Source organism: Macaca mulatta, chromosome 13, assembly GCF_049350105.2.
Source record: "Macaca mulatta isolate MMU2019108-1 chromosome 13, T2T-MMU8v2.0, whole genome shotgun sequence".
Classification (NCBI taxonomy): domain Eukaryota; kingdom Metazoa; phylum Chordata; class Mammalia; order Primates; family Cercopithecidae; genus Macaca; species Macaca mulatta.
The window spans coordinates 56,175,418-56,312,734 of record NC_133418.1 but is presented as its reverse complement, the minus strand read 5'-3'; the positions used below and the strand labels follow the sequence as shown (position 1 = coordinate 56,312,734).

At 37.4% G+C, this 137,317-nt stretch overlaps 2 protein-coding genes and 1 pseudogene across 3 annotated transcripts; 1 reads left to right on the top strand and 2 right to left on the bottom strand.

The window, feature by feature from the left end:
- Positions 1–17,654: 17,654 nt before the first annotated feature.
- On the bottom strand, positions 17,655–19,197 carry LOC100424812 (tRNA (guanine-N(7)-)-methyltransferase non-catalytic subunit WDR4 pseudogene; annotated as a pseudogene).
- A 9,637-nt stretch (positions 19,198–28,834) lies between these two features.
- Positions 28,835–33,809, bottom strand: FBXO48 (F-box protein 48). Its single transcript, XM_015112592.3, has 3 exons — positions 33,682–33,809; positions 31,324–31,665; positions 28,835–30,833 (listed from the first exon to the last, which is right to left on the bottom strand). The coding sequence occupies exons 2-3, from the start codon at positions 31,627–31,629 to the stop codon at positions 30,672–30,674; spliced, it is 468 nt and encodes a 155-aa protein (XP_014968078.1). The 5' UTR covers positions 31,630–31,665; positions 33,682–33,809; the 3' UTR covers positions 28,835–30,671.
- A 204-nt stretch (positions 33,810–34,013) lies between these two features.
- Positions 34,014–129,443, top strand: APLF (aprataxin and PNKP like factor). Of its 2 annotated transcripts, XM_015112593.3 has the most exons (10): positions 34,014–34,289; positions 56,413–56,484; positions 69,538–69,710; positions 78,294–78,441; positions 78,761–78,893; positions 84,706–84,887; positions 91,157–91,512; positions 100,061–100,186; positions 119,681–119,727; positions 128,925–129,443. In XM_015112593.3, the coding sequence occupies exons 1-10, from the start codon at positions 34,194–34,196 to the stop codon at positions 129,125–129,127; spliced, it is 1,536 nt and encodes a 511-aa protein (XP_014968079.2). In that variant the 5' UTR covers positions 34,014–34,193; the 3' UTR covers positions 129,128–129,443. The 2 variants fall into 2 exon arrangements, with proteins under 2 accessions (XP_014968079.2, XP_028688268.2); XM_028832435.2 differs by lacking the exon at positions 119,681–119,727 and having other exon boundaries at positions 34,015–34,289.
- The last annotated feature ends 7,874 nt before the right edge of the window (positions 129,444–137,317 follow it).

Below are 137,317 nucleotides of genomic sequence, written 5' to 3'. Positions count from 1 at the left end.
ACAGCCTCCATTTTTTTAATCAGTAAAATGGACATGTGAATAATAGTACATAGGGTTAATATAAGGATTACATTACATTCAATCCTTATGAAAATTTACATATTCAAAACCCTCTGTGAAAATTTACATATTTCAATTATGTAAATACCTTAGGGCAGTTCCTGGTTCATAATGAAAGCTCAAAAAATATTACAATTGTATATTAGGACTGTACCAGGGTGAGAAATCACTAAGTTAAGCAAACTTTTAACATAGTGTAAGGATTGCTCCTGCTTGGAGGTCTTTGGGCCGCTTCAGATATAGACTATTGCCGTCAAGGTACTCACCTTTCACGACAGTTTGGGAGGAGAACCCTGGAGGACTGAGGAAACAAGATGCACCCCTCATCTGAAGATGCTCATCAGGGAATGGAAGCTGAGGCCTAGGCAAAGGGGGACAAGATGTGGAGAATTTGATTTGAGATGAGAAGCAACAGAGTAAAGGCCAGGGTATTGGAATGGAATGCAGGCTGTTCTGGGGGACCTCTCATACATTTTACTTCATGTTATACCTTTTCTCTTTGTTACATAAGTTCACAGCACCAATATGGTTGCTGTTGCAATAACACAGCTGCAAATAAAAACCATAAAAACCCAGAAAGAACATCTGAGCTTCCCCTAACTGTCCTTGAATAGCAGTTAAGCAATTTGGAAATCCCCATTTCTGATTGTAGCATATCCGAAAGTTTAAATAAACACTGATGAAACACTATGTTAAGAGTTCAGCACAACCATGAGCAAGGTGATATAAAATGTTTAATGTCACGTGGCACCTGTAGGGTAGAAATTGTACATTATTTCTAATGCATTTAGTAACTAAGTCCTTTTTCAAAGTTCTTGTAACTGCAGGCTCTACTTGAACTACAGCAATACTGTATCTATGAGTGGGAGAATAATAAAAATCCCTGGTCTGGTCTTGCTTCTTTAATACCATCTGCCTTCCCTGGCAGATGTTTCCTAGAATTAGTAAGATAACAACCATTTACAGAATATGTAGTCTAGGTCAGGAACTTGGTTATGTACTTTTCAAGAATTGTTTTATTTCACCCTCACCTTAATCCTTTGAGATAGTTCCTTTTGTTTTGTTATCACCATTTTATAGATGATGACACTGAGGCTCAAAAAGGTGAAGTAAATTGGCCAGGGTGACACAACTAGGTAGGAGAGCAGAGATGGGATTCAAACCCAGAGTTTGCACTTTTAATTAGTGCTGTTTTCTCTCCTTCCTACTCATACTCTTCCCAGGTGTACCATTCTAACCTATTGCTGCATTTAGTATGCACGGTACCAGGAATTCTCTAGCCTTCTGGGTTGCCCTTTGCTTTGGCATTCAAGTAAAGTAACTCCAGTCTTGTGCAACTTTCTGTGGGGAAGCTGGTGACCTCACCAATTTTCCCCCAAATTCTCGAGAGTAGAGGAGAAGACTTATATTCTTTTATCTGTCCTCATTCTAATTTCTTCCTCTTGTATTAGTTCTCATCACCTACCCCGTGACATAAAGCAGTTACTCTAATTCTCTGCATACAGCCTCACCCTGCATATGCACATAGCTCTTTTTCCATTCCTCTAAACATCACTCCTCCAAAGGTATGAAGAGGTCGGCTGGTTTCTTTGGAAAGCAGGTGCTGAGACAAGAAGTAAGTGGAGGAGGTTTGATGAGAAGGGGAAGAAGTAACCCCATGACAGATAAAAAAGGAAGGAAGCAGAATTTGGGCAGGAAAATCCTTTGGACTGCAATGCAAATCTGCCACCATGGTTGGCCTTGAAAGACAGTGGCAAAGGGCAGTCTTTCCCGCAGACAGAGTTTGAGTGGAACACCTGGTGATAATATGCGTATGGACTCATACACAGTGACGGATGGTCTGTGCAGTTGTTCAAGGGCCTGTAAGGAAAGGACTGTAAGTTCAGAGACAGGAAGTCCAGTTAACTTTTAAAATGAACTCTATGCTAAATTCCAGTGGTATCCAATCTTTTGGCTTCCCTGGGCCATAATGGAAGATCAAGAATTGTCTTGGACCACACGTAAAATACAAGAACACTAACAATAGCTGGTGAGCTAAAAAAAATTACAAAACACTCTCAATGTTCTAAGAAAGTTTATGAATTTGTGTTGGGTCACATTCAGAGCCATCCTGGGCCGTATATAGCCCAGAGGCTGTGGGTCAGACCTGCTTGGTATACTCCTCTAGCTTTGGCTCAGCTAAACTCAAAATTCCTTTCTTCTCACAATAAAACCTGGCACTTGATAAGAAAAACATTGGCTTTCACAGCTATTATCTCTAAAGGTGACATCAATTTTTTTGCAGCTGAGTTCTTCACTCTTCTCTGAAGGGGCCAAGGGAGTAAGAAAGATTGCCAGGAATAAAAAGTACTTCTGACTTATTTCAAATTACCGTCTTGCAAAAATTAATCATATGATTTTAATTATGTGAAGTTTAAATTCAGGCAAAATTAATCAACATTTATAAAAGTCAGAATACAGATTACTTTTGGAGGCTGTGATATTGTGACACATTAAGAATATAAGAAACATGTATTAGGTCTTCATCTCCAGTTCCTGGCACATAGCTTCTAAACACTCGTAAAATCCTGGGTGATAAAGGCAAGAGGAATGTCTTTTGTTATTTATATTAATTATTGTATATTATTTCATCATAACTGAGTTTGTTTTCATGAGGTGACTCTCGGAGGCTGGTGGTTACCAGAGGAATCAGATGGTTGATGACAGGCTTGGAACTTTCAGCACTCCCTCCCTCCCTCAACCTCTGGAGAGGGGAGATGGGCAGGAGATTGAGCTCAGTCACCAATGGCCCATGATTTAGTTCAGGGTTCCCCAACCGCTGGGCTGTGGACCAGTACCAGTCTATGGCCTGTTAGGAATGGGACTGCAAAGCAGCAGGTGAGCAAGGATTCCCACCTGAGCTCCGCCTCCTCTCAGATCAGCAGCAGCATTAGATTCTCGTAGGAGTGTGAACCCTATCGCGAACCGAGTATGCAAGGGATCTAGGTTGCATCGTCCTTGTGAGAGTCGAATGATAAACGTAATGCACTTGAATCATCCTGAAACCACACCCCCCATCTGTGGAAAAATTGTCTTCCACGAAACTGGTCCCTGGTGCCAAAAAGGTTGGGGACCACGAATTAGTCAATCATGTCTACCTAATAGAACCTCCATAAAACCCCTAACTGACAGGACTTGGCGGACTTCAGGGTGGTGAACACATGGATGTTCTGGGAGGGAGGACCACCTGGAGCAGGATGGAACCTCTCAGCTCCACCCTCATATTTTGTCCTGTGTATCTCTTCATCCAGCTGATCTTAAGTGGTATCCTTTAAAATAAACTGCTAATTACAAATAAAACACTTTCTTGAGTCCTGTGAGACATTCTGGCTAATTATCAAACCTAAGGAGGAGGTCATGGCAACCCCCAATGGATAGCTAGTTAGCCAGATGGACAGGTCACAATTTGGGACTACTGATTGGTGTCTAAGTTTGTTCAGCCTTGCGAGGCTGAGCCCTCAAACTGTGGGGTCTGCACTAACTCTGGGTAGTTAGTGTCATGAGTGAATTGTAGGACACCCAGATGGTATCTGGAGATTGGAGAATTGCTTAATGTAAGGTAAAACTCCACACATTTGGTGTCAGAAGTATTTTGAGTGTATGAATTTTTCTTTCCTTTTATGGGTGCGGTGTACAAACCGGGCAGCTGCAGGAGGGAGTCAGGGGCTGCTGCTGGGATGTGCTATGACTTGATCCACAAGTTAACTACACTCAATATGTGGAAGACAACTCTTCAAGCTGTACACTTCAGATGCGTGTACTTTTTGCATTTAATTGTATATTCTTTCTATAAAAATGATTGTATGAGTTTCCTATTGTAACAGGTAACCACAAATTTAGAAGCTTAAAACAACACAAATTTATTGTCTCACAGTTCTGGAGGTTATAAGTCTGAAATGGGTCTCGAGATGTTGGGAGGGCTGCATTCCTTGATGGAGGCTGTAATTTTCTAATTTTACTATTCACTTAATCTTTCAACAGATGCTTAGTGATTGTCGGCCACTAAGATCCTCTAATTACAACGTATCTGCACTTCTAATTCCACCCTATTCTCCCCATGCAGGTAGATGACTAGGTTAGGCTTTTATTTTCAAGATGGCTAAAGCATAAGGCACATTCAGCTTGTTAAGGCATATTCAACTTATTGATACTATCTTGTTGCCTATACATTTACACACATTCATGTGACTATCATCATTGTTAGAGAGAATGTTCAAATAATTCTCTCTCTATGAGATATTTTCTCAGGGCCCACTGTCTTGTTAGAAATTGGAAAAGACCTTCCAGTTTCCTTCACAGATGATTCTCCTCACAGTCTCTCCATTTGCTTTTTAAATATATTTTTTGAGACAGGGTCTTACAATGTTACCCAGTCTGGAATTCAGTGGAGTGATCAAGTCTCACTGCAGCCTCAACCTCCTGGGCTCAAGCAATTCTCCCACCTCAGCCTCCCAAATATCTGGGATTACAGGCATCTTGATATATTGCCCAGGCTGGTCTTGAACTCCTGGGCTCAAATGATTTTCTCATTTCGTCCTCCCAAAGTGTTGAGATTACAGGTGTGAGCCACTGTTCCCGGCCTTCATTCAAATTTGCCTGTGTATTTTTTTATTCTTGACCAATTAGTCAGCAAAGTTGCAAATGTCCCCTTACTTGACTTGGTTCAGTGTTTCAATGTCATTTCGAAACAAAGATGCCAGGGATGCTGTTCCAAAGTCTGTGGTTTCTGTGCATATGGAAGCACTAGTGAGGGCATATTATTTCTCTTTTCTACTCAATCCACACACTGGGATGATGACTGCAAATGCTCATTGTGTTATGGGATCCCTGGGGTGTCGCTTCGCCAGCCGGAAACCTCTGTAGCCAGTGGTGCCTTTGCCCGAGTTTTGCTCTGGCCCTCTGGGCTTGTTTCACCCAGTTGGCCCAGCAGGCTGCACTCAGCTCATGCTACTGACCTGGACCCCATGCCTGCCAAGGGCAAGCCAGGCGTGGAGTAAGGAAGGGTCTGTGAGTGAGCGTTAGGTCCGGCCACTGCGCATAGCCAGGCATGTCAGCTGCTGCTGTGGGCGGGCAGCTCCAGGTGCTGGCGTTGGTGCTGGCTCCCTGCAAGGCTGCATCTGGACTAGGTGCACCACAAGCAGCTTCCAAAGCTGGTACTCGCGAATGCTGTGGGGCCTGGAAGTTTGGAGACTTCAGAAGCTGCAGGGCTGCAAAGAGGGAATCACAGCCCTGGCTCAGGGAACACCCAGGTCTGGGCTCCCCAGAGGGCCACAGCTCTTCTCTCCCTCTTTTTGCCTGCAATGTGGTGAGCAGGGGCATATTTCAGCCTTGTTTGTGTTACAGCTCTTTTAGCCCTGCCATTCAGTGGGTACTGAGTTCTTGACCTATGTCCAGGAAGAATGAGGTATGCAGGCAAGCAGAGGGTGAGCAAGATGAAGAGTTTTATTAAGTATAGAACAGCTCAGAGGAGACCCACAGTGGGTAGCTCCTGTCTGTAGCCAGGGTGTTCCAATGAGTGTTCAGCTCTCACAGAGAGGGCAGCTCATCCTGTCACCTCTTCAGTTCCTGGCACAGAGGTAGCACCTCTCTGCAGGCAGGTCATCCTGTTGTCTCTGCAGCTCTCAGCAGAGAGGAGCCCCTGGAGTGGATGAATCCTCTCTTCAGGCAGGTCATCCTGTCATCTCTTCAGCTCTCAGCACAGAGGTAGTTTCCCTCTGCAGGCAGGTGTCCTGTCGTCTCTGCAGCTCTCAGCAGAGAGGATGCCCTGGAGTGTGTGGATCCTCTCTGCATGCAGGTCATCCCTTCATCTCTCTGTCATCTCCCCATCATCTCTCCATCCTCTCTTTGACTCTGGCTGAGTCTGGTGTTTTTATGGGGCTCAGAGAGGAGGAAGTGCGTGCTGATTGGTCCATGGGTAGCCATTGGCAAGCCCAAGGAAAAGTGGCACAAGTTCCCCTTTGGGTCCTCGGGACTGGCAGCCCAGCCCTCAGGCTTCAGGCCTTCCCTGGCTTGAAAGTGGGGCTTCACCAGGGACCCACTCCCTTCTACCCAGGAGCCTGTCTGCCTCCTGCCACTGTTCATGGTGCTCAGGATTTTCATGCCAAGGGGCACATGCAGGCCAGCACTGGGCTTTCCTCAACCCCCACTCAGCCTCCCTCCTGTGTTTGTCAATGCCCTAAGTCCAGAGGGGGCCGAGGCAGCAGGGGGCTGGTGTGTCAGTGCTTCCACAAGTATGTGCACACCTGGTTGGGCACCAGAGCTTGGCCCCACCTTTGCTCCAAGATTGGAGCAGTTGCTGACAGCAGGGAGAAGCCAGGCAGTGGAAGCAGGCACTTCCTACCCTGCAGGGGAAGGGGGCATGCCTTCTCAGGCCTCTGAGAGTGCAGAGATGCCTGGACCTGCAGCTGCAGCTTGGGCAGCTGCCGCTGTGCCTGGGATGGTGGGGCTCCTGCCTGCTTCTGGGAGCACAGGGGTGCCCTGGTTGTAGCTGCAGCATGGGTGGCTGCAGTTGCCTCTGGGAAGCTCTGCCTTGCCAACTTGCAAAGCGCGGGGCTCTTGCTTGTTCCTAGCTCTCGTGTGCTCCATGGAGTGCACAGCACTGGCCACGCCTCCTTTCTACATTTTCCCTGTAGCAGCAGTGGATGAGGTGCAGGTGGAGCAGCGACCTCAGCCAACCCCTGCACAAATGAACCCGAAGCTCCAGGGGCGGGCCTGTGAGTCCCAGCTGTGCCTATGGCTGGATGCTCATGGGTTCCTGGGATGCAACAGGGAGCAAGGGAGGCTCTGGTGAAGGCTACAGGCCTGGGAGTGGGCCCTGCCCAGCGTGCAGAGTGGGGGTGGTGCAGCTGGCCATCTTGGGAACACAGGGCACAGGGGCCCACTGCTGCCACTGCTGCTCCTGCAGCCACTCCTTGTGCCACCACTGGCACCTCCCCACTGCAGGCAGCATGATGGCAGCAGCCCCTCCAGAAGTTCCACCACCACCATCAACTGGTTGACTGCCTTGCGTACTTTCTCTCACGAAGCCAGAAGATTTTTAAAAGCTGAAATTTCTAAAATCAATAAAAGTGTTAGTTGAACAGTGAAGTCTCAAAATTATGTATACACATAGTTTATTAAAGAGTTAATATAGGTAAATTAAGATTTACAATGGAATAAAATTTAAAGTAATATGTAGGCATTAGTATTGTGTGATTCTTGTATTAATCTGTGTGCAAACAAAAGCTTGTACAGCATATACTTTTTAATTCATTCAAAATAAAGTTAAACACTTTAGAAACAGTTGTTACTACAGGGTATTCAAAAAGGATAAAGTATCTACCCTAGAACTTTGTTTTTTTACTTTCTTTTTCAAGAGTAGAGACAGGTTTCACCATGTTGCTCAGGCTGGTCTCGAACTCCTGGGCTCAAGCCATTCTCCCACCTCAGCCTCCCAAAGTGCTGGGATTACGTGAGCCACCATGCCTGGCCTAACCTAGAACTTTGAAAAGAATGCTCTTAGGTAACCATTTACTTCCTGTTAGATAAAAGGGTTGGGGAGAGTGTTTGCAACAAGTTTGTTTTGCAGATTCTAAAAATATGTTCTTTAGTCAAGGTTGGGGTATTCACCCTTCTTGGAAAATTAATAATTATGCTATATCTAGTTACCATAAACATATTCTTGATCAGCTGTTTTTTTCATTGCATTCAATTAATTGATATACATTCAAAATACTTATTGATTAATCACTACACGCCAGGCAATATTTTAGTTGCTGACCTCCTTGAGTTGATACTCTTACCAAATAGCTTTATCTATTTATAATGTTTATCACATTATAATGATATTATGACATTAATATGTGAGATAATAGGAATAGAGTCAAGGGTCAGTGGCTAGCGGTGTTCTTTCAGCAAGGCTAGACAGGGAAGTCCTTGCTAATGAAATGGCAGTGGAGCAGAAACCTAAAAGAAGAGAGCGAGCCTCGATGCCATCTGGGGAAAAAGCATCCTAGACAGAGGAAACTGCAAGTGCACGGCCCTGAGGCATGAGTCTGCTTGAGGAGCATCCAGGTCAGTATGGCAAAAGCACAGTGGGCATGGGAGATGGGAGAAGAAGGGCTTGAGGGTCAGATGAAGGCAGCCGTGGAGTACCGAGCCATCAGAGCCAATTGGCCTAATGGTTCCGTCCTTTGACCTATGAGCAGCACTTGACGTCACTAGTCCCGCCCTTCCTCCTTACAGCCTTTCACTTTTCTTCCTAGTTTCCCTCCGTCTCACCTGCGTACTTTCTCTCAAAAAGCCAGAAGCTTTTTAAAAGCTCCGTCCCCCTTTGCTGGCTTCGTCTCTGGAGACAGAGTGACTCAGGGCTCAGTCCTTGGGCCTCGTTGTATCCATTTAATCCTGTGTTTCAAGAAGTCTCAAACTTTTTAATACAAACCAATGAAAATGATGATTCTCTGCAATGATTGGTGTTATTGCTGGACATGTTATAAAACTTAAATTCAAAAATGAAATATTTTGCAAGAATATAATGCATCTGAGTGTTACAGTTACCAGGAATGATCTCTCCTTAAAACATGAAGAACACTATGAATGTATCACTATAAAGGAAATATGGTCCCATTGCTTAATCCCTACACAGTTCTATGCACTCCTTAATCAATTGACTAAACAAGTGGTAGCAGCAATTGACTTAGTTCTGCCAAATGTCGAAGAGATTTTTTGAAATGTTAATTTTTAAAAATCCATTTTTTTTAAACCTCCCTTGGATAACCAGGAAGATTGGATCAAAGACTTGGTTTTTTGATTTACATTTTAACTCATCACATTTTGACGATACCCTTTCATGGGTATTCATAAGTGGTTATATAAACACATTGTGTAATCCACTCATTCCTAGTGAAATTGTTTCTTGAGGGAAATCAACTGGCAAATAATTTGACCTATTTTGCTACACTGAAGTCAGATTCCAAAAATAGAAATCATGGTATGAATTACATTTGTGAAGCTGAGTATTAAATTTCAAAAAAATTGTCTGATTTCAAACTTTATGGAAATGAGTTAAGACTATTCTTTTTACCATCTAACTTAATATTGAGAGTGTGGAAAAATTGCTACAAGTAGAAGTTACTAAACAGTTGTTAAAGGAGATCATAAAAAAGAAACAAAGTTATTTTAGAAGAGCACAATTTTATAAATATCTTAAGAGTGGTTAGCCTAGATATGAAAATCATTGTGCAAAGATTGTATCCATATTTGGAAGTACCTATACTTGTTATCAGCTGTTTTCACTATGTATAAAAATAAATCTGTCTCCTACGTAAAGGATTGAAGGCTAAATTCTGTGTTGTAAACTGAATAAGAAACACAAGACCTGACAGTGATAGCTTGGTGAGAAATAAAATGTGTGAGGTTTTAGCTTCAAATAGAAGAAATAACACATTTTAAAAAGAAAATGTCATTTAACAGGAAGCATTTCTGTGCCTTTCCAGGTACACGACAGTCACCCCTTAGCTTTGGGAGAGATTCAGATCTGTTACAGAAGTCACGTGAGAGTGAGAGGAAGGTAATATTCCAACTCTGACCTTCTTTAAGCTTGACAGCAAGGCTTACAATCCAGCCACTGGTGAGAGGGAAAGGGTTTCCTGTTTCCAGACCTGCAAATTCAGATGGTGGAGCTCATGTAAAGAAGATGCTCCAGCTGGGATGCCAGGTGATGAGGCCTGAAGGGAGTGGTGGTGATGGAAACCTGCCCCTCCCTGTTCTGATGCTGTAGGAAAATCAGGGAGAGAGAATCAGGAGGGACAGAGAAAACCTTAGACCAATCCAATAACAATGTGTCATGCTAGAGCCTCTGAGCCATGGTGTGGAGAGTGGGAGGCTAGATAAATTGGAGACAGAGTGGCTTTCCCTGCTTACAGTTTGAGATTCTGGAGGAGATGAGGCTCCATGCCAATGTAGGGTGAACCAGCCCAGCCAAGACAGCTGCTGGGTGTGACCAGGAAGAGAGTAGCTCTGATTTAAACTCCAAGCCTCTTTGTTTCAGATTGAAAGCAGAGAGTTTGTCATCGCCCCTGCCATTGGGAGGAGCAGGTTGTCCCACAGCAGATATTGGAGGGAGACCGACTGGCTCTGTGGGGCTACATGGACTTGGAAGAGACTTGGGTCTATAGTCAGGCAATAGCTAAAGGTAGGCCTGATTAGCATGACATGCCAGTCCCTCCCCCACCCTGCCCCCTCCCCCCACACTTACTGTTTTGTAGAGAAGAGGCCATGCATGCATCACCTGTAAGGCTGGAGTAGATGCCAGAAGAAAGCCCAGGGACACCATCAGCCAATTACACTCCAGCAGGTGTAACACCAGATACTGTGCTGCTTGGGATAGCAATGATGGAAGAATAGATGTTACATGACTTCTCCTGGCACAAAATCACATGAATCCTTTTGTCTCCAGTGCTACTATGAGTGGGAATAGCGTAGAAGGTGGCAGATAAACAAGGTAATGAGCATTTTCCTAAAAAATCTGATATTTAATCATTGTTATTGGATTGGCCTAAGGTTTGAAATGGATTGAATATTAAATCTTTTTCCCCTGCTGAAACCCAAAGGTTGGGGTCTTGGGAGGAACACATGCTCTCTTATATCAGAAAAGAAACAACGCTTTTCTGTATGTATATAGGTTGTGTAAAAAAATAGCCTCTTGACTGGGTGCGGTGGCTCACACCTGTAATCCCAGCACTTCGGGAGGCTGAGGCGGGCAGATCACCTGAGGTCAGAAGTTCGATACCAGCCTGACCAATATGGTGAAATCCTGTCTCTACTAAAAAAAAAAAAAATTAGTAGGGCATGGTGGTGCATGCCTGTAATCCCAGTTTGATCAGGACTTTCTTGATTTTAAAACTAAACGTCCTGCATCCCCAGAGTCCCTTTAGTCCCAGGCAAACCATGATGTTTGGCCACCCTACTCGAAAGATGAGAAAGAACCAACATTGTACAGAGTAGGGGAGCAAGTACCCCAGAAAGAGGGACTCATATGTACGAAGGTTTGGGGGTGAGAGACAGCTTGGCATGGCCAAGGAACCAAAGGATTGGTGTAAGGGAGGAGGCTAAAGGAACACGCTAAGGTGGAAGAGACAGGTGGGGACCATGCCACATGGTGGAGGCTCTAGTGAATATCTCTAATTTTATTTGAGTTGCATTGAGAAACCATTGACAGATTTCGTGTAGGGAGTGACATGATCACATTGGATGCTATATGGGGAATAGATAGAAGGAATCAAGATTAGAAGCAATGTTGGGATGATATGGTAGTAGCCCAGGTGAGAAGTGAAATTGATGAGGAAAGGAAAAATATGGGCCATAGTTTGGAGGTAGAATGCACAGAACTTGTGTGGATATCATGGGTTTCTGGTTCAAGCAGTGGAATTCATGGTTTAAAGCAATGGAGAAAACTGGAGGAAGAAGAGGCACTTTCTGCCCAATCTCCACCCCATCTATAGATGAGTTATACATCAGAGACCATAGGTTTTTAGATGTAACTCTTTATAAAGAGACATTCATTCTAGTATTTCAAATATACTGCCTGCACAAGTAGGAAGCTTAGGGTCCTGGGAAAGGGTTGTCATTCCTTGGTCTCTGACATAGCCCAGTTACTTATTTTTGGAGGAAAATACTGAAAATGATGAATGATTTGCTAAGCAGTCAGAAAGATAAAAGCAGAGATGGCTAGAAGGAAAAAAGTATCCCATGTTCCATGTGTGTACATTCACCTCAGCTGTGTTTCTTCCAGATCATAAACTGCCCAGCACTATAGCTTGAAAGTTAAAAAATAAAAGAATAAAATATTTTTTAAAGTACTATGGGCAAAAGAGAACACATTTAAAAAGAAAAACATGTGAACAAAAATTTAAGTTAAAATAATAAAAAAGGAACTATAAGTAAAAGGATTGAGGCAAGAATTATTCAGAAATTAAAGTAATAGAGTTGGTTAAAAATAAAAAAAGATCAAAAGAGCTAAAACTAAAAAGTTAAAGTACAGATTAAGGTAGAAAATTATGGTAAAATTAAAAAAAGATTAGGAGATAAAATATACATTGTAAAGTCAAGAATAGATAGGATGAAAAGTAAAAATGCTAGACCCCTAAGATGTAGAAAGGTAAAATCACGACAAAGCTAAAATAAGCTGAAGGATAAACAGAGAGAACAAAAATAGAGGTGACAAAAGACTAAAGGAGGAATTGCATACAATCAAAATGTTAAAACTTGCTAAAATTTAACTCTAAATCCCCAAGTATTTATGGAATAAAGGTTTGGAAAAACAAGCTTCCATTACTTAAGAAGAAACCAAGCTGACAAGCCACATGAGTTACTAAGAGCAGCCTCTGAGCTGATGCAACCCTTAAGGGTTGGGGGCTCCAGTCAGGCTTCTTGAGGGCAGTGCAGGGGGCCTGAATTGCCAGGGTTGTGTGTATTAGTCTGTTCTCATGCTGCTGACAAAAGACATATCCGAGACTGGGTAATTTATACAGGAAAAAGCATGTAATGGACTTATAGTTCCATATGGTTGGGGAGGCCTCACAAACATGGCGGAAGGCAAGGAAGAGCAAGTCACATCTTACGTGGATGGTGGCAGGTCAAAAGAGAGCTTGTGCAGGGCAGCTCCCGTTTTTAAAACCATCAGCTGTCCTAAGACCCATTTGCTATCATGAGAACAGCATGGGAAAGACCTGCCCCCATAAATCAGTCATCTGTCACTGGATCCCTCTGACAACATGTGGGAATTATGGGAGCTACAAGATGAGATTTGGATGGGGATACAGAGCCAAACCAGATCAGCATGTGACCTCTCAAGTATCCCTTTAAAGCCAACAGCAAGCCTGCTAGTCAACAGCAAGCAGAACTCACATCTGCTCTGTCAACAGCAATTCCAAGGGAGGGAATTCCTCCAAAGGTTGTTGGCAGGATAGTTTCTGTATAGTAAGCACTCAACTATTATTGTTATCTATGGACATTAATCTTGAGTGTTGACTTTTGAATAAAAAATACATTGTACTTTGGGCAGGGTCAGGAAAGTAGAATCCAAAAGTAAGTCATATTGAGATAAAATAATACACCATACTTGGGCACATTTTACTTTCCATTTTGAGGTGTGGATACTGTGTGTGTTTGTGTACTAAACACATAATCCAGGAGATGAATTTCAAAATTTCCATGTGATAGGTTTATTTTTAAATGAAATGGAATTTTGCATGTGAATTTTGGTGACTTTGCTCAACTCCCCAAGGCCTCTGGCTCATTCTTTCTGCCTATGCGAGTTTTCAGAGGGAAAGAATAAAAACATAATCTTAGAAATGTTCTCATCCCCAGGTGAACTCCTTTTATAGTCTTTTCACACAAGAGACTAGAATTTATTCACAATGTTAGTAAAAGGGTGAGAAATTTCTTTACACCTAACCCAGCCTCAGAGCTCATATCTGCTATGTCAACAGAATGTACTCACACCTACAGCTTGGTTTCACAGAGCTACAGAGTCAGTGGAAAGGCCAGACTGAAGCTTTGGAGAATAAATCCGTATGAAAGAATATCCCTGTGGCAAAACATCGACACAGAATCATGACTTGGACCTTTGTGGATAAAATATGCAAAAGCTGAATTTAAATGTTCTTAATTGGGTCTTTGGAGGTTGAGACAGAAACCTAGGGGATGATCTGTTAGCTAGGCCAGGTCTGAAGGGTGGAGTGGGAAGAGAAGTCTCTTCATCGGAGTATTATGTTCCCTGATATTGTACATTTCCAGCAGAAGAGGCTTTTTGTCATTTTGGGGCTATACTCTATGTTCTCTTTGGGGAAACACACTATTCCACTTTCGGTCCAACCCTCCCACCTGGTTTGGGCAGGACTAGTTTCAGTTCTGTCATTTGCAACTAAAAGGGTACAGACAAATTCTGACTTTTGAGGTTCTGCAATCAGCAAACAGGGCTGCAAGGGGGAACTAGCTGCTCCCACTCAAGCGCTTTGACTGGGCTTTAATAGAAATATTGCGCCCTCTGCTGGCAGAGAATTAGCGTTGACCAGATCTCAAGGACGATGTGAGAGAAAGCATTTTAGAGCCAGTCCTGGAGTCAAGGTCTTTCTCCTCCATATGCAAGCTGTTTTGCTTTGCTCGAGTAATGTTACTTCTATAAGTCTGCATTTTTGTATCTTAAAAATATTAATGTTAGAAACTACCTTTCAAGACTCTTTGATGAGTACGTAAATGGCCATGTGAATGGTACTTAATCATTGAAAGACACTATCATAAGACAGTTTTGGTGAAGAAAGCCAGCCTGTTTATCAAGTTTTTTCATGGTTATAAAATACGATATTCAATGTTATTGGTTCTCTGGAGCTGAGAAAACATCTATACATTCTATCAATTTAAGAAACTATTGTCGAAGAATGTAGAGTACTGATATTAGTAAAGTTCTTATAAATTTTCAGGTGAGAAATGTATAACAAATCACACATGCCAAAAAGTCCCTTTATAAAATTTAATATACATTTCCAGTAGAAGTATTAGATAAAATAGACGTTAATGGATTTTCTTTTAACATGATTTTATATATGTATGAGAGACAGAGAGACGGGGCAGGGGAGGGGGAGAGAGAGAGAGAATATTATAATGGAGTAATACTAGAATACTAGAAACATTCCCACTAAGGTAAGAAACAAGGTAAAAATGTCCACCATCTGCATTACTGTTTAACGTCATATTGGAGACAGTAGTCAGTATACTAATTTAAAAATTGCAGCATAAGACTTGGAAAAGAAGTAAAACTCTCTACATTTGCAGTTGATATGATAGTATATCTGGAAAACCCAATGAACAAAAGAACTCAGTAAGTTAGCAGGCTACAAAATGAGTGTACAAAAATCACGTGTGTGTCTGAGTGTGAACTTGTGTGTACGGAAATGACAACTAGTCAGAAGATAAAAGAAAAAATTCCATTTGCAATAACAACAAAAATATAAAATACTTGGAAATAAACTTAAGAGGTAATGTGTAAAATCCATATGAGGAAAAATTTAAAACATGCCTAAAAGACAAATGGAAATATTTCTTGGTCTTGGATAAGGTAACTTGACATCATAATGATATAAATTATCCCTAATTTCACACCACCCTAATAAAATTGCAATATGTAGTTTTCCTGGGACTACAGAAATTGATTCCAAAGTTCACGTGGATAAATAAACATATATGCGTAAATAGGAAAACCAGAAAAAAAGATCAATGAAGAGAGAGAACCCTATTAAATATCAATGCACGATAAATCTTTTGTATAATTAAAACAGTGTGGTATGAATGGATAGACAGATCTGGAACATAATGGAAAGTTCAGAAATAGAACCAACTAAAAAGAAAATTTTCATATGAATAAGGTGGCATCTCAAATTACAGACAGACTTATTAATAAATGGTGTTAGGAAAACTGAACAGTCATTTGAAAACAGATAGCTTTGAATCCTTAACAGACATTATACTCCAGGAAAAACTCATATGGAAAGAATGAGCCATATAAGTACTTGAAGAAAACATAAGTGAATTTGTTTATAATCTTGTGGTGGGAAAAATTTTAAACCATGTTCATCATCCAGATATAATAGCAGAAAAAAAGCAATAATTTTGACATCAATAAAAAGGACTGGTCGGGCATGGCTCCAGCAAGTTGGAATGCAGAGACAGGAGGATCTCTTGAGCCCAGAAGTTTGAGACCAGTCTGGGCAACATGGGGAGGCCTGTCTCCACACACACACACACACACACACACACACACACACACACACACACACAATTATTTGGGTATGGTGGTGCATGTCTGTAGTCCCAGCAACCTGGAAACTGAGGTGGGAGGATCACTTGAGCCTAGGAGGTCAAAGCTGCAGGGAGTCATGATTGTATCACTGCACTTCAGTCTGGGCAACAGAGCAAGATACAAATAAAATAAAATGTGAAGAACCTTTGTAAAAAAAAAAAAAAAAAAGCAAGCACCATAAGCAAAGTCAAAGGACAAGTGACAAACTGGGAGACATATAATTGCAACACATGTCATAGATAAAGAACTAAACTCTCCAATTTACAAAACACTCAGAAATTGAGAAACACAAAGATTCATACACACCAAAACCCACAAGTGCCCTTAAACATATAAACTTCATGTTTATGACAGAGAAATTCGAATTAAATCTACAATGAGGAAGTTCTTTCACCTTTACTGTATGTTTGGAAAAGTTTATAATAAATTGCTGAGAAAAAATTAATATATTTCTCGTTTTCAGGTTGGCACACATTCAGAAGCTTGAAAACACATTTTTGTGTAATCAACTGAGGGAAATTTCAATCTGAGCTGGGTATTAGATGATATCATTATTGGATGAAAATTAAATTTCTTGGGTGTGATTATGGTTATGCAGGCATGTGTGCACGTCCTTAAGAAATACATGCTATGGCCGGGTGCGGTGGCTCACGCCTCTAATCACAGCATTCTGGGAGGCTGAGGCAGGCGGATCACGAAGCCAGGATATTGAGACCATCCTGACCAATATGGTGAAATCCTGTCTCTACTAAAAATACAAAAGTTAGCTGGGTGTGGTGGCGCGTGCCTTAATCCCAGCTACTTGGGAAGCTGAGGCTGGAGAATCACTTGAACTATGGAGTAGGAGGATTGCACCACTGCACTCCAGCCTGGTGACAGAGCGAGACTCCATCTCAAAAAAAAAAAAAAAAAAAAAAAAGAAAAAAAGAAAAAGAAAGAAAAAGAAATACATGCTATGATATTTTGGGGCAAAATGTCATGAAGTACGCAAACTTACTTTCAAATACATCAGCTCAACAAAAGTATGTGTGTGTTTTTTTATTTATTTCGTTTATTTCTTTTTTTATTGTGTCAATAAAAGTTCATTCACAGACATTGAAATCTGAATTTCATTATTTTCATGTCATGAAATATATTTTTAATTTGTTTTCAACAATTTTTAAAATGTAAAAACCATTCACAGGCCATATGTCAGGCAGTGGGCAGGATTCGGCCCACAGGCCAGTTTGCCAGCCCTATCTTAAGTGAAGATACCGACAAGACCAACCTTAACTTCTCCTAAAACCAAGATTTTCAAAGCAGACTATTAACAAGAGCATGCCCTGCGCCAGATGCCCCAGAATTGTGAAGGAGGTCAGGCTGCTGGTACAGGAGGACAATGGTCTGGCACTAACCCTCTGTTCTGAAACCCCTGGTCCCCAGCACAGGGGAGTGGGCCTCAGCTTTGCAGTCAGCACTGTTTCCAGATCACTGTTAAAAGGAAAACAAGGCACTTATGAAAAATGTGAAGCATTCCAACTTTTGATACACAAAAGGATTCTATGTTCTAAGTTTCAACAGCCTCTTATGGCCAGCAGCTATTGCGGGGCAGCGCATCACCTCGACCCTGAGACAGTGGGAACAACAGGAAAGCATCCACAGCATCCGCCATAGATCCTCCTAGAGGAAGCACGCCAGGCTCCAGAATAGCAGAAAACCCACAGCTGCCACCGCTGCAGGTTCACACGCTGCCTCCAATGTGAAGCTTCAAGCGCTTCCACTCCACCCGTCTGTCTGGCTTCCCTTCAACCAGAAAGGGTGCACAGGCACCAGGCAAGAGCCTTGTGCCCAGCGACACAGAATGTTCTAGAGCCCAGGAGACAGTCCCGTTCTCTGAGCTGAACTGGTCGCACCTGATGTCACCTTTACCTTTTTGAAGGGAGATGCCAGGATGCAGGGGGAACAAGTGAAAACCGCTTTTCCTGTTTCGAGGGTGCCCCCGACAGCCAAGATCCGCAACCCCAGGCTGACTTCCCTGGCCTATCTTCTTGGCCTGCCCATTGGCCCAGGTGGGGGACTCCACCGCCACTGCTCCTTCTTTAGCTGCTGCTGCAGTCTTTCCTCTTTCTTCTTCAGGTAGGAGGTTATGTTGTCAAAGGTGGCCTTGTAGAGACTGCTGAAGCTGGCGTTCGCGCAGGCAGAACCTTCCAGCATGGCCCCGTTCCCACGAAGAACAACGGAAACTTTCTTTAACGTGGCACTTTCAGGAACAGACTGCCACTGGCCACCCACAGGCCTGCAGAGCCCCGGGGGAGGGGAGCTTCCCGGCAGTCCTGGAGCACCCACAGCCCCTGGGTTTCCTCAAACCCACATCCCACACTCGGTGCTGGAATGACAGCTGCTGTCGGTACACCAACTGCTGTCTACAGGCGTGAAGCTGGAAGATGTAGACCACAGCGATGCAGTTGCACAGAAGCGCCACCTGGTTCCCCTGACACCAGAAAGCGATCCTGGACGCGGCAAACCTCTAGGGGACCTGGAGGTCCGCGGGCTCTTGGAGACTGTGCAGGTGACAGCAATGCAGTTGGCGGCTGCTTCTGTACTCCCGGAGCCTCAGGGTGCAGTCCCCGGAAGAGGATGGAAGCGGTCCAGACTGAGTGGGCACCACAGAGATATAGCTCATAAACCCTGTGTGCCCGTGGCAGAAGGACTCAATGCTGCGGGGAGTGGCGGCCCAGCTGACCTGGATCTTCTCGTCCCGGCCCGCAGTGAGGACACAGTGGTCATCAGGATGCACAACCACTTCTAACAGCATGGACAGACAGGCGCCCCAGTCTGTCCATGCTGTCTGGCCGCATCCGTGTGGCTCAGCACCGAAAAGGAATAGACGTCTCCAGACTTGTCAGCCACCAAGACCTTCTCCTCAGAGGCTGTGAAGGTCAGGTCTGTACAACTCCTTGTCATGGTCCTGACACTCAGACACTGCCACGGTTTTGTACAGAAAAGAATCAGACACTTACTGTCATCGGTTATAGCAAAACAGTTGCCAGACTTGGAGAAGGTGGACCGAGAATTGCACCACTCCGCTGGACCAAGGGCGGCTCGTCCTCCCCTTTATTTTCTTGTAACTTGTTTTCTGCAGCACTGCAGTCATAGATGAGTAGGCTGTCATCGTCACTGCTTGCAGTGGAGGTGGTCAGGAACCGGCTGCCCTGCACCACCAGCTTCTGCCCGCACGCCCCGCAGAGCCTGCCATGGGCCTGCCGCCTCGCCACCATGCACATTTCCCCACCCAGCCCGTTTTTAATTTATTTCAATAGTTTTGGGGGAACAGGTGGGTTTTGGTTACATGGATAAGTTCTTTAGTGGTAACTACTGAGATTTTTGAGCACTCAATCATCTGAGCAGTGTATGGTGAACCCAATGTGTAGCCTTTTATCCCTTGCCCCCACTTTCCAATTCTCCTTGAGTCCCCAGAGTCCATTATATTATTCTTTGTGTCCTCATAGCTTAGCTGCCACTCATAAGTGAGAACATACAATGTTTGACTTTCCATTCTTGAGTTATTTCACCTAGAATAATGGTCTCCAACTCCATCCAGGATCCAGGTTGCTCTGAATGCCATTATTTTGTTCCTTTGTATGGCTGAGTAGTATTCCATGGTGTGTGTGCGTGTGTGTGTGTGTATAATGTAATATATATACCATGTAATATATATACCCCAGTTATATATATAAATATTCTTTATTCTATATATAATATATAAAAAGAATATTTTTATATATATATTCTTTATCCACTTCTCCTTGGTTGATGGATATTTAGGCTGTTTTTTTAAAATGTAGTATAAACCAGTAGTTCCTAACAAGAGGGATTTTCCCCCAGGAGACATTTGGCAATGTCTGGAGACATTTTTGGTTGCTAGCACTTGGAAAGTGGTGCTACTGGCATCTAATGAATAGAGGCCAGGGATGCTGCTAAACATTCTACAATGTATAGGACAGCACCCCTGCCCCTCCCCCAAACAAAGAATTATCCAGCCCAGAAAGTTAATAGTGATAAGGTTTAGGGACCTGGTATAGACAGAGATAAAGCAAACGTGGTTAAAGTTAACGATTGGTTAATCTGGGTGATGGTGCCATATTCTATTCTTTGAAATTTTCTGTAAGGGTGAAAACTTTCAAAATAAAACATTTAGGGAGAAAGCACATTTAAAAATATATAAAAGAGTCTGAGAGAGGAAAAAAAAAGTTGAACTGGTGAAACCGTAGGCCAAACATGGGTAACAATGGTAAAAGAGTCCTTTTTATTTTCTTCACTAACCAATGAGAATAAAGACAGAAAATTGTGCTCAATCTACTTGTTAGACAACAAAAAACACAACCACAGTAATAAGTGGAGAGATTTTCACAAGTGATTTTGAGAAAGCTTCTTTTATGGTTTTACGCATTTTCTATCAGGCTTTCTTTGTATGACGACTGGACTGTATAATTTTGTCATATTAAAAGTAAATCAAAATGAGCAAACTGGGAAACCAGCAGCTGGGGTTTTTTCCCCTACAAGGCACAGAAGACCCATAGCAGGAAAGTAGATCTCAGAAAATGATTATTAAAAATTTGTTTTGTGCCAGAACAGTGGTTCATGCTTGTAATCCCAGCACTTTGGGAGGTTGAGGTGAGAGGATTGCCTGAGCTCAGGAGTTCAAGGCCAGCCAGGGCAACATAGTGAGACCCAGTCTCTAAAAATAAATAACTAAATTAATTAATTAATTAATTAATTAATTTTTTTTTCTTGACCCGTTAATGTTTAGGATAATACAGTATAATTGGTGTGGTTTGTAAAACTGCAGTTTCATCTTGTTTTATTTCCATCCGGCCCTGACTGGGTAAGGACAAGGAGGTATTGGAAAATGCAAAAGGGGTTCATGAAAAAAGTCACTTTTACTTGTGGTAGAACTGAATATAAGGATGTCAAGCTTTTGTTAGAAACCCAATCCGCATGCCTTGTTTGTTTTATTACCTTCTTCTGTCTCTGCTGTTCATTATAGTTTTTACTCTTTCTTCGTTTTCCAGCATTATTTTACTGTGTACAGTAATACTAAAATGGGTTGTTTTTTTGTAATACTTTCCACTGTATTTTCCATCCCCAGTAATTCTTATTTCTCTGCAGCTCTCTATCTGGAAAGACAGGCATCCAGGGCTTTGTGGGTCTGCTAGGTACAGCTGAGAATAAAGAAGTCAGAGCTCAGCTTTGAATTTCAAAAGACTGTTTTCAAGCATAGAAGACTCAGAAGTCTTCACAGCTAGGTTTTCAACTGAAAAATGAAAATAAAATCCAAAGGTCCCCCCTGAAACTCAGTAAAAGGACCCCCCTCTTGGCTAAGGAGACCCCAGAGAAACCTTAAAAACTGAGTTCCTGGCCATGACGGACTGGGAGGTCAGACATACCCTGTTACACTCCCTCCCTTGCTACTTGCCATTAGATTTCCATTCCTAAGCGTTAAGCAGAAACAGGCCCATTCTGAAGATTTGCTGGACTCCTCTTCCTTTTTGCAGTTTGACACAACAACTGACCATCATTCCTTCCTGATAAGAGGCCACTAACCATGGACTGGTTCTGGCTGGTTTACAGAGGCTGCACACAGGATGCTTCTGTGTCCTCTGTTTCACCTTTTGACATATAGAGCCTGATTTTAATACATTTAAATGTTAAGATTGCACCCTAAAGTGAACATGGGACATAGGTAACATACATGTTAGCTTACTATGCGTGAGTGCACCCCCCTTTTGTGAATATTCATAGCTTCTCCTATAGCCTGTTAAATGTATATACTTAGTTGACCCCTTCAGCCTAAATTCCTGTCTTACCCTTCCCTCCCTAGAAGTACCTGCTTCTGGTTTCTGCCAGAAGCTACCCTTCCCAGGCTGTGGGATGGCCAGCCTGCAGGCTGCAACCATTTATAAGAAATAAAGCTCTCCTTTCCACATTTATGAACCTGGTGATTCTTCAGTTGGCACAAGGCAATGATAGAGGTACTTGAGAAGAAAAAGGTTTTTTTAATTCCAAATTATTCCCTTTAGAGAATCTAGAACGGTGTTTATTAAATGAACTACCAGACACAGGAAGGAAGAAAAAGATAGGATATGAATGAAGTGCAGTACAGCATTCCCACCCCAAAAGGGATTGAGAAGTTTGCCGGTTGGCAGGAAGAAGACAATCCAAGAAGAGTAAAGGAGGGTTACATGAGGCATCTCCAAGAGATCTTACCTCCACCTTCCCCCAGTGTTGAAAGCCACAAATATGTTTGATGATTTCATGACAGAACGGACTTCTGCTGTATTTTCCACCTGGAAACAGTGGGACAAATAGCACATGCTACTTGTTTTAGGTATGTGTCAATCACAGTAGAGTGGAAATGGGGTGTGCTGTAGGGTGTTTAGGCAGAGTGGGCCTGAGAGGAGATTGAGTTACCCTACAATATCACCATTTGGTCAACTCCTATTTTCTGTTCCATGAGCAGTGTGGAGTTGGGAGGGGAATGAGACATCCTGTAAAATTTAATCTTGCCCATTAAAAGTACAGTCATCCCTTGGTATCTGCCGAAATTTGCAGATGCTCAAGTCCCTTATATAAAATTGTGCAATATTTGCACACAACATGTGCACATCTTTCCATATACTTTAAATCATTTCTAAATTACTTATAGTACTAATGCAATGTAAATGCTATGAAAATAGTTATTATACTGTATTACTTTTTATATTATTTTTTATTGGTGTATTTCCATTTGTTTTTATTTTTCCTAATACTTTTGACTGTGGTTGCATCTGTGGATGCAGAACACATGGGTTCAGAGGGGTAACGGTACTCCAGTCATTTCCACATTAACTCAGGCTCAGCACATTACTCAGTCTTTCAGGGTTAGAGCTGCCAGAGAAAATACAAGATGCTCAGTTAAATTTAAATTCCAGATAAAAATGAATATTGTTTTAGTATAAGTGTGTTCTTTGCAACATTGGGGACATATACCAAAAAATGATTTGCTATTTATCTGAAACTCATGTATTTTATTTGCTAAATCTGGCACCTCTACTTGGAGTTCCTCCCTCTTTTTTCCCTTCTTCCTTTTTCCTGACATCCATGCAGAGAGGCGGCTGAAGTAACAGCAGGGCATCGGGGCAAGGCCCCAAGCCTGCATGCTTCCTTCCATTCCTAACAACCTTCCACTTTCCACTAATCCTCTCCTCTCACTGCACTCTTGGTTACTGTAATTTGCAGTCAGTTTTCTTAGTACAATCAGGGATTGAGGTATAGGAGTCTTCCTTCAGCTGCCTCTGGCCCACCTCAATTTGCACTGTGACTACTGTTACTCTAAAGACTCTGCAGCAAATGTCTATTTGGCTCCTCATTTAGGTTGTCAATCCCACGGCTTCTGCTTTGTGGCTCCTTTGCTGTGTTCTCAGCTACTTCTACAGTTATCTCATGGGGTGGGGGAACTCACTCTGATATCCCTAAGCTGAGGGAAATTTGAGAGCTACCTTTCTCTTTCCATCCCTTTTGGACATCCAATATGAACATGTTGAACCTTTGTATTCTGTTTCAATCTCTAAATCCTTTTTTGTTTTTTTCTTTATGTGCTTCAATGTTGGCATTGTTCTATTGTCATATTTCCCAGTACATAAATATTCTTTTTCCGTGTTATAATCTGCTATTAAGCCTATGCATAAATTTCTGTTATTGTATTTTTCAGTTCTAGAATTTCCATTTAGTTCTCTACTTTTCTGGTAAACGTCTTCATATTAATCTATTTTCTTCATCTTTTCATCCATCTGCCTGGATTTTGAAATCATAGCTATTTAAAAATTCTTGCCTGCAAACTCCAGTAACTAAATCCCTGTGACTTTGCTTCTATGTTCTTCCACCCCACCCAACCCGTGACTTCCAATCATTTAGTTCTGTCTTTTAGGATGCTTGATAATGTTTTGAGTGCAGACACTGTATATGAAAAACTGTAGAGGCTCCAGATGATGTCATCTTCCTCTACAGTGAATTCACCTTATCCTCTGTTAGGCAGTGGGGTTTGCTCACCTTAATCAAATCGGAGATTTATCTGAATTGAGGCTGGAGTCCTTTGTACAGAGCCCACCGAAGATTTCAACTGAGAACCTGAGTTGTTTACCTTCCCTCTACTGGGTCCTCAACTGTAATCATTGTGTCCTCAGTAGTGTGAGACTGGGAAAAAACTCCTTTGCTTCTAAGAGGCTCTCTGCTTAGCTTCATAGCCTTCAATCCCTCAGAGCTTCAGAATTTGGTAAATGTCTTGATGAGAAAACTAGCCATATGTCAGATATCCATACAACACTTAGCATAGAGTTGGCCTTAGGGGAGTACTCTAGAAACGGGTTGTTGAAGAAAACAAACATTGGCTATATGGAAAAATGTGTTTTTCAGTGAAGAGACTTCGTGATTACCACTTCAACCAAATGATCAGTCTTAACCATCTTGTATGGTAGAACAATCAGACATTACGTGCTTCTTATGTGATGCAATGAGAAGTATATTTCATCACTTACAGTATAATTGCTATGTAGTATAATTGCTAAATATGCTTTACTGAATCTTTTTTTTTTTTTTTTTGATAGGGCCTCACTCTGTCTTGCAGGCTAGAGTGCAGCGTTGCAATCACAGCTCACTGCAGCCTTGGCCTCCTGGGCTCAAGCAATCCTCCCACCTCAGCCTCCCAGGTAGCTGGTACTACAGGCGCCCACCACCATGCCCAGTCAATTTATTTTTAAAATTTTTTGTAGAAATGGCATCTTACTACATTGCCTGGGCTGGTCTTAAACTCCTGGGCTCAAGTGATCCTTCCACCTTGGCCTCCCACAGTATTGGGATTACAGGTGTGAGTCACCACTCCTGCCCTCTGAATCAAATTATGAAGAGAGAATCAGGTAAATCAACTACAGAATATTCTATAAGATAACCAGTCTCAAGCCTGTAATCCCAGAACTTTGGGAGGCCGAAGTGGGTGGATCGCGAGGTCAGGAGTTTGAGACCAGCCTGGCCAACATGGTGAAACCCTGTCTCTACCAAAAATACAAAAATTAGTCGGGCATGGTGGTGCATGCCTGTAGTCCCAGCTACTCGGAAGGCTAAGACAGGAAAATTGCTTGAACCCAGGAGGCGGAGGTTGCAGTAAGTCGAGATTGTGCTACTGCACTCCAGCCTGGGTGACAGAATGAGACTCTGCCTCAAAAGAAAAAAAAAAAAAAAGTCAATATCCTGCAAAATAAAACCAAAGCCACGGGACACTTCTGGTTAAAAGAGATTAAAGAGACAAAAAACTCAGATGCATGTATAAATATTTTTTTGCAGCCTGAACTGAAGAATCTATAAAAGATATTTTGGGGGCCACTGGGGAATTTAAATATGGATTGTAAATTACATATTATTGAATTAATATAAGATTTTTTAGATGTGATAATGATATTGCATGTAGGAGTGTATTCTTAGGAGATACATGCTGAAGTATTTAGGGGTGAAGTATCATCATGTCTGCCACTTCTTTTCAATGTTTCAGCAAAGATGAATAATAAATAAATAAAACAAACATAGAAACATGTTAATCACTTGTATTTCTAGGTGGATAGTGTACAAAATAGTGGTTTGCCATATATTTTTACTTTACTGTTGGTTTGAAATTTTTCAAATGAAAAACTTGGAGGAACATTCTTGGCTCTTTCATCTAAGTTATTCATTCTAAGTTTCTGAATTCATTTGACATTTATTGAGTACCTACTATGTATGACATATTCTTGTAAGTGCTGGGAAGTGGTGATGAAATAGATGGAAAAGATCATTCTCTTTTGGTTTCCTCATCCATAAAATGGATATAGAGTAAGCATACACCGTATAAGCACAATGCTTGGTACAAGAATGCATTTAATGACTGTCGGCTGTTATAATCAATCAGCTTCATCCATTGTTGATTTGATTTCATCAGTTTGATGTTTTCGGTCTTAAACTACAAATAAAAAATGTGTGATCTTCCATCTTATGTATTCTTCCCAATCCATTTCCTGAAGTTACTACTCATCTTACTTTTTGTTAATATTATTAGGGCATTTGAAGTCTTGGAGAGAAGACATGATATTAAGTCAAAGCAAAGATGAAGTTAAAGTGGTCAGGGGTATGTTACATTTTTCTTTTCTTTTGACATAGGGTCTCACTCTGTCACCCAGGCTGGAGTGCAGTGGTGCGATCATGACTCACTGCAGTCTGTCTCCCGAGTTCAAGCAATCCTCACACCTTAGCCTCCGGAGTAGCTTGGATTACAGGCATGCGCCACCACACCTGGCTGATTTTTAAAATTTTTAGTACAGACAAGTTCTCACTATGTTGCCCAGGCTGGTCTTGAACTCCTGAGCTAAAGCAATCCATCTGCCTCAGCTTCCCAAAGTGTTAAGATTACAAGTGTGAGCCATCGCACCCAGCCATAGTTTTAAAATTAGGTTTGTACATATGCAAGTGTCCTCAGGTTGAAAGTTTATATTCATAGAGATTTTAATGATGATTATGTTCTGGTCTAAGATTGGGTTATAAACCAGAAGAAACTAAAAAAAGGTTTCTAAATTTATTTTTCTAAATACTAGATCTTAAAATGATTAAAAACACTCAAAGTTCCTTAATACTCTTCCCCAAGAATCTCGCTTCTTGTACACAGGGTGCACACTTAACATGTTATTTTATCTATGAGTGAGAACATTCCTTCCTTCCATGCTGCTCCACCTACTCATGTTTTCAGATGCCAATGGCTTGGCCTGATAAATGCATGGTTCATTCTAAGCCCATACCATAAATTTATCACTAAGTTCCAAAGGTTTCCTTTCAGTGTAGACCGTGATCATAGCACATAATTTGTTAGAGTTATTTTAGTGCAGTAGTACTAAAAAAATAGAAGCTAATGTTCATTCACATAATTTGCAAAGCTAATACTTAAAACTGATGGGAGTGATTCAATAATTCAAAACAATAAGTGATATTTCTGAGGTTAAGTTTATTTTCAAGAATTCAAAAAAATAAAACAAAACATTTTTATTTTCCTATTTCCCTCTTACAGGTTTCAAGAAGACTGGAACAATTATTCATATATTTGTATGACTATCAAGCATCCCACATACCTTAAGGATTGTACACTGCATTTCGATACAATCTTCTTCACTAACAATATAGTAAATTATTTTTATACATTCTGGGTGGGATTAAAATAAATAACCATAGAAATAATTTAACAAGTCTTTATAGAGCACCTAGTGTGTGCCAGGTTTTGAAGACACAAAAATAAATAAAAAATGGTCCCTGCCATTAAGCTCACAGTGTAAAGGGGCAAACACACAAATAAAATAGACAACTTAATGTTACATGACAGCTTTGAGAGAGGTCTATACAAAGAACTACAGGAACATTTAAAAAGTCACTTAATCCAGAACAGTAGTAGTCATGGATTGTTTCCAGGCCAAGATGATAAGTTTTACAATAGATATTGCCAAGAAAAGAATCAATGGTGGGGGTTAGTCCAGGCATATCAAACAGCCTGTGCAAAGGCAGAGAAGTGAGAAAATTTTTATGAAATAGTTTTGTAAGACTGAACTAGAAGATACAGGGTGGGACAGTGGTGAGAGAAGAGGCTGGAGAGGTAGGCCAGACCACATCATTAAAGGCCCTATGGGCTCTAGTGGGGAATTTTGATTTCTACCTGAATGCAGTCAGAAATTTAAGTTAGGGGTGATGTGCTAAATTTGGGGTTTAAAAAAGATTATACTGCTAACAGTAAAAGGAAGGAACTGGAGGCAGGAACATCAGTAAGAGGATATTTTAGAAAGCCTAACTTCAAATAAGGACAAGAATTAAGCAATGAGGCAGAGATAAAGATGGAGAAGAGGTGAATTACTTAGATATTTGGATGATAAAATCAGTAAGAATTGACTCGACTGGACATGGAGAATGATGGAGACAAGTAAAATATGGTGATTTTCTAACAGGACATGTCATTCACTGAGATAGGAACTGGAAGAAGAAATTTCATGAGATGGTAAGTTTTGATTCAGGTGTTTATATATAAACTATCTTTGGATACATTATATAAAATCCAAAAAAATTATTTTTATATATATAAATAATTATATATATATACACACACATATATATATCCAAAAGATAGTAGCATATGTATTTCTGGAGCATCTCAGGGAGATCTGGTGTTGGGACACAGACATGGATGCCATCAGCACCAAACATGGTAGTGAACACAGGAGTAGTAGATGGGATCACCAAGGATGTTAGAGTATAAAGAGGACAGGACAACAGGCGGAACCTTGGGGAACACTAACATGTAATGAGTAGATGAAGGAAAGTGAGTCTTTGGAGGAAACTGAGAAGATGGGTTAGAGTAGGGAAAGAAAAGTCCAAGAGGCTATAGCTCCAACCCATGGAGGAGAGAGTTTTAAGAAGTGTTTATGTGTGTCAGTGTGAGTGTTTATGTGTGTGAAATATATTAACAAGTAGAATGCATCCAGTGGATTTAGACATTAAGTCACTTGTAATTTGGATACCAACAGTTTCAACCATATAGAGTGATGGCCATATTATAGCAGATTAAGACCGACTGGTGAGGAAGTCAGAGTGAAATCTAAGATGCTAATGTAAGCCACAAATAATACATATTTGAAAAATGGGCAAAGAAACCACATCAGGTGGGGGTCCCAGTATGATGGTGAAACTGAATTTGAATTAACTTAGGGAAGCAGATGAGGAATGGCTGGGACCAGAGTCTGGAATATAATCAGGCCTTATAGCTTTCCCGTACTTTGAAAATTTCCAAGTGCTTTCTTATCTTTTATGAAATAAAATTAATAGTATACCTTTCTTTCTTTTTTTTTTTGAGATGAAGTTTCACTCTTGTTGCTCAGGCTGGAGCGCAATGGCGTGATCTTGGCTCACTGCAACCTCTGCCTCCCAGGTTCAAGCGATTCTCCTGCCTCAGCCTCCCAAGTAGCTGGGATTACAGGCGCCCACCACCACGCCGGGCTAATTTTTGTATATTTAGTAGAGACGGGTTTCACCGTGTTGACCAGGCTGGTCTTGAACTTCTGACCTCGGGTGATCCACCCACCTTGGCCTCCCAAAGTGATTGGATATCAGGCGTGAGCCATGGCACACAGCCCCTTTCTTTTGTTAAGAGTAAATGGGCAGAACAGAATGTTGTTGGGTCTAGAAATTATACTCTATAATCATCAGTGGAATTGGAGAGAAGACCTAGGAAGAGACAGGCTAGCAGTCTTCAAATATCAGGCAATCATAGAGAGGAAGGACTGAATCAGCCCAGTTCTAGAGGGTGGAAGTGGGACTAGAAGGCAAACATTACAGAGAGGTGGTCTTCAGTTCAAGGCTAGACTACAACTGGACTGTTCTGTGACATAACATATACGCTATTAGTAGAAGTACAGGATTTGAACTTGGGCTGGCTGACTGACAGTGTTCCTGTTGAGAAAATTACTGAATAGTCCTGGAGACTTGACTGCCTGATTTTCAAGGAATCTTCCAACTCTAAGAAGATAGTAGGAGACAATTAATTATCTACTGCTCTATTCAACATAGGGAATTTGCATATAATGGGGCATCTTTCTAATATTTGCCTATTTGTTAAATATTGGTTTCCTGGATTCTTATATTTAATGCTATAGAGAACAGTTTTTAAGAAGAAAACCCCACACTGACTAAAGCGTTTTGTAGACACTTTTTACTATGGTGGTAACCACAGATTCAGAATAAACAATTTGTTATAGTGAGTAGTATATCATCTGTTTTATGAAAAAACAGAAACAAAAGTTTTAAAAAATTAAAATAAAGGTTCCTAAAAAGTTATAAACTTTAACAAAGACAAGTGTTAAGGATTCTTTAGAATAATAGTTTTTAATATGGAGAAAACTTTGTCTTGGTATCTAAGAATAGCACACTAGATGGTGCTATAAGGCTGTCAGAAAGAGAGTTTTACCAGGCTAGTGTGGCATTCTGATGGTAGTTAAGTGTTCTGGAAACTTTCCACATACTTTCAGCTCCTGAGAGCCATTCCAGGTTTATATAAAAGTAATGGGAATCTCAATTGGACAAGCTTTAGCCCTAAGATGACATTAACTTAAAACTAAACCACAGGCTTAACACATTTAACATAGTTTCACTATTTGATATTTCAATCTGATTCCACTGAAATAGAAATGTTAAAGTCATTAAAATGCCAATGTATTAATTTAAATGTATTGCTATTAATTTCACTTAGCTAGTCTTCCCATGAGCCTAGTTATATCCACCACTTAATGAATCTTTAAGTCAGTTTCAAGTGGCTTCCTGAAATTTTGAATTATCATTAAGCTGAACATACAAATCACTCTTTCATTTAGTATTACGAATATATTAACACAAATACATGAAACATTATATTTGGAAATCACTGTATCAGTATATTATTTCTTATAAAAATAACATTTCATGATTTTTCCACATTACAATAAAAGCAGAAAAATTTTACTAAAGTGCAAAACAAAAATAAAGCTTTACTTTTATAATATTTCCATTTCACTTTCTTTTAAAAAGGTCAACAACAACAAAATGAATGGATAAAGATATAGCTTTTGCAACCTAAGACTCATTTGAGTTTTAAATTTTCAAAGACCTGAGATTTATTTGTGATTTTTTTTCCTCCTTATCTTTCCAGTTCTGCTTCTAGAATTTCCCCCCATGTATCTGCATCCATTGGGTACATGGTTTTTTCTGGTAGGCTAATGGGAGAACAAATGTTGCTGTATCTGCCACTTAGCCATTCGTGTTTCACTTTACTCTTCTGGTAATTCCTCAGCAGTATTACCTGAAAGAGGTAAATCACCATTAAAAAAGACTGTAGTAGGCGGTTGGTTAGTGAATGTGTTTAAAGCAAGAGAAACAGATTGACAGGGCTGAAAAAAAGAGTAAGTATTTACATTGATATACACATATTTTAATAAATTTATGTGTCTGTGTATGTGTGTGTATGTATATGTGTATTTATACAGAGTGCGCCATACAGTTTACTGGGGGTTTGGGATAAGGTGAAGTGAAAAGAAGGAGCTAATCCCCTTCTGGTTAATAGGGGAAAATTCCCTAATTTAGAATTTAAAAAATGCAAAAGGATAAATGAAAGATAGTGTGGAAAGAGTGTGGTTAGCAGGAAAAGGCTCAACTCATTTCCAAAAGTCAACACACTGTCTGTGTTATTCTGCATATGCAATTCTGTCTCCTCCAAGCATAAGTTAGAACTGACTCAAACCTGCTATCATAACACCATCAACAACACTGCAGATCGCAAAGATTAAACTTACCCTCCAGGAATAACCACTTTCTAGATCATCATCTATTTCTCTTCGGCACACAGCTCTTACAGTCATGCAGTGAGGTTTCCATAAAGAGTCACTGTTTCTTATGGTGTAATTCCAGCTCCTGCATGTCAATGAAGCCCTGCATAAACTCCGAATGTCCAGCTGACTGAAAATTTTAAAAGTGAGTTCTTGAGGCAGCAGTTCAACAAAGTTGTTTTCACTCTCATTTTTTTCCTTCTCAGCATCCACAGAGTTCACTTCTGTGTGAGAAACTCTTGAATTACTGTTTCTCTTGGAGTTTTTATGCATAGCTTAATGTTTTAGTAAATTATCCTCATATGTAACCTAAAAGGCAAGATTTAAACATGCTCAGTCTCCAAATAGGAGTAGAAATCCTACTTTGAGTCAGATGCTTTTTGGGTATAATTTCAGAACTCTTTCTTGACTTTTGCTTCTCAGTCTGTAAAATGGACCAATGCTGCCCCTTTCCTGAAAGTTCTTGCAAGGATTAACAGTGATAGTGTGTAAAACACCTAGTCTTCCTACATCTGAAATGCACCTGGGAGGCACCTCAACATATTAGCTTCACTCTTACCCAGGTTGGAGTGCAGCTGTGTCATCATAGCTCACTGCAGCCTCAACCTCCAGCCTCAAGCGATTCTCTTGACTCAGCATCCCCTCATTTTTTTTTAAACAAACAAACACAAAACCAAAAACTGTTTTTTGGAGAAATGGTTTTTGCTATGTTGCCCAGGCTGGTCTCGAACTCTTGTCCTCAACCAATCCTTCTGCCTCAGCCTCCCAGAGTGCTAGGATGACAGGTAGGAGCCACCACACCCGGTACTTTCGTGCCTTTGAAAATATGTATGAGTCAATCCTATTAAACTCCTGAATACTTGTTGTATATAGGAACTGATGCCTCATCATTAATTTGCAATTTGTGGCTTAATCACAAACTAGATGGACTTCTAGTTGTATAAGAATTTTATTACTTGTATCTAATGGGTAGGTAGGTGCTTACATTTGACACAAATACTATCTGAAATGGACAAGAAGATGAGATCTGGATTATGAAACAAAGTCTTAAATATTCAACTCAGTCATAAGAGTGGTGTTTTAAGAAATGGCCCCTTGAAGCTATCCTATATGCATAGTTAATTACGAGCTAAGGGTAACAGTCACTGAAGACATCAAGCAACAGTGAGTGACAACTATAAACAATGTTGAGAACTCAGCTAGGTATAGTATGTGACTATTTGAAGCCCAGATAAAAGCTCAGCTTCAGCTAATTTACCTAAGGTGAATGGTGTAGGCTTCCCAAATCAGTTGAAAGCATGACTGGGTACATCACCACCCTTGAGTTACTTTTGTATATAAAGACAGCTGGTATTCACTTAAAATCAGTTTATTCCATTTTGCACTTCCTTTTATAACGGGGGTTGGATGTGCAAGAGGAGGGGTTTGAGATACAGCTAAATACTTCTTTTAACTCAGCTGAACACAAATCTCTTTTCTAGACGAGCTACTCAGCTATGTTTCTGGACTTCACAAGACCACGGTGGTTCCTATTCATGATCCAGATTAGCTGTGGTGGCTGGAACTGTAGTCTGTGTTCAACAGAGGTCTTCCTCTTGAGGGTTGGGGGAAGTAAGAAAGCAAACTGGTAAAAACGAGTGAGTCAAGAGCAAGTTTTTGCCATGCACCTTGGCCCCTCCCACCACCAATACAAACCAAAGCCAAACCACAAGGTTCTTGAAAAGAATCTCACATTAGGAAAACGTTACAGTGTATTTAAACGTTACGGTGTGTTTATCCACTTCTCCCAGGATCTTACTGGGAGAATAAAATGCCTCCCCTTGTGGAATTCCTGCAACGGGAATGAAGGTTTTTGAATTTCACAGCAGGGGATGCCTTGGCGAGGTTCTAAAATCCCACTAGGAATCTTTCTTCTACGTCCAGGTTCGCCTGGATGCCTGGAAACGACCCCTCTTCTGCCCTTTCTCCTTTATGAATCGAGCTTTGCTGAATTCTCTCTCAAGTGAGGTAAAAGCTCGTCTCCCTTTCAACTATCACTCGGAGGGATAGATTGGCGGCAGCGCATAAGGTGGGGCCGGGAGCCCCACTCAGCCCACATCCCGCGGGTCAGGGCTAATCACCCCACGTCCCATCTGAGCCACCTTCCTTGTGTCCTGCGCGGGTTGCAGCTGCTGGAAGCCAAGAACACGGAGCACTGACAAGTGACAACAACCGTCAGCGCTGTCACTGCGGCTCCAGGCCGCGGAGGGAAGGCTGAGCTTGCGTCAGGGCCGCGTCCCCGGGAGCGTAGACATCTAAGCCAACGGGAATGGAAGATCCTCCTACCTACTGGGCCGCGATGGCTTCTCCTCCCGCGATTTAAATCCTCCGGAATTCGAATCTTTCCCCATAGCTCTTCTCTTCCCGCCCACCTAAGCCCCACCCTGCTGACTCGGAACTCGCGCAGGCGCCGAGAGGGGGCGCGTAGTGCCTTTGGGGATTGGTAGTTTTTTCCAGGGCGTCTTAGCTCGGGAAAGGAAGTGAAGAAAGGCGCCAGGACTACAAGGCCCGGCGTCCTCCAAGAAGGGAGGGAGGTGAAAAGGGTGGTGGGGAATAAGCCGGGGTTTTTAAACAATAATTTTGAGGCGGCGTGACTGGGGAATCCCCGATTGCGTCATCAGTAGGCGTGGAGGGACGGGACTCGGGAAACTGCGCTGGGGCTGGGCTCTGACAGGACCGGCGCAGGCGCGGGTAGCCTTTGCGGCCCTCCCCCGCTGTTTTTCCCAAGTCCTGGGCTTTCCCCGCGGAAACAGCGGAGGGGCCAGTCTCCTGGCGAAGGGGCCTAATCCTTGCCCGCCATGCCCGGGGGCTTCGAGCTGCAGCCGCGGGACGGCGGTCCCCGGGTGGCCCTGGCGCCCGGGGAGACTGTGATCGGCCGCGGGCCGCTGCTGGGAGTAAGTGTGGGCGGGGGCTCGGCGGACCCCGAAAGCCGTGGAGGTCCGCTCCGGCGCCTGAAGACCGGCCCTAGTCCTAGCCCTATTCCCCACCGCGCTGGTCCGCCGGTCTGGATTTTATAAGTTTGGGGCCGCAAGTTTTTCAGTTACCTTTAAGCAATTCACAAACATTTCTTTATGTTGCTTTAAAAACACTGACTGTATTACCATTATTATCTTTTCCGGGGTTTGGCAAACTAGAGTCTGGGGGCCAAATCCAGCCTATGTTTGTATGGCCCCGTGAACTAAGAATGATTCTTAAATTCTAAAATGTAAAATATAAACAAAAAACCTACCAATTTTTCCGGGAGAATATTGCTGCAAGGGTTCAGGGTATTGTGGCTTGTCCTGTAAAGCCTAAAATATTTACGGTAGTCTCTGGCCCTTTACAGAAAAGTTTGCCAAACCGTGATATTATGTCTTCTAGGCTAATTTAAGCTTTGGTCTCCTTTGCAGAGCTGTGTGGACCTTATTTATTTATTTGTATTATTTATTATTTCCAGTAAAATGAGTAGCTAATCCTTAATAAGGAATGTGTATAGCGTTCGAGTCATTGGTCTAAGGAGACATTATCTATACCAACATCTTTAACTGTCAGGTATTTTTATTATCCTCATTGTTCAGATGAGAAAATTGAGCCATACATACGTTATTTAAGGTCCATGCATAAGCTTTTGGACACAATGCCACAAAACTAAATATTCTCTACCTTCTTTGGGAGGTTTAGGAATGAGAACATTTGCATATTGCATTCCAGAATTCTATAGAGCTCTTCTTAAGTACATCTAGTTTTTAATTTTTTTCTTTAACATTCAGCATTTCTTTTTAGTGCTCACTGTGTAGAACATTTTGCAGATTCTAGCACTGTGGGGCATACAAAGATGAATGGAACATGGGTCCCTGCCCGCTAGGAGTTTTCTCTTGGGACTGGGAGACACCTGTGTCAGTGAGCTAACACCAAAGAGTGAGGAGTGTTTACTGTTATCCTGATTGACTTCTAGAGTCTAAATGGAACCATTGGTACTTGCCTTAGGTCCCTTCTGGGAGCAGGGAAAGGAGTGGTAGTTTAAGATTGTGTTATGGAAATTGGTCCTAAAGGCGTGTGTGTGTTGTGTGTTGTGTACATACACATGTGCATGTAGTACGGTTATTGAGACAGTACTCAATTGCTGTTCTTTTTTTTAACTGACAAGTGATTATTTAAATGTTTAACATCATTTCAATTTTTTTTTTCGTCGTTTATTAGCCTTACAAACACTGGAAGGAACTGGAGGCTTTATTTTTCTGTTTTTCTTTTAAATTCGTAGGTTAGAAACTTAGAGTATGTGTTTCATCTAGTAATCATGTGTCTGGTGACTAATGAGTTTTGACTTGCTTAAGACATTGTCACCAGTAGAGTACCTGGGTCTGGTTAAAAGATGGATGAATTTTAGGGCCGTGTTGTAGAAACTTGGCAACAGATTGCATACCCTTTCATTATTTGTAGCTTGTTCTTTGTGTTGTCGACTTGCTAATGTGAGATGAGCCTATTTGGTATCTGTTTTTTAAAATGATAGGGAGTGAAAGCTGGGCAATTATCTGGTCAAGATCTTGCTTTTCCTTTTAAAATAACATTCAGGGATGAGATTCTGTTGCCAAGGTTGGCAGGTATCAGAAGTGCTTATGAATGACATCCTAAGTGTGTTAAAGGAAAAATTTGGAGAACAAACAAATCACCTTGTAGTTTTTTCGATTTTGGAGCTGACAGATGCACTCGATTCTTCTCCGCAGTGGTTAAAACACAACATAAGGGCCCCTGTTTCCAACAACAGGAATTCCAGTGAGACTTATTTTTGTTTTGTGAGAGAGCGAAGACTGAGTTCTAAGTGGAAAACTCAGTAAGTTCATTGTAAATTGGTATACATTGGAAATGATTAATATAAATAAGGATGATTTTGAACTTTCTTAATTGGGCACGTTTTTCTGAGACAAGCTTCACAAACCTTGATGGCCACACAAACATAAAAGTTTATAATCCCACTGTGTAAAATAGTCTTAGTAGTAAAACAGTTTGACAATGAGAATATTTTTATATTTTTACGGTGGTAGGAAAACACAGAGAAACCTGTCACAAACAAAGGACAATGAAATTTAATCTTTCTTGTGCCCTTTGCTTTCACGTGAGTCATCAGAGAACCCCAGCTCTTTGTTTACTAGATTTTGATTCTGCTTCATGATTGGCATCAGTTAGATGGTTTTACAGCAGGATTTATCTTCAGAGAACTTAAGTTAAAACAGCCAATCCAAAAGATTACATATTGTGTAATTCTATTTATATAACATTATTGAAATTGCAGATTGCAAAATTTCAAAAATGGAGAACAGATTAGTGGTTGCCAAAGGTTAAAAAATTAGGCAGGAGGGCAGATGGGAATGGATATGGCTATAAAATAGCAACGTGAGGGATATTTATGGTGACAGAAATGTGCTTTGTCTGGACTGTGTCAATATCAATATCTTAGGTTGATGTATTGTACTGTAGTTTTGTAAGATGTTACCATTGGGGGAAACTGGATAAATGGTACAAGAGATATTTCTATATTATATCTTTCAACTACATGTGAATCTACCATTATCTTAAGAAAATTTTATTTTAAAGGGTTTTATAGAACAACATGTCAAGCACTGTTAGGCCAAAGTATTTGCTTTATGATTTTTAATTCAAGCTGTTACACTCTTAAATGAAATCTACTATTTTTGATTTCAGATTTTTCTTCTTTTGTTTTGACAGCAGGGATTATATGACACATTTCCTTATGATCGATTTCCCTTCTAGGGATATCTAGTGAGACTCTCTCAATGTAGATGTAATTAAATTGACTGCTTTGATTAAAAAGAGAAGAGTCCCCAGTTGGGGGAACAGGGAAGGTCATAGGCTTCAGTATAGACTCTTCAGGTGGCATCAGTTCACCACTTCTAAGAATGTTGTAAATGTTCTACAAAGTTTACACAAAGTAACTATCCCCTGACCTGGCAGCTCTGTACTGGGGAACTGCTTGTTGCAGAATCCTCCTGGCTGTCTTGGAATGCTGTTCCTACCCCCTCCAACGTAGGTTTCTTCCCTGACACTTCCTTTATTTCTAGATTTGCCCTTCCCTCATTTTATTATTTAGCCTACAACCAGTACCTAGCACATAGTAGGCCTTCAACACATGATTTCTTCTTCCTTCCATTTCTGCATCTCAGCCTCTCATTCACTCTACCCTCAAAAAGAGCCTATTTGTGACTTAGATATGAAAAAGGGTTATCATTGAGTTTTGAAGTGAATTTAAATATAGTAAAGATGCAGTCCTACCAACTGCTAGATCTTAAGGAGTAACATTCACAATGAATTAAGTTTTAACATTTTTCCTATTTTGTTGATGGATAATTCGCTAAATTCAGGAAATAGTTGATAAATAAGTACTATGGTTGGATGGGAGGGAGTATAGGAGAAATAAAGATGAATGAGAGACAAGTCCTTGCTCTCAAGAAACTTACAGTTTTGTAGGTTTGAGAGACAAATAAACAAGTATTAATAACTAAACAAGGTTACAGCCTCACACGGGGACTGGAGCCAGGCTGACACTTGGAGTGAGCGAAGTGGGAGGGAAGAAGAAACAACATAGGGACATTGATAAATGACAACAGTTCTGCCTCAGTGTTGGGAAGGCCACAAGAAGAGGGTCTCTGTGCAATCCCTGCTACTTTCCCTTATTCCCACTTGATAACTGTCATACTGTTTTTTTAAGAATAGTAAGAAATTTGAATTTTTAGATATAATCCTTGATTTTTAAAAGGTCACATTTTATTAAAAGTTTTGTTTAAATACTATGAGTCTGTTGATGAAGAGTTAAATTCTATAAAATATTTCCAGAGATTTATTCTGAGCCAAATATGAGTGACCATGGCCCATGACACAGCCCTCAGGAGGTCCTGAGAACATGTTCCCAAGGTGGTCAGGGTACAGCTTGGTTTTTATATATTTTAGGGAGGCATGAGACATCAATCAAATACATTTAAGAAATACATTGGTTTGGTTCAGAAAGGCGGGCCAACCCAAAGCAGGGGCTTCCAGGCTATAGGTAAATTTAAACATTTTCTGGTTGACAATTGGTTGAGTTTATCTGAAGACCTGAGATCAAAGGAAATGTGCAGGTTAAGATAAAGGCTTATGGAGACCAAGTTTATTGTGCAGAGCTCTCAGATCGCAGACTTTAGAGATAGCAAGTTGCAAAAATGTTTCTTATCAGACAGGAAAGGGTTCCTGGCTCTTAATTGATTATCTCCTGGATCTGGAAAGGAAGGAAGGGAAACAAGGGGGAAAAGGGATTCCCTGTAGAATGTGGATTTTTCCCACAAGAGACTTTGCAGGGCAATTCCAAGGTATGGCAAAGAAATATATTTTAGGGTAAAACATTTTGATTTTCTTCCTTGTTATGCCTGAGTCAGACTGGAAAGTAAGTCACGTTATACAGGGTTAAATAAAACTCATCTGATGATAATCTATAGTTTGTAGGGCATGACCTCCCAGACCCCTTAGAAAGGAATTTAGGCAAGATTAAAAAAAAAAAATCAGAGCTTAGTCCTCAAGCTAGACAGAATGATGTCACAGGGTACAGAGAAGTATAAGAAGGAACCTGAAGTTAAGAGGTGGGATCAGGGAAAGAAAGCTTCATGAACTTGGTTGCATGTTGAGTTTGACTGTGGTGTGTTGGGACAGTTAGAATTTTGGTAGGTGAAGAGTGGGTGGGGTAAGGAAGGGCTTGTGTGGTTTAAGGCTCTAAGATGTGGCGTGTTGGATAATTGGGTAAGTGTTGACCAGGCTTGTGGGATGATCACATTACGTCAATGATCTCGTTTAACTTTTACAAACATTGTTTTTTAATATATTAGTTTTTAAAGTAGACTTTATTTTATGGAGCAGTTTTAGGTTCACAGCAAAACTGAGTGGAAAGTACAGAGAGTTCCCATATACTCTCTGTCCTCTTACATGTACAGCTTCCCCCACCATCAACATTCGGCATAGTATGGTATGTTTGTTGCAATTGATGAATCCACATTGACATGTCATTATCACCCAAAGTTCATAGTTTACACTGGAGTTAATCTTGGTATTGCACATCCTGTGGGTTTTGACAAATGTATAATGCCATGTATCTACCATTGCAGTGTAACACAGAATTGTTCCACTGCCCTAAAATTTTCTGTGCTCTGCCTATTCATCCCCCAGAGGCTCCCTGGGACTCCTGGCAACTACTGGACTCTTACTTTCTCCATAGTTTTGTCTTTTTCAGAATGTCATAGAGTTCTAGTCATATAGTACATAACCTTTTCAGATTTCACTTAGTAATATGTATTTAAGGTTCCTCCACGTCTTTTCATGGCTTCATAGCTCATTTCTTTTTAGTGATGAATAATATTCCATTTTCGGTTTATCCATTCACCTACTAAAGGTCATCTTGGTTGCTTTCAAGTTTTAGTGGTCATGGATAATACAATTACAAACATTTGGGTGCAGATTTTTGTGTGGACATAGGTTTTCAGCTCATTTAGGTAAATACTAAGGAGCACAGTTGCTGGATTGGATAGTAAAGTTGTATAGTAATAGTATGTTTAGTGTTGTAAGAAACTGCCAAACTGTCTTCCAGAGCAGCTGTACTATTTGCATTCCCACTAGCAATGAATGACAGTTCTTGTCGCTGGACATCCTTATCAACATTTGGTGTTATCAGTGTTTTAAATTTTGATCATTCTAATAGATGTGAGATAAATAACTTTTCATATATATATTCTGAGTGGACAAAAATACAACAGTCAACACAGATGACTCCTGTGTCATTGAATATGTGGTGATTTCCCCCTACCAATGAGCAAGCAGTCACTTTTGCAGCAGACATCAACTGGGTGTCCTCTAATTCAATTTAATTCTGACACCATCTATCTGGAGATAGCATCAGCTCCTACAGGTTGAGGGCTCAGTTCCCAAGATTTCCCCCAACTTCTGATGCCAATTACAAGCCCCAAGTTGTTTTACCTGTGCTTCTGAACCACTGGCTGTAAACTGGGGATCCCATGGCCCTTTCCTTGGACTCTATTAATTTGCTAGAGCAGCTCCTAGAACTGGTTTGTTATAAAGGATATGACAAAGGATACAGATGAGGAGATGCATAGGGCAAGCTATGGAAAGGGGTACTGAGCTTCCATGCCCTCAACAAGTGTGTCACCCTCCAGAAACCTCTACATGTTCACCTGTTTGGAAGCTTTCCTAACCCTGTCCCCTTTGGGTTTTTATGGAGTCATCATTATTTAGTCTTGATTGATTAAACCGTTGGCCGTTAGTGATCAGCTAACCCTTCAGCACCTCTCATCTCCCTAGAGGAGGCTGGGGCTTGGGGCTGAAAGTCCCAATTCTCTAATCACACCTTGGTCTTTCCAGTGACTGGCTCCCACTCTGAAGCTATCTAGGGGCTGCTGGCTGTCACTTAACTCATTAGTATACAAAAAGACCTCACTGGGGAGATTCTGAGGATTTTAGTGGTTATGCCAGGCAACAGGGACAAAGACTATATTTTACAATTATATATATCTTCCCCTGAATTAATGCCTTCAAATTGTCATCCCCCATTTACTACTTATCATGAATAAGCTATCTTCTCACATGTCTTCATACTTTTGTATGAGTTCCTTTCTTTGGTAATTTGATTCTGTAGGTAGTGTCTGGGTATATGTGTTTTTTTGAGATGGACTTTTTTTCTCGTTGCCCAGGTTGGAGTTCAATGGTGTGATCTTGGCTCACCACAACCTCCGCCTTCTGGGTTCAAGAGATTCTCCTACCTCAGCCTCCCAAGTAGCTGGGATTACAGGCATGTGCCACCATGTCCGGCTGATTTTGTATTTTTAGTAGAGACAGGGTTTCTCCATGTTGATCAGGCTGGTCTCGAACTCCTGACCTTAGGTGATCTCCCCACCTGAGCCTCCCAAAGTGCTGAGATTACACACGTGAGCCTCCGCTCCCGGGTGGGTATCTGTATTTTTAAAAGCTCTGAAGATGATTCTACTGCAAAGCCAGAGTTAAAAACCACTTCTAGACACACTAAGTAGAGTACTTGGCACACAATGGGTCTTTAAGAAATGTCTGCTGAACTGAACTGAATAAGCAAAATAACTACTTAGACACGTTAATTTTCCAGTCCCAAGTGGTGCTTTAAACCCACTTTTGTCTTCTTAAGCTCTCTTTATGTCTTTACTTACTGCGTTGCCTCTGTCATCATCTATTAATGATGATGTTCTCACACTTGTGCAGCATTCACTGTGTAAGCAGCATTGCAAGCCAAACAGGTAGGATGAGTTGAAATTTCAGTGACATCTTGATAGTCAGCACAATTTCATCATATTGGCTAACAATTCAGCAGCCTTGAATTCGAGCTCAAAAACCACTGGATTTACTTTTTAAAATCTAAATGATCCATATTAATCAGTATTGTGAATTAGACAGGTGTCTGTGAGGTTGCCTGATAACCTACCATTTATACCATTATTCTTATGGGAAAGCATATTCACAAGTTCCAAAGAACATTTCACCTCAAATATATTAACCTTTTAAAGAGAACTTGATTTCTGAATTGAAGTGTATATGGAGAGTCTCTGGGCAAAATCAAGTCTATTTCTTCATACTTGCCCCTTCTTAACATCAGAAGTTGGACTTTGGTACATTCCAGATACAATAATGTTAAACATCTTATATCAACTACTTTTGCTCTATTGAGGAATAAGACTGACCTCTCATCAAATATTATGGCAGAGTCTCAGCATAGATAACTGAGCTCTGGAATGCATGCTGGACTTGGCACTGGGAAGATCTCTAGATAAGAAAATTTTATGATTTGTAGACTTCTTTATAGTAACCAGTCTGGATTCAGTTTGAGTCTTTCTATAGATATATATATATAATTTTTTTTTAACTTACCCTCTGCTCCACAAAAGTGGGAGGAAATAATCTAATAAAATTATGTATAAAATAGATCCCATGCTTTTTTTTGTTTTTTTGTTTTTTGTTTTTTAGGTTTGTGCATTTCACCATAATACTGGCTCAAACCCTATACTAGATGACTTTCTGTTTTTCTCTACCATGAAAATTTGAATTTGTCTTTTTTTGTCTGTTGTTGATACAGCAAACTAGATAGTCTTTTGGGAAAGTACTGTAAATTGTGAAGTATTGTGTAAAGTAATTTTTTTTTATATGTATTATGCTCTTTCCCAATTTTGCAAGATTATATACTCAGTGTAGAAAATGTAGGACTTTCACCTGTAATCCCAGCACTTTGGGAGGCCGAGGCGGGCGGATCACCTGAGGTCAGGAGTTCGAGACCAGCCCGATCAACATGATGAAAGCCCATTTCTACTAAAAATACGGAAATTAGCTGGGTGTAGTGGTGCACACCTGTAATCCCAGCTACTTGGGAGGCGGAGGCAGGAAAATCGTTTGAACCCGGGAGGCAGAGGTTGCAGTGAGCTGAGATTGTGCCATTGCACTCCAGCCTGGGCAACAGAGTGAGACTCAAAAAAAAAAAAAAAAAAAAAAGTAGGAATTTCACCAATATCAAGTAAGCAGGAAGACAAAATAAGCACTTCGAAGTCAATTACCAAGACATAAGCACTGTAAACATTCAATGTAGTTCTTTCATGTATTGAATCTGTGTACATAGGTATATAGATTTTACTCAGTATATGTATTGTGCAATAGTTACCACTGATTTTTCATTAATACTATAAATTTTGTTATTAATATTCTGAATAGTATTTTCAGTGCAACCTTCCAGTGGCTTACTGTCACACTTAAAACCCAAAGTCCTAATGGGTATGAGGTTTCCTTTTGGAGTGATGAATACATCCTGGAAATAGAAGTGATGGTTGCACAATTTTGTGAATACAGTTAACCCTGAACAACGTGGGTTTTGAACTGCATAGGTCCACTTCTATGCAGATTCAACAAATATATTGGAAAAGTTTTTGGAGATTTGTGACAATTTGAAAAAACTCACAAACTCTATATTTAAAAAACATTGAAAAATTAAGAAGATACGTAATGAATAAATGAAATATATGTAGGTAGTAGTCTAGCTTATCATTTACTACCATAAAATATATTCAAATATATTGTAAAAAGGTAAAATTTATCAAAACATATACACACAAACACAGAGTGTACATAGTGCCATTTGCAGTTGAGAGAAATGTAGACAAATGTAAAGCATAAAATTCACTGTAGTACATACCGTACTTCTGTAATAATTTCTGGCCACTTCTTGTTGCTGTTTTGGTGAGCTCTACTGTTGCAGGTATCTGCTTACAACAACATGTGATGTGAATCATCTCAGCATAAGCAGTTCAACTCTCCAGTAAATTGTGTATCATAATAAAAATGGATCTCAGCTGGGTGTGTTGGTTCATGCCTGTAATCCTAGCACTTTGGGAGGCTGAAGGACTCCCAAAGGACTGCTTGAGCCTGGAGTTCAAGATCAGCCTGGACAACATAATGGGACTCCATCTCTACAAAAAGTAAATTAAAAAAAACAAAAAATTAGCTGAGCATGGTGGTGCATGCCTGTAATCCCAGCTACTTGGAGGCTGAGATGGGAACCTCACTTGAGCCTGTGAGATTGAGGCAGCAGTGAGCCATGATTGCACCATTATACTCCAGCCTGAGTGACAGTTTGAGACCCTGTCTGTATTAGTCTGTTCTCACACTGCTAATAAAGACATACCCAAAACTGGGTAATTTGTAAAGGAAAGAAGCTTAATTGACTCACAGTTCCATATGGCTGAGGAGGCCTCATAATCTTGGCGGACGGTGAATGGGGAGCAAAGTCAGACATCTTACATGGCATCAGGCAAGAGAGCTTGTGCAGGGGTGAGACTTATTTACTACTCTGAGAACAGTATGGGAGAAACCACCCCCTGATTCAGTTATCTCCACCTGGTCCTACCCTTGACATGTGGGATTATTACAGTACAAGGTGTGATTTGGGTCGGGACACAGCCAAACTATACTATATCAATGTCTTTAGAAAAAAAAGGGGGGGGATCTCTCGTGAGTCTTCTATTTTTCTATTGTGTTTAGTGCAATATCGTAAACCTTGATTAACACACCATGGGACCATGGGACCTATATGAAATAATACCACTAGTGATGCTGGAAGTTCTCCCAAAAAGCGGAGAAAAATAATGGCAGAAAAAAAAAAAAGCAGAGAAAAATTACAAGAAGTTGAATTCCTTGATACATATAATAGATTAAGGTCTGCAGCTGTGTTGCCTGCCATTTCAAAATAAATGAATACAGCGTATGGATGACTGTAAAAAAAGAAAAGGAAATTCATGAAGCTTTCACTGCAGCTATGCCAGCAGGTGGGAAAACCTTGCACTTTTTGTAAAACACCTTTTTATCTTGTACTGAAAATGCAATTTTTATGTGGATACAGGCTTGCTATAAGAAAAACATACCTATAGACTCTAATATGATTCAAGAAAAAGCAAAGTCATTATATGGCAACCTAAAGCAAAAAGAGGGTAAAAGATCTAAAGCTGGAGAATTTAATGCCAGCAAAGAATGGTTTAATAATTTTAAAAAGATGTTTGGCTTTTAAAATGTCAAGGTAACAGAAAATGCAGTTTCTGCTGCCCAGGCAGCAGCAGATGTATTCCCAGATGTCATTAAGATAATCATTGAGGCGAAAGGATGTCTGTCTGAACAGGTTTTTAAATGTGGATCAAAGTGCCTTGCTCTGGGGAAAAAAAAAAAAGCCACAAAGGACAGTTATTAGTAAGGAAGAGAAGTGAGCACTGGGATTTAAGGCAGGAAAGGATAGGCAGTTCTACTGTTTTGTGCAAATGCAGTTGGGTTTATGATTAGTACTGCCCTTATCTACAAAGATGCTAACCCCTGAGCCTTAGAGGGAAAAGATAACCACCAGCTGCCATTCTTTTGGTTGTACAAAGAGAAAGTCTAGGCATGAAAATCCTTTTTCTGAATTGGTTCTATCAATGCTTTGTCCTTGAAGTCAGGAAGTACCTTGCCAGTAAGAGACCGCCTTTTAGAATTCTTTTGAACAATGCCTCTGGCCACCCAGAGCCCCATGAGTTCAGTAATGAAGGTGCTGAGGTGGTCTACTTTCCCCCAAACACAACATCTCTAATTCAGCCACTAGATGAGGGAGTCATAAGGACTTTTAAGGCTCATTATACACAGTACTCTATGGAAAAGATTGTCAGGGTTATGGAAGAGAACCTCCCTAGAGAGAACATCATGAGTCCGGAAGGATTACACCATTGAAGATACCATTGTTGTTACAGAAAAAGTCATGAAAGCCATCAAGCCTGAAGCAGTGAATTCTTGCTGAAGAAAACTGTCCAGATGATGTGCATGACTTCACAGAGTTTACGACAAAGCCAATCAAATAAATTATGAAAGAGATTGTGGATATGGCCAAAAAGTCGGGGGTAAAGGATTTCAAGGTATAGATATTGGAGAAATTCAAGAGCTAATAAACACTAATTAACAGAAGACAACTTGATGGAGACAAATGCTTCTGAACCAGTACCAGAAATGAGGAAGATGATGTAGAAGCAGCAGTGCCAGTAAACAAACCGACACTAAACACTCTGGCAGAAGGGTTATGTTTATTCAACACTGCTTTTCTTTTACAACATGGACCTTTCTATGATACAGACCCTGAAACTAAACAAATGGTAGAATAGGATTGGAAATGTATAAAAACTTTTTTTTTTTAAAGAAATGGAAAGCAAAAAAGTTAGGCAAGTTATCATGTATTTTCATAAAACACCAAGTATGTCTGCCTTTCTTGCCTTTCCTTCTACCTCCTTTACCTTTTACACCTTTGCCACCCTGAGACAGCATGAGCAGCTCCTCCTATTCCTCCTCCTCCTCCTCCTCAGCCTACTCAAGGTGAAGACAATGAAGATGAAGATCTGAATGATGATCCACTTCCACTTAATGAATAGTACATATATTTTCTCTCCCTTATGATTTTCTTAAAACATTCTCTTTTCTCTAGCTTACTTTATTATAAGAATACACTGTAAAATACATATAACATGCAAAATATGTGTTAAGCAATTATTTATAATTGATTAAGGCTTCCAGTCAACAGTAGGCTATTGGTAGTTAAGTTTTGAGGGAGTCAAGGTTGGTTTCCCTAAGCCCCATATTGTTTTAAGTTAAAGTATCCTGTAAGTTTATTGAATTTGTTTATCAGTTTTAAGAGTTCTTTTGGTGGAGTCTTTAGGTTTTTCTAGATGTGAGATCATGTTATCTACAAGCAGGGATGATTCTGCTTCCTCCTTTCCATTTAGATGCTCTTTTTTTTTTTTTTTTTGAGACAGAGTGCTGGAGTGCAGTGGCATGATCTCGGCTCACTGCAACCTCCATCTCCCAGGTTCAAGCAATTCTCTGCCTCAGCCTCCCCAGTAGCTGGGATTACAGGCACCCACCACCATGCCCAGCTAATTTTTGTATTTTTAGTAGAGATGGGGTTTCACCATCTTGGCCAGGCTGGTCTTGAACTCCTGACCTTGTGATTCACCTGTCTTGGCCTCCCAAAGTGCTGGGATTACAGGTGTGAGCCACCATGCCTGGCTGATTTTTTTTTTCTTACCTAATTGCTCTGGCTAGGACTAATAGTACTATATTTAGTAAGAGTGGTAGTAGTGGGGCATCCTTAGCTTGTTCCAATTCTTAGAAGAAAAGGTTTCATCTTTTCCCTTTTCCATATGATGTTAGCTGTGGGTTTGTCGTATATACCCTTTATTGTGTTGAGGTATGTTTCTTCTATACCTGATTTGTTGAGTGTTTATCATGAAGGGATGTTGAATTATATCGAATACTTTTTCTGAATCTCTTGAGATCATATGGTTTTTGTCCTTAATTCTGTTGATGTGATGTATCACATTTATTGATTTGTGTATGTTTGAACCATCATTGTATCCCTGGGATAAATTTCACTTGATCATGCTGTATAATCTTTTTAATGTGTTCTTGGATTCAGTTTGCTAGTATTTTTTTGAGGATTTTTGAATCTATATGTTCATCAGGGATGTTGGCTTGTAATTTTCTTTTTTTGTGTGTTTGTGTGTCCTTGTCTGGTTTTGGTTTCAGGGTCATACTGGCGTTATGTAATGAACTTGTAATAGTTCCTTTCCCTTTAATTTTTTGGAATAGGTTGAGAAGAATTGGTGTTAGTCTTTTTTAAAAATTTGGTAGAATTCAGCATGAAGCCATGTAGTAACTCCTTTAAGTATTTCTTGTAGGGCTTGTTGAGTGGTGATGGAATTCCCTTAATTTTTGCTTGTTTGGGAAAACTTCATTTCTAAAGGATAGCTTTACTGCGTATCCTACATCCTGGCTGGCAGGTTTTTGTTTGTTTGTTTGTTTGTTTTTTTCCTTTCAGCACTAAATATATCATCCCATTTTCTCAGCCTGTTAAAGTTTCTGCTGAGAAATCTGCTGTTAGTCTAATGGCCATTCCCTTTTATGTGACTTGATGATTTTTTCTTGTTTGTAGAATTTTCTTGTTGTCTTTGACTTTTGAAAATTTGACTGTAAGTGCCTTGGAGAGGACCTTTTTGGGCTGAATTTATTTGAGAACTTCTGTGCTTCCTGCATCTGGATGTCCTTCTGTCTCTCAAGACTTGGGGGGTTTTCAGCTATTATTTCATTAAGTAGGTTTTCTATGCCTTTTCCATATTTTCTTTTCCTGGAATTCTCATAATGTGAATATTTGTTCGCTTAATGGTGTCCCATAAATTCAATCGATTTTCTTCATTCTTTTAAATACTTTTTTCTTTGCTTTGGGTTATTTCAGAAGACTTAGTCTTTAAGTTCAGAAGTTCTTCTGCTTGATATAGTCTGGGGAAGGCTTGATTTTATTTTTTCTTATTCTCTGAATTCCTCAGCTGTAAGATTTCTGTTTGGTTCTTTTTTATGATGTTTCTCTCTGTTGACTTTCTCATTTAGCTAATGAATTATTGGGTTATCTGCATTGTCTTCTATCTTGTTGACTTTCTTAAGGTTATTTTGAATTCTTTTTCTGGCATTTTATAAATTTCTTTCTTTTTGTGGAGTCTGCTATTGGAAAATTAATGTGTTCCTTTGAGGGTGTCGTGGTTTTTTTTTTTTTCATGTTTCTTGTGTCCCTATATTGATATCTGCTCATCTGGTGGAATAGTTGCCTCTTCTAATTTGATGAAGTAGCTTTCACAGGGAAAGACCTATTCCTTTAGATGGGTCTTATGGTGTCTGATGGGTGGAGTGCATTGGCTTTGGTTCTGAGTGAGCACAGTAGTGTGGTCTCTGTACAGTTTCCTCAGCTGTAACCCATATTAGTAATGTTTGCAAGTTCCTCAATGGCCTAGGCTGTGGAAGTGTGCGGTGGTGGTGGTGGTATGACTTTGCCAGAGATGGGCTCGCCAGGCTGGTTGTTGGGCCAGGGGTATGCATGTACACATAGTCAGCTGGCTTGGAGATTGGGTCACTGAGGGCAGGTCTGCTAGGCTGCTTCTCAGGCTGTGGGTGCTGGTGTGCAGCTGGTTGGTCAGCTCAGGGACTGGCTCTCTGGGCTGTTTAACAGACTTAGGGTGCAGACATGTTGTGGTTTGGCTGCTCAGGGTCTGGCTCACTGAGGAAAGAGCCACCAGGCTGTTTATCCAGCTAGGGCTGCAGGGGTGGGGCAGTTTGGCTGGTTTGTGGAGTATGTCCGCCTAGGGTGGTTCCACCAGACTGTGTCCTCAGTTGGGGGTATGGACACATAATGATTAGGCCAGTTTGGTGGCATGCCCCCTGGGGGTGGTCTGCTGTTTCTCTGGCTGGGATGTGAGCTCACAATGGTTTGGCTAGCTTGGGGAAGGGCGTACCGGGGGTGGGCTGCTATGCTGTTTCTGCAGCTGGGGGCACAGGCATGTGGTGGTTTGGCCAGCCTGGGCTTGGCTTCCCCATTATGCAGTACCAGAGTCATGACTGTCCCTGGGCCCAGGCTCTCAGTAACTGGAGTCATTGCATTGCAGTCCTTCATGTGGTCTTTATGGAATGATGGTAGAACCTCAAAGCTAGAGAGACACAGTGGCTACTGGCCCCCAGAGCAGGACACCCTCCAGCAGTGTCTCTGGTTTCAAGAAGGTGCTATGCTGTAGCAGCTTAGGTTATGCAAGGGTGGGGAGTACATAACACGAGCTCCTACTGTGGAGTAATGTAGCTTTGTAAATTCCAGGTAGCTCTCCAAACAGCTCAAGGCTTGTAAGGACTGTGGGATTCTCCTGCAGTGAGGACTGCAAGTTTCTGTGGATGGGGCCCTGTGCTTACCATTACCCTGTAAGAAGTCCCTCCTGGCTCCCAGCCAGTCTCACTGGGGAGATGGGACAGCAGAGGCAGGGTGCCTTGCACCTCTTTTCATCCTGCTTTTGTGCTCCACAGGGATCTTGCCACTCCCTTGCAGCACTTCAGCGCTCTCCCTCAGACACTCCAGTTGAATTGTAGTTGTTAATTCTTTGTTTGGGTCCCTTTTTAGGGGGCAAGGGCACGCATCGGGCACCTCTAGTCAGCCATCTTTCTGATTTTATTCATACAAGATAATTTTTATAAAATTAAAGTATAAAGTATCATATAATTGTCTTAACCTTTCCTGTGTAATATAGTTTATACTGAAAACCAATTTGTACTATAATATACATCCTGTGTACTATATTTGTACTATAATAATATCCTGTGTAATATAGTTTATACTAAAAAACAATTTGTAATATAGTTTATACTGAAAAACGAACTATTTTCTGTTCTTATATTTACAGGAACCAAGTTACATGAGAACATTGAATTAATGTGATATAACGGTCTATGATGTTCAGAAACTTCTCTAGAAAAGCATTTTACAAAAAATTAACTTGTGTTGTCTATATTGTATATAGACAAAAAATGAAATGAAAGGTACCACCCTATTCTATTTCAAGATCCAGTAGCTTTTCTGCTTTTACTTTATTCAGGGTTGTTTCTTTAGTTCTTAGAATTTTGAGAATTGCAGTTAAACAAAGAGATCACAGACTTTGATTCAAAATAGCTAAATTTTTCTGCTCGTCACATCATAAGATAATTTCCGTTTTGTTTGACTTCAATAAATACCAAAAATACGTATTTGGTAACAAACAGATCATAAACAGTTCTTTTATGTTTTCATGTGTTTATCTTTTCTTCTGGTATAATCTTTGTATCTTAAAACTAGAGAAGGGACCTGTATGTATATCATAGTGGATGAAGTATTCTATTAATATTTAAAACCAGAAAGTCAAATATAAAGGATCCTCATGGTATCACTACAAAAGTGATATAAGAATAGACCTGTTCACATTCAAGAAACAATATTAAGAATTCAGTTTAGGGCTGGGCACGGTGGCTCACACCTGTAATCCCAGCACTTTGGGAGGCCGAGGTGGGTGGATCATTCAAGGTCAGGAGTTAGAGACCAGCCTGACCAACATGTTGAAACCCTGTTTCTACTAAATGTAAAAAAAAAAAATTTACCAGGCGTGATGGCGCATGCATGTAATCCCAGCTACCTGGGAGACTGAGGCAGGAGAATCGCTTGAACCCGGGAGGCAGAGTTTACAGTGAGCTTAGATTGTGCCATTGCATTCCAACCTGGGCAACAGAGCGAAGCTTAGTCTGAAAAAAAAAAAAAAAAAAAAAAAGGCAGTTTAAGACCAGGCACAGTGACTCATGCCTGTAATCCCAGCACCTTGAGAGGCCCAGGTGGGCAGATCACTTGGAGCCAGGAGTTTGAGACCAGCCTGGCCAAAATGGGAAAATCCCATCTCTAAAAAAAAAATAAATATAACAATGGTTAGAGGAATGTGTATTAATCACAGTTGCTTTTGACTACAAGTAACAGAAATTTGACAAACAGCAATTTAATCAAATAAGGCATTGATTTTTCTTCTTCTGTAATATGCCTGTGTGTGTGTGTGTGTGTGTGTGTGTACGCGCGTGCACATTTTTTTCTTTCTCCTGAACACAGTTGAAAGTACATACATGCATTATGGCAGTTCATCACTAAATATGTCAACATGTGTCTGAGAATGAGGACATTTCTATATAGCTATATTCTGTTGTTATATTCTAGAAATGTGTAACTGTACCATAAATTTTAATGTTCCATACTCAGTTTTGTACATCGTTTTCAGTAATGTGCTTTTTGCATTTTTTTAAAAAAATCATGATCCAGTTAAATTTTTTTTCATTTAATCTAGAATGGTTTTCTTGCCTTTTGTCTTTAATGACATCGGTACATCTGTGGGTCCAGGCCAATTATTCCTGGAGTGTCCCACAATTTTTGTTTGATTGTTTGCACATAATTTGATTCACATTAAACATTTTTGGTGAAAATATTAAGTAGGTGATGTTTATTCAGAGTACTGCATTAGGAAGCACATCTATCAGTTTGTCCTGTTGTGGTGATGTGGTAAGTGTAATCACCTTGATAAGGTGGTATCTGCCGGATTTCACAGTTCATCTGCCATTTCCTTTGTCAGTAATCTGTGGAGTGATACTGAGACTTCATGAGTATTTTTTCCCAACAAACCTTTTTATTATTAGGAAATCAACATCCTTTTATCCTTTCCTAACTTAATTTTTACATTGATAGTTAAAAAATAGTGATTTTTTTGGTTCTACCATTTTTTCTACTTTAGCTGGCATTCTTTTATAAAGAAAAGCATCTCTCCCAGCCTTACCCTCTGATAATACTCGAATACAGCACATTGAATCAAAAAATAATCCATGATTCATATGGAATCTTTTTTATTATCTTTTTTTTTCTTTTTTTGAGACAGGGTCTCACCCTGTCCCCCAGGCTGGAGTGCAGTGGCGTGAACATGGCTCATAGCAACCTTGACCTCCTGGGCTCAAGCAGTCTTCCTACCTCAGCCTCCCAAGTATTAATATTTGGAGCTATAAACACATGCCACCCTGTCCAACTAATTTTTTACTTTATGTGGATTGGTACGGAATCATGGATTATTTTGCGATTCAATTTCCTGTATTCCAGTATTATCACTATTTTGGTGCTCAAATCATTCTAAATTTGGTCAGTGAGAGTTTTTTCGCACTGGTTTCTCTGTCCTTCTGACATGCACCCATCAATTTTTGAGCATTTCTTTGTCCTCTGGCACAAGAAGATATCCTAGGTCCACATTATACTTTTTGTGCCTCAGACCTGGAATATGACATTTCTCAAAAGAGCTCTGGTTTCTTTTAGTGGGGAATGGTATTTTGAAGCCAAAATCTATACTACTGGATTTATTTTTTTCTTCCAAGTATCCTTCTCCTTTCTGAGAAGTGGTGCCTTTACTGTGCTTGCTATACCTGGTTCCACATATTTTTATGCCTCTCTTTTGGATTCTCTATTAGCTTGGCCTCTGTAATGTTGGATCTGAAATATGTTTTTAGTATTTCCCACTAAAAGTGTGACTTAATTTTTCTGGGAGTGATACTTGTGCTTCAGCACCCCTAGATTCCCACTCCCTCTCTCCTCTTTTTCTGTCGTTTGCCACCTGATTTTCTCTGCTCCAGCATAAGTTCTGGGGCTTGATCTTCTGAAATTGGCATTTCTCATCTCTCTTACATGTAAGTTTAAAGTTTTTTGTAATCTCCATCTCCTAGTTTTGCATTAGATATGGGATGAGATATGGGTGGTTTTGTTTGCTCTATTTGTTTATTTCTTTGAAGAATGTGTGTTGTGATTAGAATTTAGGTGACTATAACTATTCTATAAAAATTGGAATTCCTCAATTTAACTATTTTTATGGCTTTCTAAGATGTGAAATGTCTGACTTTCAGTTGAAGTTTTAATTTAAACTTGGTGACTCTAGTAATAAGTAAGTAAACTTGGGCAAGCCTTCAGTATATTTTGAAGTAATTTATGCTATTTGTCCTACCCTAAATGGCCTCTAACCAGTGTATTCTTTTTGAGTCCTTGGGTTTCTTTGCTTTTTAGTAGCCTTTCTCTTTCCACTTGTAGACTAACATCAGTCATTTTGTCCTATTGTCAGTATGCTGTCTACTAAATCCTATCCACTTTACGAATAGAGAATTAAGAATTTGGATGACATATCTTGTTAGACTTAGGTATGCCATTAGATAAGCAGGACCAAATGAAAGTTTGAGGGCCTCTTGGAGCTTTATTTAGGATCTGAATCTCTTCTGAATGTCTATTTGGTTATTAAATAGCCATTTCTGCCTTATTTTCAGTTCTTTACTATGTTCTAGTTTGACAGTTAAACTGGGTAAATCATCTTAAAAACTGAGGTTTTGCTTTAGGTTTCATGTAATGATATTGAAGGATGAGATACAACATTTAGAGCATGAATGGTTCTGGAATCTGATTCCTTAGGTTCAGATCCTGGCCCTACTACTTACTGGTTGTGTAACTGAGTAGTTACTTAAACTCTCTGTACTTCCATTTTCTCACCTATGAAGTGAAGTATAATAATAGTATCTTCTTCACAGGTTTTGTGAAGACTGAAAAAGATGATACATGACAAGTCTAGAATGGTGCTTTGCTGTTGATAATTGATTGTTATTACAGTTGATATATTAATTAATAAATAATAAAAATGTGTTGGATATTCACTCTGTATAAGGAGCAGTGATAGGCTGTTAAAGCAGATAATCAGATCTTTAGGATAATCTGTTTGTCACTTGCTCCCTACCCCTCTCCGTATATCAATCCTGAAATTAAAATGTTTTAATGATAATTTATTAAACCTTTACACTTCCCATTGAGAAAATGCAAATGGTTATTTTATCACGTATTCACTATTTAGGGGTTTACTTTAAAAGGAACACTATAAATGTCTGAGTGATGTTAATTTCAAAGACCGTTTATAGAATTCTTTTTGTATTCTATAAAGACACATAGCTTGTAATGAAATTACACTGTTGTGGAGTTATATGTCCACTAGAGGTCACATTATACTTTTATATTACTTAAAATGTCTTTTATCTTCGTAGTGTCAGTGAAGCCTACTTCAAAGAAAGACAGAGATAGGAAAAGTTCATTTATTGCTTCCTGAAAAAATACAGTTTAAAAGAGGAAAGAAGAAAGAGGAAAGAAAGATGGTGGACTGTTAAAGGAACCATCTTTATATGCCATAGTTTTATATTTGGTAGCTTATTACTCTGTTGGTTAGAAAATTGGTTTGTATTGAAGTAATGAGATTTTGGTATCCAAGTCAGAAATAGGAATTGCTTACTCTCAGTCACAGAATAATGTGCATATTTTGAAATTACTTTTGAATGATTGCATGTAGGTATAGTCATGTATAAATGTGTTCTCACATTTATTACCTTTTTTTTTTTTTTTTTTTGAGACAGGGTCTCATCCTTTCATCTAGGCTGGAGTGCAGTGGTGCCCATCATGGCTTTACAACCTTGACCTCCTGGGTTCAAGCAGTCTTCCTACCTCAGCCTCCCAAGTATTACTATTTGGGACTGTAGGTACATGCCACCCTGTCCAACTAATTTTTTACTTTATGTGGAGATGGGGATCTCACTGTGTTGCCCAGGCTAGTCTTAAATTCCTGAGCTCAAGCGGTCCTTCCACTTCAGCCTACCAAAGTGCTGGGATTGCAGCCACCGCACCCTCCCTATTACCTATTTTTATTAAAAAGAGTGTGGCTTTGGAGTACTGCCTACTTGGAGAGTGACCTACCCAAGTTACCTAAATTCTCTGGATTTGAATTTCTATGTAAAGTGTGAATAATAGCTATGGCAATGTTATGTTGAATCACAACATTTAAGCGAAAGTTCTGTGCAAATGATGCAATGAGTCATCAGATAACTGCTGTTGTTTTTAGCCGGCTAAGGTACATTCTGGGAAGAAGAAAGGAATCTTTACATTTTTAGCCTCTTTTTTTCTGAAAGAATAGATATTAGTTTGTACTTCTTGGATGGCCATTGTGGCTAACAATAGATTATAAAAAATTCATTCATGTGATACTCATTGTGATGCTTGATATTACTGTTTGTATGTCACAGCCTTAAGTGTGGAACTGCTCTCTGGTTAAAAAAATGAGTACTGACTCCTGGCAGTTTCACATTTTTTGTGGAACTAATAGGTTTAATTGAGTTTATGTGTTGGCATGGTCTATTTTTTACTGATAATTTTGGTCCTCATTCGGATAATGCCCCATTCAAGTGCTACATACCAAGGTTACCAAGAGATGGGGTCGGTAGTTATGGCGTTAGTGAAATTGGTGCTTAACATGTTTTCATTATCAATCAACCACAAATAAAAAAGGCAATCTTAACTATTGCGTTTACAGTGGAAAGGGAAAGCTTTGATTGGCACTGTCAGCATTTAAAATGCAAACAATTTTTGAACTTTGGTATGCAGGAATTATTGTGAGCATAAGCAGAACACTGTTGGCTCAAAACAGGAAGCAAATAGATATTTTTAAAAAATGCTAATTTCTTTCTTACTGCCAATGTTTGGTTTTCACCATTCCGCTTCTTGCCTTCCTGAACTGGTTACAAAGCCTACAGTCAGACCCTTTTACACTTACCAGATCCTTGAGCATGGGATCTCTTCCTTTGAAAACCTTTATCATCGTTACATACTATATGTTTCTTGTATTTGAAATGTTTTCTGGTAAGTACATATTATATAGATACTTTTCCTATTTTTGAATTTTCTTGGTAATAATCTCCAGTAGATGTCTGTCATGAATGGAAACTATCATGCAAGGTTTTGGGATCCGTTAGATTCTAGGCTTGAGGCTCTGTTGTTGACTCTTCCATGACTTTGGGCAGGTTTTTTTAATCTCTGAGTTTCATTATTTGTTAAATGAGGACAATCATTTCAACATATAGTTGTTGAATGAATGATGTATTTCATAGCTAGTCTACTGATTTCAGAAACATTGCCAGGGGTTTTGTTTGCCTTTTTGTTTTGTTGCTTTTTAAGAAGGTGGCCATTCTTAATCTTTTAATTTTTTTACTGTATAGATAACAGACAAGAGAGTATCCAGAAGACATGCCATTCTTGAGGTGGCAGGTGGTCAGCTGCGAATCAAACCGGTAAATATGTTATTAATGATTCATTTTAACTTTTATCTCTTACCCTTTCAGTTCCCAAGCAGAGGTGCCTATTTTCTAAGGTTATGGGAATAGGGAATTAATGTCAGAACATATCCTTCTCATTGCCAGAAAATAATTAGGAGATAAAGATCTAAACTATGAGTAAAACTGTATATTTTCTCATAGGACAATGCCACATTTACATAATTAGAATTTTAATGGAAGGTGACTGCCAGTTCATGTGTACATTACGATTTGGTTTAAAATTGAATACGCCAAATAATACCCAATAAGAAAGCCCATAACTATGTAATGGTTGTTTTTTTGAGCTGGGGTAGTGACCAAAGTAACTTAAATGTTATAGGGATATTTTAACACATTCTGTATCACTGTGTGTAGAGTTGAATAGTTCTAAAATTTAGACCTTGTTCAACTTTGAGGTTTGAAAAATGATTTTAATTTGAAAGTTTTTGTTGAGGGCTAGAATTTTAATTGTTTGCTTTATAGTTTCCTGCTGCAAAATCACTGATGATATGCGGGGACAGCCAGTTTCTAAGAATATACAATGTGATTATTCCTTTTCTTTTGCAGAGTCTATTGTGTAAGAGAATGAAATATGTGCATGAGGGTCCATTTATTTTAGACTAGATCGTATGGTGGTAAAATTTCATGGAATTAAATTCATTAACTTATAACCTTTTTAAACCAATTTGTATTTTCATATTTTATATACAACCGCCTGTTATAGTGTTAGTTCCTTCTTTTACACAGATAGTACTTGCTTTTTTATCCTATGTTTAACTGTTTCCAAATTTGGAAAGCATCTTTTAAATTTTAGTACTTGGAAATTTTTTGAATAAAAAATTATTCAATGTATTCACCTTATCTCAACCTTGAATAAATAATTTTTAAAAGGGTTTATGTCTCATCGTCATTCTGCATTATCTTAGTGTCTTGAAAAAGTGTTAATATCTGGAGTCAATACTCCTGTAGGAGCCACTGTATTTACCGTTAGTTATTCATCTCTGTATCCTCTCCAGATAACTTATTCTTCTGAGATGACATACTGGATCACAAGGTCCTTGAATATAGGAACTCTGACTAATCTTTGTATCCCTAGTGTTTATCATAGTGCCTAAAACATAGTAGGTATTTAATTAATATTTGCTGAATGCATGAGTAAACGCTGTAGTGAGAACTATCTATGGCACATCTAGGAGTGGGAACATGATAGATTTTTACAAAAGTATGTTATTCTCTAGTGCCCAATTTCTAACACCTTGCCAATGGACTACCATGGCTTAAAATAAGTTTTTTTGTTATTGTTACTAAAGCATATTAAAGGAAAGAATAGAGAGATCTTGAAATTCTTTTTTTTTTTTTTTTTTTTTTTTTTTTGAGACGGAGTCTGGCTCTGTCACCCAGGCTGGAGTGCAGTGGCGCGATCTCGGCTCACTGCAAGCTCCGCCTCCCGGGTTTACGCCATTCTCCTGCCTCAGCCTCCCAAGTAGCTGGGACTACAGGCGCCCGCCACCTCGCCCGGCTAGTTTTTTGTATTTTTTAGTAGAGACGGGGTTTCACCGTGTTAGCCAGGATGGTCTCGATCTCCTGACCTCGTGATCCGCCCGTCTCGGCCTCCCAAAGTGCTGGGATTACAGGCTTGAGCCACCGCGCCCGGCCGAGAGATCTTGAAATTCTTATCCTACCTTTTCTAATAGAACATGTTTATTAGATTTACTTTTTTCAAAATAGCAATTCTGGCTTAATATTACCCTTGCCTCCTCAAGTGAAGGAACCATTAGTTACCACTGATTTTCTACATGATTTAGATTTACTGCTCTATAATTCATGTTAACAAAAAGAGGAACTTTATAGCGAGTACTTAATTTTTTGTAAGTAGATCATTTAAATAGTCCTTAATGAGTGGATTTCTAGTTATTTTTTATACCAAACTAGAAAGTATCAGCTCCTGCAGTAGATGAATAGACTTTTCTGGTTTGTGTTGTTAATATTCAAATCCTGCTGATAACTATGCAGATGTTATAGAAAAACAAATCAATAAACTAGTAGTACTTTTCACTCTGTTATGAAGGCAAGCTCTTGGTTAATACCTGTTAACTCCTGTTATAGCTTTTTTTTTTCACCTCTGCTTTTGCTCCAGTGATATCTGAAAAATTTATAGTAGCACAATATTTGTAAATGGTGAGTGATTCATTTTAGGAACTTAACATATATAGAAATGATTATTTTTTATTTATATAGATTTAGGGAGTACAATGCAGTTTTGTTACATGGTTATATTGTGAAATGGTGAAGTCTGGGCTTTTAGCGTAACCATTACCTGAATAGTGTACATTGTACCCATTAGGTAATTTCTCAACCCTGTCCCACCTCTCACACTACCACCCTTCTGAGTCTCCAGTGTCTGCTGTGCCACTGTGTCCATTTATTTTGTGAGCAAATTAACCAGTGGAATTGTGGACAACTCAGTAGATATCAGGTTTTCTCTTTACACTCTTTATTTACTCAGTGATAAGAAGAAACCCTTCTTATAACAAAATTGACATGGCATTAAATTTTTTTATATCAAAAATAGGTCATTAGAAAACTGTCATATTTACTAATGCATGAATATTTTAAACATTTACATTTTTTCTCAGTGTTAATCAAGGACATTTATATTTTAAAATGTTTTATAAATTGGCTTTAATAAAGTTGCTTAGTTGGAGTTGTGTCTACACTTGGCTGAAAATTATTCAGTTATATTTTGTACTTCTGTGGCTATTCAAAAGAATACTAATAATGTAAAATAAGTATGCCCACATTAAAGGTGATTTTATTAGTCGAAAATCTTATCTTGAGTTAAATTTTATCCAGTATGTAGTGAGCCAAATTTCCATGTGGGATTTTAGCAGTGTTCAGTTATAAAAAGGCTCCTTTTTGAAAATACTCTTCACTTCTACTGAGTCTTTAATTAGATGGTACTCAGATCATAAAACCACTATGTATTACATTAACAGGTGTCTTTTGAGTACAAAACTGTAGTAGAAATAATGCTAGAAGCTAGAGCAAAAATTCCTCATGAGATTAGATATAAAACTAAAATTTGGAATGATTTATTTACGTTTTACCTCTGTGTATGATCATTTAAATATTATTTAGTGTAATTTTCTAAACTTTCCCGTAAGTGTGATGTTTGGACATGGGAGAAGGTAGATCTTTTTTATCCTTTTTTGAGTACCTTTTTTTTGACAACTTAGAATGTCACAGCCTTCTGGAGAATGTCTGATCTTAAATACTCAGCAAATTCTAGAATGGGAATGAGAGCCCAGGTTCTTTGAACTCTGTGTAGTATTTTCTTGTTGTTATATTTCTGAAGTCAGGATTCTCTTGGTATTGGGTGTCTCTTCTTCAAAAATATTTCTTTAAGTTACAACTGATTGATGTTCTGTCTTAACAAGAAGTTTTAGTGCCTTCAGTTGAATAAAATTTTAGAACTGAAAGCAACCTTAGATTTGGACTTATGTGTGTGGAAATTTGATTGGGCCAGGGCTAGCATTGTGTGTCAGTGGGGAAGAGGAATTTTTATCAGTAAATGGTATTGGGACAGTTATCTGTTTGGAAAAAAAAAATAGACCCCTGCTGCAGACCCAACAATCTACTCCAGGTAGATTAAATGTGAGAGTCCAACTATAAAACTCTTAGAATATAATATAGGGAAAAACCCTTATGACTTTAGAGTAGGGAAGGGTTTTTAAACAAGATATAAAAAGCATGAACCATGAAAACAGTTGGAAAAAGCCAATGAAATTAAAATAAGAAACTTCATTTATCAAAAGACACTATAATGAAAATGATAACTACAACAGGGAGAAGATGTTTAAAATACATGTAATTGGCACATGTAATTAGGCCATTCATGCATTGACATAAAGAAATACCTGAGACTGGGTAATTTATAAAGAAGAGAGATTTAGGCTGGGTGCAGTGGCTCACACCTGTAATCCCAACAATTTGGGAGGTGAAGGTAGGCAGATCACTTAAGGTCAGAAATTCAAGACTAGCCTGGCCAACATGGTGAAACCCTGTCTCTACTTAAAATACAAAAATTAGCCAGGCTTGGCCAGGCACAGTGGGTCATGCCTGTAATCCCAGCACTTTGGGAGGCTGAGACGGGCGGATCACGAGGTCAGGAAATCGAGACCACCCTGGCTAACACGGTGAAACCCCGTCTCTACTAAAAATATAAAAAATTAGCCGGGCATGGTGGCAGGCGCCTATAGTCCTAGCTACTCGGGATGCTGAGACAGGAGAATGGCGTGAACCCGGGAGGCAGAGCTTGCAGTGAGCCGAGACCATGCCACTGCACCCCAGCCTGGGTGACAGAGTGAGACTGTGTCTCAAAAAAAAAAAAAAAAAAAAAAAAAATTTAGCCTGGCGTGGTGGTGGGTGCCTGTAATCTCAGTTACTGGGGAGGCCAAGGCAGGAGAATTGCTTGAACCCCAGGAGGACAGAGATTGCAGTGAGCTGAGATTGCACCACTGTACTCCAGCCTAGGAGACGGAGTGAGACCCTGTCTCCAAAAAAAGAAAAAAAAAGAAAAGAAAAAAGGTTTAATTGGCTCATGGGTAGGCTTTACAGGAAGCATGGTTCCATCATCTGCTAGGTTTTTGGTGAAGCCTCAGGGAGCTTTCAATCATGGCAGAAGGCGAAGGGGAAATAGGCACGTCACATGTCGAAAGCAGGAGCAAGGGAGAGAGAGGGAAGGAAAGGTGCTACTCACTTTTTTTTTTCTTCGACTTTTACGTTCAGGGATACATGTGCAGGGTGTGCAGGTTTATTACATAAGTAAACGTGTGCCATGGCGGTTTACTGCACAGATCATTCCATTATCCAGCTATTAAGCCCAGCATCCATTAGCTATTCTTCCTGATGTTCTCCCTCCTCCCACCCTCCACTCTTCAGTAGACCCCACTGTGTATTATTTCTCACCCTGTGTCCATGTGTTCTCATCATTCAGCTCTCACTTGTAAGTGAGAACATGCAATATTTGGTTTTCTGTTCCTGCATTAGTTTGCTGAGGATAATGGCTTCCAACTCCATCCATGTTCCTTCAAAGGACATGATCTTACTCCTTTTTATGGCCGCATAGTATTCCATGGTGTGTGTGTGTGTGTGTGTGTATATATATACACACACATGCATATCACATTTTCTTTTTCCAGTCCATCATTGATGGGCATTTAGGTTAACTCCATGTCTTTGCTATTGTGAACAAGCCACACACTTTTACATTACAAGATCTCACGAGAACTCATGCACTGTTCAGAAGATAGCACCAAGCCATGAGGTATTCCCACCCCTGTGATTGAAATACTTCCCACCAGGCCCTACCTCCAGCATTTATGGATTACAATTCAGCATGAGTTTCAGGTGGGGACAAATACCCAAACTATATCATTCTTCCCCTGACCTCTCCCAAATCTCATATCCTTCTCACATTGCAAGATACAATCATACCTTCCCAATAATTCTCCAAAGTCTTAACTCATTCCAGCATTACCTCCGAGGTCCAAAGTCTCACCTGAGACAAGGCAAATCTCTTCTATTTATGAGCCTGTAAAATCAAAAGTTATTTACTTCTAAGAAACAATGGGAGTATAGGCATTGAGTAAACATCCCTGTTTCAAAACAAAGGGTCTGTAGGCCCAACACAAGTTCAGAACCCTTCGGGGCAGTCAGTAAATCTCAAAGCTCCAAAGTAATCTTTGACTGTATGTCCATATCCTGGGCACACTGATGCAAAGGGTGGGCTCCCAAGACCTTTGGCAGCTCCACCCCTCTGACTTTACAGGGTACATCCCCTGAGGCTGCTCTCACAGGCTGGAGTTGGTAGATATACTATGTTTGGGTCTGGAGGACGGTGGCCCTCTTCTCACAGCTCTACTAGGCAGTGTCCCAAGTGAGGACTCTGTGTGGGACCTGCCACCCCACATTTATTCTCTGCACTGCCCTAGTAGAAGTTCTCTTGTAAGGGATTTGCCCCTGCAGCAGGCTTCTGCCTGGATACCCAGGCTTTTCCATACATCCTCTGAAATCTAGGTGGAGGCTGCCAAGAATCCACCACTCTTGTACTCTGTGCACCCACAGGCTTAACACCATGTGAGAGCTGTCAAGGCTTATGCCTTGCGTCCTCCAAAGTGGCAGCTCAAGCTGCATGTGGGTCCTTTGAGCCATGGCCGGAGCCAAAGCAGTGGGAATGTGGATAGAACTGTCCCAAGAACATGCAGGGCAGCTGGGCCCTGGTACTGTCCCATGAGATCATTCTTCTCTCATAGGCCTCTGGGCCTGTCATAAGAGGGGTTGCCATGAAGGTCTCTGAAATGCATTTGAGGCCTTTTCTCCATTTTCTTGCATATTATAACTTGTTTGTTTGTTTTTTGAGATGGAGGCTTGCTCTGTCGCCCAAGCTGGAGTGTAGTTGCATGATCTCAGCTCACTGCAACCTCTGCCTCCTGGGTTCAAGCAGTTCTCCTGCCTCAGCCTCCCAAGTAGCTGGGATTACAGTCACATGCCACCATGCCCAGCTAATTTTTTTGTAGTTTTTGTGGAGATGGGGTTTCACCATGTTAACCAGCCTGGTCTTGAACTCCTGACCTCAGGTAATCCACCTGCCTTGGCCTCCCAAAGTACTGGGATTACAGGCGTGAGCAACTGTGCCTAGCCTGACTTTTTTTTTAGTTGTGCACATATCTCTAGCAAGTGGTTGCTTCACAGCCTCCTTGAATCCTTCTCCTGAAAAAGCTTTTTATTTCTCTGCCACATGGCTAGGCTACAAATTTATCAAGCTTTTGCACTCTGCTTCCTATTTAAATATGTGTTGCAACTTTAAGTCATTTCTTTGCTTATGCATTTGAGTGCAGGTTGTTAGAAGCAACCAGGCCACTTCTTGAACACTTTGCTGCTTAGAGGTTTCCTCTACTAGATTCCCTAAATCATCTTTCTGTAGGTAAGACTTCCACAGATCCCTAGGACATGAACCAAATGCAGCCAAGGTCTCTGTTAAGGCATAACGTACTTGACCTTTGTTCTAGTTCCCAATAAGTTCCTCATTTCCATCTGAGACCTCCTTAGCCTGGACTTCATTGTCCATATCACTATCAGCATTTTGGTCACAAATTTGCTGATCATTTGGTCATTTAACCAATCTCTAAGAAATTCCAAACTTTCTCTCATCTTCCTGTCTTCTTCTCAGCCTTCCAAACTCTTCTAACTGCTGCCTGTTAGGCAGTTCTGAAGTCACTTCCACACTTTTAGGTATCTTTGTAGCAATGCCCCAATTCCAGTCCCAATTTTCTGTATTAGGCCATTCTTGTGTTGCTATAAACTGAGACTGGGTAATTTATAAAAAGAGGTTTAACTGGCTCACAGTTTTGCAGGCTTTACATGAAATGAAGCATGGTGCCAGCATCTGCTCGGATTCTAGGGAGGCCTCAGGAAGGTTACAATCACGGAAAAAGGCAAAGGGAGAACCAGTACATCACATGTTGAAAGCAGGAGCAAGCAAGAGAGAGTGGGAGGGTGATATGGTTTGGATTTGTGTTCCTGCCCAAATCTTGCATTGTATTGTAATCTCCAGTGTTGGAGGAGTGGCCTGGTGGGAGGTGATTAGATCATGGTGGCATTGGATTTCCCCCTTGCTGTTCTCATGATAGTGAGTGAGTTCTCACAAGATCTGGTTGTTTAAAAGTTTGTAGCACCTCTCCCTTCTCTCTCTTTCTCCTGCTCCAGCGATATAGTATTTGCCTGCTTCCCCTTTGCCTTCCACCTTGATTGAAAGTTTCCTGAGGCCTCCCCAGCCATGCTGTCTGTACAGGCTACAGAACTGTGGGTCAATTAAACCTCTTGTTATTGTTGTTTTTAGTAAATTACCCAGTCTTAGGTGAAAACAGACTAATATAGAGTGGGAGTTGCCGCTCTGTATTAGTTAAATGACCACATCTCATGAGAACTCATTATCTTTAAGACAGCACCAAGCCATGAGGCATCTGCCCCTATAATCCAAGCACCTCCTGCCAGGCTCCACTTCCAGCATTGTGGATTGCAGTTCACCATGAGATTTGGCCAGTGACACATATCCGAGCTATATCAGGAGTGCTATCCAAAACATATGACAGATGCCTTTAATCAATGAGAAAAAAATAAAGAATCCAGTAGAAAAATGGGCTAAAGACTTGAGTTGCACCTTAGAAACCTGACTAGCTAATAACCTTGTTTATATTAATATAGTTTCAATAAAATGCCCATTATCTTGAAATAGATTGATGTGTTTATTTAGCAGCTTATTGTAGCTGCACTGTCTACAAGGTGCAATTTAAAGACATTTAGAGAATTTCTAACACTGATTTTAATTGTTAGTGGAAGTTTAAAGATCTTGAAAATCAGAATGAGATGGACAAGTGACTTCTAGTTCATTCATTTTATCTTAATGTTTGTTAAATATCACTTATTCTCTGTTCCCTCATCAGTCACAAATTCTTTGATCTACTAAAGCAAGGTATCTATACAAGTGTAATGAAATGTCAAGAGGGAAATTTTAGTTAAAAATATTTGTAAAATTACATAAATGAATATAGCAAATGTTTTGTTATGATGATCCCATCTGTATACTGCATACCCCAAATTATATTTAAGTGATTAAATGTTTTTCTGCTTTTCTTTAACTTGGAAATCTAAACTTACCACCAAATAAAAAAATAGCTTTGACAAGGAGAGTTCAATGCAATTAGGGCAATTACTAATTTGTACTTTTACATTGAATGACTTTCTGCCTTTTTCCCTCTAATATGTCTCCTACAAAAAATGCTGTAGCTCTCCAGCAGTTCTTGGAAATGGTGCATGAGGAGATGATGCTAGCTCATGAGGAGAGGATGTTAGCTTTTTTATATGTCATTTAAATTTAATCTACAGCCTAGTATCAGCAGAGAGAAAAGACATTACAAAAGCAAACTGATGATGATGTTCTTTGTAAATGACTGTATCACCAGTGATTGGTTATGCCCTCAGGGTAAATTCATAGCTGTCGGTGCTTTTATTTCATTTTAATAAAATCTTACTCACTTGGGGTCTTGGATGATTGAGGCAGTAGCTCTATAACTACATATAAGTTGTAGTTTTTCTTTTTTGCCTTTTGTTATTGACCCTCAATATATACATCTTTGGGTGCTTGTGGTTTTTTTTATTGCACAAAGTTCTTGAATTGAGATTGTTTTTCTTCTCTTGAAATTAAAAGTGTACTTGTGAAATATCTAGAAAATCCTATAATAATAGCCTTCCTCAACTTATTTTGTTGTAAAAAAAAGCTATCCAAATTAAAAAAAAACACTGAAATTAAGGTGCTTTTGGGGGGTATACATCTATCATTCTTTAATATTTAATGATAACTCTAAGAGAAAGCTGTAGGAAATTGATTTGTATTTTAGTTCCATTTTTTGCAGGGATAATGCATCCTTTGCACCACTTCTAAAGTTATAGCATAACCTATTGAAGTTTGAATTTATAATCTCATGAATTTGTTAAAAGGCACACACCAACATTACGTCTCTCGTGTAGGTAGTTATATCTTTTAATCACAGTGAGGTTGGATTTGCCAATATTTTTCTGCCCTTGTTTGCTTTTAGAATCAAAGTTAAACTTGTCTCATGAAGCAGTTGGGGATCCTTTAACACTTTTGTGGTATCAAGAAAAGTTTGAATATTCAGAAAAAGGGGTTTTGGCAGGGATTGAAAAGATTTTTAATTATTGCTTGTACTTTTGAAATATTACAAGTCCAATTCAATCTCCTTTCTATAATAATTAAATACTCTTAAGCCAGGTGCAGTGGCTCATGCTTGTATTCCCAGCACTTTGGGAGGCCAAGGCAGGTAGATCACTTGAGGCCAGGAGTTTGAGACCAGCCTGGCCAAAGTGGTGAAACCCCATCTCTACTAAAAATACAAAAATTAGCCAGTTGTGGTGGCGGGCGCCTGTAGTCCCAGCTGCTCAGGGGGCTGTGGCACGAGAATTGCATGAACCTGGAATCAGAGGTTGCAGTGAGTAGAGATCATGCCACTGCGCTCCAGCCTGGGTAACAGAGTAAGACTCTGTCTCAAAAAAAGAAAAAAAAATTAAATACTTTCAAACAGGCTGCACATACATACACGTAAACATACTTTAAAAAAATCTACTTGGTGTTATTAGGTAATTGTCTATTTTGGCCATATTTACAAATGTATTGCTATAAAGTATTTACAGTATTCTGTTATTTTTCAAAACTTTTATTTTTTGTGTAATTATGTCATTGTTTTCATTCCTAATTTTTTGGTGTGTAATCTTCCTTTTTGTTTATTAATATTGTTAGATTTTTGTATACTTTGTAACTTTTTAAAAACTACCTTTTGGACTTCATGTATGTGTAGCATTTTAGTTGGAGCATATCGTAGTTTGACATTGATTTTTTAACTTATTCAGTGAGTAATGTGAATTTAGGTTTACGTTAGAGGATCAAACATTAGACTTTAATGTCATTTTTATTCTTCATTTTGGAATCTCCTGTATGAACAGTTTTAGGAAAAGGAAAAGATGATCATGGACCGTAGTCATGGGTTCACTTTCTTTGTGGCTGGATTTGCTGACTACCAATGTTTAACCAACTATAATTTAAATATTAAGTGCTTTCCACTGAGGAAAATATACTCAAACAGAATATTGCGTTATCTTTGGGTTTGTGATACCTTTGTAAAGAAATGTAGTTTCCTTAAGCATTTTACCTTTTCCACTCTTACAATTTTATGCCATTGTATTTAACATCCTAGCCTTTGTAAGTTTGGGACTATGTCAGTATTTAACGTTGTTTAGAGACTCATCTGAATTTTTTTAATGCTCATGAATAAAAACATGGCCTTAGCCTATAATCAGAAGCAAGCCTCACTTAAAGAATATTCAGAGTTCAGACCAAAGCTATGTGGATTCCTGTTCTGACTCTTGCTTCTCTTGTTAGTTCAACATTCCTGACTCTGATGACCATGACATACTCAAGGAAAGGGAGCCTTTGCCCAAAAGGTTGAGGAATACAGGGCACGATTCCCAAGTTCAGCAGTGGACACAAGCTCAGATCCTGTGGATTTGTCATGTGCTTGTTGCACTCAAAAGCTTAACCTGCCAAGAGCCAGAGGACAGCTTTGAGAGAGAGAAATTAGGAGTGGCTGTTAGCATGGTGAAAGATTTGTAAACATTGTTAAAATTATAACTTGAATTTAAAAATCAAACATTCACTACACTTTTTAGGAATATAATATTGCATAAATCACACTGCATCTCCATTCTTATGCAATCTTATGTATAGTTTGACTAATAAAATAATGGCCGACCAAATTTGTGTCATCTCTGTTTTAAATTTCTACCTCTGCTCTTTATCTCCGAGTTTTATTTTACTGCTTTCTTGTAACACAGATTTAAAGGATAGAAATATGATGTATGGCCAGATTCTAATGAAATTGAATGGTCAGAACCAGGTGGATTATATTCATTCTAGCTTCAAATGTGTCTTTTTTGTTGTTGTTATTGCTCAGCATATGTCCATTCCCAGGGTGGTAATTACTTTGCTGTGATATCTCCAGAAAAAGTCTCATTTAAACTGATGAAATAGATAGAAGGAAGGGTAATAGAGATAGGTGCTCTATATAAGATTGTGCTTTAAAAAAAACACACACACACACACACAAAGATCTGCACTATGTAGATTACCTTGTCATATCCTAAAGCTTATTTATTTTAAAAACCCAGTGATATTGATGACAAAAAGACTATTTGACTTATGGAAATGGCCAATTTTAGCTTGAATCTGGTTAGAATTTTTAAGGCACCTTATAATAGGTCTTTTTTGTTTTTTGAAGCAACTCTTGTTATCTTTGCTAACATGGAAATAGTGGCAAACATAATTTAAAATAGTGGATATTGCAATAGTTCTAACTTTGAGATCTGTTTTACTACTTCGATTTGAATGTGGATGATCTTCATAGTGGGAGTTTCATTTAAACAAATAAGGCGATTCCTCTTTCAGGAGGTAGAAAGAAAGCCATGTTGTTTGTCTGAGAGATTTGATTAGAATCTTCCTTCCCATATGTCTTAGTTCATTTTGTGCTGCAATAACAGAATACCCGAGGCTGGGTAATTTATAATGAACAGACATTTATTTGGCTCACCGTTCTGGAACCTGCGAAGTCTAAAATGCCGGGGCCGCATCTGGTGAGAGCCTTTTTGCTGCATCATAACGTGGTGGAAGGCATTACATGGAGAGAGAGCATGCATGAGAGAGTAAGCAAGAGAGGGCCAAACTTGCATTTATGACAGACTCGCTCTTGAGATAGCAAACTTGCTCCCGAGATAATGAATCCACTCTTGTGATAATGTCATTAATCCATCCATTCATGAGGACATTTCCCTTATGACCTACATGTTAAAGGTCCTACTTGTCAGCACTGTTGCCTTAGGGTTGGAGTTTCCAACAGATGGACTTTGGGGGACACATTCAAACCATAGCATTGTAGTTTCTTCTTTTTTAATTGTAGTAAGAAATTAGTAGGAGAAAATAAATGGTAAGGAAACTAGCCATTGTCAGGAAATTAGTGCGTTTTGGATATGGAAGTTGGGGGACTTAGTTTTTCCATACTAAGAATTATTTTTCATGTTTCTTCTTGTGATGTCCAGTTGTCTCTATTAAGCAAAATAGAAGACTCTTTTAACCAGTTAGTTGATAACTTTGCTTTTTTTCTTTGATTCCTGGAGAAATGGGAGGTATACCATAGCTTCTTTTCTCTTTTATATATAAATAATAATTATGGTACTCATAAGAGTTAGATTTATTAAACTTTTAAGTCTAAGTTTATGCTTAAATTGTTTTGATACCAAAGTTGTGAATTCATATTTAATTGTATTTTTGTCGTAATTTTGAGTTACAACATTATTGTATTATATCTTTTTAACATTTAATTATATTCTTTTTTAATTTGTTAGATACACACAAATCCGTGTTTTTATCAGTCTTCAGAGAAGAGTCAGCTCTTACCATTGAAGACAAATCTATGGTGCTATTTGAATCCTGGAGATAGTTTTTCTTTGTTAGTTGACAAATACATTTTCCGCGTTCTCTCTATACCCTCTGAAGTGGAAATGGAATGTACCTTAAGGTAAGTCTTGATGAAATGAGAGTAAGAATGTTATTTTTAATCTAATTTCTCAGCCATCACAAATCCTTTGGTAGGAACCAGTAGAAACCATTAAACTGGAGATAGAGTAGGTGTGTAATGTGTGTGTACGTGTGTGTGTGCGGGCATGTGCATGTATGTGTGTTTTGTGCACACGCACATGTGTATCTATTTCTAGAAAACATTTGACTTTGGAAACTTACTATGCCTTGATAGCAGTTGCTCCCATAGGTGGTGTCTTTTACCATCATATTCAGAATGTATTTTCCATCTAACAGTATTCAATATAGTTAATTTGAAATTGACTACCTTTTCCTCATTTTTTTACCTTTTTGAATTTTATTAAGGTATTAACTTCCAACTTACACTTGTCTAACTCTTCTGTCTTATAAAAATAGCAGAAACTATAGAACAGAGAAACTGAGGAAATGAGGTATTAGAATAAATATACTGATGTCTGACTTACAGTTAAAATTCATACACTAGGTTTTTTAGTTTCATTAGAAGATCACTTGGCTTCATTTCAGCTTTTAAATTATAGAATGCATAAACTAGACTTATAGAAGTAGATGGACAGAATTATGCGGAGTATGTTCTCTGATAGCAATGGTATTAATTCAGAAATCATTAAAAATAGCTACACAAATATACAAATATTTTGAAATTAAATAACACATTTCTAAATTACCCTTGGGTCAAAGAGAAGTCATAGGGAAATTGGAAAACATTTTGAACAGAGTGATATTGAAAACAGCATAAAAATTTGTGAGATGCAGCTAAATTGGCCCTTAGGGGGAAGTTTATAGTCGAATGCCTGTATTAGAAGAGAAGAAATCTATAAAACCAGTGATCTGTGCTTCTACTTTGGGAGGATAGACAAAAAGCAAATTAATCCCAAAGAAAATAGAAAAAAAGTAAGAACTAGAAGTCAGTGAAATAGAAAATGAACAAAAAGAAAATCAGTAAAGCTATGGGCTGGTTTGGTGAAAAGATTAATAAAATTGATGAAACTGTAGTAAGGCTTACCGAGAAAAAAGTGAGAAAACACAAATTATCAATATCAACAGTAGAAGAGGGGATATCATTACTGATACTACAGACCTTAGAAGAGTAATGAGGAAATATTATGTAAAACTTTATGCCAATGAATCTGGCAGTTGAAATGAACGGGTACATTTCTTAAAAAACAAAACGGATTCAGGAAAAATAGAAATCTGATGAATTCTATATTTATTTAAAAAATTGAATTCATAATTTAAGTATTTCCCATAAGGATCTTCACTAATGAATTCTGTTAAACTTACAAGGAAGAAATATTGCCAATATTATTCTTTTTTCTCAAAAAATAGAAGAGGATATACTTCCCAGCTCATTTTAGGAAGCTTCTATAATTTAGATACTAAAATCAGGTAAGATTTTACAAAAAACCCTCAAAACTACGGATCAATATTCCTCATAATAAAGTATTTACAAATCAAATCCAGCAATATGTGAAAAGGATAATACTCTATTACCAGGTGGGGCTTGTCCAAGGGATACAAGGTTAGTTTATCATATAAAAATCAAAGCAATTCACCATAACAGACTAAAGAACTGTCATTTTAATAGATGCTCAAAAATAATTTTGACAAAATTCAACACCTGTTCATGATTTTTAAAATTTTTGAGAAAACAAGGAAAAGAAGGAAACTTTTTTCCTACAAAAAACCTATTAGTGAAATGTTGAAAGTTCTCCCCCTAAGATTGGGAATACAACAAAAATAAAATATATCAGATTTGAAAGGAAGAAGTAAAACTGTGTTTATTTGCAGATGACATGATTGTGTATTTAGAAAATCCTGAGGAATCTACCAAAAAGAAAAGCAAGTCACAAAACAGTGTCTATTATATGATTACATTTATATTAAATTCTGCAATAAGTAAACTAATCTGTTAAAGAGAAATTTAATCAATGGTTGTTTCCAAGGGGATTGACTAGTAAGAAGCGACAAAGGAACTTTTTGTTTGACTTTGTTTCAGCTTTTAAACAAATATGGACATATTCTGTGTTTTGTTAAGGGAGCAGATTATGTGGGTGTATGCATTTGTCAAAACTAATCAAATTTCACACTTCAGATATGTGCATTTCATATATAAGTTATATCTAAAAATGCTTAAATGTAAGTGGAAAAAAATGTCAAGAAGTTGCTTTTTAGTTAAATGAAATTCATTAACCATTGCTTACTACATTAAAATACATGTCTTTTTCTCTTATCATACATGTATGAAGCATGCTATTTTAAACTAGCTGTTGAAATGAGACATGTAAAGAACTGATTTTTTTTGTTACAGTAAACTTTCATAATAGAATTACATAATTTTTTCAAAAATTAGGAAAATGTGCATCCTTATGAAACACAGTATGATCATTGCCTGATAACGTATTTAAACTATTATATGTCTATTTAAATTTCATTTATATTGATTCAAATTAGCTTATTCCCTTAGTATGAAAGACCAGTGTCTTTAAGGCCAGTGTCACACTTTAAATATATCAGGTTATGGGATTAGTGAATTTTGTATTTTTTCGTATTGATGAAACTGAAAATAAACCCACTTTCACAGCACTGTACTTTTCTCAGGCTATTTAAACCTTGGGTTCTGTCATTTGCTAGAAGGGCTCACAGAACTCAGGAACAGTTTACTTACTAGATTACTGATTTATTACAAGTGCTATATTACAGAATCCAAATTAACAGCCAGATGAAGAGATACATAGGGTGAGGTCTGGAAGGGTCCCCAGCACAAGAGCTTCTGTTCCAGTGGAGTGTTGGGGTACACCACTGTCCCAGCACATGGACACGTTCTTGTTCACCAACCTGGAAGTCCTCTGAACTTTGTCTTTTTGGGTTTTTATGGAGGCTTCATTACAAAGGCATGATTGAGTAAATCATTGGCCAATGTGATTAAGTCAATCTCCAGCCACTCTTTCCTCCCTGGTGGTGAGGCTGGGAGTTCCTACCCTCTAATCATGATTGGTTTTCCTAACAACTAGCCCTTCATCCTTAGAGGCTTTCCAAAAGTCACCTCATTAACATACATTCAGGTGTGGTTTAAAGGGGTATATTGTGAATAACAAAAGATGCTCCTTTCATTTGTTTCGGAGCTCTAGCCAGGAACCAGAAATGAAGACCAAAATATGCGTTTCTTACTATGTCACACCATTACAGGCACATTCTTGTGGTTTCTGCCAGTAGCTAGGTCCTGTAGCTTCTTAATGAGTATTTAGTTTCCTATTGAAGCAAGGACAGTACTTCTGTAGTCAGGTAATGATGAGGTAACCCTGGTTATTAGACTAGAAGCCATGAGGGAAGGTGGGGGCAGATCTTGAATTTGAGTATCATCATGAGAGATGTCTACCCCAGGGGAGGCAGCTGCCTGATTTCCAGAGAGGGAGAGTCCACTGTCTGCTAGCAAGGGGAAGTGGTATTAGATATGTATTAGATAGGAAGCATTGAAATACACTTTTAGACGTTTCTTGATATCGTTGGGATTTTCCCGTTTTTTGAACTAGCTCTGTTTTGCAGGGTCAACCGCATAAAAACACTGCTTACTGTTGTACAAGCTTTACATGTATGAACTTTTTGTTCTTCATAATAATGTCTATGAGGACTAGATATTGTTAATATCCCTATATGACAGATGAAGAAATTGGGACACAGAGGATTAAGACTTGCCCAAGGTCACAGCTTAATACATGGCAGAGGTGGGATCCAAACTCAAGCCAGCTGTTTCCAGAGTTGATGCTCTTACCAACTACCCCCTGCTGTATGAGAATGTTTACTATAGCACTCATTTGAATTGTGAAAACACCTGCAGAAAGGCTAAATAAATTTGGTGTAGTCCTATAATTATATGAACGAGAATGAACTAAGAGAGAGTTCAGGTTAAAACATGGATACATCTCCCTACCATAATGTTGAAGTAAAAAAATCAAAAAGGTTATGAACATATAAAACATACATAATTTCTATAAAATAATGGATGCATACGTACAAATAATGAAAGTATAAAGACATGCATGGGAATAATAAGCATCAAATTCAGGTTAATGTTTACTTTTGGAGAAGGAATGGGAGGGAAAGGAGCAAGATTGAGGCTGGTATGGAGAGGGCTTGAATTGTATTTGTAATTAATCTGGAGCAAATATGAGAAAATGTTTCTATTGGGGTGGTGGATACACAAGTATTTATATTCATAGATATGTAGATAGACTACATATATTCTCTGTATTTTTGCATGTTTAAATATTTAAGACATTAAAAAAGAATAGAAAAAAAGTTTATATGCTTTGTAGAAGTTGTTAGGACTCCCTTGCCATAATTCTTTTCTTCCAACCAGTGTGAATTTAAGAGAGGGATCTGAACCACAAACCAACCATAGAAAAGCTTGTCATTTCTTTAGTTTTTCCTTTTACTCACATTAAAATGTTTTTTATATAGTATTTAGATTCTGTATAACTAGTCCTACTCATTACCTATTTTGAAGGAACGTTTAAGTCTATACATGTCAGTTCTAGTTTGTTCATTTTTCACTCTTTTCTCTACATATGTATCTGTGAAATTATTCTGCCAGGAGTACCAAAACCCATGCTTTTTTGAGAAGTCAAAGAGAAAACCAAATAAGAAAGAGAATAGTTGGTTTTATATTTTAGTAAATTCAATTATAGCACATTTCACTTAGAAGCACTAATATTAATTCTTCCTCCCCAATAGTGGGTGTTTAGTAAGTGTTGGTTTTTTGAATGCATTAATGAAATATCTGAAGATATTAAATTGAGTGATAATGTGATAAGTATAACATTTTGTTTTCATAGCTGAGTTTCATTGCTGATGAGGAAGTATGACATTTTCACTCTAGGGAGATTATTTATTTTAAGACACTTATGAGGAAAGTAAAGTAAATCCTTTGCTATATGTCATTACTTTTTTTTCAAATTGTTGAAAATCTAAGTACGTAGATTCCTTGTAAATACTAATTTTAATCACTGATATTGAAGAAACAATAAAACATTAATGAAAATGTCATGATAGTATGATAACATGCAAGTTCTGAATTCATTTATGATTATTTAAAATGTATTTTTAGATCCAGCTCATTCATAATAGTAGCATATTTTATATTAAAGATATGAAAATGCATAACATATTTAAACAAAATTTGGAATATATTTGAAAGACTTAAGAACAACTTAATTGCCAAAACAATCTCAGAAAAGAAGAAAAGAGTCGGAGGGTTCACACTTCTTGATTTCAAAACCTACTATGAATCTACAGTAATCAGGACAGTCCTGGTGTAAAGAAAGACGTATAGATCAAGGAAATAGAATTGAGGGTCCAGAATTAAACCCCCACATTTAGGGCCAGTTGGTTTTTGACAAAGGTGTCAAGACAATTAAATGGGGGAAATAATAGTCTTTTCAACAAATGATGCTGGGACAATTGGATATCCACATGCAAAAGAATGAAGTTGGACTCTTGCTGCTCACTATATAAAAATTAATTTAAAATGGATCAGAGGCCTAAATATAAGTACTAAAACTATAAAACTCTTAGAAAAAAACAGGTATAAATCTTTGTGACCTTGCATTAGGCAATGGTTATAACACCAGAAACACAAGCAAACAAAGAAAAAGTAGGTAAATTGGACTTCATTACACTTAAAAGTTCTGTGCTTCTAAGGACACAGTTAAGAAAGTGAAAAAACAACCACAGAATGGGAGAAAATGTTTGTAAATCACATATAACAGACTTAACATTCAGAATATCTAAAGAATTCTCAACAATGCAAAGGCAAACAACCCAATTTTAAAATGCATAACTGATTTGAATAGACATTTTTCCAAAGAAGGTATACAAATGGTCAATAGAACATGAAAAAATATTCAACATCATTAGTCACAGGGAAATGCAAATTAAAACCTCAATGAGATACCACTTCGCATCTACTAGGAAAGCTATAATCAAAAATATAATAACAAGTGTTGGTGAGGTTGTGAAGAAACTGAACTATTATACATTGTGGTGGGATTATAAAATGGTATCGCCTTTTTGGAACATATTCTGGCAGTTCCTCAAAAGTTTAAACATGGAATTACTATGTGGCTAAGTATTTCCACTCCTATGTATATACCCAAAAGAATTGAAAACCTGTACCCACATAAAAACTTGTACATCTATGTTCACAGCAGCATTATTCATAATAGCCAAAAAGTGGAAATAACTCAGCTGTCCAACAACTGTTGAGATAAACAAGTATTGTGTAGTCATACAGTAGAATATTATTTGACCATAAAGAGGAATGAAATATTTACATATGCTACAACACAGATGAATCTTGAAACATTATGCTAAGTGAAAAAGCTAGACATGAAAGACCACATACTGTATTTCATTTATATGAAATATCTAGAAAATGCGAATCTATAGAGACAGAAGGTAGATTAATGGTTGCCAGGAGCAGGAGGAAGAGGCAATGGGAAGAGACTGCTAATGCATATGGAATTTCTTTTTGAGGTGATGAATATGTTCTAAAATTAACTATTGGTGATGGTTGCACAACTCTGTTAACATACTAATAACCAGTGGATAGTACACTTTAACAGGATGAATCTTATGGCTATATGGATTATTTTTCAATAAAGTGATTATAAAAAAGGATAACTCTATTACCTTTATTAGACTGCATTTAACTTTCCAAGTTTTAATTTTTTATTTAAAATATTGTGTAATGATACTTTATAAATCCTGTGATAGTTGATTACTCATACAAGTATTTGAAGATAAAATAAAAATATATATCACAGTGACAGTGTTCGATATTTAAATAAATGTGTAATAGAATAATTTGTGCTTGTACTTTTTTGAATGAAATGTTAAAGAGAATTTTGTTCTGAGATTTTTTTGTTATTACATTTATTGTGGGTAACTATTAATACAAATTACATATGGACTATAGAGTGTGTATGAATTCATCTCAGACTTATGCCAGAATAGAAAATAAACTAGAAATGGAATTGACGATGTTACTTAATTCCTAATACTATAAATTGTGAAAAATCATCACTACTCTTGAATGTTTATTAATGTTTTTCATGTTAAATATTAAGAAAACTTGAAAAAAATTATAATTTGGAAGTACATCTGTAACCTACGAGTAAAATGGGTCTGGGTATTGTAGTGGAGTGAACTTTCATAGATAGGACAATCAGACATTTCCAAGATATGTTTCCAGCACCTGGCGCAGTGTCTGACACACAGTAGAAGTTTTAAAAATATTGACTGAATGAACAAAAAATGTGATGCTGCATAGTAATTTACTCTAAGTAAATTTGCTCTTTTGGCTAATTCTTGCCATTGAAATTGAAGACTGCCTTTGAAGGAGATTATTCCCGTATAAGAAATACTAAAATGAACAAACAAAACAAATGGTTAATTAGACTCTTCTCAGCTAGACACAATTCTAAAATCTTATGTCTTTAGTTTTTAAAAATTCACATTTAATGAGGACAATTTACACACAGTAGAATTCATCCCTTTTAAATGTGCAATTCAGTGCACTAAAAATGACAATATAGTCATTTAAAATACTACTAGAGTGAGATATAGAACATTTCCATTTCCCCAGATGTTCTCTCATGGCTCTTGGTAGTCTGTCCCTTCACTCCACCCCTAATCCCTGGCAACCATTAATATGATTTCTGTCACTCTAGCTTTACCTTTCATGATGTCATATAAATGGAGTAATACAATATACCTTTTGTGTCTGACTTCTTTCACTTAGCAAAATGCCTTTGGGATTCATCTATATTCTTGCACACATCCGAAGTTCACTCCTTGTTATTTCTGAGTAGTATTTCATCTGTAGTTTCAAATTTTCAAAAAGACAAATTTGTTGGATCATGTCTATGCATATGTAAGTAATAATAACCCAACAACTTTGGATGATCTTACTGCATATTGCAGGAGTATGAGGTAATTGGTTCTGCTGGCATGTCCCACATGTGACCATGGATGTTCCTGTTCCAGAACATTTAGCTTGCAGCTATACTACAAGTTTGGGGATATTTCATAAGTAGCTCTTTAATACTTCCCTGAACTTCGGTAGCAGTGTGTCAACTTAAACTCAGAATTTTATTTATTTTTTTCTCCAAGCATCTAACTAGCTTAGCTGATGCCCTTGCAGTTTACATTTTCTCTCTAGAGGCTGGGTGGTGATCTTAATTTTTGTGGACCATCTGGACAAATATTAAATAAAGAGCTCTTATGCCTTAAGAAAGATGGCTGACACACATCTCAAAAATAATTGTGGTTTCTAGGCCCATGATTTAGAAAGATTGATGTATTTTATGGCAATACAGCAGGTAGGAAATAAAGAACATATTCTAGTCTATATATTTTATTCTAATATACTATAATTTGCTTTTTTGTTTTTGCTAAGTCTGAGAAAAGGGACATAACTTAGATGTAGTTCTAAGGCAGCAGAAGAGTGTTAAAATTAAAGACAAGTTTCTATTTTATCTTATAGAAACAGTCAAATGCTTGATGAAGATAATATATTGAATGAAACACCAAAATCCCCCGTGATTAATTTACCTCATGAGACTACTGGTGCCTCACAACTGGAAGGAAGCACAGAAATAGCCAAGACCCGGATGACTCCCACAAATAGTGTGGTGAGAAATTTGAGATCTCATCCATTTATAATAATGTTCTTCAAATTATGATGAAGGCAGAAAAGACAACTGAAATTAGGCCTATTATGATAATATTGCTAGCATTTATGTACTTTTGCTGATTTTAAGTTAAGCTCTAGAGAATATGGCAGTAATCCAACATTTAAACTAATAGAAATAATTTCTTTGTTCAAGAAATTTGATGAACTCAGTCTACAGTTGCATATGGGTATTTTAATGGTAGTATTCTGCAAAGCAAATATTTTGCAAATTCATTAAAGACGTGATTATTTTTAGTAATTTATAGGTGCCTTTTTAGTCTTTCCTAGGTGAAAATAGAGACTTCAGTAAGCAGCAGCGAATCCTTGCCGAGAGGAAAAGAATCCTTCCAGCTTGGATGTTAGCAGAACATTTAAGTGATCAAAACCTTTCAGTACCAGCAATCAGTGGAGGTAGGTTTTTGTTTCTACTAATGCTGACTTTCAAGAAAACAGTAAACAAAATTTGAAAGTTTTTCTGAAGAAAAACTATAAACTATTTCTATGGAGATAGAGGTTGTGTAAATGTATGGCTTAGCCTAGTTGTTTTTAGTTGTGAACATGAAGTCTAATTTAAAACATAGGCTATTACTTTGTGCCATTTATCAAATACCACCCTAATTTTTTTTCATTTAACAAGTGCTATTATGTGATTATATAGATAGATAGATAGATATAGATATATATAAATTTCTTTATCCACTCATTGATTGATGGGCATTTGGGCTGGTTCCATGTTTTTGCAATGGCAAATTGTGCTGCTATAAAAGTGTATGTGCAGGTGTCTTTTTCATATAATGACTTCTTTTCTTCTGGGTAGACACCCGGTAGTGGATTGCTAGATCAAATGGTAGATCTACTTTTAGTTGTTTAAGGAATCTCCACACTGTTTTCCATAGTGATTGCACTAGTTTACATTCCCACCAGCAGTGTAAAAGTGTTCCCTTTTTGCCACATCCACACCGACATCTATTATGTTTTTGATTTTTAAATTATGGCCATTCTTGCAGGAGTAAGGTGATATCGCACTGTGGTTTTGCTTTACATTTTCCTGATAATTAGTGATGTTGAGCATTTTTTCATGTGTTTGTTGTCCATTTGTATATCTTCTTTTGCGAATTGTTTATTCATATCCTTAGCCCACTTTTTGATGGGATTATTTGTTTTTTTCTTGCTAATTTGTTTTTTCTTGTAGATTCTGGGTATTAGTCCTTTGTCAGATGCATAGTTTGCAAAGATTTTTTCCCACTCTGTAAGTTGTCTGTTTACTCTGCTGATTATCTTTTGCTGTGCAGAAGCTTTTTAGTTTAATTAAGTCCTATCTATTTATCTTTGTTTTTATTGCATTCACTTTTGGGTTCTTGGTTATGAAGTCTTTTCCTAAGCCAATGTCTAGAAGGGTTTTTCTGATGTTATCTTCTAGAATTTTTATAGTTTCAAGTCTTAAATTTAAGTCTTTAATCCATATTGAGTTGATTTTTGTATAAGGTGAGAGATGAGGATCCAGTTTCATTCTTTTACATGTGACTTGCAAATTATCCCAGCACCATTTGAATAGGGTGTCCTTTCCCTACTTTGTATTTCTGTTTGCTATGTCAAAGATCAGTTGACTGTAATTATTTGGCTTTATTTCTGGGTTCTCTATTCTGTTCCATTGGTCTATGTGCCTGTTTTTACACCAGTACCATACTATTTTGCTGGCTGTAGCCTTGTAGTATAGTTTGAAATCAGGTAATGTGATGCCTCCAGATTTGTTCTTTTTGCTTAGTATTGCTTTGGCTAGACTTGCTTTGGGCTGTCTTTTGGTTTCACATGAATTTTGGGATTGTTTTTTCTAGTCCTGTGAAGAATGATGGTGGTATTTTGGTGAGAATTTCATTGAATTTGTAGATTGCTTTTGGCAGTATGGTTATTTTCACAATATTGATTCTACCGATCCATAAGCATGTGATATATTTCCATTTGTTTGTGTCATCTGTGATTTCTTTCAGCAGTGTTTTGTAGTTTTCCTTGTAGAGGTCCTTTACATCCTTGGTTAGGTATATTCCTAAGTTTTGTTTTTGTTTTTGTTTTGTTTGTTTGTTTGTTTTTTGCAGCTATTATAAAAGGGGTTGAGTTCTTGATTTGATTCTCAGCTTGGTCACTGTTGGTGTATAGCAGTACTACAGATTTGTGTACACTGGTTTTATATCCTGAAACTTTGCTGAATTCATTTGTCAGTTCTAGGAGCTGTTTGGATGCATCTCTAGGGTTTTCTACGTATATGATCATATCGTCGGCAAACAGTGACAGTTTGACTCAGTGACAGTTTGACTTATTGACTCTTTACTGATTTGGATGCCCTTTACTTTTTCTCTTGTCTGATTGCTCTGGCTAGGACTTCCAGTGCTATGTTGAATAGAAGTGTTGAAAGTGGACAGCCAATATAGTTCTAATTTATTTTATTTTTTATGTCTCAGGTACTAGCTCTTGGATGTTCAAACTGATGGAGAAAGGGTATATTATTCAATAAATGACGTTGAGAAAATTGGCTCTCCATTTTGAAGACAATAATGTTAAAGTACTACTTTATACTATATTCAGAAACAAATTTCTATTGAATTAATAGTCTTAATATAAATATTAAAACAAGGCATTTGAAGAAAGTATGGGAAAAATATTTTGATTACTCCTGTACACTTTCTTAAGATGATAGGGAACCTGGAATCCTAAGGGAAAAATTGATAGATTTACCTAAATAAAAAGGAAAAATACTTCTATGCAAAAGACACTATAAATAAAGTCAGAGGCAAATAATAGCCTGCCAAGCAGTATACATTATCTACCACACTTATAAAAGAAAGTTTTTAGAAAATTGTCTACTTAGTAACAAAAAAGATAAAACTCAGTAGAAATTTTGGGCATTATGTGTGACATACTACAGAATAATAAATACACATAGTAAATGTTATGACTTTACTATCAGGTAGGAAAATGTAAATTGAAAACAACTAGTTACCATTTTTTGTTCATTAACTTATCAACATTTAAGCAATTGATAATATCCACTGTTGGCAGAAAGGAGTATTATGGAACACTACTTGTGGAGGTATAAATTAGTACAGCCTTTCAAAATCACTTGTATCTCTTAAATTTTTAAATATACAATACACTTTGATCCAGAAATTGCAATCCTAGGTATTTAAACCACAGAAATAATAACATTTGTACTTTTAGTCCTGTATATGTTTATGCATATGTATTTGTAGATATATTTGCTTAAACACAGGAAAAAATTGAGAAGTATACACATGCAATAGTTAATCTAGCTGTTTGGGAGTAGTTCCTCTAAAGGGTAAGATTGGATGGATGTATTTTTAATGATACATATATATATATATATATATATAATTGAGCTATCGTTCATGTAGTATTAGTGTAACAGCTCATATAAGTGCCTTTGGTAATAGTTAAAATCAAGCTGTTTTGTATTAATAGTTAATTTCTTTTATATTTCTATCACTTTACTGTACCTATTTTGGATTTCAGAAGAATATTTGCCATACCAGATATAAAGACTGTTGTTAGCCATTTTAAGCTATTCGTTTTTTATACACTCTTCGTGAAGAGCATTTTAATAATACCAAAATGGCTTCTCATGCAGGAAAAAAAAAAATTAGCTCTAGTCCCTAGAGGCGGTTTGTAGTAAAGAATTTGGAGTTTTGAAGAACTATTTTAAATATATATATATTTTAATTTAGAATTTTGGGTACATGTGTGACACTTGGAATATATAAACTACCATTTGTGTAGAAGCTGTGTCTTGTTTAATTTACTTTAGTTCTTAGCATAATCAGCAATACCACTAGTTCAGTATGTCACTTGGTTTAATTCGTAACTGTTACAGCATTTGGTCATTTGTTGTACCAAGCTACACAGTCCTATTAAGTCCTGTTTATGACAGTTTCCAAAAATGATATGAACTATTTTCTAATTTAGATTCTTGATGAATGTTTAAATAATTTAGTTAAAATTTAGTTATTATAATAGTTTATTCCTCAGTTTCATTTGATAAATGTATTATTTTTATATTGGTTCAATTGATATTCCTGTTTGATAATATGGACAGTATTCTATTGGCATTTCTTTCCTGAACTGAATGAGGGAATGTTATTTTAGGCTACTTGAATGTCCTTTAGAACTGGACTAAGCAAACTACAGCCGATGGGCCAAATTTGGCCCACTGCGTGTTTTTGTAAATAAAGTTTATTGAAACATGACCATGGTCAACCGTATGTGCATTGTCTGTGACTGCTTTCATGTTACAAAGACAGAGTTGGGTAGTACTGACAGACACTGTATGGCCTACAGAGCTTAATCTGTTTACTTTCTGGCTTTTTACAGAAAAAGTTTGCTAATCCCTGCTTTAGAACATTAGAATAATGACTACAGATGGCTTTACATACCTATATCCTGGCTCTTAAGGGAATCTTTGGACAAATTGTTTATGTTCAAAATTCATTTAGTCAGAAATATTTATTGAGCATCAGTTTTGTGCTAGGCACAGTTGAAGGTACTGGAGACAAGGGAGGTACGGTGAACAAGGCATGTAAAGTTTCTGCCTTCATGAAGACATCGTTCGCAAGTAGAGGAGAAGGACAATTTGCCTTGGACAATATGAATTTGTTAACAAAATGTGATAGTGACTTAGGTTTGCCAACTGCATTAAACTTTGGGTAAGTATTTTATGGGATACAATATCCATTGTTATTGAGATTTATTTACTTCATCGGCAAAGTCTGTAGAAGTCACTTCCCTGTTTGGGTTATTTTGGGTTTGCCTGTAATCCCAGCACTTTGGGAGGCTGAGACAGGCGGATCACCTGAGGTGAGGAGTTCAAGACCAGCCTTGCCAACATGATGAAACCCCGTCTCTACTAAAAATACAAAATTTAGCCAGGTGTAGGGTAGTGCGCACCTGTAATCCCAGCTACTCGGGAGGCTGAGGCAGGAGAATTGCTTGAACCAGGGAGGCGAAGGTTGCAGTGAGCTGAGATCGTGCCACTGCACTCCAGCCTGGGTGATAGAGCAAGACTCTATTTCATTAAAAAAAAAAAAAAAAAGAGCTTAAGTTTAATTCCTCACTGTAGATGTTAGGGTTTAATAAGTAGTATATGTACAATAGCAAAGACTTGGACTCAGCCCAGATGTCCATCAGTGACAGACTGGATTAAGAAAATGTGGCACATATATACCATGGAATACTATGCAGCCATAAAAAACGGTGAGTTCGTGTCCTTTGTAGGGACATGGATGCAGCTGGAAACCATCATTCTCAGCAAACTATCGCAAGAACAGAAAACCAAATTCTGCATGTTCTCACTCATAGGTGGGAATTGAACAATGAGATCACTTGGACACAGGAAGGGGATCATCACACACCGGGTCCTATTTTGGTGGGGGTGGGGAGGGATAACATTAGGAGATATACCTAATGTAAATGACGAGCTAATGGGTGCAGCACACCAACATGGCACATGTATACATATGTAACAAACCTGCATGTTGTACACATGTACCCTAGAACTTTTAAGTATAATAAAAAAAATAAGTAGTATATGTAAAGTTCATTGGATAGCTATAAGTCAGATTTTCTGTTAGAGAAATTCAATTCTACAATTAAAAAAAAATAACATGTATCAGGTACTCTGCTAGATAGTTTACATATCTTACTTCATTTACTTCTCCTAATAATTCCATGAATTATAATTCCCATTACCCAGATGATGAAACCAAAGTTCAGAAAGGTGAGATGAAATAGTTAAGGGATGGAGTCCCCATTTGCATCTCAGCCTGGTAGAATGCAGGCCTGGAGCTCTTAGCCATTTTACTGCTTAATACTTTCTGAGATTTGCACATAGGTGTTTCCAAGTTAGCATTTTTTTTTTCTTTTAAGACGGAGGCTCACTCTGTCACCCAGATTGGAGTGCAGTGGTGTGATCTTGGCTCATTGCAACCTCCACCTCCTGAGTTCAACTGATTCTCATGCTTCTGCTTCCTAAGTAGCTGGGACTACAGGTGCACACCACCGTACCTGGATATCTTTTGTATTTTCAGTAGAGACCGGGTTTCACCATGTTGGCCAGGCTGGTCTCGAATCCTTTTTCTTTTTTCTTTTTTTGGTATAGATTATTGACATTTGAAGATACTGAAGATAATTTTCTTCTTTTTCTTTATGTGTGTTTAAGGTAATGTAATCCAGGGAAGTGGAAAAGAAGAAATCTGCAAAGATAAAACCCAACTAAACACAACACAGCAAGGAAGGAGGCAATTAATTTCATCAGGAAGTTCAGAATATACATCAGCAGAACAAGATACAGGAGAAAAGTGCAAAAATACTGATCAGGAAGAGTCTACCATTTCATCCAAGGTGATTTTTAAAAATTCATTATTTGATTGTTTCTTCGTTAGGTATTTTAGATAGAAATTAATCATATGCTATATAAGGAGAAATCAAAGCTGCCTTTTATTGCTGAGTTTATGAAGACAAAAACTGGCCCAATTTTTTCAGACTTACTGAAACTAATCTTTAATATAGTAAGTATTTGTTGAAAATTTAGAAATTTTCAGACTGGAAAAAAAAAGGGGGGGGAGACCACTTCACTCTGGTCATAATTTGGCACCTCTGTTCTGAAAACCTGGCTTCTCTTATTCCATTGGTGGTTGTTCTCAGATTGCGTTTAACCACCATTTTCTTGCTAAGTGTGATGAGAAAAACAAATTGATGGGATAGTTCTTAAGAGCCTGTTTCAGGATCACTTCTGGGCTAACTGACAATATTTGTAGACCTTCTTTCCTCTTTCAGTTTTTGCTAACTCACTAGAATGGTTTGGCTGAAATACGCATTCTGTAACACTGGGTTCTTAAAGAAAATGAGGACTATTTATTGGAAGTACTTAAAAAGAGAGAGAAAGATAGAGATGGCCCCAGGACAGAAAGTTCAGGCATGCTTCCTTTCTAGGGAGGGGTAGCTTATGATGACAGTTTTCATGATCCTTTTAGTCCCATGGCTGAGCTCTGTGGATCCCTGTCTCAGTCTCAGGGAAAACCAGAGGAACAGGATTGTTCATGGAAGACTGTGCACCAAAATGACTGAAATGCCAACATCTACCTTAGAGGTCAGTCTTCGAATATATTCTTCTCACTCCTATCCTCTCTCCCAGAGAGAGGAACCACTTCTCACTGGAGCCTGTGTTCCAGCTAGAGAAGTGGGGCCTGGTCACTATACACTCAATTCCTTTGCTTTACTTATGGAGGCAAGCTTAATAAATGAAAACAAAATGTGTTCTGGCTCAGATATATTTGCCATAAAACTTATTAAAACAAAATTTGTTTTGTATAAACTTTGGGCCCTCATATACTGTATTCTCTGAACTCTGAACATGTCACTTGACGTTGCCTTTTTTCAAGAGAAATTATTGTGTTCAGAAGAAAATCTGTAGTATACATGTTTTCCTCTGTTTATCCCAACCCATAAGGTTTGATAATCACAAGAAAAACTTTGAGAAACATCTTAATTGATGGATTATAGAGAGGAGCAGATCCAAGATATTCAAGCTATTTGTGAGGTTTTGATGACATCAAGGGAGTATTACAACCAGGTCTGAGGAATGCCCAAGTTCTGTTTGGCCAATTGCTTTTCCTTCCCTTCCTTGTGAGGAAGATTTACCTCTTCTAGCCCAGGAAAAATAAGGCTTAAATTTTCATGATCCTTTATGCAGGGCTCTCTGGTAAAGCTGAGCCAGAGAATGTGACTTAGACTGAAAATCCCAGCAGAGCCTTTCCAAGCCCCACCCTCCATCCCTGCCCAGTTTGAGTCTGAACACTGAACCTTTAGAACAGCTACTCCTAAAGGGATGGCTATAGTGCAGAGCAGGTGAGAGAGAAAACAAGAGGTGAGGCTCATCTATCTAGTCTAATGGCAGGAGGTTGCCAGCTACAAAAAACCAATAACAGTTTGGCCAGGCCTACATTTAGATCAATGTACTTGGAAAAAATTACATTCTCTTTGGGAAAAGTAGGAGAAGCAATGGAGAGAAGGGACAAAAATCACTTTTGCCCCACTGGACCCTGTTTCTGAGATTCTGATTCATTTGGTGTGTGGAGCCTGTGCATCAGTGGTATCTTAAATAAACTCTCCCAATTTTAGTGTCCCTTCAAAACTGAGAGCTACTGTTGTACCATCATTGAACATCTCAGAGGAAACTGAGGCCCAAGATCACATTTGTTAGTAACCTTGGCTTCAAATGTAGGTGTATTTTCATTTTGGGTATAATGAAGTTTTCTACCATACATATTAGACTATGTAAAGAGTTTTGTGACTCTAGTAACTTCTCTTCATAAGACAGTTGTCAGAAATAGTCTATATTTTTCATCAGTTCTTGTATGTCTTTCTGCAACTCCTTCCCAGTTATGTAACTTTCTAATTTAGATGTGAAAATGAGGGTACTTGAATTGATTAACTTTAGCGAAAAGGATGGTTGCCATGGTTTGAGTGTTTTTATCTCCTCTAAAGATTTATGTTGAAACTTAATCCTCGGTGCAACAGTATTGGGAGGTGGGCCTAATGGGAGGTTATTTAGGTTATGAGGGCTCCGTGCTCATGAATGGATAATGCTGCTGTAAAAAGGGCTTGTGAAGCTGGATGCGGTGACATGCACCTGTAGTCCCAGCCACTTGGGAGGCTGAAGCAGGAGGATTGCTTAAGCCCGGGAGTTTAAGGCCAGCCTGTGTGACATATGGAAACCTCATCTCTAAAAAAATGGTGGGAGGCTTGGCTTATAGAAATGGGTTTACACTCTTTCACTCTTCTGCCGTATAAGGGCACAGCATTCATCCTCTCATGCCCTTCCACCTTCCCTCATGTAACAATGCAGTAAGGAGGCTCACACCAGATGCTGGTGCCTTGATCTTGAACTTCCCAGACCCCACAACTGTGAGATAAGAAATTTCTGTTCTTTATAAAATTCCCAGTTTGTGATATTCTGTTATCGCAGCTATAAAACAGACTAAGACAATGTATTTCCTTTATAATCTATATTATATTATAATCTAATGAGAACTCTTATAAATGACAGAAGGAAGCCTAACCAAAACGACATAAGTGAAAATAGTATGGTAAAGTGTTTTAGCTGTCTATTGCTGTGAAACAAGCTACCCCAACACTTAGTGACTTAACACAACATGATTATGTCAGTGATTATGATTATATTCTGTCTTATAATTGTGTGGGTTGGCTGGGCTCAGCTGGGCAATTATTTTATGACATGTTTTTGGTGTCAGCTGGGCTTCATTCAGCTGAGAACTCAGCTGAAGATGAAGCATCTGTGATAGCTTTACTCATGTGAATGGTGCCTCAGCAAAGGTTGGTGGAATGGCTGGGCCCACCTCCGTCACCGTACCGTGAAGTAGCCTAGACTGAGCACCTTCACTTGACAGCTGGGCCCCAAGAAAGTGATGTCAAAGCTGTTAGATCTTTTAAGGCCTAGAACTAGAATTGTTATTTAGCTGAATTCTTTTGGTCAGAGCAAGTTACCAGGTCTCAGATAGATGGCACTGTGAGATGAGGGTGAAGACAGCTTTGTGACCAGTTAATAGAGAAGGGTCCTTGAAATGTTTTCAGTCACAGAGGTAATCCCTGCAGCTCACTAGAGGACAGATTGCAAAAGAACAAGATAAAAGACTTGGAGGTAAGGAAAGAAATTGTGGCATTAACACAGTGAAGAAATAGAGAATCTAAGCTAGGGCAGTGACTTTAAGGATGGTAAGAAGTATTGGATTATAAAAGCATTCAGGAATAAAATTGTAGGACTTCTTGCTTGGATCTGGGGAGAGAGGGCAAGAAGAGAGTAAAAGACTTCTAAATTTCTGGCTAGCATGAATAGATGAAATATGTTGGCAGAAACTTATGGCAGAGAACACAGAGGCAGAATGTCAGTTTTGACATTTAGAGTTCGAGGAGCATAGAACATTGAGAAAGAAATGTCTAGCTAGTGGTTGAAAATCTGAGTGTGAAGCTCAGGAGTGAAGTTGGGGCTACAGGTTAGGAGTTTTTAGTCTTTAGTACATCAGTGTTAATGCGATTGAGGCAGGACTTTTAAGGTAATTTATCACCACAGACATTCTTGCCAGGAGCAGTTTGGAAACAGCAATACATTACTTGATTGAAATTGTTCTAGGTGGAAGTTCTTTATCTTGTCCCTTCTAGTACATTAACACTCAGATGGTTGAGGTACAGGGGAAGGGCTTATTTGGGAAGTTAACCGGCTATTTCAATAGCCTTAATAATACATTCCTGCCATCTCCAAACACCCAGGTCACCCTCTACCAGCTCATGCTCTTCTGTCCCTCAGGTTTCTAACGTGTATATTTACATTGTAGGGGATTTGGCCACTCTATCATGAGTCGCCAGCTTTCCACATTTAATGCTGCCCATTTTCATCTAATCTAAGAAATAAGCAATGTGGGATGCTTAGGAAATATAGAGCTCTCTGACTTTCTCCTACTTCTTCCAAGTACAGAGCACCTTCCATCTTTCCTGTTTGCTCACTCGCCAGTTCAGTGGCTTACTCTAGCTCCTGAGCTTTGTAATTGGCACAGTGCAAATTTATGTCTCAGCAAACTTACAAATTACTGCATGTAATGGATTTTGGGGTCATTTATAAATAATTTAAACCATGAATGTTAAATTCTTGAATGCCAAGGGTGTACTATAAATCAATATTTCATGGAGTTCCATAAAGAGCATTATGATTTCCAGCTTTTGTGCCTCTTAAAATATATTTGATTACCCTGATCCATAGTATTGATATTTGGGACTTTAACATTTCTTTCTCTTTTAGAATAAATTAACATGTTAAACCTACTCCTTGTGAGGATTTAAAAATAAAGCAAACTCTTCTCTAATTCACAGAAGTAGACAGAGTTGAAATATGATACTATGGATTTTATTTCTTATATTTCATTTTCATTGGTTTAATTTTTATTTTTAAATGGCAACATAATAGATGCTTATTGTCAAAAATGGAAGTATCAGGAGCATTTGAAGTAAAGAATGAAAAACCTCCATTTGCCTCGTCCTTCAATCTCATTGCCTTACTAATTTTTTGGTTTGTCTCCTTCTAACTCTTTTCATTTGGATTTACACAAGTGAATGCACACATAGATATATAAGGAACTTTTTAAAAGCTAAATGGCACCACAGTATAGATATTGTTCTTGTTTAGTTAAAAAACATCTTTAGATGTGTCATTATTATTTTAATGTCTGCATAGTGTTTCATAGTAAGAATATAATATAATTTATTTAACCACTTCCCTAGTTGTGCTTTTTTTTTTTTTTTTTTTTTATGTGATAAGATATTGAGTGGGATTGTTTCCTTGTCCCAGAACTGCTGCTAAGGCTCAAAGCTGGGAATAGAAGTACTAATAAAGTATCCCATGTTAAGGAGCCCTCAGCAGTAAGAACTAGCCCTTTCCCTTTATGGTTTATTGAAAGGTATGAAAGCGATTGCCATCCCAACCCCCTAGGCTTGATACAAAGGGAATAGAGGCCGAAAGGTTTTAAGGTTAAGGGAAGTGCAGTGTTTATGGTGGAAATTATTTCTTCCTTTTCTGAAATCAAGAGAAGAGGGGCATTCTAAGATAATTACTTGTGGAGCTTGGAAATGCCAGCAGAAACAAGAGATATGTTTTATTGAACACCAGTTAGCCAGTGGATTTGCTGACCTACCCCACTACTACCTGAACAAGGAAAAAGAAAACTGGGGAAAACTGACCCAGCGGGGACTGCCAAGTAGGGAGGTGGGTTAGGATTGCCCAATTCTCACTCGAGAGTTCCAGTTGCTGGCACAGGCCAGTTGGTCCTGTAGTTGGGGGGTTGAGATTGGGGTGTACCTGTGCAGCCTGGGAGCAAAGAGCATATGTTTTAGATAGACATGACATGAATGTTGCCAGTGAGGGTCAGCCTGTTAAGAACATGATACATTGTTGAAGTGACTTTTAAGAGATTTTAAAGATTACGTTCAAATGAAAGCAAGTATCTTATATTTTATTTGTATTTTCTGGTTATTTTTCACTGAATGTTTGACATGATTGTAAAGGTTTGATACAACTGTAAATTTATTTTCTTTCTTTCTTTTTTTTTTTTTTTTTTTTTGAGATGGAGTCTTGTTCTGGTTGCCCAGGCTGGAGTGCAATGGCGCAATCTCGGCTCACTGCAACCTCCACCTCTCAGGTTCAACCGATTCTTCTGCCTCAGCCTCCCAAATAGCTGGAATTACACACCCACCACCATGCTCAACTAATTTTTTATATTTTTTAGTGAAGACGGGGTTTAACCATGTTGGCCAGGCTGGTCTCAAACTCCTGATCTCAGGTGATCCACCCGCCTCAGCCTCCCAAAGTGTTGGGATTACAGGCATGAGCCCCATGCCTGGCCAAATTCCTTTTCTAGTAACTAAAAATGTTTTAAGTTATTAAACTAAGCACATAGAAAATAGTGGCATTTGATAACTTTAAAATGTGAATCTTGAAGTTTTAAGTTTACATTTTGCATGGGTCTTGTAGTTTTGTGCTATTATGCTCATATCTTTAAAAAAGTTTTCATTTATTTCTGATGTTTTTCATATTTGTTTTACAGGAAATGCCACAATCATTTTCTGCAGCCACATTAAGTAACACAGAGATAAATAATATTAAGACTAGTGCACAGAGAAACAAACTTCCAATAGAGGAACTTGGTAAAGTTTCTAAACATAAAATTGCCACTAAAAGAACACCACATAAAGAAGATGAGGCAATGAGCTGTTCTGAAAATTGCTCGAGTGCCCAGGGCGAGTCATTCCAGGATGAGTCTCAAGGGTCTCATTCTGAGTCCAGCTCTAATCCCTCCAGTCCTGAAACTTTGCATGCAAAGGCGACTGATTCAGTTCTACAAGGTTCTGAAGGAAACAAGGTCAAGAGGACATCCTGCATGTATGGGGCAAACTGCTATAGGTAAAATGAAATTACAGTAGCATTTAGTTCCATTATTTTGATAGCATGTAGCTATGTAGATACATGCTACAGTGTGTTAAAAACCTAATAAAACCCACTGGCCTAAAGCTTAGGGACTTTATCGTGTTTCTGCTGTTTGTACTTCATCAGTATATCTTCTAGAAAATCCTTTTAAGGCTTTTAAGATACAGTGGGAGAATTAAATGTTTTATGTATAGACATGCTGACTAATGTGAGGATCTGAATACTGGGAATCCAGACATGAAAACTGAATCCCTCAGATCGAAATACCTGTTATTTAGTGTTTTCTTAAATATTAGAGAGATCGCTTCCTAAACAGTTGTTGTATACAGTATAACTATAATTTTAGGTTGTGTTTAGCTGTCTTATTTATACTTGTGCGTTTTTCTTTATATTTTTCTAATGGTGTGTTGAATCATCATGGTACCCTCTAAAACAACTGAATATAATAATCCTGGATTGATGGGTTGCTCCTATACTTGCTTCATTTATTTACACCGCCCTATATACTCTAATGTCTTATTTTGATAATTCGAATTATAATCTCTTAGTTTTAGACTATACTTTCATCCATAGTGTTTATAGTAACATGTTTATAATTACACAGCCCTATTTCAGAAAGATTTGTTTGCCATTCCAACTTGCCAAACCAAATATCCTAGCAATCCTTTCCAGTAGTTTGTCTTTTGTGTCAATAAGACACTAGTCAGTGTGTGTACATATAAAATATTCAGTTCCCCCATGTATCTTAAAAGCCTATGGCAGGATTTTCTAGAAGATAGATATCTTTATTGCAATAGTATATTTTAACATATTCTGTTAATTTCACATTCATATTCTCTTTAAAATGTTTTGCCATTTTAGCACTTGAATAACTCATATTTTAAAATTTGAATAGTTCTGATTTATGCTTTTTGAAACAATTTCGTACATATGCAATGGCTTTAGTTTCACATCTGGACCATAATGTAAAAACTTGCAGAATAGAAGTATATAAACCTTCTGTTACCTTGGATTATATTAATTTGCCAGGGCTGCCATAACAAAATACCAGATTGGGTGCTTAAACAACAGAAATGTATTTTCCCACAGTTCTGGAGGCTGGAAGTCCTAGATTGTAGTGTCAGCAAGTTTGTTTTCTCCTGAGACCTCTTTTCTTGGCTTGCAGACTGCCACTTTCTCACTGTGTCCTCACATAGCCCATTCTCTGTACACATACCTTCCTGGTTTCATTTCCACATCTTGTAAGGACACCAGTTATATTAGGTTAGGGCCCCACCCTTGTGACCTTTTTTGACCTTAATCATCTTTTTAAAGGCCCTATCTCCAAATTAGTCACACTGGAAATTAGGGCTTCAACATATGAATTTTGGGAGGCGGGGAACAATTCAGTTCATAACACAATTTAAAAGAGAAAATTCGTAATGGTCATCTCAATAGAGAAAAGTCATTCGATAAAATTCAACATCCCGTTTATGAAAAAAATTCTTAATTATATAAGAATAGAAAAGACTTCTTCAGTTTAATCAAAGAATATCTACAGAAACCAACAGCTAATTTCATACTTAATGGTGAAAGATTAGAGTTTCTCCCATGATGTTGAGAACTAACCAGTATGTCTGCTATCACCACTCTTATTCAACATTGTAGTAGAGATCATAGCCAGTACACTAAGGCAAGAAAAAGAAATAACTAATGTAAAGTGGAAAGGAAAAAATAAAACTGTAATTATTTACAGGTGACATGATTGTATAATTTTGAAAATTCAGAATCTTTTTTTTATTATACTCTTGAGTTCTGGGATACATGTGCAGAACATGCAGGTTTGTTATATAGGTATACACGCATGTGCCATGGTGGTTTTCTGCACCCATCAACCCACCATCTAGATTTTAAGCCCCACATGCATTAGGTATTTCTCCTAATGCTATCCCTCCCCTTGCCCCCACCCCCTGACAGGCATCAGTATGTGATGTTCCCCTCCCTGTGTTCATGTGTTCTCATTGTTCATCTCCCACTTATGAGTGAAAACATGCAGTGTTTGGTTTCCTGTTTCTGTGTTAGTTTGCTGAGAATGATGGTTTCCAGCTTCATCCATGTCCCTGCAAAGGACATGAACTCATTGTTTTTTATGGCTGCATAGTAGTCCATGGTATATATGTGCCACATTTTCTTTATCCAGTGTATCATTGATGGGCATTTGGGTTGGTTCCAAGTCTTTGCTATTGTGAATAGTGCTGCCATAAACATACATTAGCATGTGTCTTTATAGTAGAATGATATATAATCCTTTGGGTATATACCCAGTAATGGAATTGCTGGGTCAAATGATATTTCTGATTCTAGATCCTTGTGGAATTGCCATGCTATCTTGCACAATTGTTGAACTAATTTACATTCCCACCGTCAGTGTGAAAGCATTCCTATTTCTCCACATCTTCTGCAGCATCTGCTGTTTCCTGACTTTTTAATGTTTGCCATTCTAACTGGCGTGAGATGGTATCTCATTGTGATTTTGATTTGCATTTCTCTAATGACCAGTGATGATGAGCTTTTTTTCATATGTTTCTTGGCCGCATAAATGTCTTCTTTTGAAAAGTATCTGTTCACATCCTTTGCCCACTTTTTGATGGGGTTGTATTTTTTTTTTTTTCCTGGTAAATTTGTTTAAGTTCCTTGTAGATTCTGGATATAAGCCCTTTGTCAGATCCATAGATTGCAAAAATTTCCTCCCATTCTGTAGGTTGCCTGTTCACTCTGATGATAGTTTCTTTTGCTGTGCAGAAGCTCTTTAGTTTATTTAGATCCCATTTGTCAATTTTGGCTTTTGTTGCCATTGCTTTTGGAATTTAGTCATGAAGTCTTTGCCCATGCCTGTGTCCTGAATGGTATTGCCTAGATTTTCTTCTAGGGTTTTTATGGTTTTAGGTCTTACATTTAAGTCTTTAATCAATCTTGAGTTAATTTTTCTATATGGTATAAAGAAGGGATCCAGTTTCAGTTTTCTGCATATGGCTAACCAGTTTTCCTGACACCATTTATTAAGTAGGGAATCCTTTCCCCATTTCTTGTTTTTGTCACGTTTGTCAAAGATCAGATGATTGTAGCTGTGTGGCGTTATTACTGAGGCCTCTGTTATGTTTCATTGGTCTATGTATCTGTTTTGGTACCAGTACCATGCTGTTTTGGTTACTGTAGCCTTGTAGTATAGTTTGAAGTCAGGTAGCATGATGCCTCCAGTGTCATTCCTTTTGCTTAGATTCTTGGCTATGCAGGCTGTTTTTTGGTTCCATATGAAATTTAAAGTAGTTTTTTCTAATTCTGTGAAGAAAGTCAATAGTAGCTTGATGGGAATAATTGAATCTATAAATTACTTTGGGCAGTATGGCCATTTTCACGATATTGATTCTTCCTATCCATGAGCATGGAATAAGAGAAGATTCAGAATAATCTTAAGATAATCTGAATTAATAAATGAAGTTAGCATAGTCATTCGATTCAAATGAACATTCAAAAATAAATATATTTCTATATCCTAAAAATAAATATTAGAAAAATTAAAATGGGAACATTTACAATAGTACCAAAACCTTAAACACCTAGAACTAAATCTAACAAAAGATCTGAAAGACATATTTGGTAACATTATGGTGAAATTAAATGAGGCTTTAATTAATGGGGAGGAAGGGTATATGAATTGCAATAATCAATATTGTAAAGATATACATTTCCTCAAAATCGCTTTGTAAGTTTAAAGCAGTCTTTATCAAAATCCTGGTAGGGTGTGTGTATGTGCATGCGTGTGTATGTGTGTGTATGTGTATAAGTTGACAAGCTGACTTTATAGAGGAATTGCAAAGGACCTAGAATTCTGAATACAATCTTCAAGTGCAATCTTGAAAGACATGACCAGATAGAAAGCCTTATTATAAAGGTACCATATATAATGCAGTTTAATATTGGTTCAAGGATAAACAGTAATCAGTGCAAAAGATTAAAGAGTTCAAAACCAAACCTATATGTCTGTGTGTATGACAAAGTTACCACTGAAGATCTGTGGGTTAAGCATGAACTTCCAGTGAGTGGTGTTTGGCAATTGGATATTCATATGAAAAGATAATGAATCTTAACTCCTGCCTTATACCTATCACAAAATAAATCTCAGATAGATTTTTGTAAAACATATAAAGTAAAGGTAGCAGAGGATAACACAGAATATATTCATGACATTGGGCAAAGATTTCTTAAGCATGTTATAAAATGAAGTAATCATAATCATGTTATCCAGTTGATCAGCTGGACAAAATTAAAATTAAAATTACCCTTTATGTTATATTTAAATATAACATTAGAAGGGTGAAAAGGCAAGGCACAAAGTAGAGGAGGATATTTGTTATACGTATGTCAAATAATTTGTATCCAAAGTAAATAACTAGCAACCAATAAGAAAATGACAACTCAGTTAAGAAAAAAAAATGAGCAAAAGGCACTGCACAAAAGAGGATAGTGAAATGGCCAAAAAGCATACAAGAAAGGTTTAATGCTTGTTAGTCATTTAGGGAAACACATTTTAAAAAATAATACTACGGATCAGTGGTTGTCAAACTTTTAAAAGTGCCAGACAGTAAATATTTTTGGCTTCTTGGGCCATACAGTCTTTGTTGCCACTGCTTAATTATGCTGTCATAGTGTGCAAGCAGCCATAGACAGCACAGGCAGTGAAGATGTTAATACTACTACTCAAGGTAGTATTTAATGCAATCTCTATCAAAATCCTAATGGTAATTTTTTTTTTCAGAAATAGAAAAAAATTATTCTAAAATAATGTAGAATCTCAAGGAATCTCAAGTAGCCAAAACAATCTTGAAGATGGTCAAAGTTGGAGGCCTCACACTTTCTGATTTTAAAATGTATTACAAAGCTACAGTAATCCAAACAGTGTGGTACTGGCATAAAGATAGACATACAGATAAATGGAATAGACTAGAGAGCCTATAAATAAATCCTCACATATATGGTTAAATAATTTTTCAACAATAGTCTCAAGACAAATCAAAGAGGAAGGGACAGATTTTTTTTCAACAAAGAGTGCTCAGAAAACTGCATATTCACATGCAAAAGAATGAAGTTGTCTGCTTGCCTTACACCTGTTTTCAAAATATAACTTAAAATGGATCAAACAATCTAAAATATAAAACTGTAAACATCTAAAACTATAAGACTTTTAGAAGAAATTAGGGGAGAAGCTTCATGACATTGGATTTGACAAAGATTTCTTGGATATGACACCAAAGCACAGACAACAAAAGCAAAAATAGACAAATTGGACTTTTTAAAGTTAAAAACTTCTGTACATGAAAGGACAAAATCAACACAGAGTGAAATGACAACTATGGAATGGGATAAAATAGTTGCAAATTATATATCTGATAAGGATTAATGTCTAAAATACATAAAGAACTATAACTAAACAACCAAAAAAAAATTACCCAATTTGAAATTGGGGGAAAGAACTTAAATAGATATTTCTCTAAAGATAATATACAAATGACCAACAAGCATATTAAAAAATGCTCAGCATCACTAAACATTAGGGAAATGCAGACCATAACCACCTTGAGATATCACCTCACACCTATTAGGGTGGCTACTTTCAAAAACAAAATGAAACACAAATAACAATTGTTGGTGTAGATGTGGAAAAATTGGAATCTTTGTGCATTGTTGGTGGGAATGTAAATTGGTGTAGCCCCTGTGGGAAACAGTATGGTAGTTCCTCAAAAAATTAAAAATAGAATTAATATATGATGTAGCAGTTCCACTTTGGGGTCTGTATCCATAAGAATTGAAAGCAGAATCTCAAAGAGTTCATAGCAGCACTATGTTCACAATACCCAGGAGGTAGAAGGAACCCACAGGTCCATCAATTATTGAAGGAATAAAGAAAATTTGGTATATACATACAATGGAATATTATTCAGCCTTAAAAGGAAGGGAAATTCTGACACATGCTCCTATGTGTATGAACCTTGAGGACATGATGCTAAGTGAAGTAAACCAGTCACAAAAAGATAAATACTTCATAATTCTACTTGTAGCAGGTATCTAGAGTAGTTAGATTCATAAAAACAGAAATTAGAATGGCAGTTACCAGTGGCTGTGGGGAGAAACAGAAATCAGAATGGTGGATTCCAGGGGAGGAGAGCAGGAGCTGGGAAGTTGTTGTTTAATGGGTATAGAGTTTTCAGTTTTGCAAGATGAAAACATTCTAGGGATTGGTTGCACAACAGTGTGAATATACTTAACATTACTGAACTGTGCTCATAGAAATTGTTAAGATGGTAAATTTTATGTTACATATATATTCTTAGCACAGTTTAAAAAAAACAGTGGGCCAGATTTGGCCTGCTGTTCATAGTTTGCCGATCTCTGCTATAAATACTGCCACAAGAAAAAAAAACAAAAAACAAAAAACGTAACAGTGCTAAATGTTGGTGAGGTTGTTGAAAAACTGGAACTCTAATAACCTTCTACTGGGAGTGAAAATTAATACAGTCATTTTGGCAATTTGGCAGTATTTATCAAACCTGAGCATATGTGTACCCTGTGACTATTCTTAACTATATCCCCAGGAAAATGCATATAGATGTGCATCAAAAGGCTTATACTAGAATGCTCTTTGCAGTATTATTTATAGAAGTCAATACCTGAAATGGACCCAAAAGTTTATCGGTAGTAAAATGGATAAATTATAATACCATCATCAAATGGGTGATGCTATTACTGCATGGTATTGAAAACGTACTTACTGCTACATGTAACAACATGAATTAATCATATAAACATAAAAGGGCTGGTTCAAAGAAGTATATACGAGTATATATTTTCATTTAAGTTCAAAGACAGACAATACTGATCTGTTGTTTTATAATATCACTTCTTAAAGTATGATCCAGAGATCCCTGGATGTCCCCAGAACACGTTTAAGAAATCTGTTAGGTCAATTGTATTTTATTTATTTATTTATTTATTTTTGAGATGGAGTCTTGCTCTGTCATCCAGGCTGGAGTGCAGTGGCACAATCTTGGCTCGCTGCAACCTTTGCCTCCTGGGTTCAAGCAGTTCTCCTGCCTAAGCCTCCTGAGTAGCTGGGACTACTGGCGTGCGCCACCAAGCACGGCTAGTTGTATTTTTTTAGTAGAGATGGGGTTTCACCATGCTGGGCAGGCTGGTCTTGAACTATTGACTTCAAGTGATCTGCCCGCCTCAGCCTCCCAAAGTGCTAGGATTACAGGTGTGAGCCACCACACCTGACCCAAAAGTATTTTCATAATAATATTGTGACTTTTTGTGAATGCCTTTTTTTTACTGTCATTCACTCTCTCACATGTGTACAGTGGAGTTTCCCAGAGGCCACACATTATGTGTTGTTGTTAATGATTGAATGCAGAAGCAGGCATGAGAAGCCAAATGCCTTCTCTAAAGTAGAGATTAAAGAAATTTCCATAGTATAAAACAAGAATTTTTTCTTGGAAGTTAATAATTATTTATGTTAAGACATGTTATGATAGTATGTAAAGGGTTTATTATTGTTCTATTTAAGTCAATAAATGCACTTTTTCAATTTCTCATTTATAATTTCTAATAGGGTAAATATCCTATATAAACAAAAGCTCTCTGGAGTTTTAATCTTTTTTTTTTTTTTATAAAGGAGTCTTGAGACTGAAAAGTTTGAAACACACTTTTAGAAGTTAGGATAGTTACCTTTGGGTACTAAAATGGATTTAGTGATTGGAAGAGGGCACATGGGACCTTTCTAGGATGTTGGAAATGTTCTTTTTTTTTTTTTTTTGAGATGGAGTCTTGTTCTGTCACCCAGGCTGGGGTGCAGTGGCCGGATCTCAGCTCACTGCAGGCTCCACCTCCCGGGTTTACGCCATTCTCCTGCCTCAGCCTCCCGTGTAGCGGGGACTACAGGCGCCCGCCACCATGCCTGGCTAGTTTTTTGTATTTTTTTTTTTAGTAGAGACGGGTTTCACCGTGTTAGCCAGGATGGTCTCGATCTCCTGACCTCATGATCCGCCCATCTCGGCCTCCCAAAGTGCTGGGATTACCGGCTTGAGCCACCGCCCCCGGCCAATATTCTGTTTTTTATCTTAGCTGAGGGAACAATATATGTGTTCATTTTATTAAAAGTTTTGAAAAGCTATATATGTTTATGATATTTATGTTATATGCTTACATACATATGTGTCATATATATAGTACTGTTTGCAAGTTGTCTATTGATACTCATGGCTTATCACATGACACCAGAAATGTATTATGTTACTGTGAGAGTCCTGTACTGAGTTGATGTCATCAACTTTATGTCATCAATTTAGCATATTGATGTAATCTGTGCTTATGTCATCAATGTAGCATGTTGGTTTATGTTCAGGAATAGTCAGATGTGGATTGCTATATCCACTAAAAATCTAGAATATCCTATTTATTTTTTCTGACAGTATATTTGTCGCCCTCCTAGGAAGAATCCTGTTCATTTTCAACATTTTAGCCATCCTGGTGATAGTGATTATGGAGGTGTACAAATCGTGGACCAAGATGAGACTGATGACCGGCCTGAATGTCCCTATGGACCATCCTGTTATAGGTATAGAAACTGAAATGTTTGACTGTACTCCTTTTCTCTCTTATCTCTGTTACTTATCTAGGAGAAACTGACTTGTTATCTCAAGTTACTTATCTCTTATCTCTGTTACTTATCTAGGAGAAGCAGCTTGTTATCTCAAGCCTTTTAATTTTCATTTTTAAACTTCTGTAGATTACAGGTTTTCATGTTGGTAATAGGTAGGATTATATTTCTTTTAGCTAATTCTAAATTACTGAAGTTACACATCTATGACTGCCTGAAATTTTTCCTTATTTCCAACTTTCTAAAATGCAAATTAGATCACTTAAAAGCTGTTGATGGTACCCCAACATACACTTAATTCACTCTATATGTCCTAGGTATGACATATACATCCATTTGGGATGTTATCTCTGCATCCCTCTGCTTCCTCAACTTTTACTGCTCAACTATTCTTGCCAACACAGAAAGTCCAATCCTAAAAGAAGAGTAAGAATACTTCTCCTCTCAGTTTTCATGGCATCTTGTCCTTGTCTGTATCATACACAGAGTAGTATTTATCTCATGAGATTATGTTTGTTTCTTTATTAGAACATCTCTTCCTACAGGCAGCAAGTATCTTGACAGCAAGGACTCTCATCTTTGTATCTTGCAACTTTGCTTAATAAATGAATGAACTTGAAATGAAACAAACTACCAAAGAAAGAAGTAGTGATTTCAGCTTTAGAGCGCTTTAATTCCAGACAGCCATCTTTCTTAGATAATTTTAAATACAGATTGCTGAACCTTCTGGGCTATTTGAAGTTGTTTCTATTTCTATGATTGTGGTTTTCAATGAGAAGGCAAAGTAAGTTTCTGGGACAAGACAAAATGGCTTATACATTTTTTGAAAGGTAAGTGTTCATTATGATCAACTTTACCAATAAACTTGACAGTTTTTGGAGAAATTAACAAATTCCTAGAAAGATATAACTTTAAGAAATATATACAAGAAAAAAATCAAAAATTGAGTTAATATAAGAGAAATTGAATACACAATTTAAAGCTTTCCACCAAAGAAATGATAGATCTGTTTGGTTTTAGTGGCAAGTTCTAACAAACATTTAAAGAAGAAACACTTCATTTTTACACAAACTACTCCAGAGAAAGTAAAAGAGGGGGTATTTCCCAATTCATGATGTGAGACCAGCACAAGCTTGATACCAAAACCCAGCAAGAATAATACAAGAATGAAAAAGTATAGGATAAGCTTACTTTTGAACATAGTTTTAAATATCCTGAGGAGGGGAAATGTTATGAGAATCAAGTGATAAATAAAAAGGAAAATATAATATGACCAAATGGGGTCTATCTAAGGAATGCATGTTTTAATATTAAAAAATAAATTCATTTACCATATCATCAGAATAAGTAGAAAAGCCATCTCCATAGATGACTAGAAAGAAAAAACCTGACAAACCAAAATCAGCATTCATTTATGAAAAAAACTGGTTATAAAGTAAGAATGGAAGGGAATTTCTTTAATTTCAAAAAGAATATCTACAAAAAGTGTATAGCAAATATTATACTTAAAGTAAAATATTTAAAATTTCCTTTTTGAAATCAGAAATGAGACAAGAATGCCTGTTATTACCACTTTGGTTCATCATTATGTGGAGATTCAAGACAGTATACTAAGATAAGAAAAGGAAAATGGATAAAGATTGCAAAGGAAGAAATGAAACTTTGTATTAACAGATGGTATTATTGTATATGCAGTAAATACAAGGTGGCCCACTGATGAGTTATAAATTTAAAAAGTGCTTAGGATGGTTATTGGATACAAAAATCAATATACAAAACCAACTGTATTTCTATATTCCAACATTAACCAGTAAGAAAATAAAATTTTTTAAAGATTATAACATCAAAAATAAAGAGTCCTTAGGAATAAATATAAAGGTGTAGAAACCTCTATGAAGAAAACTGTAAAACTTTAAATGTAAAATGAGAAAATATTTTTCAGAAAGACCTAAATAATTATGAAGATCAAATTGTTCATGATTGAATTATTCGATAGTGTCAAAATACCAGTTTTCCTCAAATGGATTTATATGCAAACTGATTCAAAATCATATTAGCTTTTATAAAGAAATGTATAATGTGATTCTAAAATGTATATGGATTACAAAGGATAACAATAGTCATGACAGTCAGTCGTACATAATGAAGAATAGGTGGCAGGATGTGTTATACTTTATAGTTACTAAAGCAGTGTGGTATGGGCACAAAGATAAAGTAACATGACCAGAACAGAATGGTACTTCAAAATAGACTTATACATGTAAGGTGACATATTTATGAAAGGGGACATTGCAGGTATTAAGAAAAATGAATTTTTTCAATTAATTATAAGGGGATAAGTAGATATTCATCTGAAGAAAAAATAAAATTTGACCCTTATGTAACACCGTAGTCAAAAACTGAATTTCAGATGACTCATAGTACTAAATGTAAAAAACAAAGTAATATAGCTTTAAAAATAAATATAAGGGCATTGTTTCATGATCTCAGAGCAGGCATTATTTTCTAAAACAAGAAACAAAAAATAATTCAAATGGAAAACATTTAATTATTTGACTACATTAAAAGTAAGGTGTTTTTAATCCATCGGTACACAACATTAAGAGAATAGAAAAGTGCAGAGTAAGAAAAATTACATTTACAACCCACATAATTGACAGTAGCATCTATCTAGCACACGTGAAAAAATATTTTAAGTTGCTATTGCTTTTTGCTTAGTTACATACATAGCCTTTTTGCCCAAAAGGAAATCCAAATATTAAAAACATATGAAAAAGTACTCAGTGTCATTAGTAATCAGGGAAATTACACACACGTGCACACACACATAAACCTACAACCTTGAAGTAACTGTTTTCTCCTATTTATTCATTCAACAAATTCTTTTCCAAAGAATCATCAAATGCCAAGTGTCGATGAAACAGTGTTGAGATGTACTTGTAGAACAAACATACTTGTATATATTTATTTATATTTTTGGAACAAAGCCACCTTTCATAACTCATGTCGTATATAATAATTCATGGCACTGTGGTGATAAGCCTTTTCATTTGTTAAAAAAAACTTTCATAATGGAGAATTTTATCCATAAACACCAGTGGAGAGAATGTAGAATGAGTTCTAGTGAAATCCACCACCTAGTTTGTGCAGTTATCGACTCATGACCAATATTGTTTCATCAACCACCAAACCACTTGCTACCCCATCCCTGTATTATTTTTGAAGCAAATACCTAACCTCGTATCTTTTCATCCCATTTTATCTATGAGTATCTTAGGGTGTATCTCTAAAAATACATTATAAAAACCTACCACAACACTGTTATTAAATAAATCTTTAATATTATTCAGTATCCTGTCAAGTATCTACATTTCCCTATAGTGTCTTTTTTTTTTCTTTCTTTCTTTTTTTTTTTTTTTTACAGTTTATCTGAATCAGGATCTGCTTAAGTTCTATATGGCAAAAGATGGCCATGTCTCTTAATTTATTTAATCAATAGTTTTCGTGTTTTTCCTTGCTATATATTTGTTGAAAAAAGATAATCATTTGTTCTGAAGAGGATTCCATCATTTGCATTTTGTTGATTATATTTTCAGGATGTCATTAATCACATTCTCCTGTATTTCCTAATAATTTATAGTTTGAACTGGAGGGTTCATCAGCTATCAGTTCTAAAAATTGTGAAAGTTGCCTGGTCCTTTGAATATTATTTCCCTCTTAGTCTCTAAAATGTTTTTACCTGAAAGTCTACTTTGATATTTATTAATGTTTGAGAATTGCTGTAATATCTATTATAATTATCATTATTGATTTATAATTTAATTCCATGTGGTTATATGGCAAACACTTTGGAAATTAAATCTTTGGAAATTTATTGAGATTTGTTTTGGCCCAGCATATGGGTGACTTTTATTGAACATATGGTGTGCACTTACATGTGTATTCTCTAGCTGCTGGAATGGAAGTAAGGTTTTATAAATGTCAATTTGGTAAAATGGTTATAGTGTTTTCAGATTTTTTTATATATTTGCTAGTTGATTTTTTTTCCTGTGGTTGTTCTGCTAGTTACTGAGAAAGGAATATTAAAACCTTCACTATGATTGTAGGTTTGTCTATTTCTCTGCTTAATTCTGTCTGTTTTTCTTAGTACTCCAGCTGTAAATTTGTCCTCAATGAAAAAGCCATAAAAGTGGGAAATTTACTCAGAGCTGTATCTTTCTTCCACATGTTGACTCTCCAGTTTCTGCTTGCTTTTGGTAGCTATCCACTGCCTTCCGATTATTGTTTTTAATATTTTTTCCAGAGTGTAATTGTTACCTGTCAGAGTGTTGGTCCAATACAATCTACTCTGTCATTATTGAAAGTGGAATTCTTGTTTTGTCTAATATAATATAACTACCCAAAGTTATGTGGTTAGTGTTTGTGTAATGTCTTTTTTAATCCTTTTAGTTTCAACTTGTGTTCTTATATTTAAAACATGTCTTTTATAAAGAGCATATAGTTGATTCACTGGTGTTTATTTTTAATTGAGTCTAACAGTCTCTGCCTTTTAGGTGGAGTATAGAGTCCATTTACATTTTCTTTTTCTTGAGATGGAGTTTTACTCTGTTGTGTTGGCTGGAGTGCATTGGCACAGTCTTGGCTCTCTGCAATCTCTGCCTTCCAGGTTCAGGCAATTCTCCTGCCTTAGCCTCCCGAGTAACTGGGATTATAGGCGCTCACCACCACGCCCGGCTAATTATTGTACATTTAGTAGACATGGGGTTTCACTGTGTTGGCCAGGCTGGTCTCGAACTTCTGATCTCAAGTGATCTGCCCACCTCAGCCTCCCAAAGTGCTGGAATTACATGCGTGAGCCACCACACCAACCCCATTTACATTTAATACTATTAGTGATATATTTTAATTTTTACTTTTTTGTATTTGTTTTCTATTTATCCTACATATTCTTTGTTTTTTATTCTCCTCTTTTTGACTTATTTTGGATTAAGTGTTTTTCATTCTATTTTTTTCTCCTCTGTTAACTTTTCAGTAGCCACACTTTATTTCCATAGGCATCTGTGACTTATTACAATCTACCTTACTGTTGGTGCTTTTACCATTTCCCAAACTGTGCAGGAACCTTACATCACTTTAATTTCATTTACTTCTTCTTTTGTCTTTTTAAACCATTGTTATCATGTAGTTATACCTTTGTGTATTAACTCACAAGACTTTGTAATTATTGTTTTAAAATTGTTTTAAGCATCAACATTCCCTTTATTTACATATTTATTATTTTGAGTGCCCTTTATTTCTTCCTAAACATTTATCCTTTCATCTGGGATCCTTTTCTTTTAATTTTAAAAACTTCTTTGGGTTTTTTTTTTTTTTTTTTTTAATTTTTGAGATGGAGTCTTGCTCTGTGCCCAGGCTGGAGTGCAGTAGCGTGATCTCTGCTGTCTGCAAGCTCTGCCTCCCAGGTTCATGCCATTCTCCTACCTCAGCCTCCTGAGTAGCTGGGACTACAGGCGCCTGCCACCACGCCTGGCTAATTTTTTGTATTTTTAATAGAGATGGGGTTTCACTGTGTTAGTCAGGATGGTCTCGATCTCCTGACCTCGTGATCCACCCACCTCAGCCTCCCAAAGTGGGTTTTTCTTATAGCGAAGATCTACTAAAAAGAAATTCTTTACATTTTTGTGTGTCTGAAAGTGTTCTTATTTTAAATTTTTAAAGGCCCTTTTCACTAGGTATGTAATTCTAGCTTAGCATACTTTTTCTTTTATCATTTGTGTCATGCCATGGACTCTTGCATCCATAGTTTCTCTTGAAACTCAGTTGTCTATCTTATTATTGCCATTATATTTTTAAATCAATGTGCCTCTTCTTTCACCACTCTTAAGATTTTTATCTTTGCCTTTAGATTTTAACAGTTTAACTAACATGTGCCTAGGTATATTTTTCTTTGTATTCATTCTATTTGGGGGTTCACTGAGCTTTTTTGCAAGTTAATGCCTTTTATTAGTTTGAGGAGACTGCTTGGCTATTATCTCATCAGATATTGTGTCTATTTTATCTTTTCTCTCTTTCTTGTACTCCAATTAAACATATATTAAACCCTTTGACCATGTCCCACATATTTCTTCTAGTCTGCTGTTAAACCCATTCATGGAGTTCCTAGTTTCAGATACTGTATGTTCCAGTTCTAGGATATTTATTTAATTCTTCTTCCTCTTCCTCTTCCTCTTCCTCTTCCTCTCCCTCTCCCTCTCCCTCTCCCTCTCCCTCTCCTTCTCCTCGTTCTCCTCCTTCTCCTTCTTCTCCTTCTTCTCCTTCTTCTTCTTCTTTCTTCTTCTTTCTTCTTCTTCTTCTTCTTCTTCTTCTTCTTCTTCTTCTTCTTCTTCTTCTTCTTTTTTCTTTCTTCTTCTTCTTCTTCTTCTTCTTCTTCTTCTTCTTCTTCTTCTTCTTCTTCTTCTTCTTCTTCTTCTTCTTCTTCCTCCTCCTCCTCCTCCTCCTCCTCCTCCTTCTTCTTCTTCTTCTTCTTCTTCCTTCCTCCTTCTTCTTCTTCTTCTTCTTCTTCTTCTTCTTCTTCTTCTTCTTTCTTCTTTCTTCTTTCTTCTTTCTTCTTCTTCTTCTTCTTCTTCGCCAGTTCTAATTTTGGTGAAACTATCCATCTTTTAATTCATTTTCCCCAATTTTCTACTCTTTTTTTAAAAAAACATATTAATTTTAGTTGTTTTAAAGTTCTTATTTGTGAACCAACATTTCTGGTTCTGCTTTTTTTTTTTCCCCTTGATTGTTGGGTCATATTTTTCTGCCTCTTTGTGTCTAGCAACCCTTTATTGGTACCCTAGATGTTATCTTCCATTAGTAAGGATACCACCTCTACTTGGCAGGTAGGGGCTAGTCATCTCTGTCCAGTCGGAAATTTAGACAGATAGTAGCTAGTTTGGAGTTTTATTAAAACTCAGTACACTTTTGTTTTACTTCTGCTTGTTTGGCAGGGCTTTCCCAACTTTCATGTGACAAGCAAGTCTCTGTATCCTTAGCTATAAAACTTTACCTGATTTCAAACTATACTCTAAGGCCATAGTCACCAAAACAGCATGGTACTGGCATAAAGATAGGCACATAGACCAATGGAACAGAATAAAGAACCCAGAAATAAACCCCTATTACTTACAGCCAACTGATCTTCGATAAAGCAAACAAAAACATGAAGTGTGGAAAGGATACCCTATTCAACAAATGGTGCAGGAATAATTGGCAAGCCACATGTAGGAAAATGAAACTGGATCCTCATCTCTCACATTATACAAAAATCAACTCAAGGTGGATCAAGGACTTAAATCTAAGACCTGAAACTATAAAAATTATAGAAGATAACATTGGAAAACCCCTTCTAGACATTGGCCTAGGCAAGGATTTCATGACCAAGAACCTAAAAGCAAGCACAATAAAAACAAAGATAAATAGCTGGGACTTAATTAAACTAAAGAGCTTTTACACAGCAAAAGCAACAGTCTGCAGAGTAAACAGACAACCCACAGAGTGGGAGAAAATCTTCACAATTTGTACATGTGACAAAGGACTAATATCCAGAATCTACAATGAACTCAAACAGATTAGCAAGAAAAAACAAACAATCCTATCAAAAAGTAGGCTAAGGACATGAATAGACAATTATCAAAAGAGGATATATAAATGGCCAACAAACATATGAAAAAAATGCTCAATGTCACTAATGATTAGGGAAATGCTAATCAAAATGCTAGTGATCAGGGAAATGCTAATCAAAACCACAATGCAATACCACCTTACTCCTGCAAGAATGGCCATAATGAAAAAATGAAAAAATAATAGATGTTGGTGTGGATGTGGTGAAGAGAGAACACTTCTACACTGCTGGTAGGAATGTAAACTAGTACAACCACTATGGAAAACAGTGTGGAGATTCCTTAAACAACTAAAATTAGAACTATCATTTGATCCAGCAATCCCACTACTGGGTATCTACCCAGAGGAAATGAAGTCATCATATGAAAAAGATACTTGCACATGCATGTTTATAGCAGCACAATTTGCAATGGCAAAAATGTGGAACCAACCCAAATGCCCATCAATAAATGAGTGGAAAAAGAAACTGTGAGATATATCTGTATATGTGTGTGTGTGTGTGTGTGTGTGTGTGTGTGTGTGTGTGTATGATGGAATACGACTCCACCATAAAAAGGAATGAATTAATGGCACTTGCAGTGACCTGGATGAGATTGGAGACTATTATTCTAAGTGAAGTATCTCAGGAACTGAAAACCAAACATGTTATGTCTCACTTGTACGTGGGAGCTAGGCTATGAGGATGCAAAGGCATAAGAAAGAAAGACACAATGGGCTTTGGGAACTTGGGGAGAAAGTGGGAAGGGTGTGAGGGATAAAAGACCACAAATTAGGTGCAGTGTATACTGCTCGGGTGATGGGTGCACCAAAATCTCACAAATCACCGGTAAAGAACCTACTCATGTAGCCAAATACCACCTGTTCCCCAATAACCTATGGACATAAAAAAATTTAATAAAAAAGAAGATCTTGCCTGTCAACTAATTTATTCTTTTTGTGCTGTCCACTGCTGTTTATCAAAGACTCACTCAATTTAATGGATGTCATTAGTTTAAGGCACTTGTCTGAATTAGAACATTGGATACTTAATGTCCAGTGATTGCTGTTCCTACCTCTGACTCATTCAGTTCCTCTGATGAATAATAGGATTTTATGCAGTGCGTATTCCTGTTCTTACTTGAAGAAAGCACTTATCTTAGAATATAAACAGATATGAATGGAGTCTATTTTCAGCCAACTTGGTGTAAGAATGTAAAGTCACACTCGTGTACATTGCCTTGGATTACAAAACCTTAGGCTGCCATGTGTCATGCAGATGAAAATGTCGGTGTCTTGATGTCTTTCAGAAGCTAGTGTCATTTTTTAAATTATAATGTTTTCTGAGAGGGAAGGCCTTAGGAGGTGTGTCAGTTATCAACTGTAAGTGCTCTCAGTGTAATATTGAATCTGCAACATGGCCTGTGTATGTGAAAGAACACAATGTTTTACCACAAGCACAATATCATTTTCTCAAGACATATAGGTGATAGTGAGTAAATTAATAATTTTTTATTTGCTGATCCTGGTATGATCTAAAATTTTTTACTAGTTCCTCTTCTATTTTTGAAAAGTGTTCCAAGTCGTCATAAGGTTATCTTAATTGACAGAAAGTACAATCTGTCCTTGGTGTCTGCAGGGGATTGGTTCCAGGACCCCAGGGCATACCAAAATCTGGGGATGCTCAAGTCCCTTATGTACAATAGTATAGTATTTGCATATATCCTACACACATCCTTCCATGCACTTTAAATCATCTCTAGATTCCTTAAAATACCTAATAAAATGTAAATACTGTGTAAATCGTTATTGTACTATACTGTTTAGGGAATGATGACAAGAAACAAAAGTCTATACATGTCGAGTAAGGATGCAATCATTGTAGGCCTAACTACATTTTCAATCTGCAGTTGGTTGAATCTGCAGATGCTGAATCCCGCTATGAGGGCTGACTGTATCTGCAGATGTACACTTCAAGCTGCAAGATAATGATTTTTAGAGACCTCTTAACAAAAAATAAGAATGTGTGTTGTTTATTATAAATCCAGATTCTATTTCATGAAGCAAAAATAGATCTTCATAAGGAGACCTCTAGTTGTCAGGTAGTTAAGATTTTCAGAATCAGTCGTGGGATGCTATCAATCTATTTGTAGTTAAGAATAGTCAAAGTTGGCTGGGCATGGTGACTCATGCCTGTAATCCCAGCACTGTGGGAGGCTGAGGCGGGCAAATCACCTGAGGTCAGGAGTTCAAGACCAGCCTGTCCAACATGGTGAAACCCCGTCTCTACTAAAAATTAATTGATGTGGTGATGCACACCTGTAGTCCCAGCTACTCGGGAGGCTGAGGCAGGAGAATCACTTGAACCCAGGAGGTGGAGGTTACAGGGAGCTGAGATCACACCACTGTACTCCAACTTGGGTGACAGAATGAGACTCCATCTGAAAAAAAAAAAAAAAGTATAGTCAAAGTTGACAGCACCTTAATCCATTTTTATAGGTTCTGCATATATAGAAAGTAACTTATCATTTGCCATGCTTACAGTTCTTTAATTGTGTATAAGAATATGATCTTGGAAAAAAAGTATCTTAAATATTAATCACTTGCTACACAGTTTTATATATGACTTGGCTATAATTTTTTTAAACTTCATTTAGAAATAACAGTAACAACATCAATTATATTCATGTAGGCTTGACAAAATTTACTGGAATGTCTTCTGTGGTTTTGTTTTTCTTTTTCATTTATTTTAATGTGCATTCATTTTCATAATAATAAATTTGTTCTTTGTTATATTTACTGTTAATTACACATAGATAAAAATTTTCAGAGTTCTTTTGGCATACATAGTAAATTGTAGTTATTATCAGGTAACAAATGAGTACTTTTTACTATTTTATGCTGGTTTACTTGATTTTTATTTAATAAAGACTGTATTTAAACATTTTCCTTTTTCTTCTGAATTTTGAGACCTAGATATGTGATAATAATGGGATTTATGGTTTTGCTTTGGGTTTTAAAATACATACTGAATTTCAAAAATGCAAGATAAACTAGTTTGTTTTGATGGGACAAAAATATAGTATGTTCATGTCTTCAGTGGGTAAATATTGAGCATCTAAAGTGTTCTAGTCACTGATCTAGGAGCTGATGTAAAACAGTTTTTTTTTTTTTTCTCTTCAGCTTTTATTTTGAGTTCTGGGGTACATGTGCAGGATGCACAGCTTTGTTACATAGGTAAACATTTACCACGATGGGTTGCTGCACAGATCAACCCGTCACCTAGGTATTAAGCACAGCATCCATTAGCTATTCTTCCTGATGCTCTCCCTCCGCCTATGCCCCCACCACCCACCACCCACCACCGACGGGACCCAGTGTGTGTTGTTCCACCCAGTGTGTCCATGCGTTCTCATTGTTCAGCTCCCACTTGTGAGTGAGAACATATGGTGTTTGGCTTTTAAACAGTTCTTTAGGTTCATTTACAATCATGGTGTTAAGTTAGCAAATCTTTGGAAGTAAATACAACTAAAAACTATTACTCTGTTGTTGCTACCACTGTCTAGGTACTCCTTTATGACAAAGTGATAAAGTGTTTTTAAATTAGCAGACTTAGGTTCTAGTTATGGTTATGCTAATTCTGTAGCATGACTTTGCATCAGCTAGTTGATTTTCCTGGGTTTCAGTTTCTTGTGAAAACATGAAAAATACAGAGGTAGATTGCTTGTGCTCTGGGGGGTCTTCAATTCACTATGGAGAAATCTAGAGCAGAGAGCAGTAGCTTCATATTCATAAAGTCAGCTCAGTTATGTGCGTGGCTACCCTTCCTTAGCCTTCTTTTCTGTCTCCTCTTTTTCTTCCGTACTTGTAAATATTACAGAGCCACAGGGCTCAGTTCTCAGATGTCTTCCTTTCTGTTCTTATTTCTTAGGTGAGCTAATTCAATTTAATGGTTCAGATTCATATGTTTAAATGCCTCCACTTTCTATAATAGGTAGATCAAACTTACCACCTCTAAGTCAGAACTCTTGATTTTTATCATGAAAACAACTCTTTTGCAAGTGTTCTTTACCTCTGTAAATGACTCCACCATTCACATAGTACTCAGGTGCTTCAGCAAGAAGCACCTTTGACTCTTCTCTTTCCTTCACATCACTCATTCAATCTATCAGCAGCCCTTGCCATTTTAACCTTTGAAATATAATAGGAGCCTGCTCATTTCTTAGGTCTCTACCTTCACCCTCTAGCACCCCAGTCATAACCACCATCCTCTCTTGCCTGGAATACTGCAGTAGTTTCCCAACATCCCTGTTTTCTCTTTTGTCCTCATGTAGTTCATTCTCCTCATAGCAACCGGAGCAATTCTTTAAAGATAAGTCGTTTCATGTTATCTTCTTACTCATAACTTTCCAGTGGCTTCCTATAACAAACTTTATCATGGCTTACAAGTTCTCTGACTTCATTTCCTACTATTTTCCTTTTTACTCATTCCCCTTGAAGTGTATCAGTCTTCATTATGTTTTTGTGTTTTACCCAATATCCTAGCTTGTTTTCACATCAGGGCCTTAACAAATGTAAGGACATTTGCTATTTCCTCTTCCTGAAGTGTTCTTCCTTCAGATATGTATGTGATATACTTCCTCAGAAATGCCATCTCTGACCTCTCTACCTATACGTTCAGTCACTCTCTATGTCCCTCTCTTTATTTTTCTTCATAGCAATCACTTCCTGAAATTATAAATACATATTTGTTTCCTGTCTTATCCACCAGCATATAAACCCCGTGAAAGCAGAGACTCTCTGCTTGTTTACTACTAACTGAGTCTCTGGAACCTAGAACAGCGCTTGGCATATAGTAGGTATTCAGTGAATTTTTATTGTTAGAGTGAAATGGATGGCAATAGGACTGTTATTTATTTCTGTTTAAACATTGTTTGTAGGAGCATCATCAGGCAATATTAGAAAGGGCCAAATTTTCCATTGGTTCATTATAATTACAAGGATTTATAACTTTGTCATAATGTAAAAATTTATAAACCACTATGTCCTTACAGTATTTAAATATGCTGTTATCTAAATTTTTGTTACTTAGGCACCTACATCATTAAAATCAGAATAATGTTTTTGAAAATACATATTTTAAAATATAACAGCTCACAAAAATCTGATGTAGTTATGGTTGTATAGCTTTATGTTTAGGTCTCAAACTGTTAATAATTAACAACAATGAAAAAAACAAAAAGGACTTTGAGACAGACTGAATTACAGAAAATGCCATTTGAGAAAAAGGTTGATGTAAATCTTTTATGAATGAGCTCTGATTAAGTAATCCCCTTCATTGTTAGGAAAAAGATCTTGTGGAATTTGGCATTGCCTTTGAAAGTTCAAATGCTCATATTCCCCTGAAGAGCTGTACAGAGTTGCCATTTAGCTTTGACTTAGGGTTACATGCAAAAGGTATTTTGCCTTGTTATGAAATAACTGACTTTTGAAAATGGAATATGCATAGACGGATGTTAGAAAATATTATATAAATGTGTGAGATATGACAGGGAAAATATTCAACAGGAATTTTATATATTATTGAAGGAAAAATTCAGCTATTTAATATTAATTGACAGTGATTTTTACTAGCACATAGGATTTCTAGCCGTTGTTGGATATCTTAAAATTGATTTTTATGTCTATCTGAATAACTGATATCTCTAAAATGCTTAATAGCATACAGATTTTTATACACACTACTTTAACCCTTGGAACAATCTTATTTGAGGTAGACAGTGTTATCCCTCCTTTTCAGATGAGGAAAGAGAGTTGGTTCAAAGGAGTTGCCCTAACTTGTACAACAATAAATTGTAGAATTTGAATTAGGCTCAGCTCTTCTGATCCTAAAATCTGAGCTCCTTCCACAACAAAATGCTGGTGATCCAAAGTTTAAATTGCCAGATGAGAACAGGCCCAAGACACTGGGGCATCTATGTCTTCAGCATTCGTGAAGGACTCCTGGTGTTTCTGGTTGACCTGAGTGATTGATTGACTAGAGCTAAGTGTCTTACAATGCTGAGCAGTCTGTATCTCAGGAATCTGATTGCAATAGAGTCAGATTAATATGAGTGTCATATTTTCATTGTTTCCTGAGGAAGTAATATGCAGTGTTAATGGCAGGAAGTTCTGACATATTTTAGTCTTGGGTTTGTGTAACACGATTCAATGAGTACTTTGATTGTTAACTTTATAGGTGTGAGTGCAGAGAAATTTCAGCACATTGACAGTATATTTAACCTAATGAGAATAGCCATTCTCTGGAATATATCCCACAGAAAAACTGTTTTTCAAAGGGTAGCTTTCTGAAAATCATTAAAATCTATAGATTAGGGTTTACTAAAAATAAAAAATTATAAGTGTTAGCATTAACTCGAGAAAGTTTTAGTCCAGAAATTATTAGAAACTGTTTTTTGTACTCCAACCAATGAGCGTTTTAAACTTCTGGTTTGTGTTGCAAATGATGGAATCCATGTAAGTGTCCATCAGTGGATGAAGGGGTAAAAAAAAATGTGGTATATATATACAATGGAATATAATTCAGCCTTTAAAAAGATGGAAATGATATCGTTTGTGATAAGGTAGATGAACCTAGAGAACATTATGTTAAGTGAAATATGCCAGGCACAGAAAGGCAAATACCACATGGTATCACTTATATGTAGAATCTAAGAACTTCCCACGCATAGAAGAGGAATGGTGGTTACTATAGGCTGGGAGGAGGGGTGGGTTGGAGAGGTATTGGTCAAAGGATATAAAACTCATTTTGAAAACTCATGTGTAAGATTATTTTAAAACATTTTTTGAAGGAAAAAGGTTGATTATATTCTAGTAGATGGATTGATCTGTGAAAACTATAATTGAAAACCAGCTGGAGAGACGTACATTTGTAGGTGCTATAAAAGACATTAAAAAGTTTAAGAAAAATCTCATGCCCTCCAGCTGCTCATTTGACAGATGATAGAGATAATGCATACATGTACAAGTGTGTGTTTGTGTGTGTGCTGAAAATTTAGATGACAGGACAAGAAATGGCATGGTAGGTACGAAGTGGTAAACATAGACAATACATTCTGGAGCTATTTCCCAGTGATTACCAAAGTTACTTTCATGAAGGAGACACGATTTGAACTTAGGTAGTAGTACAGTCAGAATATACTTGGCAAAAAGAGCTATGAACAAGTTCCTAAAAATGATGGGGAAAAAATCACAAAGTACTCCCCTAGAGTAGAAACAAAAGATTGAGCTGCTAGTAAAGGTTGGCACTGAGATTATGAAGGACCTTGAAGGAAAAGATAATTTAAGAAATTTAACTTTCAGAAGACTCAATTTATCATTTCCATTTTTATGTAAACTAAACATATCTAAAATTTGTTTTTGAGTGTGTGATTTTGTGTGTGATAAACTATCTTTTCTGTTTGGGCTCATTTTCTTATTAAAGTCCATCTATTCTGTGAGTTGTATTTATCATCAAAGAGAATAAATACCCCAACAGCAAATTTTTGAGCCTGTCATAGATATTCTTTTCCTTCAGTTTCGGTGAAATAGCTGGCAACGTTTTATTGATACTATTTCTTTTGCTTTAGGTTGGAAGTTCATTGTCCAGTTGAAAAACACCAACTCAGCTAGTTTCTTTGGTCTGCATTATAGTCTTTTACCTGTCTTTTTATGAAAAGAGCAAGTTCTAGGAAAAGATGGAAGATTCTCAAAGAAGCAATTTTCCCCTTCTAAGGCAAATGAAAACCTGTACATGTACCTGAAAATTTTTTCCTATTTTTAAAATATAAAATTTCACATTACATTTTCTGCTCTTCCTGTTTGGAATGACTAAATGTAACACTTCTTTCATAGTTTTTTGTTCACTTATTCTGAAATGGCTTGCCTTTTCCTAAGTAGTGTGTGAGGTTGGCAGATGTAGATGGTGCATACGAGTGCAACTGTAAATGTTTTCCAAGGTAATAGAGAATGAGGAACTACCTTCTGAAACTTTAAGTTGAACCCCAGTCCCCCACTTTGTGATACTCTGTCTTCACTCTCTCTTTTTAAAAAGTTACTCTCCTTTTTAATCTTTCTAGCCTGACAACTGATATCAGCAGTTGTTTAATTGGTATTTGGTGCTTAAACCATAGTTGAGTCTCTAACTCCTTAGGTTTCATTACTGTACTTTATTTAAAAAGCCTGACATTTAGTTACTTGCGCAATTCTAAAGCAGCTTTTGAAGTAGCAAACAATTAAGACTATATTTAACTTTTCAGTTATCCTACTTAACTGTTAAGGGCAAAGCAGGAAAAGACAACTGCTTGGTACCTGAAGCAAACATTAAAAGAAGGAGGAAAAGCCTTACTCTGAAATGATTGTAGATAGATAATAACAGTAAGGCAGCCATATATAATGTTAACACTTGAAAAATCTTGATGAAGTTTTGATGAATTTCAGTGTACTAGTCTTGGTTGCTTTTTAAAGTAGGTATGACATTTTTTCAAAATAACATGTTACTGGAAATAATCTCAAATGACTAGTAACCATTTTTTCTAAAGTAAAGATGAAAAATATCTTTGGTATTAATGTTTCCCATTTTTATCTTTCTCCATTCCTGATGCCCAGCATTAATTATACTTTAATAAAGACTGGATTTAATTAAGTCAGTGGCCTGCACCAGCATGGTCAGTGTAGGAAAGATCTTCCCACAAATCATCACCATAGCTTTGTTCATTTGCAGCTGTCTTCACAACTAAGTTGTCCAGCTTAATTTTTTCAAGTTTAAATTTCTTTTTCATCAAAAGGTCAAATTTGGGTTAATTATGCTAAACACACAATCTTGTATAGAATCTTTTTTCCACTTTTCAAAACTGTTGAATTAGGACCTTAATTAACTGTGGAGTTACACTTTTGCACTGTGTTTAATGCTCGCATTGCAGGAAAAGTTACCAGAAAGAAGAGAGATTAGGAATGAGTGTCACACTGACACAAGGCCTGGCATGTAATAAGTATTCTGTAACTGTTTCTTGAACTAATAATGAAGGCATCAAAGGCTGACATTATTTACCACCTACCAAGCCCTTAGATTAAAGACCATTGTGCATTATCTCATGAATCCTCACAACAGCTTCATGTGAGTATGGGTTCTGTTGTTATCCCCCTTTTACAAATGGGAAAACTGAAGCTCAGACAGCATGCACGAAGGTGGCTGAGTTAGGATTCTAATGGGGTCTTTCTGACTGTAGTCACTAACCTCACACTTTCAATCATAGCATTTCTACCTATAGAATGTTTTACTTCGTTTGAGAGTCACTTCATAAGAAAGAGGGTGTTTAGTTGTTGGTTTGGGGAGCATTAATTGTAATTAATCTTGGCTGAGAAGAGAGGATCTCCCTTTTCTTGGTTTTTGAATTGAAACTGTTGTCCAATATGATAGCCACTAGCCACATGTGGCTATTTACATTTAAATATGAATTAACTAAATACAATTTAAAATTCATTTTCTCAGCTTTATTACCCATATTTCAAGTGTTCAGCAGTCACATACAGTTAGTGGCTTTATTGGACAACACAGAGCAATTTCCCTCATCACAAAAAGTTCTCTGTTGGATAGCATTACAGAGGCTCCAGGGTTATCAGTTGAAACTCTTCAAAGTAATACTACTTAAAACCTATCTTGGAAAATAGATTTCATGATTATTACAGCTCTCAAAAGCAGTACCACTGTATATTTCTTGGGTTTTATAAATTAATTTAAATTTGTATATTTGTAATTACTTCCTAATACCCAACAACTTATGATGGAGGGACAGGAAATTAGGATGGGCTGAGTGGCCCATACCTGCAGTCCCAGCTGTGCGCAAGAGGCTGAGGTGGGAGGATCACCTGAGCTCCGGAGTTTGAGGCTGCCGTGAGCTATGATTGTGCCCTGCAGTCTAGCCTGGGTAACAGAGTGAGACCTGTCTCTAAGATAGATGGATGGATGGATAGATAGATAGATAGATAGATAGATAGATAGATAGATAGACAGACAGACAAAGGAAGTTAATATTTGGAGCAAATATAATAGGCAGTGCTGGAAACAAGACACATTTTTCAAGCAGATGGTTCTATGGTGTTAGAAATTATTTTACTTTGTTTACTAATATCACAATAGTGTCGAAGGCACAGAGGAAATACAATATTTTTAAAGTATAATTTTTATTATGAAATATTTTAAACACACTATACTTTTTTAAATGGTGAAAAAGAGCAGTTGGATAAATTTTTTTACAATAGACTCATAAAGGAATTTATAAGTGGGACATTTAATCACCTGATTATTTCAGAGATATTTTAAGAATGTAGTCCACAATTTTGCCTGGACGTCTGTCTTAATATGGTCATCACCCAAGTTGGAAAGCACAAACCCTGGGCATGAACTTCATCTCCTTAGGCTCACATTGCTCATCGGTCACCTGGAGGAGGCAGAGTATCTGCTCTGAGATCATTCCTAGGACATATTTACATCCTATGACTCAGACTAGGTTCAGGGCTAGAGATCCACTTCCTGAGACTGGCCATTTTTCTCCATTGCAGTAGATGTGGAATTACAGGGTTGAATGGGAGGATTTATAGAAAAATTTAAAGTCATATTTTACCTGTTATATAATTTTTTTAAAAATTGCCTTACTTGTCCTATGAAAAGATTTAAAAAATGAAGAACAAATGTTATTTCGCCTGAGAAAGGGAAGATTTAAGGCTTAACTTAGTTCCTGTGCCCTAAAAGATATATTATAAGGAATATTTCCTATCTTCACAGAAGGTGTTATTATTATTCAGTGAAAAAAATGCTTGTTTAATGTCTGCCTTGCTCCTGCCCCCAGACTCTGTCTCCTTAGGGGCAAGAATGTGTATCTGGTTAAATATTTTATCCTCAGTGCCTGCTTAGAGCCAGAATATAGTGAAACATTCAGCCAATATTTGCTGAATGAACAAATGAACATTTATCATGTAAAAATAATAACTCCTGACACAGGTATATTTGAAAGTTGTCACCTCAGCACATATCTGTTGTTAGTGTACCCCAGCTCTGCTTCGTCAGTTCCCTAAGAAAGGGGTACCAGACAGTTTGGTCATGATGAACCAGTTGCCTTGGATTTTACTGCTGGGACATTTGGAGAATGTCTTGTACATGTAGGGTACCCAAACATTTGTTTAACAAAATAATAGAAGGGGCCATAAGTATGTGTAATCAAAAATAGATCTTCAAACACTAATTTTTGTTTGACTTCAGAGTATGTTATCTGAATTTATCAACAAAATTAACTTTTGTGTTTTTTTCATAACAAGTGATTGGTGTTCTTTTGAAAGAATACTGCTTTCTTTAGATTCCAGAAGAGCCTTAGAAATTTTTAATACTGTATGCTGTGTGCACATACATACTTATATACATGTTTGATATTTGTGTCATGAGTTTTGGATTCTATTTTATATTTTAATATATGTGATACATGACAGTTTAGAAATATGATATATTTTGGAAATACATATTTTGTCTTTTCCATCTTTCTAGAGTATAAGTTCTTGAGGTAAAAACTTTGTCTTCTTCATCACTCTATCTTTGCATCTAGAAATGTGCCTGGCGTGGAGTAGGCACACAGGAAATATTGTAATTAAACAACAAATGCTTTTTCATAAGAGGTCTATTGGATCCTAAGTTTGTTTGTAAGTTAGTCAGTGTTCTAGTTTAGTGTAAATAGTCATCAATTTTTAGTAATTGGAAGACTAGCTCTTATTTTTGCATTCTTCTTTCAGGAAGAATCCTCAGCACAAGATAGAATATAGACATAGTACACTTCCAGGTAAGTAATTTTACTTCAGGAAATTCAAAATGAAACCTTTAAGTGATTCTCCTATTAAACCTAGATAGTTTCCAGTTATTATGAAAATATTTTAAAATCTCTGCTTCTGTGAATTTGTTGAATTGCTGATTTTAATGATTTTTCTTAAAAAAAAAAAAACGAACAGAAAAAACAACTGCAACCCTTTTATATAGCAAATGCTTTCCCCATTGTCCACAATATATATTTACCTTGTATCTCTTAGGATTCTTTTGTTTGCAAGTACCTGAAAACAAAATCTTAAACTGGCCTAAATGATAATTGACTTCTATAACTAAAACATCCAGAGCTAGGGCTGGATTTATATAAGCTATATTGCTTTGGCTCATTAATAATGTCAATAGTGTCCCCCAGGACCCAAATGTTTTCCTTCATTCTGTCTTTAGAGGGGTCATTATCATCCTAAGGCTGGCTCCTCTTCCAGTGAGGGACTTTATGTATCCTTATTCAGCTGGGACGATAATCACCTGTAAAGAGCATAAACAACTTTGACCCTCATGATTCCAGGGAAAAATCAGAAAATTCACTTTTTATTACTGGATTAGATCACATTCTTAACCTTGATCCAATCACCATGGCCACTGATTAGTTTGTGCCACTCCTGAAACCAGAGTGGAGTCACTTTCATCAGAACCACAGCCATCTCCAATAAAAGCTAGAGCTTTGAGGAAAGGAGGAGGGGGGAGAGACACCAGAGAAGCAACCATCAAATGTCCATCTCTCCTACTTACCTCAATCTGTTTTACCTTCTGTTTCTTATGCTTCTAAACTGTAACATTTTTCTTCTTTAATAAAATCTGGCTTTTTCATATCATTCATATAATACAGAGGCTGATTCACACATAATATTTCTGCTCACAGAGTGAGAAAATAAAATGCATACTATCAAGGCTGTGCTCACTTGATTTATATGTGCATACAAACAGCTGACTTGTAATCAAGCAAGTGATGAAAGTAAATGATTTCACTATACGGGAATTCCATTTGATATTTCTTATTGAAACACACTTTAGTGCTTTAGTACTCCAGACATAAAAATATTCCCTTTATCTGAGCTAACATAGTATGGAGGTTACATGTTACATATTATACTTTCTTTACTGTGCTCGTATCTCATGATGTGGCAGTTATGGTAGTTTAAGTGTCTTCCTTTCTAGCAATAATGTAATTGTATTTGATTAAAAGTATATATTGTTCACAAATTGTAGCATTGTCCCATGCAAGAGCATTTGACACCTTTATATAACTTTATAGAAATAGGAAATATTTACCTAAAAACTATGAATACACATCATGTAACGTAGTTAAAAATATCTGAATTTTTGTTGAAAATTTCTTGAAATTATTGAAGTATTTTTTGAATGAAGGACATATTTTAAGACAATTAACTTTTTAAAGAAAAACTTTATTTTATTGAAAAGATCATTTTTAATAGAAGTATATATATTTTAAAGGAATAAGTTTAAGGCTATAGGTTTAGTCTTATATTTTTAATGTGCTTTCAGAAGTTGCTATGTGGCAATATAGTCAGAACATCTCTTACCCTACAAAATCTAAAAATTGGGGATTTTGAGTATTTCAAATAGTAAATGTTGAGGTATCATTGTATTTTTCTGATTTAGAGATACCTAATAAAGAATTCTAACATACTTGTTTTACTTGTATCCCAAATCATTAAGATTTAACAGTACCCTCAAATCTTAATCTCAGCTATGTATTGATTCATTTACTCACACATCCACATATTCATTTGTTGAATGTCTTCCATGTGAGAAAAGCTACAGAGAGATGAGAACCAGCTCATAATTGTGGTTATGGGAACCAGCTCTGGCTCTCCTCACTTGCAGTGAGATGCTCTGAAGTCTCCGGGGAAAGAGAGGGAGTACTTTCTGCTGGGGATTATCAGGTAGACTTGATATGAGAATTTTAAGTAAAAGTTGGCCTTTAAGAGGGTAGGATTTCAATCACTTTTGTTTCTTTGCTGTGTAGGAGGTTGGTATAGGACATCACAGGCAAAGTGAATAATAGATCAATCAAGGACATCAAGGTAGAAGTGTTGTAGTTGGAGTTAGCAAGTGGATCATTTTAACTGATGTGGGAAGTCTCTATAGCTGCTTTGGATGTTGCTAAAAGGGTGTATTGAAGCTAGATTATGGGAACTCTCTACGGCCAGACCAAAGACATGGGCACTTTGGCACATAATGATGAGCCAGTATTTTACCAAAATCAAGCTGGTGATAAACAGTTTGAATTAGAGAGGGGGAAGCCTGGAGATTAGTTAGGTAGAATAAAGGGCTAGAACTAGGGCAGCTGTCATGAACATGGAAAGGTTGGACTGGATATAAGAGGGATTTTTGAAGGATGAATCAAGAGGATTTACCAACTAATCAGTTGACTATGATATGGGGATGAGGTAAATGAAGTCAGGATGACTCAGGATTATAGTACACATTATCAGGAGACTGGACAAGGCACACAATAGAGAATAGGGTGAACTAGGGAGTTTTATTGTTTTTGCTTTCATTTAAACATGTTGAATTTGAGGTGGGTGTATCATAAGAACATATATAACAAGATAATGCAATTATTAATATAGTGGCAACATTAAAATAACTACATTAAACTGTTAGTGTTTAATTTCTGATTTGTAATACCTCTAAAACACTTTTATCTATAGAGTGCTTCTATACATGTAACAGTTTATATAGTGCATTCTGTTTCTTGTAGGTTTGACTCCTGTCATTTGTTATGTTTCTTGTATATATAATTGGTTTAAAATTGTATTTAACTTTCCACACTTTTTCAGAGTGCTACAATGTTTGCACAAGTTATTGAATGCTAAAGTAACCAGTGCCAGGAAGATTTTGTTTTATTCTTTTTTAGCTGCCTCACCTGTTGACAACATTTAAAGGAAATTATCATCAATATTTTATCTAATTATTGGGGTCCTCCTTTCTTGCCTCTATTATTATGTGATATGTATTATTCTAGGTGATTGATACCATTCATGACTGAAAATTTAGAATGGTCCACTGATAGCTACTTTAATGTTTCTCTATTTCTACAATTGTATACATGTACGTGCTTATATATACTTTTTTATTCAGAAGATAAAACTAAAAGATCTAGAAAGAAAGCTATTAAGGAGGCTTAGTGGGATTTACATGAAATTCTATAAACTGCTACTTAATGTGTAGAAAGCTAATGTATGGAATATGAGAAAGCCTGATGCAATGGAATTATAAAAAGAAATGAACTTTATATATAATAAAGTAGATCAGAAATATATAAAAGCTAAAATATAAATACCAACTAGTTGCTTAGTGCATTTTTAAAAAATAGTCTTTAATAATAAAATGAAGCATTATTAGAAATGTTTGTTCTTGTAAATATAGTAAATTTTCAGCTTTAGGAATATTGAGCCGAAATATTTATTTACTTAATAAAAATTAATATCCTAATTAGTCCTAAGATTTAATAGAAAATTAAAGAAAATAAAACATGAAGAATTATCAGTATTAAACTATTAATCTGCTGTGGAGCGCCTGTCATCTTAGATCTAACACCAAAAAACTATTGGTAAAAATCTGCAGTTTGGCTGGGTGTGGTGGCTCATGCCTGTAATCCCAGCACTTTGTGAGGCCAAGGCAGGAGGATCACTTGAACCCAGGAGTTCACTACCAGCCTGGGCAACAGAGTGAGACCACATCTCTACAAAAAATTAAAAAAATTAACCAGTTGTGGTTATGGGCACACCTGTGGTCCCAGCTACTTGGGAGACTGAGGTGGGAGTATCGCTTGAGCCCAGGATGTCAAAAATGCAATGACCCATGATTGTGGCACTGCACTGTGTCCTGGGCAACACAGTAACACCCTGTCTCAACAAAACAAAACAAAACACTGCAATTTGAAAAGATTTTTCTCCATGCAGAATCAACATTTCTTCCGGCATGTATGTCACACAGTATGCTCTTCAATAGTTTGAAGACTTAGTTCTTGAGATAAGAATTAATGGTGAAATTTTAAATTGTAAAAGAAATATTAGACAAAAATTTGGAATTGTCATTCTCATATTATAAATTCCTCTGCATATAAAAAATCAGAAATTACCATATTCTAATCCCTTATAGTAAATAATGAGTTGTTTTAAATATGTTAAAGATTTTATTATTTTTTCTAAAAGTTATTTTTCATAATGGTAGTTCAGTGTTACCCATCAGTGTTTACAAACCAGTGACAGCGTATTTCACCAGTTCTGGCTTTAAGTAGTCAAGCTGTCAATCCCTGTCCACATTTCATTTTACTTCACTGATTTGTAGAGAAAATGAAGGTTCCTGTTGGGGCCTTAAAATTAGAACTCTGGAGTTAGAAATATCTTTGTGATCATTTAATCGAATGATTTGTAGTTTAAAAAGTAATTTCCGGCCAGGCGCAGTGGCTCACACCTGTAATCCTAGCACTTTGGGGGGCTGAGGCAGGTAGATCACCTGAGGTCAGGAGTTCAAGACCAGCCTGATCAAAATGGTGAAACCCCGTCTCTACTAAAAATACAAAACTTAGCTGGGCATGGTGGTGGGGGCCTGTAATCCCAGCTACTCAGGAGGCTGAGGCAGGAGAATTGCTTGAACCTGGGAGACAGAGGTTGCAGTGAGCTGAGATTGTGCCATTGCACTCCAGCCTGGGCAACAAAGAGAGACCTTGTCTCCAAAAAAAAAAAAAAAAAAAAAGTAATTTCCATTAGGTTATGTCACTTGTTCATTGTCATGAGCTTGTTTATAACACAGATAGTTGGACTTCAAACCCCTGGTCTAGTCCTCTTTCTCTTAAACTATGCTATTTTAAAGAGTCTTTTTGTTGGGTAAGATGTGAATGCACATGATCACATAACATGTGCTAATGATCTCTCAATAAACACTTTCCTTTCAGATTCAGAAATCACTTAACATCTTTAAAAGAAAAACAGATAAAAAGCCGGAACAACTTCCGGTTCTTATGGACAATCAAATGAGATCAGAGGTAACTAGCAGGAAGAAATTTGTAAGCATTCTAGGCAAAAATAGAGAAAAGACTTATTTCTTTCAAGTTTACCTTGACTTAGAAGTGTTAACCCAAATTTTAAAAAAAAAAATAAAAGAAACTTTCTAAGATAAATTTACTTGGAATATTGTAATGAGAATACGTGTGTCATTGTAAAAATCAGTATTCAGAGTATTTTCCAGGTAAGTAAATTTTTTTTTTTGGCTCAGTTACACTGAAAGGCAGAATTGGATATTTCTCAAAAAACACCTTCAGATTCTACTAGCAATTTTTAAAAAAGGAAAGTCACCTAGGTAGCATTTGTTTTATATAATATTTAAAGTTATTAATTGAATTTTCCACAATATAATCTATTAAATAATTGGTCCCACAAGGATAATCACATATCAGCATTTACAACCCTGTTATGAAGGATCTGTGTGACACCACTAACAAAGGACACAGAGCTGAATTCTAGAACTGACTTTGTGCTCATGTCATGACTTGGCTCTTCAGATGTCTTCACTTAAAGTATAAAGTACCTGTTCATATGAGTTAAGGTGGATTAAATTTGACTATTAGCTACGTTGAATTCTGTTACAGATGGTTTTGTTAGATTCTGGACTTCTTGTTAGAAGAACATGAATGTAAACATAAAATGTAAGTGATGATAGATATGAGCTTTTTTTTGAGTAAACCAACAAAATTATTCCGATTAATGTGGCCTTACTGCCTCAACAAATGAGGCTTCTTAATAAGTTGCTAAATATTTCCAGGGTTCACTGAGGCTTCATTTAGCAGAATTAAGGTCTTTTACATAATTCATTATATTGACTGGCAGGCTGGTGATCAAAAGTGTAGGCTAAAATAAGAAGGGTTTCTGTAAAACTAAAGATATTCAGTAGTTGATTTGCAAATGGTTCACTTATTCATAATGATATATTCAACAAATATATTTATTAAGTGCTCCCACATGTTAAGCACTGTTGTCTGAGCTAAGGACACAATAGAAACAAAGCCCTGCTCTTGCAGAATTGTACACAGATGGGCAGTGCACACATAAGCAATTATTTGATGTCATGTGTTGATAATTAGAAGAAAAATAAACTGTGTAGGAGGACAGAATAGCAAGGATCTGTACATGGTATGGGGAGTGCCATGTCAGATAGGATGGTAAAAGAAGCACTCTGATAATTTGACATTAGAGCCAAAGCTTGGAGGAGGGAGCAAGCCAGGTGATTATCTAAGGAAGAATATGCCAGGCATTGGGAATCATGAGTTTAAAATCCCTGGTGATGACCATGTTTGTACTGTAGGAATAGCAAAGAGCAAATACAATTGGAACAGTGCAAGTAAACAGAATGGCATAGGATGAGATCAGAAAACTACTAGTGGGCTAGTTGAGTACAGTCTTCAAAGCTGAGACCTGTAAATAAAGACTTTAGATTTTATTTAGAGTGAGACAGCTATTGGAAGGTTTTCTGACTTTTTTTGTGAAGAATAGACTAGAATGGAAGCAAGGGAGACAGTTAGGAGGATATTGTATCCCGGAATAAAGTGGTAGTACTGGGGCCAGGGCATTAGAGTGGATGTGATGAGAAGTGGTGGATTTACTTTGCAGGTAAAGCTAACAGGATCTCTTGAGGTATTAGATGTTGGGTTCTCGGTAAGGGATATTCAAGGATGACTACAAGATTTCTTGCTAAAACAACTAGATGGTTGGATGATTAGAGAAGTCATATATTCAAGACTGATAAATAGAATGACCAGATCTGGCTGAAGCAACTAAAGAGTTATGTTCTGGAAATGTTATATTCCAGGTGCCTGTAAGTCATCCAAGTACAGATAATGCTTAGGTATCCAGATAAATGAGTCTGGAATTCAGGGCAGTAGGTCAGGGCTTAAGATGTGAATTTGGGAATTTAGGACATAAGACTGGATGAAATCATCTAAGGAGTGAGTTAGAGAAGAAGTTCCAGCTCTAAAAAGTTAGAGATTAGGATGATGAGGAAAATCCAGCAAAGAAAACTGAGGAGGAGCAGCCAATGAAGTGAGCAGAGAACCTGGAGTTGTTTCAGCTTTGTATCTGTTTTTCTTGTAAAGCTGCTAAGTGATTTCTGAATCTGAAAGGAAACTGTTTATTGAGATATCATTAGGACATGTTATGTGATAATGTGCATTCACATCTTAGAAAAGAAAGTTATGTGTATAAGGTACTTCCAAGAGGAAAATTGACAAAAATAGAGATATTGATGTTCTTTCCTTCTCATTCCCTTTCCCAACTGTAAATTGCCTTCCAATTTTTAAAAAATGCATGTTATTATTTTTAAAAATATGGGTAACTGAGATTAGACATAAAACATGCCCTCAAGATGTTTACAGGAGCTGTGTATACAGATAAATGTAATGCAAGATTTTCCTTAAGGAACTGGTGAGCTTCCTACTATAATGAGAATTGTGCAAGTTATTATATTGCCTTTTTAGCCGTGGCTACCAAGAATCTTGGGGATAAATTTGATGCTCTATTTTTAACAATTGTGTTAAAAATTGAGATTATCATATGTGTATTCTGCTTTTTATGTTTTTGATTTCTACCTTTATTAGCATTTTATTATTGTAAACTGTCTCAAATCCTTTCTGGAATGAGTACTGATACTAAGAAAAATATAAATGTGGCCAGGCGTGGTGGCCCAAGCCTGTAATCCCAGCACTTTGGGAGGCCGAGATGGGCGGATCACGAGGTCAGGAGATTGAGACCATCCTGGCTAACACAGTGAAACCCCGTCTCTACTAAAAATATAAAAACTAGCCGGGCGAGGTGGCAGGCGCCTGTAGTCCCAGCTACTCGGGAGGCTGAGGCAGGAGAATGGCGTAAACCCGGGAGGCAGAGCTTGCAGTGAGCTGAGATCCGGCCACTGCACTCCAGCCTGGGCTACAGAGCGAGACTCCGTCTCAAAAAAAAAAAAAGAAAAAGAAAAAAGAAAAATATAAATGTATTGGGCTATAAAGGTTAAAAGGACAGATATGTTACTTCCTTTGTCATTTTTCTCATTTTTCCCAATTCATTGACTTTATTTTTAAAATTATAACTATATGTTGCATGTGAACATTTTAGAAAGATATTAACCAAAGTATATACTAAAGTACATACATTAATGTTTTTAACCTATACATTTGCTGTTCATCAGGGACTGTCCTCTGCCATTCAGATTTCTAGATACAGTCTTCTTAATTGTTTCTTGAATGTTCCACACTGTCCTAGAGTCTTTCACTGCTTTATTTTAAAGCAACTCTGTAGCTCACTGTGGAAGGAGTAGGATGAGGGAAGAAATGAATTTGGAGACAGAATAATTCTAGTATTATAATATTACTTAGAAATCTGTAAATTATAATGTCTGTTATGATGGCAATCCTAGTCTTATTGAAACATGAACTGTAAGAATATCTTAGACCTATAAAACTAAACTTTCCAAAGTATCTAAGCTAACGCCCTGATGTGTCAATAAGCTTTTGCTAGGTTTGCTGTAATAACAAACATTTCTAAATTTCAGTGCCTTATAACAATAAATACACTTATTTCAGTGTATTTCTCCTTATTGCAGCTGTGAATTGGCTGTGGCCGTGTGCCATGTGTATTCTCATCCTGGAATCCAGACTGAGGGATCAGCCTCTATCTGGGACATGCTTCTTGTGGCAGAGGGGAAATGGCAATAGCAGAACCAGAGAAAGAGTCTTAAAGCATCCTTTTGGAAGTGACACACACTATTTCCACTCACATTTCTTTGGGCAATCACTGAGAAGTGAGGAAGTATAATCATATCACAGGAAGGGGCAGTGAATAACTGGGACAAAAATACATTCTACCACATGGGAAGATGGGATGTTGTGAATATGATTATGAGATTAAGGAACCATTATTACTAATCTCATGGGCCATTTTAGTTTCAGGAACCTCATGGTAGGAAAAGTTAGAATAATAAATAACAAAGCATCATTTTAGTGCCCTTTCCAGAAATCTGTAGTGGTAAGCTATGCATTAATAAAATTAATTCTCTGGATGCAGAAAGACATTTTATAGGTAGATGTCTGTCATCCCAGGTTGAGTGGCGATTGATGTGTTGTACCAATCTTCTGTTTTTCAGTGAGAAATGTTTTAGATGAAGATAATGATAATGTTGGGCAACCCAGTGAGTATGACCTGAACGACAGCTTTCTAGATGATGAGGAAGAAGACTATGAGCCAACAGATGAAGATTCTGACTGGGAACCAGGAAAGGAAGATGAAGAGAAGGAAGACGTGGAAGAGCTTTTGAAAGAAGCAAAACAGTTTATGAAAAGAAAATAGTAACTAACTTCTGTAGTCATGTGTGCCTTACATTTACTTTTTCTTTGTGGGAAAACATTTATGAACTAAGGAGGTACTTAAGTGACAGTTATTTCCTTCTTTTGATAGTTAATGACTTCTACTACTGACTCTTTACAAGTGAGACATTGAAACGTCAGCCTTCAGTATAATAGATGGAATTTTTTGTTGCCTTGCCTTTTCTTTCCTACATAAAGCCTCTGGAAATAGGAAGACAGAGAAGGTAGAGTAAAAATGGATATTTTTGATGTACTTTGTATATTGGTAATAAAAAGTAAAAGCCATAGGTTGCGCAAAACTTTGGTCTTTGTAAGTTTTTTTCCAAAGATTATCTTTATGGAGTACTCTGCAAGTATAACCAGGCAAATTACATGAAAACATGCCTCTTTTCATTGTTACTGAAGTAATTCTGTAAGCAGAACAGGATTTTTTTTTTTTTTTTTTTTTTTTTTTTGAGACGGAGTCTCGCTCTGTCGCCCAGGCTGGAGTGCAGTGGTGCTATCTCGGCTCACTGCAAGCTCCGCCTCCCGGGTTCACGCCATTCTCCTGCCTCAGCCTCCCGAGTAGCTGGGACTACAGGCGCCCGCCACCTCGCCCGGCTAATTTTTTTGTATTTTTAGTAGAGACGGGGTTTCATTGTGTTAGCCAGGATGGTCTCGATCTCCTGACCTCGTGATCCGCCCGTCTCGGCCTCCCAAAGAGAACAGGATTTTTAAAATGCAGCCATTACTTAATGGCTTTTTTTTTCTAGTACCTTAGATGTGAGCTTTGCAATTTCCCTTACTACTTTTGTCCTTCGAAACTTGGGAAGATTGGTTCCAAATGGATACTGAAAATAGGTTCAACTAGGCTGCAGAAGAGAAATGTTCACCATGCAGGGAATGTTATTTTGTGTTCCACATCTGCAATTTACTGTATGTTTGAATTTAAAAGTCAAAAAACTCAAAGAATTTGACCTTTTTTTTTCAAACTAAAGTCCTACCTGATTATTGTAACTCTCAATGTGCTGTCTTTATATTAAGAATAGAGAAATGACATAGCTTTCTCAAATGGCGTGAATTTTGCCTTAGTTTTTTTGACCTCTGATGAAAGTAGCAAGTTGTTTACCAGTTGAAAGTTCAAGATTCTGGCCTCCCATATCAAGAAGAAACCACTTATTCTTCAGTTTCATGACGTATCTTTCTGTATTTCTGTTCTAAAACTACTTTAAGCCCTATAATGCTCTTCATTTTAAGTGACTTTGAATTGTTAAAATGTAGTTTAGAATCTTTAATAACAGTTGGGTTGCGTACACAGAGCAGGAGATATTTATTGAAATCATAAATCACTAAGCCAAAAGAGTCTTTGTTAAATACGAATATTTTCTACTCTAAAGGAACTTAAAAATTTATATTTTAAAAGAGCAAAACATATTTATAATATTATTTCTCAGTGCTTTTAAATATATCTCCCAGTAATTGTATAATACTTAATATTTACTTAAACTGGAACAAGAATAAGATAAACATTTCTCTAGACTATTACCTATTATTCTGATTTTATCTCTTATTGTTATTTGGGAACTATTTTTCCCCTTATAATGTCCCTTAAACCTTGGTAGTATAACAAGTCTATGAATGTAATATTTAACTTATTTTCATCTCTGTCACTAACTTAATCCTTGAAGAGTTACTTAATCTACTCCTAGGTATATACCCACAGGAATTGAAAACATTTCCATATAAAAACTGCACACAATGTCGATAGGAACATTATTCTGAAAAACCTATTAAAATATTCATTCCTTTTCAACTACATATCTGTGTAAGGCCTGGTTTTCTCCATGTACTTCAAGCAAAACAACATATGAGAGCAGACATAGGAATCTACATGTCTTCTAGAGAAGACAGACGTTAAAGAGATTTGCAAAAATTTAACACAATGCCATTCATCTCACTAAATTCTTTAAAATACATAATTTTTTAATAAAATATATGTTTGTGTTAGTGTGTAATGGGTTTACTCTTCTTTTTAAGTGAATTACTAAATATTTTTAAAATTTCTCAATTATAATCTCCAGTATGGTAACTATCTACAAGTATGACCCTCATAAACAAAAGCTTTTTGGGTTTCTCAGTAATTTTTAAGAGTGAAAAGAGTCCTGAGGCTGAAAATTTTGAGAACCACTCCAGTAGGTCACTGTAGCATTCAGTTGGACTAGTTATGCTAGGATAACCCCAAAATCTCAGTGCCTTAACACAAGGAACGTTTTCTTATACCAAGATTTTCTGTGTTGGGTGACCCTCTAGGGCACTGTCTTCCATGTAGCAACTCAGGATTCCAGCATTTTAGAGTCTCTGCCTTCTTGTAGTTGTGTCATCTGGATCATGAGAGCTTCTTAATCATGACTGCAAGGGGAATACAGAAAGTAGAGGGTTATAGTGTAATTAAAGGCTTCAGGCTGAAGGGACATCACTTCTGTTTGCGGCCCATTGGCCAGAAGTAGTTACATGGCTTTATCCACTAGAAGGGGCATGGGAAGTACAGTCTTATGGGTGTCCAGCAAAGATGAGAAACAGAGTGAACACTAGTAATGTCTACCACCGTCGCCAAAGGAGTAAGTGGTAAAAGAGAGTTGAGGACAAGATCTTGAGTGTGTCATAATTTAAGGAATAGGAAGATAAATAAAAAGATTCTTCAGAGGAATTAGAAGAAGAGGAATGTTAGGAACTTTCTGTGTCACAGGAGCTGAAAGTAGAATGAATATTAAGAAGGAAGAAGTAGTCAATATTGTCAGTTGCTATAGAATGGTTACACGCCTAAGAACTGAGATTAGATTTAGCTTCCTACTTCACCGAGATAATTGAAGCTCTTCGATGAGAACTTTTACAAACTCTCACCTGCATCTACCCACCTACCAGCTATTCTCAAATTCTTTATCTTCTCCCCTGGTATTATAGATAAATTGTTTATTATTTTATTTAAAACCATTTCCGTAGATCCAGGCATCTCTTATGTGCTTAAGGACTTTATACTGGTAATTCCTCCCCCTCTCCCATCTCATCAGTTTTTTCCTATGTACTGATTCATTCCCATCACCATGTAAACTTAATGGTATTTCTTACATCTTAAAAAAAAAACAAAAAACTTCCTTAATTCACTCCCCCAACAGCTTTACTACCCTATTTATCTTCTCCCCTTAACAGCAAAATTCCTCAAAAGTGTTGTCTATACTCGCTGTCACCAGTGCCTATCCTTTAAGTCCTTTAAATTGTAACAGAAAAACATCAAAAGAACTAACATAACTAATTCCATTTTCATTTAAGGGGCCTTTACCAATTGCTACACATAGGCTGGGATTTCAGAGCACTGACATTAAATGTAAAAACCGGAATGATGTAGTTTTTGAAACTAATTCTGGGATTATATATGTAAACAACTATATTTTATTAAAGATTTATAGGTGTATGGTGACCTGACCAAGCACAAAGAAGTTCCCAACCCCCTTGGACCCTTACTGGTGCCCAGATATTTGTACTCATTGGTCACCTTTTGGTCCCAACCCTCTCCTCTTCCTTTTGCCCTTAACATAAAAACAGCCTGAAATTTGTTCTGATTTAAGATGGTATTTTAGGACGTTAGTCTGCCATATTCTCAGTTTACTGCCTTTCCAAAATTAAGTTGCTTTCCTTGCTCCAACTCCTTGTCTCCCTACTTACTGGCTGTTGTGCGGTGCGCAGGATGAGTTTGAACTTGGTTACAAAATCAAGCCTTTCCTACCACCTTTCCATTGAAACTGCTTTTGTCAGGTGCATCAGTGATTTCCACTCTCCTGAATCCTATGGTCATTTCTTAGCCCTCATCCTTCTCAACCTTTCCTCAACATTTGAAACAAGCAAGATGTCAGGGTGTTCAGGAAGAAATGGTGGAGAAGAAATAAATATATTGATTGCAATCACTCCAGGGAAGTTTAGAGATGATAAAATCAGTAGAGGTTTGTTTTGTGTGGCATTGTTTTTACGGTGGGAGCACAGAGCATGTTTTACAGGCAGAAAGAAGGAATCTGCAGAGAGAGATTACAATGTTGTGAAAGTTAAGGAATGGGTACTTGTACTTCTGTTAGCATTTTTGTATTAGTTAAATTTATTAATACAGTGATCCTTAAACTAGCTGTGCATCAGAATCCCCTGTGAAGTTCTTTTTTAAAAAAAAATAGGTACTGGGTTTCCTGAGAGACCGACTGAGTCAATCTCTCAGATGGGGCACTAGTATTAGTACTAAAATATGCACACATACACACACACGTGCACACACACACACACTCTGTTTCATGGATTAGATGCTGTTGAAGGACAGCTTTGGAAAGCAGGCAGTATAAGCCCACTTTATATATCTCTAGTGAGCAGTTCAGTCCAGCCCCAACAATGAAAAGCAAGCAGAGTTTGTGACACCTCAAAAGAAAATTAATCATTCTGAAGTTTGGGATTAATCTGTGAGATTTTCATTTTTCATAAAGCATAAACAATGGAAAGTCAAGAATAGAATTAGCCAATACTCTTCGAAACCATAAAATTATACACACAGTAATTCCATCAGTGACACACATTATTCTTGAGATTTTAGCCTTCATTAGCTGTGAGTTTAGCAGCTCACATTGGTGCTAACTACACTGTCAGGAAACTTCCTTGTATGTGCCATGGGTGTCATTTTGTCTGTGGAGCCCACAGTGGAAACTTCCTATGGTGTAATGAAATTAGAAACAAACTACCAAAGGACAGGAAATATAAATCTAATGGATGTGACATTTTAATCCATCCTTCTGAATAGATTGAAATCACACCTCTGGAAAAAAAGGCATCAGGTTGAACTTGTAAACTGTTTAAAAATAAGCAACAATCAGAGTATTATGTTACTATTATGTAGCAAGTAATATATTTGAAGAAAAATAATATTGTCTTACGTGTATATATTAGAAAAAAGACTAATAATAAATCAACTGAGTATTTTAGAGCTAGACAAAAGCAGAGCATCACAATTAGCCAGGGATAGGACAGAATTAGTAAAGTAAAATCTTGAGATAAAAGACTAAAAAAAGAAAACCCAACAGACTTGATCAATAAGACAAAAAATAAAGAGAACTCTTAGCAAAAAAAAAAAAAAAGACATTAAAAATAAAAAGGGTTAGAACTACAAAAAGGGATGTTTTAAAATTTTGTAAGAGAGTATGTACAACTTCATGTTAATTTGTAAATTTAGATGAATGTATGACTTTCTAAAAAAATAACTTTCCAAAGTATACTTTATAAAACATTAAAAAGGGTGAACAGATTAACAGCCACAGAGGAAATGGAAAGTATTCACATTTCTACTCCTAGGATAGTACTAAACATTGGGAATTACAAATGAATTATATAAAACTTTTATTCAGCAAACAATTTCCCTGTTACAAGAATTACTATAGAATATGGAAAAACATGGAAACTCCAATTCTTTAAATTAGCCAAAGAAAACTTACAAAGTAACCTCAATATGAACATGGATATTAAAATCCTAAATAACTACTCAATTGACTTTAACAATGCACTAAGATATCCTGTCCTAGAAGGGTTTCTGTTGAGAGTGTAAGGGTAGTTCAGTGTCAATAAATCTATTGTTGCAATTCATCACATCAGCAAATTAAAGGAATGACTTATGATCTCATGAAAGGCCAAAAAAGGTATTGATAATTCTGTATTGTTCCCCTTCAAAACACAAACTAATAAAAAGAAAACTCGTGATAAGATAAGAGTAGAGTGAAATTGTTTTGACTTGATGAGTACCTTTCAGAAATCCACAGTAAGCTTCTAAGCTCACAGGGAAAGATTAGAAGTGTTCCCAGTGATGTCTGACACAAGACAAAGATGTCCACTATCATCTCTACTCTTTTGTTTTCTTCTGAAATCCTTAAGAAATTATGTATTGAATAGGAAAAAAAAAAAAAAAAAAAAAAGACCCTGGTACATAACATATTTAACTAAGAAACACAAGAATATCAACTGAAAAATTATTAAAACAAGATTTTTAAAAAAAAAATTGGCTAAATACAAGGTCACCCCAAATTAAGTTTCCCTATATATCAGCAATAAATGGTCAGAAAAATGTAAAGAATAAAGATCTTATATAGACAATCCACAACCCAAAATGCCTAGTAATAACCCTAACTGTTACTGGTGGAGGGTGTCCAGGTTCTTGGCATTTTGAACAAAGAACTGGACAAAATGCACAAACAAAAAAGCAAGGAAAGAATGAAGCAACAAAAGCAGAGGTTAGTTGAAAACGAAAGTACACTCCACAGTGTGGGAGCTGGCTGAGCAGCAGGCTCAAAGACCCCAGATACAGAATCTTCTCCTGTCCAAATACCCCCTAGAGGTTTCCCATTGGTCACTTGGTGTTCGCCTCATGTAAATGAAATGGTGGCCCGCAATCAGTCTGATTGGTTGTGAAAAGCAACCAATCAGAGGCTGAAGTAAAGTTACAAATGTCACACTCCTATGCGAATTCCTATGCAAACACTGGTTGCTTCCTGCAACCAATCAGAGGCTAAAGTGAAGTTAAAAAGTTGCATGTCTATGCAAACAAAGACTTGGCCAGCAATCAGTCTGACTGGTTGTGAACAGCAGACCTCAGTCTGATTGCTTGCAGACAGCAACTAATCAGAAGCTGAAGTGAAGTTACAAAGTTACACTTCTATGCAAACCAATCAGAGATACTTTCTGCAACGAATCAGAGATACTTTCAATTTTCCATCTGCTGCCAGAAAAGGTGGGGGTTTGCAAAGGGAGTAGCCTCTGGTCCTTTTGTTACTTAGGCATGGAAAGTTGGGGTTTTCCTTTTGATTTAGTTCTAGGAAGTCAGTGTGAATTGGCCTTAGGTTCCCTGCCTCCAGACCCTATTCCCCTGCCTCAATTGTACAAGACCTACACAATTAAAACATTAAAACTTTAACGGACATGAGGGCCTGACACAAATGGAGATGCACACACCATATTTCTAGATAGAAAAATGCAATGTTGAAAGATACAGATTCTTCCCAAATTATAAATTTCATGCAGTGTTGCTCAAAATTCCAAATGGATTATTTATATATAAAGTTTTATGATCTAATTCTAAAGTTCATTTTAAATAAAAATGCACTAGGCAAATCAATAATCTTTGAACAAGAACATTGGGGAGACTTGCCTACCTTGTTAAAATGTCTATATCAAAACAATAGAGCTATATGTGCTTTTTATTTTTAAAAAAGGGATATTGGTGCAGAAAAAGACAAATAAATAAAACAGAAGAGAGACTCCAGAAGCAGACCCGGTTCTATATAGGATAAAAATGCAATTTTAAACCAATTGGGACAATTCAAAAAATAATGAAATTATATTCTTGCCTCATATTCTGAAAAATAAAATTTAGGTGAATTAAAAAGCAAACATGAGGAAAAATTAAAATATGGGAAGGAAGTGCTCCCTAACCTAATGTTGAGGAAAGTGCTTTTAAGTAAAGTATACACCTCAAAATCTATAAAGAAAAAAAATTGACCAGGCGTGGTGACTCACCTCTGTAATCTCAGTACTTTGAGAGGCCAGGGCGGTGGATCCCTTGGGCCCAGGAGTTTGAGACCAGCCTGGGCAACATAGTGAGATCTCATCTCTTTAGAAGAAAAATTAAAAGTAAAAACATTATCCAGGCCTGGTGGTGCACACCTGTAGTTTCAACTACTTGGGTAGCTGAGGCTGGAGGATCGCTCAAGCCTGGGAGGATGAGGCTGCAGTGAATCATTGCGCCACTGCACTCCAGCCTGGGTGACAGAGCGAGACCCTGTTTCAAAAAACAAGAAGAAGAAGAAGAAAAATGGACGTATTTCATTTATAGAAATTAAGGAACTTTTGTTTTAATGAAGCAACAGACTGGGAGAAAATATTTGCAGCACATATAATATATACATATAAAAAGCTCCTAAAAATGTAAAAGAAAAATGGATGAGAGGTAATTTTTCTCTTTTCGTAGAACAATTCATAGAAGATAAACAGTTTGCCAATGTATATGTAAAAACAAGTTCAGCCCCTCTTGTAACCATAGGTACAAATTAAAATGAAGAAATATTTCTTGACCATCAAGTTTAGAAATCTAAAATATTTATAATTTTCAGTGATAACAAGGAAG

What these genes read in the sequence shown, in the direction of transcription:
- APLF (XM_015112593.3), top strand. Translation starts at nt 34,194, where the DNA reads ATGCCCGGGGGCTTCGAGCTGCAGCCGCGGGACGGCGGTCCCCGGGTG. An exon ending in AGTACCAGCAATCAGTGGAG is followed by an intron (nt 78,894 to 84,705) that starts GTAGGTTTTTGT and finishes TGTGTGTTTAAG; the next exon opens with GTAATGTAATCCAGGGAAGT. An exon ending in TATGGGGCAAACTGCTATAG is followed by an intron (nt 91,513 to 100,060) that starts GTAAAATGAAAT and finishes TCGCCCTCCTAG; the next exon opens with GAAGAATCCTGTTCATTTTC.
- FBXO48 (XM_015112592.3), bottom strand. Translation starts at nt 31,629, where the DNA reads ATGCATAAAAACTCCAAGAGAAACAGTAATTCAAGAGTTTCTCACACA. An exon ending in AAAGTGGTTATTCCTGGAGG is followed by an intron (nt 30,834 to 31,323) that starts GTAAGTTTAATC and finishes TACCTCTTTCAG; the next exon opens with GTAATACTGCTGAGGAATTA.